The 144,179-nt window shown below is 37.1% G+C and overlaps 1 protein-coding gene and 1 long non-coding RNA gene across 4 annotated transcripts; both read right to left on the bottom strand.

Annotated features, from left to right (window-relative positions):
• Positions 1–56,019: 56,019 nt before the first annotated feature.
• DTHD1 (death domain containing 1) lies at positions 56,020–115,880 on the bottom strand. 2 transcript variants are annotated; one of them, XM_016951439.3, is made up of 9 exons: positions 115,245–115,880; positions 109,117–109,447; positions 106,128–106,307; positions 104,794–105,038; positions 93,500–93,661; positions 91,357–91,646; positions 83,378–83,622; positions 60,710–60,767; positions 56,020–56,281 (listed from the first exon to the last, which is right to left on the bottom strand). In XM_016951439.3, the coding sequence occupies exons 1-9, from the start codon at positions 115,874–115,876 to the stop codon at positions 56,070–56,072; spliced, it is 2,355 nt and encodes a 784-aa protein (XP_016806928.3). In that variant the 5' UTR covers positions 115,877–115,880; the 3' UTR covers positions 56,020–56,069. The 2 variants fall into 2 exon arrangements, with proteins under 2 accessions (XP_016806928.3, XP_003310347.4); XM_003310299.5 differs by having other exon boundaries at positions 56,020–56,375; positions 115,245–115,879.
• Positions 115,881–126,428: 10,548 nt separating this feature from the next.
• Positions 126,429–143,213, bottom strand: LOC737105 (uncharacterized). Of its 2 annotated transcripts, XR_010156527.1 has the most exons (3): positions 143,070–143,213; positions 139,708–139,899; positions 126,429–126,606 (listed from the first exon to the last, which is right to left on the bottom strand). It is a non-coding gene; the product is annotated as an uncharacterized LOC737105 (long non-coding RNA). The 2 variants fall into 2 exon arrangements; XR_010156528.1 differs by lacking the exon at positions 139,708–139,899 and having other exon boundaries at positions 143,070–143,212.
• Between the last annotated feature and the right edge of the window lie 966 nt (positions 143,214–144,179).

The raw sequence follows: 144,179 nt of genomic DNA, 5'->3' as shown, positions 1-144,179 counted from the left end.
AGAGGTCTACATTAGTGCATATTTCTCTGTGTTGTATTTTTCTGTTAGGAATAAAGTTTACTTATTACTAATCTTTATACCCCAAGACTTTAGAAAACTGTAAAGTCACATATATATAGAAGTTATTATTCATATACTGCTAAGACTGCACTAGGGTTTCTTGAATGTATCTCTTTGGGACAGCCCCCACTTATATTTTCCTATGAAATGCTAGACACAAAAGAGAAGCTCAAAGTCCAATTGCCTGAATTAAGAAAAGTACTGCGATGATGACTTTTGTCACCAGAGGGCATCACTGGCTCAGCAGCTGCTTCTCTAATGCTAAGTAAGACATTTTAAAACTTTGTATTTAAGGTTCCTTGACTAAGTCAAAAAAGTATTTATTGAACATATAGCTTGTGCCAAGAAATGTTCTAGGTCTTGGGAAATACAGCAATAAATAAAAGTGACAAGGTTTCTCTCTTTGATCTTGTTTACATTTCACTCAAAACTGATGGTTGGAAACAGCCTAAATTCTGTCAGTCTTAAGAATCTAAACTTGCCTAGATTTTGTTTCCAGTGTGGGAAACCGGGTTAGTTTTGAGTTCTCCTTTGGTCACTCAGTCAATAAATACTTACTGAAAGCCTACTATGTGCTATATTTGGATTGAGTATTCGATAGACATGACAAGGTGGCCTTAGCTTTCATGGAAGTTACAATATAGTAGAGAACACAAAAATTAATTTTAAAATGTCCATTTGTGGCCATTGATAAAAACGTAAATAAATTACAAGGTGACTTGTACAAGAGGGTAAGCCAATTGTTTTTTAGAGTTTAGGGAAAGCTTTTTTGAGGAAAGAGAACGTAACTCCACCACCACCACCAAGACGAAGGATGAGCAGAAATAACTTGGGGAAGAATTTCTATGAGGATGTTCTAGAGAGAAGTAACTAGAAAGATTCTAATAAAATATGGCATGATGCCAGAATGAGGGAAGAACTGTCTAGTCACAAAGAGAGTTTGGCATAGCATAGTAGCTACATAGGAAGCTGTACTAACTTTTCTTTGTGATGATCTGGGATATGCCTGCTAATCTGGCGCTTTACCTAATGTCATCTCAGCCATACAACAGCCTCACGACACATCTAGAACCGTAAGAGTTTGGGACAAGACTGAGGGTGTCACTGAATGAAATATGGTAAATCTCATTGAGTTTAAATAGAAGACTAGCTTCTATAGTAACAAGATATGGAATAAACAGCCAATAAAATAAAAAATGTACAAAAAATTTACAACAAAAAATGCATTATAACACCAGATAATTCAAATTAGTTCCACTTTAAGTAAGAATAGTCATTAATCATCTCAAAGGTACTGGAAATTAAGGATAAGGTCCACAAGAAACCAAAGTACTCTCATGTATTTGAAGAATGAGACATGACATTTTAGGTATATTTAGCTAGCTTCAAGAATGAAAAAAATAAATTTGTTACATTTTTGCTTTTTTTAAAAAAAAAAATACACCCAAGAGATCACCTTCTTCCAAACAGGGAAATCTCTGTTGTAAATAAAATTCATTATTAAACTTGCATTTTTTTTCTCATTGACTTCCTTGGGAAGTGATTTGAGAACTAGATGAAGTGAGAAGAAAAATTAAAAGGAAATATAAGAAGAAAGAATTTAAGAAAGCTAGGTAAGAAAATAAAATAATGTCAAAACAGAGATAAGGAGAATACAACAGTTGTACATATAATTAACTAGTAGAATTATTAACCATCTATCGAAGAGCTAGTAAGTGCCAAATACTGGATTAAAACATGAAAAGAAAATAATTACAACAATTTTTAAAAGTAATAATATTGTCTTCTTGTCTCCAGAATATTCCAGATATCAGAAGGGCAAGAAACATAAAAATAATTGTGATGCAACATGATGAATTCTATAATCCAGGAAAGTATAATATAAAGTAGCTGTAAGGAGAGACTGAAATGAAGAGATACACTACTGTTACTTTTGTCTGTTTAGCATTTCTTTTCCTTTCTTTCTCTGGTGACCAAGCTAATATTTTCTGGGGCGAAACAATTTCATGTGGTTCTATGGAGCCAAAGACGAGACAAACAGGGCTTTTAAGAACTCTTGTGACAGTAATTAGTTCAATGATGATCATGTTATCCAAGCCGCACTAATTTGCTTTTTTGTGAACTTTTCTTCAATTGCTATCTTAAAGACTATTTTTCCACAGAGGTTTTAAGTTCGAAAGATATGAGTATAGGGCCTGATGATGAGAGGGACAGGATGTGAAGGAGCTCCGGTATCTAGCCATGACTGAAATCTGCCATACTCCGTAACTTGCAAGAAATTTAGTGTGAAGTATTCTTACCCTACTTCCAAGTGAAAATAATTCTTACTTATACAGAATATATTACAATCTATTCTTGTTACATGCATTTAAAAAAATCTTGAATTTCAAACTTGAAAATGTTTTTAAAGATAATAAAGTCATATTTCTGCATTGATAGACCATTGAATCCTGCTATTTTGCATTGTTCATTAAGCAAATCTAAAATAGTTCAAAAATATAAAAAAGCAAAGCAAGTTTATGAGATATTAGACTATGAGACTTCTGGGATTACACAAAAAACACATGGCTTATGTCGGATTCTGAGGTCATGAATTTCTCATGCAGATAAAAATACATGTAGGAAATGAGGTGGATTAGTGAGTGAGTGCAGAGAAAGAGTCTAATTTAAAGCTCATTATAAAATTTACCTACTAACAATGTAGGACGCTACACATGCAGTTATAAATATATCTTAACAGGCTACAAAATGAAACAGAATTTTTGAAGTGTTTAGCTCCAAGCATAAAGCTGCTGGAGTTGACAAGTTCATTTTTAATATTTGATTTGAAAATCTTGGGCACAGCAGTAACAACTTAAGATGCAAATTAAATTTTTCAGGAAACAGGAGAGACAGACATTTTAATTGCATTTCCCATGAATAAAATGTTATAAAGTCCCCCACTGGAAGGGAAGCAGCTTTGTTTCACAGTCTAAATTTCATTTTGGAAGGTTTGGGAGGAAGTCTTAATTTTACTCTCTTTTTTCCTTATTTTCTTCTCCAGTTTGTATTAAGAATCCTCCTATACCCTGATGTCTTAGGATGTTGTCAGAAGAACTACCAGGACACAAGCTTTATTTTAAAAGGAGTTAGTTACAAATGAGACCAAGTGAATGGGCTACATGTGACCTAGGATTAGAAGTGAATGCCTTGGAAAGGCAGTTCCCTCCAGATCTACCTGCCCAGCTAACAATGATCTTGGGTTTGCATTTCAACACAATCTGCAATTTTTTTGCTTTCAGAGATATCAGTGAGCCTAAACTAAAAATTAAGTCCCTTGTTCCTTGACCAACCAAGAGTAACCTGCCTTTTCTCCAGATATACATGTAGCTTGTCACGGCTTCATGTTCAACTCTTAAGACAAACTATATGGTCTGAATGTTTGTCTCCCCTCAAAATGCATATGTTGAACTCCTAATCCCTAAGATGATGGTAATAGGAGGTAGAGCCTTTGGGAGGTGATTGAGTCATGAGGGTGGAGTCCACATGAATGAGATTATTGCCTTTATACAAAAGGGCCTTGAGAGGTCCTTTGCCCCTTCCAACATGTGAGGTTACAGTGAGAAAATGACCATCTAGGAACCAGAAAGTGTGCCCTCTCTAGACACTGAATCTGCTGGCACCTAGATCTTGGACATTCCAGGCTCCAGAACTGTGAGAAATAAATTTCTGCTGTTTATAAGATATCTAGTCTATTTTATTATAGCAGCCTGAGCAGATAAAAATGCTATTACTAACTCTATTAGTGCTATAATGACTTACTCTGTTTTCTCCCTGATATATTCAGAGGCTCACTCATGGGAGACTGCCAATTGATGTTCAATACTTTCCCCGTAACACAGTAAACATAGAGATACATAAGGGCTTGCGAAGAAAAGAGCAGTAGAAGAAAAAAATGACCTTAGGAATTACATTTTCAAAGGCAATAAATTGTCATGTTCCTGTTATTGATTGACAGTGATCAGATTGCAGACTTCAGGACCCAAAGCAATATCAAGAGAGGAAGTTACAGGATCAGAGGTGAGAGCATGTGGCTTTAGCTCAGGACCTGAGACTGCTGTGTGACACTTGTGTAAAGCCAGTTCAAGCCCAAGCTGAGCTGGTCATCACAGTGGCAGCTGGGATAAGAGACAGGTGAGGCTGAGAGGCTCTGGCATGGTGCATAAGAGGTGTCTAATACACAGGGATTGACAGAAAATTTAGTTCCAAATTTGGATACAACCACTGACCAGTGCAGAGAGTTTACACATGTATTTTGTGTATTAACTCCATTTCTTTTGGATATTTCCAAAACTTATTCAAATTTTTTTGTCTTGAAGCAAACAAGACTCTGCAATGTTAACCAAATGTATAACCAAAAAGAAAAGGTGCTATTGATCATACTGCACTATATAAAATATATAAAGGGAAGGCAAGATTCAATGTCACATATGATAGAGAAAATTTTACATTTTGACATGTTTGAGATAGTTGGAATCTTACCAATACAAATCTGGTATCAGGGGCTTCTTTTCCCTCTCATGATCAAAGACATTTCGTATATTGAAAATATCTTTCAGCTTTATTTTTATATCTATTTGATATAATTGTAACTCAATGATTACTTCACGATTTTTAAAATGTTAATAATGAAGTTTTTATTGTGTATTTATAACTGTATGTAGAGTATATATGTACATATCTATAATTTACGTATATAGATAACATATATATGCAGATGTATATGCATGTGTATGTTATGTTTATGTATGTTATCTATATACATAAATTATAGACATATACTATGTAATGCATATATGTGTTACTTACATACATAAGTTATAGATATATACAGATATATACATGCACAGAGAAAGAGAGGGAAAAAGAGCAAAAAAGTATCTAAACTTTATAATTTGCTACTCTGAGGAAATCATGAAGCTGATGTTTGTATCATTTATTCTAATTGGTCTAATGCATATCTTAACATATTATATTAAACAGAAAGTCAATTGCACTTCACTCATGACACTGTCCTCATTAACAATGATCCAAAGAAGAAATTATACTTCAATTTAGTTTACAGCTATTCTTGGGAAATGTACACTATTACTCTGGAATTTTTGCATATTTAAATATTTATGATTGGTTTATACATATTTATACTTTAATAATTCTGTATATTAAAAGTAAATGAAAACTGCTCTCAATGTGTAGTGGAATTGAGTAAATAGATGACAGATGGTAGGTGCCAGGTATGACTGGCATCTATATAAAAGGGAAATTTGAACACAGACACAAACACAGTAAGAACACCATGTGAGCCTGAAGGTAGAAATCGAGATGACACATCTACAAACCCAAGAACTTCAAAGGTTGCCAGCAAACTACCGGAAGCTAAGAGGAAGACATGAAACAGATTCTCCTCACTGACCTCAGAAGGAACCAACCCTGCCAATGCTTGATCTTGGACTTCTAGCCTCCAGAACTATGAGACAATACATTGTTGTTTAAGCCACTCAGCTTGGAGTACTTTGTTATGTCAGCCCTAGCAAGCTAATACCGTGACTTGGTTACAAAGAGTGCAGAATGGAAAGAGAGAGAGAAAAAGAATAACTTTAAAGTAGAGAAAATTTACAATTATCTCAGCCGGATGATCAAGGTAACATCAACAGTGATGAGTCATAATGATAGGAACCTTTGGCATGATGTGATGACAAAGGCACTTTACCTCTGTGGTCTTCCTTGCAAAACCCCTAGCCCCAGTCTGGTCATGAGAGAAAGTATCAGGCAAATCCCAACTAAGCAACATTCTACAAAATGCTGACCAATGCTCCCCCAAACTGTCAAGGTCATCTAAATCAAGGAAAGTCTAAGGAACTGTCACAGCCAAGAGGAGCAAAGGAGACATGATGACTAAATAGAATGTGGAATTTTGAAAGGGATTAAGGAATAGAACATTGGCTTAAAAGGAAGAAAATCTAAAAAACATTATGAACTTGAGTTAATAATAATGTGTCAATATTGATAAGTTAATCATAACAGATGTATAATATTAACGTAAGTTACTAATAATAGGGAAAATGGGTATGGAATATATGGAAATTCTCTGTACTATCTAGTACATTTTTATGTAAATCTAAGACTTAGTTCTAAAATGAAAAGCTAATTTAAAAAATAAATGAAAATTTGATCAGCTGTATGTTTTGTGATGTATTTAGAGTACATAAGACAAACAACTGTGAAATACAGATATATTTAACATAAAATGCAGTTTGCAGTAACCCCCATGTGCTCATAAAAGTTAATGTATACATTAAATAAAAAATAGTGTGATCATAAGTTATTTATATAAATAATGTAGTTCAGTGAGGCAGAATATAAATTTCAAACATGATCTACAACACTTTTTTAACCTTTTAAAAGTATAATTAATAAATTATTTTCCCCTATTAGGTTGCCAGGAATCATAATACTTTTTGACATATTATCCTTAGACAGTTACATAAACAACCTGTGGTTCATTTATTTTTAGTGAAACAATAATTTTTGGTTCTACAATAATGACCTAAAGGAAAGTAAAGGAACAGACTGAAATATTTATTGGTAGATTTTATCTTCTGTATTATGTGCAAAACCAAATGTGTCTGGGGATTTGTACAGAATTGTTCTGTCATTCTTCGCCTTGTCAATTTCAGGCCACTGCTTCTTAACATCAACACAAGACAAGATAGACCACTTACAAAAACATCTGAGGCACTAAGATACCAACTCATGTATGGTATATTAACTTTCCCAATAGAATAACACTTCTTAAGAAGACATTAGAATGTTATTACTGAGAATTCTGTATCTCGGAATAATTAATGAATGTCTTGCTTTCTATTTGACTAATGATTAGCATTTATCATTTCTTCGGGAATCAACACAGTTTTATCTGGTGGAGAACTGTCAGTCTGAGAGTCTTCAAATCAGTGATTATTATAGAAAGTAGACCTTACACAACTGTAGGAAACACAGTTCCAGATGAGGGATTGAATCAGAGATTGAGTCACCAAGCAGTCAATTAGAGAAGCCATGTCCTTCCAGCTAGAGATATGAAGGGGAGTTTGTGGAGAAACCTATGAAAAGCTATTGCTTCTGAGTAGCTACTGCCTCAATTGGTCAGTAGGACCAGCAGTAGGAAGAATGACTGAACACAGAAGAGGCATCTCTGTGAACGTCTGTCACTGCATAGAGTTGGGAAAAGACCTTTGGAGAATCATGGCCACTGCCTTATTTCTGCCTTCAAATTTCACAGAAGTACTTTTTACCAACTCTAATTTGAAACCATACAGGGAAATGTAGCTCTTAGTATAATCAATTTAACCACAGTGAGTGTCATATGTTTACTCTGTCCTTCTAAAAATCAGATAAAGCTATGAAATGTGTGTGTGCTTGAAATATTTTAGTCTACACACATGCAGGACTTTGTTAGAACACTGCTTTGACCATTTGATTACCAGGGTATACCCTTTATTAGACAACTTAATGGACTTAGATAATGACATTTTAGTGAGGATCCCATAAGTTGGGGTTTCACAGTGATGCTGCTGGTAAATGCTTTCTTGAGAAATGTAAGAAAGAAAATAAGAGATACTAGTGGTACAGCTGTGATTACATCTATGTCTGGATGCAGCCATCAAATATATTATACCTAGAGACCAAATCTATTATGGAATGAAATTCTGCTGCAAGAGATGGGGAGACAAAGCCAAACTGGTAGCCTGGGGTTAGTGGGAGAGGGTCAAAGAATTCACAGAACAAAAGGTGTGCAATAGGAGATAGCACAAATAGTATTTAAAAGCAAGCATTAGGCCATTAAACTTCTGAGTCAGATGTCAGACAAGCCTGGGTCTGAGGCTCAGCTCCCTCACTTACTAGTCACTGGACCCTGATCAGTGATTCACTCCCTCTAAGCCTCACTCTTCTCATTCTATGCTTGTATAATCCTTGCCAGAAGAGAATCTGCTTCAAAATTTTATCATGAAGAATAACAATAATAACTGCCTATGAAAACTCAGCTGTACATAATGCCTGACACACGTAAGTACTCCATAAATAGTTCCAGGAAGGCAGAGATTTTATCTATTTTGCTATCACTAGATCATCAGCTCCTCGCACTGCTTACCAGCCTCTCAGATTAATTAATTAATTGAGTAACTAATAGCAGCTGTTTGTATTGCTATTCTTGCATTTGTTGGTGTCATATACTGAGGTATACAGTATTAATAAGGAGATATATCATGATTGGTTTGTTTTTCTATCTCAACACCACATAAGCATGTGCTGCTTTCAAAATGTTTAAAGAAGAAAGATTTGCCGTTGGGTTTCCAGTATACCATGAGTCTGTACATTCTGAGTGTAGCCATGATAATCAGTCTTTTCTAACATCACCATTGCTCAACAGCATTTTTCCACATAAAATTCTTCACATGAATGCTTTTTTAAAGGCTGGTGGTGATCCCTTTTGATTTTTACTTCTGGCCTCAGGCACTGTAGGGTATTTTTGCTGAACAAAATGCTGTTATTTCCCAGAACTACTTTCTAACATTTGAAGTCATATGTCATGCTGTCTCTCTTTTTTTCTTCTCAGCTCCTAGGAGTAGCAAATGCCATTGTTGTTTCATGTAATCTTTGCAGTGTCCTGCATATAAAGTGGGGACCAAAATGTGCCATTTTAAAGGCTACAGCCATTTCTAAACTTCAGGGTAAATGCCAACATTCTCCCTTTGTACCTACTGGGGATGTTTGGGTGACCCTATTAGCCATGCGGATATAAGGCAGTGTAGAAATGAAAATGAATGTGCTTCAGACCAAGCTTTTGAGAATTCTGTTTAATCATTTAATCATGTAAAAGGCTGTATTTACTTTGCGTTGACTTAGTCTTTGCAGATATAATTATGTTGTTAGGATATATAAGTTTCCTCTGGCTGAGTCAGGTAGGCAGAGTGAATAAAAAGCTGAGAAAGGATGAATTTGTCCCCAAAAAGAGAATTTGATTATATTCCAGTAATATGTATATAATTTTTATTATACTATTGGAATATAGTTATTTTTAATAATATGGAAATAAGCCAGCAGCTTAGAAGACATGTCCAATGTCCAGAGAACTTGAATCAAAGAGAATATCCCAAAATAGAGAAAGTTATGAGATAGCCAGTTTTAACGTTTTCATTTTTACATTGTAATTCCCTTCCCTTTGAGAGAATACACTATACAGCCAGACTGTGTGGGCTTAAATCCTGAGTTAATCGCATATCAGAACTATGTCCTTGGGAAATTTATATGCCCTCTCAGTGCTTTAGAGTCTTATCTATAAAATGATATTTTCTCCTATAAAATAGAGAAAATAATACCTATATCCTAGGATTGGTAGGATAATTAAATGAATATATAAGTATACATAGTAGAAATGATATTGTTAAAGCAGTGTGGAGTTCATAGCAAGTACTGAATAGGTGATTGTTATTTTACCAACCATATTATTGTCCCCAAAGGTAAGTAAAATCTTAATCTCAAGAACATTGCAATAGCTGTGTTTAGGAACTTATGGCCATGCTTTGGGATGCTCAGGAATAAGATGTGGTCATGAGATGGCTGGAGATAACCTGTAAGGGCAGAAAACAGGTAATGTGGAAAACAGGATGGATTTCTAGGACTTGCCAGGAGGGATCACAGAAATCCTTGGGAAGAGAACTAGACTTCCAGCAATTCTCCAGTACGGAGGATTAGATTATTAGAGCGTGTACATTAAAAGTACAGCTTGAGTATCCCTTATCTGAAATGCTTGGGACCACAAGTGTTTTTGAGTTTTGATTTTTGGGATTTTAAAATATTTATATATACATAATGAGAGATCTTGGAAATGAAACCCAAGTCCGAACATAAAAATTCATTTATGTTTTATATAGTCATCTATATATCTTTATATATATATATATATATATATTTACACATAGACTGAAGGTAATTTTATACAACATTTTAAATAATTTTGAGCATGAAACAAAGTTTGTGTATATTGAGCCATTAGAAATTGTCACTGCTTATTATAATACCCCCTGGAAATTCTTTCCTCATTGGCTTCCAGGATGCTACATTCTCCTAGTGTGGCTCCTGTTTTTCTGGATGATTCTCAGTCCCTCAATGGCTCTTCATCTCAATCGCTGCTGGTTGGCATATACTTGGCTTCATCTCTATTCTACCTATACTTCCTAGATGATTTTCTCTAGTCTCGTGGCTTTAAATACCATCTATATTAAAAAGTCTCTCAAATGTATATCTTCATCTTGTACATCTACACTAAATTTCAGATCCACATATACAGCTATCTGGTGACACCACAGATGTCTAAGAGCTATCTGCGGTTACTATGTTGAAAACATAGCTCCTCGTGTTCATTTCTCACCACCTTGCCCCGCCAAAGAAACAGCCTCACTCTTTTAGCAGCAGCTAAAACTTATCACATTTCTCTTGAAACTGTTTAATGACTTCTCTTTGCAGTTGAAATGAAAGACAAATCTTTCTCTGTAATTTATCAGGCCCTGCTACCTTTTTGACATTATTTTCAAATACTTGCTTCTCATTCACTTTGCATCAACCACATCGCCCCCCTAGCTGTTTCTCAAATAGTGCTCTGTACTCGTTCTTCCCATTTCCTGGACAATTCTTCATCTGGACATTCACAAGGCTAGTTCACTAATGCCCAACAGGCTATCAGCCAGGACACAGAAACTATATTAGGTATTTCAGTGGAGAAGATTGGAAGTGGAATTGGTTAAGCAGGTACTGAAGGACAGGAACAGCCGACGGCAACATTAAGGCTAACATGACATAGTAAATGCAGGTAGCAGCTACCACTGCTCCAACTGAGACAAACAAAGGGGACAGTTTTAGGTTATCAGAGCCTTGTCACTCAGAGGAGTGTCCACGGAGTTGTGACTCAGATATCTGATAGTGGGCTGGCCATCTGGCATTGGGAGCTTGGGAAATCAAAGGAGGAGTTCCATGAGATTTGGACTCATACCTCAGAGGAAAAAAAACTGAATGGTGTCTCTCCTCCCACCCCAAATCTATATATTGCAGCCTTAATCCTCAATGTGACTGTGTGTGGAGGTAGGATCTTTAAAGAGGCAGTTAAGGCTAAATATGATTATAAGAGTTGGGGTCCCTAATGCAATATGGCTGATGTCCTTATAAGAAGAGGAAGAGGCACCAGGGATGCGTGCACACAGAGGAAAGCCCTGTAAAGACACACAGCCAGAAGGCAGCTGTCTGCAAGCCAAATAGAGAGTCCTCCGGAGAAACTTTGATCTTGGAATTTCTGCCTCAAGAACTGTGAGAAAAAAATACCACAGACCCAGCCTGTAGTATTTTATTATGGCAGCCAGAGCAGACTGATACAGACCACTACCTGTGTGTACTGATGCTCAGGGGATCGAATGGGGAGTGAGGATTCTGAGTCAGGGACTCTAAGGAGTCAGAATGTGACTGGTTCAGAAAGTGCCTGAAAACTAGGATCATCTTTTTCTTCCAGGGCGGAAGGATCATTTCTAGAGTGATGCTGTCAGGAACAGAATAGGAAGGAAGAAATCCTTTCTTCCTTCTGCACTCCAGTCTTCCTCTAGTGAATTCTATAGGAAAAACTTACGAAATCATCTGACAACGGAGAAACAATTTGCAGAGTCCCAACCACCAGCAAGCAGAAAACAGCATCAGAATCACGCGATCTCTGGCTCTACTCATAGGGAGAAAATATGGTCCCATAAGTCTCAAGTGAGCACTGAAAATCTGTGTTTTTAAGGTGTCCAGTCGATTTTGAAGTTCATCTTCATTTGAAAACTCCTGACCTAAAACAAACCTCTCATTTTTGTGGTGAGGAAACTGAACAAAGGGCAGTGAAGTGTCTTACGGTCTGTAACTCTGAGGTTCTGGCTACATGTAAGGAAAAAATTAACACTGAACATCCTAAGCATTTACCATTAACAACCACTGCCTGCTTAGCTTGGTTGATTTGTTTTTGCATAATTGGTTTATTCATCCACTGGGTGTAAATGGTGTGTTTTGCATTAGCTTGAATTAAAAGAGAATCCCATATATTAGATTATAATAATGTATTTTTTCTAAATAGGAGATCGCCAATAGGGTACCATAAAACACAGCACTTAGCCCAGTGATGTCTAACAAATTGTTAGACACTTAGAAAAGAAATATAATAGCAAATCAGTAAAACGTATGGGATGGTGGATAAGAGTGTAAACGATATAGCTGACAATAAAGATGAAAACGGAGTTAGTAGATATGCAGGGGTTTTTGTTTATACAGAAAGAACAAAGTGGGAATTCATATGACAGAATTCTCATATCAATGTAGCTTGAAATGAAAAACTATTCTAGTAAGGTATGAGCAGTGTTAGACTAGAGTATAGCTATCCTTTTTGTGTAAGTGGAGAAACAACTCTTTTTGTCTTTAATAAGCAGATTTGGTGGTGAATAACAGCATTTCCTCAGTCTAGGGCACTGAATCATAAATCTTTATAATTTAGTTTTTTTTTTAAATCCAGATCATTTATCAAAGGAACAAAATCAATGTCAGTGGAAGGCACTGTAAAATGTATCCTGTCCTCCACACATTTTAAAACAGCACTATTATTAAACAGTACAGTGCAAGAATCCAATGAAGAATAATTATAGGATTTTATGTTTAAGATTAAAATACTAACCTGGCAATATCTGATTACTTGGCTTGTCTTTTCCTAATTGTATGAAAATATAAAATGATTTTTATTAAACTTGCTGCTTCTCAAAGACAAAGGAGATAGTTCTTGGTGTTAGAATCCTGTGAGAATTTTTTTCCCTGAATTTCATACACTGTTCTTCCACTGAGAACTATAAGCAGAGAAACACATGCATAGGACTTTGCATGACATCTACTGGTTAAGTGTGTACATGATACAAAAGCTCATTTTTCTTTGTTCCAAATATATCAGTGGATAACCTCCCCAAGGCTCCCCTTGGAAGGACAATGTCCACAGGGCTGAAAGACTTCCTTTCCCCCAAAAGGGTTCCATAGATCCATTCTGTAACCCATGGATTTCATTTTACACAAATAAACACGAATAAATTAGAGAATAAAAGATAATCTAGTTGCAATATCTGGGCTTCCTCATCTATATCTGATTATTTCCTTAAACTCTAGAGTTTTCCCCCTGAAATACATTAACTTGATAAATCAGCAAATGGAACTGGCTTAGAAGTTTCTGAATGACTGAAAGCAGCAGCATGTTCTAGTAACACAGGAAGCGTGTGGTAGGGTTGGTAACTTGTCACACACTGGTAGTGGTCTGAGGGTCAGGTGGAAGTCTTCAGCATCCAAAAATACTTTTTAACATTACCTTAAATTTCACTATTAGAAGGTTATATATTTAAACCACAAACAGGTACATCCCTTTATTAACATGCAAATAATGCAGTGTGTCCATTTGCAGCTTAATCTATTTTTGTGCTGACAACTCTCCACTGTATTTGCCTCCTATCCAGATCCTTCCTCTGACCTTCTCTATGCCCCAGGTGTTGACCACAGCAGACTGAACCGCCCAGGTTCCCTTCTTGGCTGGCTTCTAGTTGAGATGGCTAGTGAAAAGCACTAGCAGGAGATCAAAAGGCAGAAGGAGTGAGATCCTGTGTTTTGGTGTTTTTTTCCTCACTTCCACATTGCTTTGGTGCTGTGTCTCTTGCAAGAGCTGTGACTCTCCATGAACGTAGTTCCTGTATATAGCCCTTCCTTCAGAGTACAGGAACTTAATATTGTCAATTTCTAAGTGCCTCACCGCCCCCCTATATCCTGTGTTTGTTTTGTAGCTCTGCCTATGACTCTTTAAAAGTAGTGACTTCAATAGAGACTCTATTTGAACCTTCTACTTATTTGCCAGAAACTTTAACAATACCTTTCTAGATGAGACTCAGTTTACATAAAAGGGTACATAAAAGGGTACATAAAAGGGAAGAAATGGAAGAAGGGGAGAGGTAGCATGTGAAGAAAGAAGAGCAATGAAAGGCCAGGAGGCTAAAAAAAGGGACCTCAAACTCTCTTATTTGGCTAAGAACTTTTCCAAAATGACACGTATTTATATGAAAGTGTCCACCTCCCCATCCCCAAATTAACACTCTGTGCCTAGGGGTAATTTTGTGTTTTGCTCCATTAGAACTTAAGCTCTATGAGAGAATGGTAGTTTTGGGGTTTTGTTGTTGCTTTCTGCCTGCATCTACAGATAACCAAATATCTAGATTGATTAAACTTCCTTGTTATTGCAAAGATTAAAATCATGTTTATATATTAATTACAACAAGTACTTTTATAAAGACAATTGAATCCCTATTCTGTCCTTTGGAGAAGTTATTAACCTTTTCATGCTTGCACTTTCTCATCTATTTAATAGGATACGGCGTAATATAATGGTTAAGAACAGTGATGTACTGGTAAGTGTTTACCAACTGTCTCTCCAGGAAAAAAATACATATATAACATTTGCTGATCTCTTTGGAGTAAATACTCCCACTAAACTCCTTACTTTTCTATTGCTGCCATAACAATTTCCTTCTCATGCTGCATCTCTCTGACCCTACTTCTGTTTTCATATTGTTTTCTCTGACCACAGGTGGGACAGGATCTTTACTTCCAAGGATTCATGTGATTATATTGAGTCTACCTGGGTAATCCAGGTTTCCCATCTTAAGGTCCTTAACCTTAGTCACATCTACAAAGGTCCTTCCGCCATGCAAAGTAATGTCTTCACAAGTTCCAGGGATTCAAACATGCATAACTTTGTTCATGGGGACCATCATTCTGGCTACCACACCCACCATGGACAATTTCAAGCAACCAATGTAACATCAGTTGGCTCACAATGTAACATCCAATGTAACATCAACTGGCTCACAAAATCCCTGATAATTCATCAGTTCTGTGAGCCAGATGAAATCACTCCTGCTACCATAATTCAGAGTATAAGTTTCAGAATTAAAAAGTCTGAGTTTGAATTTTGACTTGCAATGTGACTTTGATGAAGTTGCTTCTTTCCTATATCTCAATCCTTATCTGCTTAATGGTGATAAAAATAGTACAAATTCACTAGGTTTTTAATGAGAATTGACAACAGAGATAATACATGTAATTAGAAAATGTGAGTATTCAATATACATTAAGAATTACTTTTATGTTTCCATCATCTTTTCAAACATTTTATGTTTGATAGTAGGAGTCCAAATGTTTCTTATCCCAGTAAGCGAAAATATTAAATACCAATGTATACAGTGATTACATAATTAGAAAGCTCAGAGCACTTCTTTTCTTCCTAAGGTACATGTAATTTATGTTCATAATGATTATTCTAAAATGGATCGAGAGGCTCAAGGGCCTTCTGAAACTTCAAAGAAAGACACAGTAAATTTGGCAGTATTAGTGTTACTTCAATTTTGAACTAGCCAAATTCTTAGTTGCTGTTATTAAAATTTTCAAGTAACTGTAATATTAAGGCTTAAGAACAAAGCACCCTAAGCTAGGTAGGAGTAAGGCTGGAGTAAAATGTCCTTGCAGCATAGTCTTGGGGTGAGGAAAAAAAAAAAAAAGCATTGTTGTGAATGTACTCCTTTCGGTAAAGATGTGAATGAACCAGGAGCAAGGGGCTTGAAGGAGGCGGGGAGACTGACAAGACGTTATCTTGAGTGAAGTCTGGGTTACAGCATCTCATATATTTGATACATAGGGTTGAAGATGTCACCTTACATCCCTCTTAAGACTTCTGACCAAATAAATGTTCTTCCACGATTTTTCTCATCTCGAGTATCTAAAATATTCTATAACTTTGGAGCCACAACAAGACTGCCAGATGGGACACAATTTACTTGTTCATGTATTTAATAGTTACATATTTATTGTGAAGATTCAGAAATTATTCATAAAAGAAAAAAAGTGGACAAAAGATATGTGAGGTTCAGATGTGATCTGCAGGTTTGCTTATGGCTCCAGCCACTTGTTCCAAACATGGAGAGTAGTTTCTGAGTTATCTAAGGTCATGAAGTATTTCAGGTATTGATTCTCTGTCTAGTTCATTTAAATAATATAGAAATATTTGAGGGGAATATCCCTGATCTCAAAAACTTTATGATTGAAGTAAGGAAAAAATGAGATTATGTGTACCTGCAAGAGCTAAGTAATAACAAATGAATAGTCAAAACAAACAAACAAAAAAACCACAAGAAGCATATGGCTAAACAGGAAAGGGTAATAGGGGTGAGGTGTACAATGAATTCAGAGATCACTGTGAGTTGGAAAAGCCATGAAGAAGAGAAGACTTGAGAACCACATCAATTGATTACAGGCTTGAAGAGAAGAGTATATTCCGGGTAGAAATAATTAGCATGTGCAACAGACCAGTTCTGTATGGGACATGTCTGTGGGACAGTGAGGAGAGTGATTGCACTGACCTCTCCACTTATTTAGAATTTTCTCCTTCATATCCCAACTAATGAATTTTTATTTCAGCCATGTCACACCAAACTTTCTAGCTTTTCTTATGAAAAACAAACTGGAAAAGCTATAAAAGCAGCCTCAGTTCTGTGTAATTTTTTTTCTTCATTTTTCTCATGCATCTTTTTTGGCATGGCCTCTACTTAAAGCTATTCATATGTTTATTTTTTAAAGATCTCTAGACTCTACTAGCAAGTGTAAGATCAAAGAAACCTGAATGCTAACCACATGGTCAGATTTTTAGGGATGTCAAATGTCAGAGGACAAGATAGCCTGATGGAGAGAAGGCTGCATATCAAAAACCACAGCCATGACACTCTCCTATTCTCTCACAGGCTCTTCTTCTGTTTTGTGTCATTTCCATGTGAAAATCAAAGTATCCTGAAAACCATATACTGATAAAAAGAATACTAAATAAAATCAAGGAAGAATAATTATTACTGTTTCTCTAAGTTTTTTCATCAGTTTTATATCTATAATCATACTTCCCAAAATTTATTTTGCATTGACCCTAATCCATGTTTCAGCACAATACACTGATATGGCAAATATATATTAGATTAAACTGTTTATTTCACAAACTTTATTTCCAAGGCAAAGATTAACTGTGACTCCTCCCCCATGAGGTAAATAAAAGAATCTCCCTTCTCTTTCTTTCCCTGATTTTTTTTTTAATACTTTAAGTTCTAGGGTACATGTGCACAATGTGCAGGTTTGCTACATAGGTATACGTGTGCCATGTTGGTGTGCTGCACCCATTAACTTGTCATTTACATTAGGTATATCTCCTAATGCTTTCCCTCCCCCCTTCCCCCACCCCACAACAGACCCCAGTGTGTGATGTTCCCCTTCCTGTGTCCAAGTGTTCTCATTGTTCAATTCCCACCTATGAGTGAGAACATGCGGTGTTTGGTTTTTTGTTCTTGCGATAGTTTTCTGAGAATGATGGTTTCCAGCTTCATGCATGTCCCTACAAAGGACATGAATTCATCCTTTTTATGGCTGCATAGTATTCCATGGTGTATATGTGCCACATTTTCTTAATCCAGTCTATCACTGATGGACATTTGGGCTGGTTCCAAGTCTTTGCTATTGTGAATAGTGATGCAGTGAACTTACATGTGCATGTGCCTTTATAGCAGCATGATTTATAATCCTTTGGGTATATACCCAGTAATGGCATTGCTGGGTCAAATGGTATTTCTAGTTCTAGATCCTTGAGGAATCACCACACTGTCTTCCACAATGGTTTAACTAGTTTACAGTCCCATCAACAGTGTAAAAGTGTTCCTATTTCTCCACATCCTCTCCAGCACTTGTTGTTTCCTGGCTTTTTAATGATCACCATTCTAACTGGTGTGAGATGGTATCTCATTGTGGTTTTGATTTGCATTTCTCTGATGGCCAGTGATGATGAGCATTTTTTCATGTGTCTCTTGTCTGCATAAGTGTCTTCTTTTGAGAAGTGTCTGTTCATATCCTTCGCCCACTTGTTGATGGGGTTGCTTTTTTCTTGTAAATTTGTTTGAGTTCTTTGTAGATTCTGGATATTAGCCCTTTGTCAGATGAGTAGATTGCAAAAATTTTCTCCCATTCTGTAGGTTGCTTGTTCACTCTGATGATAGTTTCTTTTGCTGTGCAGAAGCTGTTTAGTTTACTTAGATCCCAATTGTCAATTTTGGCTTTTGTTGCCATTGCTTTTGGTGTTTTAGACATGAAGTCCTTGCCCATGCCTATGTCCTGAATGGTAATGCCTAGGTTTTCCTCTAGGGTTTTTATGGTTTTAGGTCTAACATTTAAGTCTTTAATCCAACTTGAATTAATTTTTGTATAAGGTGTAAGGAAGGGATCCAGTTTCAGCTTTCTACATATGGCTAGCCAGTTTTCCCAGCACCATTTATTAAATAGGGAATCCTTTCCCCATTTCTTGTTTTTGTCAGGTTTGTCAAAGATCAGATGGTTGCATATGTGTGGTATTATTTCTGAGGGCTCTGTTCTGTTCCATTGGTCTATATCTCTGTTTTGGTATGAGTACCATGCTGTTTTGGTTACTGTACCCTTGTATTATAGTTTGAAGTCAGGTACCGTGATGCCTCCAGCTTTGTTCTTTTGGCTTAGGATTGACTTGGCAATGTGGGCTCTTTTTTGGTTCCATATGAACTTTAAAGTAGTTTTTTTCCAATTCTGGGAAGAAAGTCATTGGTAGCTTGATGGGGATGACATTGAATCTATAAATTACCTTAGGCAGTATGGCCATTTTCACTATATTTATTCTTCCTATCCATGAGCATGGAATGTTCATCCATTTGTTTGTATCCTCTTTTATTTTGTTGAGCAGTAGTTTGTAGTTCTCCTTGAAGAGGTCCTTCACATCCCTTGTAAGTTGGACTCCGTGGTATTTTATTCTCTTTGAAGCAATTGTGAATGGGAGTTCACTCATGATTTGGCTCTCTGTTATTGGTGTATAAGAATGCTTGTGATTTTTGCACATTGATTTTGTATCCTGAGACTTTGCTGAAGTTGCTTATCAGCCTAAGGAGATTTTGGGCTGAGACGATGGGGTTTTCTAAATATACAATCATGTCATCCGCAAACAGGGACAATTTGACTTCCTCTTTTCCTAAATGAATACCCTTTATTTCTTTCTCCTGCTGGATTGCCCTGGCCAGAACTTCCAACACTATGTTGAATAGGAGTGGTGAGAGAGGGCACCCCTGTCTTGTGCCAGTTTTCAAAGGGAATGCTTCCAGTTTTTGCCCATCTAGTATGATATTGGCTGTGGATTTGTGACAAATAGCTCCTATTATTTTGAGATACGTCACATCAATACCTAATTTATTGAGAGTTTTTAGCATGAAGGGCTGTTGAATTTTGTCAAAGGCCTTTTCCGTATCTATTGAGATAGTCATGTAGTTTTTGCCTTTGGTTCTGTTTATATGCTGGATTATGTTTATTGATTTGCATATGTTGAACTAGTCTTGCATCCCAGGGATGAAGCCCACTTGATCATGGTGGATAAGCTTTTTGATGTGCTGCTGGATTCAGTTTGCCAGTATTTTATTGAGGATTTTTGCATCGATGTTCATCAGGGATATTGGTCTAAAATTCCCTTTTTTTGTTTTGTCTCTGCCAGGCTTTGGTATCAGTATGATGCTGGCCTCATAAAATGGGTTAGGGAGGATTCCCTCTTTTACTATTGATTTGAATAGTTTCAGAAGGAATGGTACCAGCTCCTCCTTGTACCTCTGGTAGAATTTGGCTGTGAATCCCTCTGGTACTGGACTTTTTTTGGTTGGTGGGCTATTAATTATTGCCTCAATTTCAGAGCCTGTTATTGGTCTATTCAGGGATTCAAGTTCTTCCTGGTCTATTCTTGGGAGGGTGTATGTGTCAAGGAATTTATCCATTTCTTCTAGATTTTCTAGTTTATTTGTGTAGAGGTGTTTATAGTATTCTCTGATGGTAGTTTGTATTTCTGTGGAATCAGTGGTGATATCCCCTTTATCATCTTTTATTGCATCTATTTGATTCTTCTCTCTTTTCTTCTTTGTTAGTCTTGCTAGCGGTCTATCAATTTTCTTGATCTTTTCAAAAAACCAGCTCCTGGATTCATTGATTTTTTCGAAGGGTTTTTTGTGTCTCTATCTCCTTCAGTTCTGCTCTGACCTTAGTGATTTCTTACCTTCTGCTAGCTTTTGAATATGTTTGCTCTTGCTTCTCTAGTTCTTTTAATTGTGATATTAGGGTGTCAATTTTAGATCTTTCCTGCTTTCTCTTGTGGGCATTTAGTGCTATAAATTTCCCTCTACACACTGCTTTAAGTGTGTCCCAGAGATTCTGGTATGTTGTGTCTTTGTTCTCATTGGTTTCAAAGAACATCTTTATTTCTGCCTTCATTTCATTATGTACCCAGTAGTCATTCAGGAGCAGGTTGTTCAGTTTCCATGTAGTTGAGTGGTTTTGAGTGGGTTTCTTAATCTGGAGTTCTACTTTGATTGCACTGTGGTCTGAGAGACAGTTTGTTGTAATTTCTCTTCTTTTACATTTGCTGAGGAGAGCTTTACTTCCAACAATGTAGTCAATTTTGGAATAAGTGCGATGTGGTGCTAAGAAGAATGTATATTCTGTTGATTTGGGTTGGAGAGTTCTGTTGATGTCTATTAGGTCCACTTGGTGCAGAGCTGAGTCCAACTCCTGAATATCCTTGCTAACTTTCTGTCTCATGGATCTGTCTAATGTTGACAGTGGGGTGTTAAAGTCTCCCATTATTATTGTGTGGGAGTGTACGTCTCTTTGTAGGTCTCTACGGACTTGCTTTATGAACCTGGGTGCTCTTGTATTGGGTGCATATATATTTAGGATAGTTAGTTCTTCTTGTTGAATTGATCCCTTTACCATTATGTAATGGCCTTCTTTGTCTCTTTTGATCTTTGTTGGTTTAAATTCTGTTTTATCAGAGACTAGGATTGCAACCCCTGCCTTTTTTTGTTTTCCATTTGCTTGGTAGATCTTCCTCCATCCCTTTATTTTGAGCCTATGTGTGTCTCTGCATGTGAGATGGGTCTCCTGAATACAGCACACTGATGGGTCTTGACTCTTTATCCAATTTGCCAGTGTGTGTCTTTTAATTGGAGCATTTAGTCCATTTACATTTAAGGTTAATATTGTTATGTGTGGATTTGATCCTGTCATTATGATTTTAGCTGGTTATTTTGTTCATTAGTTGATGCAGTTTCTTCCTAGCCTCAATGGTCTTTACAATTTGGCATGTTTTTGCAGTGGCTGGTGCCAGTTGTTCCTTTCCATGTTTAGTGCTTCCTTGTAGGGCTCTTGTAGGGCAGGCCTGGTCACCACACAAAATCTCTCAGCATTTGCTTGTCTGTAACGGATTTTATTTCTCCTTCACTTATGAAGCTTAATTTGGCTGGATATGAAATTCTGGGTTGAAAATTACTTTCTTTGAGAATGTTGAATATTGGCCCCCACTCTCTTCTGGCTTGTAGAGTTTCTGCCGAGAGATCCACTGTTAGTCCGACGGGTTTCCCTTTGTGGGTAACCTGACCTTTCTCTCTGGCTGCCCTTAACATTTTTTTCCTTCATTTCAACTTTGGTGAATCTGACAATTATGTATGTGTCTTGGAGTTGCTCTTCTCGAGGAGTATCTTTGTGGCATTCTCTGTATTTCCTGAATTTGAATGTTGGCCTGCCTTGCTGGGTTGGGGAAGTTCTCCTGGATAATATCCTGCAGAGTGTTTTCCAACTTGGTTCCATTCTCCCCATCACTTTCAGGTACACCAAGCAGACGTAGATTTGGTCTTTTCACATAGTTCCATATTTCTTGGAGGCTTTGTTCGTTTCTTTTTACTCTTTTTTCTCTAAACTTCTGTTCTCGCTTCATTTCATTCATTTGATCTTCCATCACTGATACCCTTTCTCCCAGTTGATCAAATCGGCTACAGAAGCTTGTGCTTTCATCACATAGTTCTCGTGCCATGGTTTTCAGCTCAATCAGGTCATTTAAGGACTTCTCTATACTGGTTATTCTAGTTAGCCATTCATCTAATCTTCTTTCAAGGTTTTTGACTTCTTTGCATTGTGTTCTTACTTCCTCCTTTAACTCGGAGAAGTTTGATCATCTGAAGCCTTCTTCTCTCAACTCGTCAGTCGTTCTCTGTCCACCTTTGTTCCATTGCTGGCGTGGAGATGCATTCCTTTGGAGGGGGAGAGGTGCTCTGATTTTTAGAATTTTCAGCTTTTCTGCTCTGTTTTTTACCCATCTTTGTGGTTTTGTCTACCTTTGGTCTTTGATGATGGTGACCGACAGATGCGGTTTTGGTGTGGATGTCCTTTCTGTTTGTTAGTTTTCCTTCTAATAGTCAGGACCCTCAGCTGCAGGTCTGGTGGAGCTTGCTGGAGGTCCACTCCAGACCCTGTTTGCCTGGGTATCAGCAGCAGAGGCTGCAGAACAGCAAATATTTCTGAAAAGCAAATGTTGCTGCCTGATCATTCCTCTGGAAGCTTCGTCTCAGGGGGGTACCCGGCCATGTGAGGTGTCAGTCTGCCCCTACTGGGGGGTGCCTCCCAGTTAGGCTACTCGGAGGTCAGGCACCCACTTGAGGAGGCAGTCTGTCCATTCTCAAATCTCAAACTCCATGCTGGGAGAGCCACTACTCTCTTCAAAACTGTCAGACAGGGACATTTAAGTCTGCAGAGGTTTCTGATGCCTTTTTTTCCTCTTTCCCTGATTCTATAGCTAGAAGAGGGTGCTCTACTGGAACTACTTAGTCTGCTCCCCCAACCTCAGGACACAGAGCACCTAATAAATTTTATTAGAATTTTGTGAAGAATTAAAATGAAAACTCAAAAAGAATGAGAGCAGAGACTTAGCCATGCCTGGTTTTGTTTACTGTTATGTCCTCAGAAACTAGCAGAGTATACGGCACATAGACATTCAGATAGCATATGCTGAATGAATGAATTGGTGAATGAAAGCTTCTAAAGGAAAGAAACTTTTACAAGTCCTTGAAGTCACAATTCTAGTATTGTATCTGACCCTAAGTTTGATGGTATTCAATAATTTTTTAATGAAAAAACTTATAAATAATTAAATAAAAGAATAAAATCATCTCCACTAAAAAAAAAAATGTACATCTCTTTAAAAGGGAAGGCCTCTACCTCACATTTTCTTCTGACGTTTTCTTTAATCATGAAGATACACAAAATTTTAACTTATCTGCTGACTTTACCATCTTGTCATCTTAAATAACAGAGAGAGGCTCTTTAATGGAAAAGGTATTTATTTGGAAATAGAGCATTGAAATGGGAATAAGCATGTATAAACTCTATGTGTATTCCCATCGCAAAGCCCAGTTCCCAAATAAGCAACTTTTCCATTAGAGAGCTTCTCTCTGTTATTTAGATTTACACATATGGTGATATAACTGGGATCTGAAAAGTGTCGCTTGGAAAGAATCAGTGATGCTTGGAACTTGTGTGCAGTAGCCATTCGAGTCCTTTGAGCTCTCCACTTTAATAGCCAGACTTTTCCGCCCTGGTGAATCTTCTCTCAGGTTGAGCCTCCCTCCTTTTGTCAGTGGCTTTAAATGGATCTGGTTTGGGAAAAGCCACCTTAATAAAGGACCATACATTCCTCCTGGGATAATAAAAGCTTTTTTGTCTTTTCTCTTAAGTCCTTTCTGATATAAACACAAGTATCTTTTTGGATTGAGTACTTATTGTGTCCAGAATTGGTGGGTTCTTGGTCTCACTGACTTCAAGAATGAAGCTGCGGACCCTCACGGTGAGTGTTACAGTTCTTAAAGATGGTGTGTCCAGAGTTTGTTCCTTCTGATGTTCGGACGTGTTCAGAGTTTCTTCCTTCTGGTGGATTTGTGGTCTCGCTGGCTTCAGGAGTGAAGCTGCAGACCTTCATAGTGAGTGTTACAGCTCTTAAGGTGGCATGTCTGGAGTTGTTTGTTCCTCCCATCCGGAGTTGTTCATTCCTCCCTATGGGTTCATGGTCTCACTGGCCTCAGGATTGAAGCTGCAGAACTTTGCGGTGAGTGTTACAGCTCATAAAGGCAGTGCAGACCCAAAGAGTGAGCAGCAGCAAGATTTATTGCAAAGAGCAAAAGAACAAACCTGCCACAAGGGAGAAGGTGACCCCAGCGGGTTGCCACTGCTGGTTCGGGCAGCCTACTTTTATTCCCTTATCTGGCCCCACCCACATCCTGCTGATTGGTCATTTTACAGAGACTGATTGGTCTGTTTTACAGAGAGCTGATTGGTCTGTTTTGACAGGGTGCTGATTGGTGCGTTTACAATCCCTGAGCTAGACACAAAAGTTCTCCAAGTCCCCACTAGACTCAGGAGCCCAGCTGGCTTCACCTAGTGGATCCCACACTGGGGCCGCAGGCGGAGCTTCCCGCCAGTCCCACACCCTGCGCCCTGCACCGGCACTCCTCAGCCCTGCGCCCGCACTCCTCAGCCCCAGTTGATGGGACCGCGTGCTACAGAGCCAGGGGCAGCGTTCGTCAGGGAGGCTTGGCTGCGCAGGAGCCCATGGCCCCAGGGGGGAGGCTTGGACATGGCTGGCTGCAGGCCCCGAGTCCTGCCCCGTGGGGAGGCAGCTGAGGCCCCGCGAGAATTCGAGCGCAGGGCCGGCAGACCGGCACTGCTGGGGGACCGAGTGCACTCTCCGCAGCTGCTGGCCTGGGTGCTAAGCCCCTCACTGCCTGGGGCAGCCAGCCGGTGCCAGCCGGTCGCTCCAAGTGCAGGGCCCGCGGAGCTCGTGTGTGGAGCTGATGCCCACCTGGAACTCGCGCTGGCCCAGCAAGCGCCACGTGCAGCCCCAGTTCCCACCCGCGCGTCTCCCTCCACACATCCCGACAAGCAGAGGGAGCCAGCTCCGGCCTCAGCAAGCCCAGAGAGGGGCTTCCACAGTGCAGTGGTGGGCTAAAGGGCTCCTCAAGCACTGCCAGAGTGGACGCCAAGGCTGAGGAGGCGCCGAGAGTGAGGGCTGCTAGAACGTTGTCACCTCTCATTATGATTTCTACGGAATGTACATTCTGTCTGTGAAGCATATCTTATCTGATTTGATCACCAAGTTTAATATTTTATCTGAACTATATGCCTATGTTAATATCTTGTGAACATTTTTATCTTGGTTTCTTTTGATTTGGTTTGATCTCCTTGCTTGTTTATGAAAACCTGAGCATGGTGGCTCACGCCTGTAATCCCAGCACTTTGGGAGGCTGAGGTGGGCAGATCATGAGGTCAGGAGATCGAGATCATCCTGGCCAACATAGTGAAACCCAGTCTCTACTAAAAATACAAAAAAATTATCTGGGCGTGGTGGCAGGTGCCTGTAGTCCCAGCTACTTGGGAGGCTGAGGGAGGAGAATGGCATGAACCCAGGAGGCAGAGCTTGCAGTGAGCAGAGATCGCGCCACTGCATCCCAGGCTGGGCGACAGAGGGAGACTCCATTTCAAAAACAAACAAACAAACAAACATTCAAGGTAATGCTTGTAAGATGGCTAACTAAAAGCCACTATGGTGGTTGCAGCCATCTAAAACACAAGTTTAAACTCCTGACATTTCCTGATTGCATTTATAGGATTTTCTTTGCTCCTGGCAGATTATTAAGAAATGGAATGGGATTCTCAAATACTGACATGCCAGGTTTTCTGGGAGTCTAGCCAGCTACATATTAAGGTCTGTTCTTGTGTACATGTTAAACTGATAGACAAATTACATCAAGGAAAATTCAGAACTCAAATCATCATTACTGGAGAAACCTACAACTATAGAGTTAATATGCAGAGTCTTCTAATTTCTCTCTCTGTATATTTTTTTCTGCTTTTTTTCAATCTGTTGACTTTTCTACTGGTGTTCAGATAAAAATTGCTTGTAGCATTCCAGCTAAGATTTGAATATATATAGATATTCCAGATAGATAGATGATAGAGATGTCTTAAAGGGCTTTCAAATTAATGACTTTGCAGACTAAAATAGCTCCCTGGTTTCCAAAAACCTAGACACCTTTTAGAAATATAAATTTAGGTGTGCTTGATTAGCAATTGTCTATGGTGGTAGAAAATTCATTGGAAAATTAATAATCCAAAAAAGAACTAGATAAATGTTTATAAGTTAGGATCTCAGATCAAACAGGTCAAAAATCTCAAGCTCAAAGTAAAATATGGTATATGCCCAGCATAAAAATTGTGCTTTTCCTTTCACACAGAGGGCAAAAAGAAAAAGCCAAAAACTAAAAATTTAACACCTGCTAAAATTCTTTCCCATCTGCATTTTGCTAATCAAACACATCTTACTAATAAACAAAAGATAGATTTTTTATGAGTTCAAGGCTACTTGAAGACTTTGTTTTTCTTCTGCAATTCATCCAGTCCTAGTGAAAATGTAAACACTGAAAATTTAACCCTAAAATTATTTGAAAAGGAAAATAAAATGGTAAAAGGGTCTTTAAAAATCATATTGCCATACAAACTGCTTTATCCAAATTTTGATCCACAGCATTTATTAGATTATCTATCAGGGAAAATGAAGTTTAGCCATATGAACAGATTCCAATTTTGTCAGAAATATTGTCTTATACAAACTGATGAGTTGGTATTACTATCTCAGTACTAAAATTCTAAAATAAAAGATCTTCTGTGTGTGTGTGTGTGTATGTACATGTGTTTAGATTTGTTTACCTGTACGTACATCTATTATATGTTTTATCTACGTGCTATAATCTAGCATAGTTGACCAGAAACCCCTTAAAGTTAAATGAGTCCTCACATAAAATATAACATTATTAATTAAGCCAAATGTATCTTAGTTCACATGAGTTAAGTAAATCTTTAATAAATATGGTGGTTTTAAAATTATGAGTAAAATAGAAATTGAAATGTCTTAAAATAGTCAGCATATATTCTTGCCCAGGTTTACTGGTCAGATAGTTTTTATATTTGCCTTTACCAAATATTTTAAAGTGTCAGGTTTTGACAGGAAGGTTATAAAACTATAAACCCAGCCTAAAACAGGGAGATCTTTGTGTAATTTTTGATAAGTAAGATTAATTTAATATTGTTAGTTTAATGAAACAGCTGTATCTTTTGAGTTCTCAGAAAAATATCCATACATTCAAATTTTAGGTTCTTTCTTAGGTGATCATATAATATTCACAGCCTATAAATATGCTTAACAAAGAAATAACTTGAAATGATGACTAGCTTTGTCTGATATCTCAGTTCTCATAAATAATGTAGGTAAACTGTTTAAAAAATTAACTAAGTCTTTTCATGTAATTTGAAGGCTTAAAGTCATGTTAAGTTAAACAATAGATACTTATTCAACATCAGAGTCATTTCCAAGTAGGATTAAAAAATTATGTTATAGGAAAACATGTTTCTAAAAATTATAAAATAATTATTAATAAAACACTGATATGTTACAGTTAATTCAAAATTTTGCCTTCTAATTTAGTTTTCACTAAAATTTAAGGCTACTAAGGGTTAAAAACTTTAATTAATATTTAATTCTGCCTACAAAGTGTGTCCTAAAATATATAAGATGTGCTTTTAATTTAAAAAAGTATAAAAATTATTAAAATATTCTTTATTAGGAAAAATAATAATTTTGTTTAATTTGGAGGTTATTTCAAGGTTGCTTCAAAATATGCATTAAAAATAGAAACAACATAGAAAGAAACCAGTAAGTAGAAGAGAGATGTGAAAAAAGTTATGAATATGAAGAGATATTTTAGGTAAGGAAAGTTAAAAAGAAAAGAAAGTAATTTTGTATGAGAAAGAATCTCATATGGTGAATTTTTGTCCTAAAGTAAAATGACTGATTATTTAAGAAATATAGGACAAAGTAGAAAGTACAAGCTTGTCATCAATTATCTAAGTAAAGCTGTGATAAGATTCATGAAAAGAGAATTTATGAAAGGAATTTTGTGTGTGATTGACTGTAATTAAAAGGGAATTATTTGTGATAGTCTTTCTAAAGATTGAAATTTGATATTAAAAATACTCTAATATGACACTAAAAACTTGTGGTCTTCTATTTTAGAAGAAGATTTTTCTTACAATACGGATTTACTCAGTATACTTGCAAGAGGTTTTGATTTTTGATTGTGAAAACTGCTTGTCTTTGAAACACTCAGATTTAGATCTCAGGAGCTCAAGTTTTGCTTACCTCACTGCATGTGATTTGCAGGTCATCCATTATTGCCTTCTGTTTTTTCTCCCCTTGAAAAAGCATATCTTTTTGCTTGGGTGGGGTGATAACTCTTTCCTTCAACCTTTTTGTCAAATTCTATATGTTTATTTTTTTAAATTCTGTATGTTGTAACAGTCTGGCACTGAAATGTTTATATGAATATCTAGAAAAATAATATTTCCTTCACTATAACTTGATTCTATACTCTTGGCTTTTGGTGATATGTCTGAGTTGTTCCACGTAACCAGGTAACTTCTCATACTGTTACTAAGAGCCATGTATTCCCCTGCTGAAGGTACTAGTTTTCTTGTTTATGTTTCTCTATAATGTAGTGTACACTTATAATCCCAGATACACTCTTCCTATATCTGATTAAATTCAAGCACCTTTTATCAGGTTTGATTTCTAGTTTGTCAAAATGAGCTTCCCATAAAGAGGAGCAATCACACTATAGGAGGTGTTTCTGTATCTTTTAGGTAACTAGACATAGAAAATGACTTTGTTTTCTCAAAATAATTTCTGGGTTGTCTTTATTAGATTTTTTATTACTTTGGAAAACTGAGCTTTCAAAGGGTTAAAGTTTTTACATCCATATATATTTCTGTATCACTTTTGAAGTATTTTCATTATTACTCTGGTTAAATAAATAATTATTATGTAGCAATGACCTGTAATTCTGTTTTGATCAAGTGTTTTGAACCTTTTGACATTTTTGGCAGGTTTCTCCAAGAACAAAATACCAAATTAAGTCTTTCTGACCTAAAATTAACTTTGTGGTTTTGCAGTTGGACTCCTGGAAAGAGTATATATATTAAATAATTAGATAATCATTTAATATCTACATAAATATTAAATATTATTTAGTATTCATTTAATTTTCTTTATTATATTATTTAATAATATTTATATATTATTAAATATTGTTTAATATCTACATATTAAATATTATTTATATCTAGATATTAAATATTATTTTAATATCCATATCTATATATTTAATATCTACATATTAATATCTATATGTTAAATATTTAATATTAAATATTATTTACTATATAGCTATTAAATAATTAGACTTATTTAGCAAATTGTATAAAAGGCATTTGGAAATAAATGATACTAGATCTTTTTTCAGTTACATCTATGGGTATGTTATTGATATAAATTTCTAAAATGAATATAAATTTATAAAAATCTAATGTTATCAATCATAATTTTGATTATATTAAATCTTTTCTATGGTTATATTTTTATGTTGCTACTGTGAGTACTCTAAAGATTATATGAAATTTATAAAGTTTGATGATATTAATGCGACACTGTCAGTAATGATTCTGGTTGTTACAAGCTGCAGGTAATAGAAATAATTAAATTTCCTTGTCAATTGGGAAAGTTCATCAGATTTTAACCATGGCTGTCTTAACTTTTTGTCATCCACAATTATTAAGTTCTTCTTTAAAAGAATTTGCAATCAGCTGTAGTCCAAAATTACTTTTCATGGGAAAACTCTAACAAACACTTTTGAACACAAATTTCTTATAAGATTAAGATGAATAGGCTAAATATAAAGATCCAAAACTCTAATAAAGAAACCATTGGGTTTATAAAACTGTTAATTAAGATAAAGCAAGCAAATATTAATCACATAATATTAAATAATTAATAAAGATTATTTTTATGACTTTTATTTAAAACAGTGTTAGTCCTTTACTTAAATGTTTTGTTTTCTAGATTTAAGAAAATTTTCTCTCATAAGCTATCTATAGTTTTACAACAATTTGGTCAAGTATACTTTCATGAGTGAGGTATGGGTTGGTTGCCCTCTCTGCTTAGGCTGGGAACTCTCCAGGGCAAAGCCCAGAGACTCCAAGGGTCATTAGTTCTCACCCTACCCTGAAAGTGATCCTCAGTGGGTCAGAAGCCAAAGTCAGTCCCCTTTTTCTGTGTGCTTTGGGAATACTGGACCTAGGGAAGAACAGAAATTAATCATCCCTGAATTTTTGCTTAATCCTCCTGTCAGTCCTTCAAGGTGCTTACTATTTTCTCCTTTGGTCAACTGAAAAAGCCACATGAAGGGCCAGGAATCAAATGTGCAACAGTCTTTTTAAAAAACCTATGTCCATTATTTCTACATTGAGATACCTCCTTCCAAGGCTTATAGAGAAAGCTTCAGGAAAGGAAACACTCTACCAAGGCTCCCCACTCCTATGACTGTTCTCACTATTACCAACATTCTACTCCTCTCAAAGTAGTTGGTTCTCAAACCCAGTCCTACAAATGCCTCTCACATTCACCCCCTTGATTTCATGTATTCGCTCAGCAAACATTGAACAGGCTTTCTGCTTAGTGCTGAAAATACAGCAATGAACAAGACAGACAGGGCCCTGTTGTCTTGCAGTTTACAATCTGGTAGGAAAAAGAACAAAGTAAATAGGCCTTTGTCATTTTCCCTTTACCCTATCACTTAATGATAGACTTTTAATTCATCACTCAATTCTCAGCTCTGCCCCTTCAACTGCCAACTGATCTTTTAAAAATACCATACTAACTGTGGGCTATTCTTGCTTAAATCCTTTACTGATCATTCAGACCTAAAAGACTCTATGGTAAGTTCCTTAAGTGTAACAGTCAAGGTTCTCCAGAAGCTGCCCTTATCCTTCAGCCATTACCTGCTATTTCTCCCCCAATCATAAACACCCCAGTTCAATTGGATGACTCCTTATCCTCCCAATATGCCACCTCCAATATTTCCAAACAGTTTGACTTACTTGCCAACATTTTTTTTAAATGAGAGATCTCTATGTGAACAGAAATTTGTATCTCTGCCTCATCTGTCAACACTGTCCACATTTCACTGTGGCAACAATTGGCTGAAGCCAAAGAGTGACTGCCTATTCTAGATTGGGTGTGGATTTTCTGAAGTGCCAGGTTCCCTCCTGATCTGGGTCCTTTCATCATTTATGTTGTCTGCCACATAGGCGTTTGTGCCAGTGATCCCTATACTGCACTACCTTTTAAGTAGAACAAGGATGAGACAGCATGTGTTGTATAATGTTAACAACATAGATATGTGTCAAAACCAACAGATTTCGAATCATGGAGAGGTTTCCTCGGGCAAAAACTTTCCCATGAGGATTATCTTTGGCAGACCAAAGACCAATAACCCAGAGACTACTGAGTTTGAAGTAAGCTTTAATATGACACGACTGTGCTTTATACCCCCATCCAGAAAATAGCATAATAGGTCAAAGGGCTCCTTAAAAAGAGACAAGTTTTTAAAGCATAATTTTATGAACAAAAGTAGAGACATTTTCTTTTTATCCCTACCTGATTCCTTCAAAATTCAGAAATTATTTATGAGTATTCTTATTTTTATTTATATAAGCTCAGTAAAAATCTGCCTTATAAGCAGGATACAATTGGAAATACTGTTTATATGATCAAAGCTTTGACTAAAAGTCAAATTCCTGGCTTCAAAAGATCCTAGACATACAATGAATGAATAAAAATTGTCACTTCCTAGCAGGTCCCAGAACTTAAGACAATTGAACTAGATCTTGAATTCTCTTGATTTCCTCTAATATTTGGCTACAACTCTCCAACTCAAAACAAAATCTGCCCTGTTTCTAAAGCCCCATGAGCTGAAACTAATAGATTGTAAAAAATAAACCTCATGCATGATATATGGACCACATAAAAAGTTTATAAAGCTGCCTGATGTCATGACCTCAGACATTAAAATTACAAACCAACAGTTAATGTTTTCATGCTGTAGACAGCTTTCCCAAGATGATGGAACAAGACTTTATATTATAATGAGACTTTTACCTCCCTTAATGCTACCTTTTTACTTGCAGAATAATGGTGTAATTTAAATTTCACAGTTAATAGCTTCTTCTGGTAATTTAAACTTAAAAAAAAATCCTTTAGTATCCATTACTTATATAAGAAAATGGTCATGCTATTGCTAATACCACTTTGCTATACTTGAATAATTTCCTAGGGAATGTTGAGACCCAGAAACACAAAATAAGTAAACAGGCCACATGGTTACAATAGATCTCACCTAATTCCTTTTGGTCATTGGAATAATTCAATTGCTTGTCTTTAAGCCTAGGTTCATGGCTCAAAGCCATTATGTAAACTGGAATTGTCATATTACTGTTAATTTTACTTTATATTTTTCCTTTTAAAACTTTGTGTCTATCACTTGTTAAGGTTTGGCATATGCACAAGTCCTAAAAAAATAATGCTGGACCAGCATTTTAAGATGATAGCTAAAGACACTGCAACAGACAAAATTGAACTTAATATGGACTCCAGTCACTTCCTTCAAACTTCCTTTGTCACTCAAATGTGACTGAAAGGGTTTTGACACTGATTCCTAATCATCAATCACTCCCTGTGATATGGGACAAGACCAGCAACTGAGATAGATCCATCCCAACATGAGGGCACATCAAAGCCTATCTATAGGATTATTCATCAGTGATGCTTTTGGAGAAAGATCTTGATCAAAAGGGGGAACTGTGAAAGTTGGCAAAATCAAGATGGTGTCAATAATATTAAGAAAACCCTGGGCCAGGCACGGTGGCTCACGCCTATAATCCCAGCACTTTGGGAGGCCGAGGCAGGAGGATCACGAGGTCAGGAGATCGAGACCCTCCTGGCTAACACAGTGAAACCCCATCTCTACTAAAAATACAAAAAAATTAGCCAGGTGTGGTGTCTGGCACCTGTAGTCCCAGCTACTCAGGAGGGAGGCTAAGGCAGGAGAATGGCGTGAACCCAGGAGGCAGAGCTTGCAGTGAGCCGATATCGCACCACTGCACTCCAGCCTAGGCAACAGAGCGAGACTCAGTCTCAAAAACAAAAACAAAAACAAAAACAAAAACCCTAAAAAATAGAATTAAGGGAGGCCATGAAGAGAGGGTTCTCACATTTGTATGCCTGATAATGAAAAAGACTCCACAAAACCACAACCTTGCACAAAGGCCATCCGAACCTTACACAAAGAAAATGCTTCTGCAAGTTTATCTGTTCAGTAACTGCACGTCTAACCTTGAACTGGCATTACTTACCCTTGTTATTGATTTTTGCAGCCAAAGATAATTATTTAAAAACAATTATCTAATTCTCCTCATTAATTTCTTTTAAAAACTTTTGTCTTCCTTTACCTCCTTGGATAGGCACATAGTGTACTACAGCATGCATATCCCTATTCTAATACTCTATTCCCAAATGAACATCTTTTCTCTTAGGAAACCTCTCTCTGTTATTTAGGTTGACAGCCCTAATATAGCCAAATGACTACATTCCCAGTTTGGCTGGCAAACAGAGTACTATGGAAGCCCCCGGCTTCAAACTAATGAATAGAGACTTTCTCACTGATGCTTCCAAATGGTGCATGGAAGGTTTAAATTTTCATCTGTTACTGTCACTCATGATGCAAATGTCACTGCAGGTAGGCTTCTGACTTTTCACTTGCCAAGGAAAGTATCTTTGCAGAGTCCAGGAAGAGATGGATGTGTTTTCAAGCAAGTCTCCTGTGTTCACTTGTCAGATTAATGAACAAAGCAGATATTTCAACTAACAAAAGAGTGGGCATCCTTCTCTGAAGCAAGGACCACAATCCATCAGTCTAATGCTTCTGCCAGGGCTCAGGGAGAGGCATCCTCCTGTTCTTATTTACTTGGCCTCAGCATCGATCCAGGTGCTTTCTATTGGATAGAAATCATTCAATCATAATGCCCTTTAGAGTCAGCCTTAAGTTCCCTGTACTTTAACTCCCAATTTGTATGAAAAGCTTATCCGGATATGACATTTCTTATAAAAGCATTGACATTTAGTTTTTCTGCTCTTCAAATTTTTTTTTCTTGAAACCTTGGCAGACACTAATTGCACTTCTGATCTATTTTCAGAAAACTGAAATAGAGAGCTATGCTCTTATTTGATGCCCATGCTTTGTAGAGGCCCTTCTCTACCTTTTCTTCCTGGTAGATTTATGGTGCTTGACTCACATTCATTCCATGTACATGATCTACTTGATGCAAAAAGCAACCCTACCTTCATTTTTACCCACAGCACACCTTGTACCTATCTCTGTCCTAGCACTTGACACTTGGAGCATATAATTCTCCCACACAAGTATGATCTTCTTGAGAACAAAAACTGACTTATTTATCTCTGTATGCTTGATAACAGTAGATGCTCAATAAAATGTTTGCTGATTAGTGTGATGAATGGATAAAGAGATAGATGGGCAGAAGGAAGGAAAACTGCATGTATCAGAGTTAAATCGCTCTCAGCATGAAGACAGAGGAGGAGAAATCTGATTTTCCCCAGGCCCCAGAGAAGCAAAATTAATGAAACATTTATCTAATTCTCAATATAGCTGATTAGTGATGCAATGCAGGGGTTACCTACTAATTAGTCTTCTAGAAACACTCCTTATAAGTAGAAATTCTGAAAACCTTTTGACTAGTTGTAACTAGTTGATAATCACAGTACCATCTTTCTCAGCCAGGAATAATCAGGGTGGCACATAAGGTGAGATGGGGAGGTAATTGATTGACTTTCTTCCCACTCAGTCTGAGTTGGAATAAACTCAGTTGGGGAGACATATATTGGCATATATGATAAGTGAAAACTGATTCAGAGATTTCCCAGAAATCAGGATAACTAGGAAGCCTTTTTTTAAAATTTGAGGGATTGCCTTTTGGCCTCTCTGCTTCCAATAAATTCTAAGCTATAAAATGAAACTTTTTACTTCCATATGTTCATCTGAATTTATTTTCTTTTTCCCTTATAAATGATAATAATGATTTTTTACTCATAATTTTTACCTAAAAACTGAGTTTCAGCTAGTCTCAAAAAGGCTTTTGCTGAAAATATATGAAAAACCACCCAAAAGAGCAACCTCACAAATAGGAAAATTGACGAACCTTCTTATGGTTGGAACTGAGAGAGGCCAGGAAGGTCCCATGCCAGCCTCACCACCTACCACATGTCAAAATGTTTACATTTGCACATGGAAGTGTATACGTTTCCATATTACATTTTTCAAGCTTTTGGAGGCCCTTCATGGGAGTGATAACACTTGCTAGTGTCAAATAGTCTTCGAATTGAGTTTGCCAGGTATGTGACACATGGGCTGTCATGCCATCTTCATTCTCCCTCCTTCTCCTACAGGCTGGTCTTGGCATTCAAAGCCTCAGATTCCTCAGGACAGATTTCCAGGCAGCTGTCACCAAGGGATTGAAATTGGCCTGCAAAATGATACCTGTTTTCTCTCCCAGCTCTAAGGAGACTTACTGACAGCTGGCAAATATCAAGAAATTCACCTATCTTGATCTCAATATAAGGTGATGTAAGTGATCATGGAAAAAATCCCTGTGGTAATTCTGTGATTATCAGTAATCAAAATGTTAGAATGACTCTAAAGGAAAAGATAGTAATCTGGATGGCTCAACACTTGAGGGAAATGAGTGACATAAGGTTTTTTTTTTAAATGTATAAGGAAGACTCCATCTTCATCCTAATTGACTTTGTGTATAATTACCCCATATCCATTTTGAATATTGTCAAGCAGGACCCCAAGAGAAAGAAAGAAAGATAGGCGTTTGGTTTTCCCTCAGAAAGTGTTCAGTCTGAGGGAGAGTTATGTTGTTGAGCTAAGGAAGCATACAGAATCATCAAGCAATTGAGTGAGAGTACAAACCCAGGACAGAGAAATCACAATTTTGTCTGTCAGATAAGCTGGGAAATAACACGGTATAGTATAGTCACTTAACTGTTTTAGTTCGGTGTTTCCCAAATCTCACTTATTCTTAAACCATCTTTACAGTTTTTTAGCCATTTCCACATGCTACTGGTATAATTATTTAAATGATATTTAAAAGTCAACTTGTTGACTTTTAAATAATCTTTTTATTTTAGAGTATTTTTTTGTCTTAAAGAAAAATTGTGAAGATAGTACAGAGAGTTCCTACATACCTCACACTCAGTTTTTCTTATTATTAACATCTGGTGTCAGGAGAGTGCCTTTACCATGATTAATGACTCAAGACTGATACATTATTATTAACTAAAGGCCATAGTTTACTTATAATTCCTTAGTTTTTTATTTAACTAATAAAAACATTACTTTTGCCATTACTTTTAATGGCAAAAACCACAATTACTTTTGCACCAACTAGTATTTTATACCCTTTTTATCTTCTAGGATCCCATCCAGAATACACATTACATTTAGTCATCATGTCTGCCTAGGATCCTCTTAGCTGTGACTAAGTCTTTCTTTGTTTTTGATGACCTTGACAGTTTGGGAGAGTATGGGTCAGGTATTTTGTAGAGTGTTTCTTAACTGGAATTTGTCTAATGTTTTTCTCATGATTAGACGGGGTTATAAGTTTTGTGAGGAAGACTACCGTGGTAAAGTTCCCTTCTCGTCACAGCCTATCAGGATTACACACTGTCTAGATGAGTTATCTCTGTTGATGTTAGCTTATTTATTTTTCACTTCAACCTCACTTCAGAAGTCAGGATCAGATCATAGTTTAGATGTGCTGTTTGTATTTTCTAATACATTTTTCACAGTCTTTTATCTTTGTGTTTCAGTTTAGGCAATTTCTGTCAACCAATCTTGAAGTTCACTGATTCTTTTCTCAGCTGTGTCAAGTCCACTGATGAGATCACAGAAGCTATCATCCCTGTTCTCTACTTTTATTTCCAGTATTTTCATTTGACATCTTCCTGCAGTTTCCATCTCTCCACTGAATTATCCACCTGTTCATCCATATTGTCCAACTTTTCCACTAGAGCTTTTAACATATCAGTCATGGTCATGTGAAATTGTGGTCAGATAGCTCCAATATCTGGGTCATATCTGAGTATGTCTTTATTTATTGCTTTGCCCATTGACAGTGTAACATATGTTGCTTACTTCTGTGTGTGTTTTGTAATTGTACTGAAAGTTTAACATTGTGGGTAGGACAGCAGAGACTGAAGTAAATAGCATTCCTGCCTGGAAATGGGTATAGCTCTTCAGCTAGGCTTTTAGTGTATGGGAATGCAGGGAAAGAGTGGAGTCAATATAGGTAAGAGTTGAGCTGGATTTGAATTTAGCTGTTGTGATGATACCTTCAGTGCCTCACTGGCTTCCATTTCCTCTACTGTCACCCTGTGCTTAGGGGTTGGTTTTCTGGAAGGCTTCTCACCACGTTCCTGCTCTACTCTCAGCTCTAGGTTTTCCCTGTGCTCTTGCCCTTCAGAGAGGCTTTCTCTGCAAGATTTTGGCCCTCCCCAGTCAAAGACAGCTATTGCTTGTTAGGTGGTGCTTGCTAGCCTGCTGATGGTGGGCAGCAGGATTTTCTGTTGCCCTGATTCAGCCTCGTATCACTGCATCTCAGGGCTCTCACAATGATCCTTCTCCCTCAGTGGTAGAAAATCTCTTGTGGTCTGGCCCAGTAGGTTTTGTGCCCCTACCAAGATGTACAGAACATTTTCCTTTCACGAGCTACAGTGGGTCCTGACCTGCGACCTGGGTGTGGTAGGGTTTGCTGTTCTTCCCAGTGACATAGGCATTTTTTCCCAGAGGGAGAAGCATCCAAATGGAATGTCTTTCTCCCAGGTTGTGATCTCTCCCTTTCTCCAGGCCTGAACCACAAGGGAAACTTTCTCTCTTTTCCCACCTGCCCCCAGTCTTTCTTGTGAACACCCAGTGGAGAGTTGCAAATAGCCTGCACGCAGATACAAATTCCCCTTCTGTTATCAGTTCCCAGGGCTTCTATATTCTCATACTTTTCCACACTCCACTTTTAGCAACTCTTCTTTAAATTTTAGCTGAACTCTTCCTAAAACTTGCTTGGAAGCCCCATCTTTCATCTGTGATCTTTCAGGTGAGTCAGAATACGTGGCTTATATTTCCCTCCATAGAAGTACCTATTTTCCTTCAACTTTGGGGTAGTTGATAGACCTGTGACCTCAGCTCTCTAATGCATTCAGGAAACTGTTTCATTTTGCAGAATACCTTGCTATTTCTGGCTGTTAGAGTGTAAGCAATGCTTTTCTCAGTTTTATATCCTATGCAAAAGCCAGAAGTACCTGTTACATTTTCAAATAAACATAAAATAACTTTTCAATGTTCATCCTCATCTACCTGGAATTATCTAGTTTACTACCATATTATGCATATCAGACTTTGGGAGATTTTCCTGTACTAAAAGAAAAATGGACTGGATATCAAGAACCGTGGAGTGTACCCCTGCTGTACCACTAACTAGGTGTGTAGCCTGTGGAAAGTTATTTATACATTTTGGATTTCAGTTTTCTCATCTGCAAAATGAAGGTGTCACATCTCATTGATCCTGAAGATTCCTTTCTAGCTCTAACTTTGATTATATTTCATATTTTTAGAAGAAAAACATATTTTCACATGCTTTTAATTGTGTGTACATTCTTTACTGAACAGAGAGCTGAAATTAGAACTTAGACAAATGTTCCCTGTAATTTAAGTACTTCCTGGCAGCAAGTTACATGCTTGATAAATTCACTGAATGGTAAATGTTACTTTAGGAAGTGAGAATAGTAAACAGCTGACAAAGAAGGCCTGTGTTTACTGGCTGAATAGTTCATTAATTTCAATAATTGATTTAATTATTGGCAAAATATAAATCTAGATCAGCTGTGACTCCACACATAGGAAAAAAATGAGATTTTCTGTAAATAATAGCCATAGAATTGCACCTCAGATTTCCAAAAGAAGTTCAGTTTATAACTCACATGAAAACCAAATTTTACAGGATCTACATATTTTATAAAATATATCTATGTGTTCACTTTATTATTTACTTTTTACATTAAAGGGAGTATCCAACTAAATACTACATGTATTTAAGTGTTAATGTTAAGGTTTATCTGTTTTTAAGATTTCAATTTGTCTTGATTTAAAGCATAAATAAAAATTACTTGTTGAATTGTTTTACAGTAGAAAAGCACAGGATTTAATATAAATTTTAATAGTGAAAAATACATGCAAGCATATTTATTTTTGGCTTGTCATCTCTCTGCTTGTCCCCAGAAGAGATATTCATTTTTTAACCTATTTGTTTATTCTTGTTCTCTAACTTTATTTGATAAATTTGACATGGAATTTGTGAAAATGTCAAATATTACATTAGAAATATTGCATTTATGTTGGTAAAATATTTAAACTGACCATAGCATTGCCCTATCATACTGGCCATTTCCCGATTATTGTGAAAGAGCGGTGCTTCTGATTGATCAGCAGTGTTGTTCTAGGTGAAATATGGGATTCAGAGCCTTTGGTTCCCAAAAGCAGTGTCAGACTCCAGGTGACCTTTCAGGTACGTTGTGCCCAAACCTCTACTCCTCTCCTCTGCAGTGTTGGGTCAAACTCAAGAAATTTCTCCTGTAATTCATCTTTTTGTCCTTTGAATTAACTTATTATGATTAAATTTGTTGACTGAACATCATGCACAAATGTCACATGTGATGATGTAGTAAGGCATACACAAATATAAGTAAGGCAATTTTTGCTTTTAATATGCTTATAATTTTAGGAAAAACGTAAGTAAATATCCAACGCTGTGAGGATGAGCATCAAACCTGATAATCAAACAAGCTCTATAGTTTCAAACATGGTACCATACATTTTTGCAGTGCTTTATAGCAATGATTGTGAAATCTGATTGTCAGGATTATTTGAGGAACCTACTAAATTAGAATCTCCAGGTTTGGGCCTAGGATTTGAATATTTAGAAAACACAACAGTGATTCTGATAACCATCCAGGTTTGGCAGCCACATCTTTTGAGTTTAGCAAAGTGAAGAAGAGTTTCTTTAACCTATTTTTTTTCTGGTAAGATAACCATAATTTTATGGAGGGATGTACTTTAACTAATGCATGGATACAGAAGGAAGGTGAACCATGGTAGTATCAGAGCTTTAAGGAAGAAGAAACTGCTCAGCATTAGCATGGATAAATGTGTTGATTGCATTATTCCTTGTCACTATGAGTGTACCAAGTAACCCTGGCACTCTCCTGATCATCAAGATGTATTTAGGATGGTCCAAATACTGCGAGGTGAAGGTTCTTGGTCACGGGTTTTGCTGTGATCTCTTTTCCTCATAGTGATGCGAAAGAAGCTATTGTGCTATAATCATGGGCAAAGGCAGCCTATGGACAATCAAATGATTGATAATGTTGAGTTTCAGCAAATCACCAAGAATTAGTAATAGCGTTGAAGGGCTTCCTGTGTATGAGAGAATGCTCTAAATCTCTTCCTACCTGTGCTCTTATCAGTTATGTGAACTAAAAATTCACTCTGTTATCTAACCTAGTTTGAATTAAATTTCATCCTACTTTCAACCTACACTAACTAATGAATACGCTCATCAAACATTTATTGAGTACCAATTATGTGTTATGCACTTTCTCAGCACTTGGGGCATATAAACAAACATAACTGAGAACCTGCTTGCATTTTGTTGACTAGATGCTCACAGCTATATCACAAGTTACTAATAACTGGATATAGTTGCTTCTTTGGGGATGGGGCTTCTACAGTGTTTGTACCTGACCAGCAAGTCTAGTCATCTGATTAATGTGATCATTTATTCAGTAATGATTTATGAGAGCTTTGGGAGCTAATCATCTGAGTTAATCCACATTAATGTATCTTTTAGGTAATATGCTTCTTTTCCCAAATAATAAACTATTGCAACATCGTTCAAATGTCTCTGCTTCCAGGAGGAATTTAGAGCCAGGGTGGAGTTTTCCATATTTCAGTTTCCATCAGAAGACTGCCTGCTATATGCGTAAAAGGACAGATCTTATTTTTCACCCTTAATCACGATTTCGACTTACCAAGCTTGCCAAAAACTTTAGTTTGAAGTGGATGAACGTTGTGCGGAACTCTGTTTTTTTCTCATAGTCTACTATTTCCTTTGGGCCCCCATTTGCTCAACTTCCACTCCATTCTATTAGAACATCCTCTAAGGAAAGGATTGTACATATGTGTTGCCCGATGGAAAGACTTCAGCCAGGATCTCTTTTGCTTGGTCAGCATTTGAATGAAGTCCAATCCAGCTCACAATCCTGCACGCCCCAGCTGTGAGGGCTTTGCACTTTTACATTTCCTGCTTGTCTCCTCAGGTGTTTGGCTTTCTCCTGCCCCAAACTGATGTTCTAATAGTAGTTACTCATACTTTCGGGAGAATTTTGCTCCATGTGTTTCCTGTCCGAAATATTCGTACTATCTTATTTCTTCTTGGAATACTAATGGCAAGCAGGTAAAAGAGACTTGGAAGGGAAAAAAAGCATCTGGCTCAACCTGTGTGTTTCAACACGGCTTCCATTTAACCCTGTCATCCCCTAAAGCTATTGGATTTTTAAAAATTAACTTATTTAAATCACTTTGTTTCCTGTTTTATCTATTTTCTGTTTTTGATATTAGTTTCTGTCAATGTAGATTACTTAGTAAACTCTCAAGAGACAGTTGGCGTTATGTAGTTGGTTCAAGACTTGGCAAGAGTACACAGTCACTAATGAACTTTTTGATATTAAATATTTTAACAATTATGTTCCTTGGACTATTAATACTAAAGAAAAATATTTTTAATTCAAAACCCCTTGTGAAGAGCATAACTCTTGAAAACTAAAGACTTTGAAGTGCTCCTGTTCCTGTTGGTTGTATCTAACTATACTTTCCGTGTTATTAATTAAAACAGAAATTCTATTTTTTTGAGACAGAGTCTCACTGTGTCACCTAGGCTGGAGTGCCATGGTGCGATCTCAATTCATTGCAACCTCTGCCTCCCAGATTCAAGTGATTCTCCTGCCTCAGCCTCCCAAGTAGCTGGGATTACAGGTGTCCACTACCATACCTGGCTAATTTTTGTATTTTTAGTAGAGATGGGGTTTCATCATGTTGGTCAGGCTGGTCATGAACTCCTGACCTCAAGTGATCTGCCTTCCTCAGTCTCCCGATGTGCTGGGATTACAGGTGTGAGCCACCACATGTGGCCAAAACAGAAACTCTTGGTATTTTTATTGATTAATTCATTTATAAATAACAACTATATTAAACCCATTATATGTTAACATAAATAACATTTTCACTAAAATAACTATATTTTCCAAAACAAATAAAAATGAAAAAAGTGACATTGTTTAAATTTTTACAAATTTCTTTAACATCTGGTTTAATACAACTCAGCTGAAGTCTCATATCTTCTTTTTCATTCAATCATCACACATCACGTAGCCTCTGCAAAACTCCACTGTCTACTAATAAAAATGTAAAAGAAAAGGGCAAATAACATCTTAGTAGCACCATAAAATGCCTTTACCTTGTCTTTTGAGATTCCATGAAAAGGTTGCAGAGACCTCACCACTGCCACCATGTTTTGAGAGCTGCTACTCTGAGTGATAATCAAACTTAAAGAAACATCAGAGGCATCTTACTATAAGCATCATCTGGAATAGCAAAAATGGCATGTAGAGTTTCATCATGAAAAATGTAAAAAAAAAAAAACATATAGTTTTATTTGTCCCACCATGTAGCTTGATATTTATCTGCTCAGATGGGAAGGCGACAGGAGAGAGACATCACCCAGCACCTCCAGTTCTGTGGCTGCCAGGTTTTCTGATGGTGTGAGCATAATCACGAAGGTCCTGGTGTATGGCACATGACTTGGCCTTAACATCTTTATTATTCTCATCATTTAGAAAGAGAGTTTATGTCTCCCGCCATGAACCCTTCTAACAAATTGATGAAGCCTATAAATTCTATTCAGAATACCATTTTCAGTGTTAAAAATAAAATGCATAAAATTAAAAAGAAAAATTTATATTAAAATAAGTTACTAACATGTTTTATTGAGACATAATAAGAAATGGCCTTTTTAATAACTCATAATCAAATCTAATGACAGATAAATAGCCAATATTATGTCAGAGTGGTGATGTGCATAAACCATATTTCAAGATATCTGAAACCATTGTAGGATGATATAAAATATGTCTTATTTATATTGGGACAAAGTCAGGTACAACTAATATTTCTGTGGTTTGTTGCCTACATTCATAGTAGGTTAGTAAAATATAAATGCAATTGTTTAAACCATCTTTTTCTTTTTTATACTCTCCCTGAATTCTATCCATAGATGATTGGAGATCTACTAACTCTAGGTTCAGTAATGTTTTAGACAGAAATGTTTCTGAAAATGTTATCCTTGGAGCAGCAGCATCACAATCACCTAGAAACTTGTTGGAATTGCAAATTCAAGGGTCTCACTCCAGACCTCCTGGATCAACAACTGAAGTGGGGTCCAGAAATCTGTGTTTCTCCAGATGCTGATGCACACGAATGTGTGGGCACTGATGTTCTAATAGTTCATTTACTGTACTCATGAGCAAAGTGTGTCCTGCATTAAGGAAAAGGCAGTCAACCAAGGCACATAGTCAAGAACTGAAGCAAAAGGGATCCCTTTTAGAGGTTATGCAAAATTTCTTGCACAGAAGGATCCATGCAAGATCACAGAATACTAGGAAAATAGAAGAGGGCTTGGCGACCATCTGCTCTGGGAGTAATATTCACGTTAAATGACAATTCAATTATGTTCATACGTGTGTTGAAAACTACAAAGTTTAAGAATGAGGGTTTTGGTCAAGTTTTAATAAATGAATGAATGAATAGGGTCAGGTTTAACTATCTATATAGATGAATGTGGAGATGGTGGAAAGTAACAACCCTCAAGCAGTATATTTGCTATCTTAAATATTTCCAACTCTTTTATCTGTAACTAGAAAAAGATTTTTGAAGCAAATATGTAGGAACTTTCCAAAAGTCATCAGAAAATTAGTTCCTGAGCCTGAACTAGGAACTCGGGACCTCTAACCCATAATCTAATAATGATGCTCTCTTATATGTCATAGGGCAGTAACTTCACAGCCTGTACAATTTTATATGCTCAAACCTCAGAGTCTCCTCCAGAAGACAGATTGTTTCTTTCCAAGATTTTATAAACTAGATAAATAACTCCTTTAGATATATCACATTCTAGCCAGGCGTGGTGGCTCACGCCTGTAGTCCCAGCGCTTTAGGGAGGCCGAGGTGGGTAGATCGAGACCAGCCTGGCCAACACAGCAAAACCCCATCTCTACTAAAAGCACACATGCACACACACACATACACACACACACACACACACACAAAACAGCTGGGTGTGGTGACGGGTGCCTGTAATCCCAGCTACTCAGAAGAATCGCTTGAATCTGGAAGGCAGAGGTTGTAGTGAGCCAAGATCACGCTATTGCACTCCAGCCTGGTTGACAGAACGAGACCCTGTCTCAAAAAAAAAAAAAAAGAGAGAGAGAGAGAGATCACATTCCATTAAATAATTAGGATTGGAGTGGCAGTTTAAATTGTTTACATGCTATTCAAAACATTGGAAACCCCAAGCCAAACCAAGCCAAGCCAAGTCATTGCTTCTATAAACGCAATTTAAGACATCAATTGAAACAATGTTACTAAACAAAGAGAAAGTAGGATTGTTTTCTTGAATGAAGACATATAATTCAATGTAACAAGTTAAAATGAAAAAAAAAAAAAGAAAGAAAATCAGACCTGGAAATAGGGCATTCTAATTGTAAATACCAATGAATAATGGAGCACACTTCAAGGGAAACACTAGGAGATTCATTGCTGAGGAATGGATCTGAGAATAATTTCTCATTTCAAGATTTCATTTCATAGAGCTGTAGGTTAGATGAACAATTTGCTGCTGCTGTGCCCTATTTTTCTATTTGTAAACTTAGTAAACTTTCAAGACCATGTTGTTTACGCTCTCTTATAGAATGTTGTCCTAACCCCTCTAATAATACCAAGTAATATTTACCATAGACCTTGAAATTGCAAAGAAATTCCCTAAAAACTAAAGTCATTTATTTTCCATGTAGTTTAGCTAAGTGACATTTTATTATAGATACATTTTATGTATAGGAAAAATTAAAACTATTCATGAAGTTTTTGCTACAGAAGAATACTAAGGTTAAATAAAAAATAATCTTACACAAAAATCTTGGAACTTGCCCCCCAAAATTCAATGCTCAATGAATATTTAACCTATGCTACATAAATAACAACAGAGAAAAAAATACTGGGGAGAGTTCAAGGTTATTGTAGGAAATATGTGCATATAAATAAAAGACTATAGAAATGAAAGTCCCCTTATACTTGTTCATACTGTCACCATGGGGAAATCTTTTGAATGGGCTTCTGGGTCCACATAAATAAAAGAATTAAGAATGCTAGTCTAACTGCTACAGAGAATTGTGCAGTCATGCCAAAGTTTCAAATAGGGAAATATTTAAATTAAATGACTCATGGCTCCGGAAAGTATTTCTTGTTCAAAGTCGTATAATATGGGTGGACCACAACAATTCAGAAACCTTCACCCAGATTCAACAAAAATCTCAATTAGTGCATATGGTGAAATAATAAAATTCATACGATTACTTTAAAAAGGGACTTGAGAGGTCATCAAATCGGAAAATAAAATCACAAGCTCTACAATTTAGAAGGCAACTTAGCAATCTTACAGTAAAATTATTTCTCATCACTTTTTTTGCCTTACTCTTTACTGATCAAGCATATTTCTGAACTCTACTTTCCTACCTTCTATGCAGATAATTCTAAATATAATTAATATTTGTATTAATGACTTAAAGTTATCAGTCTAAGAGGGCATTAGTTTTCTATTGTTTTGTAGCCAGTTATCACATATGTAGTGACTTGAAATAGCACCTATTTATATGCTTACTGTTTCTATAGTTGGAGTCTAGCACATTCTAGCTAGTCCTTTGATCAGGGTCCCTCTCAGAAGGGTGAACTCAAGGTGCAGATGGCTGTGTCCCCATCTGGAGCTGTGGCTAGGGAAAGATACACATCCAAGCTCCATCAGGTTGTTGTCAAAATTCATTTCCTTGTGATTGTAGGACTGATGTCCCTATGGTATTGCTAGCTGTCAGTGAGGATTTCTCTCTTCTTCTTGAGGCTACCTTTGGGAGGGATGGAGTGGCTGACACCTGTAAACCCAGCACTTTGGGAGGTCGAGGTGGGAGTGTTACTTGAGGCCAGGAGTTCAAGACCAGACTGAGCAAGAGCAACATAGAAAGAGTCCATCACTACAAAAAATTTTTTTGAATTAAGAAAAAAATAGAGGCTACACTTGGAGCTTCACCAGGTGGCCCCTTCTACTTCAGGAATGGAGAACCTTCTTCAACTGGAATTTCATTCATGCTGCTTTTGACTTCCTCTGCTGAGACCAGCCAAAAAAGGGCTCAGGTGACTAGGTCAGGCCCAGTTGAATACTTTCCTAATTCCATATAACATTACCAAATCCTATGAGTTAAATCCATTTCAATTCATAATGTGGGGAATTATTGAGTGTATATGACAAGAGGATGGTAAATCTGGGAGAGTCATCCTACAATTCTGTATGCTATAGAATTCCATGCAATGGAGAAGACATGGACTTTGAAATCAGAAAGGGAGGGGTTAAAAACCTAACTTTGCCACCTGATTTATTTATAATAGGTGCTTAAGAAATATTTGTTGATTGAATTATGAGTGAAAAAGTGAACAAATGAACAAGGAATATGTAAATGAATGAACTTAACATTTCAAAGCCTGTTTCATCATTGAGAAAGAAAAATAATAGCGCTGAACTGAAGGATGCTTATGAGAATAAAGTGAGATTATACACAAAAAGATCTTGGCACATAGTTAATATTCAATAAATTGGCACCTAGTATTAATCTTTCTACAGTGGCATAAAAGTGGCTTACCACTTTTATAAGGACTTCTAATGTCTCTGGTTTGCTGCAGCAGTCTGCTGCTAACACCAGCAATAATTTCAATCTTTGCATTTTCCTTCTCTTTCCCTTGCTTGTAGAGCTACTGGTTCTGCTACTTCTTTGATCAACATTGAAGTCAGATATCTTTAATAGCCATACAGTGTTTTCTTCCTTATGCTTAGTAAATTAGTTGTATCGGTCAGGATAATAGGGGTTTACAACAATAAAAAAATGCATTTTTACATATTTGCATACTGCTTATCACAAGTAGGCTATGGATCTCTCCCATGCTTCAGGACCTAGGCCAATGAAACACCCCTCCCTAAACCACTGATCATCTCAAGGCAGAGAGGAAAGGAACATGGTGGAACCACCCCATGGCTCTTAAAGCTTCTGCTTAAATATGGCACTCATATTTCATTGGGTACTCTAAATCATATCACCAAGCATAACATCCATGGGGCAGAATGCATAATTCCCCCACAGAAGAGCAGCAAATATTTTAATACAATCAGTCTCATTTTAGTGCTCATCCTTATATAGTTAATGGTTTTCAATTATGCTGCTCATTTTTGCTTTATGTTCAGGGGCTGTTTTACTGACACCATATTGTTGGTTTATGTGCTTAGAGATGTAATGTAGAAGGAGTCATAATATTCAGCTTTGTTTAGAATTTATCTCACAAAATACATTACTTTAAAATTATAACTAAAAATATTCTGGAAAATATCACCCAATTATTTGTTTAAAAATCATCCTAATTTAGATATTCATTTTTAATGTATGCTAGCCACTTTTTGTAAACCAACGAACCACAGAAACACCCTTGTGCAGAACATTTCAAAATCAAGAAGGTAATTCTTTAGAATGTCAGTCAGTAGCATTTACTGGAGAGTGAATTTAATCAAAAGTACATTTATTTCATAGTACTATCCATAGTTTATACTTTCAGTTTCCATTTCCCGGTAATTCAGAGAAATTACAGTCAGTTCTAATGATCAATAATATATGTCATCATTACAGTTGCTTTGATTAAGGAAACAGAAGATACACTGTAATGTAAAGACCTCTGTAATGCACCAATTCTTGTAGATAGTACTTTGTTTCTTCATAGTGAATGGAAATTAGACATTTCAGAACATTATTAGAACACTACATTAGCCACAAAATAATGTACTATTGCATTGACAGTATATTGACCATAGGTGAAATTATTTCCTCTAACTCTACAATAACTTCATAATTAAAAAAAAAAAAAAAGTATCCTGCAGAGCAGGTCTTTCACTACATAAAGGAATTTGTGAGGTCTTGAACATTTCCTTAATTTTATCTGTGACGCAGAGGCCCCCTCGTGGTGGCATCTAGGCATTTGCAGTGACTATTTCTAAAGAAGAGTTTCAGGCTGACTGGCATAAACAGAGTCTTTCAGGTGGAGTGAGGCTTGGATCAGTTCAAATTTCGGAGGCTCTTGGCATATGTAAAAATTACCAAAAATAAGTCTAATAAAGATAGAATCTATTGCGGTGTATTTTAAATTTTTTAGCATACACAAATGCAGTGGAATATAATTTTATCCTTTAAACAGAGAGAAAAGGTCAAAAATATTAATTCAAAGTTTATAGATGGAGGTGACATGTATTCATAGAACCAGGTTTAAAGGTGCACACCGAGCAGCTTCCAGGGAAGTCAGTTAATCTTTGTGATAGTGGTGGGCTCTTCTCATTAACTACAATTTTAAATTTGAGTTCTTCTGTTGATGGGGGATTAAGCCAAGTGTTCCTCCTTCCCAACCAGTCCAATTCTGTGCCTCAGCTCCTCGGCTTCCCACTCCACCCTGCTTATTCTTGTGAACAGATAAATCATCTCAAATGAGGACTCTAAGAGGAAAAAATGGATATTCAGCATAGGACAGAGCTTGCACTGTTTCCTTTTTTTCCCTCCTATGTTACCCTTGGTTCAGTAATAATCATGAAAAGTAAAAATAAAAATTGAGAAAGTGTTTTGGACAGGAAGTGGAATATGATAGGCAATGTCTTTAAACTTCCATGGTGAGAGTGTGACTTGAGGTCTTCATTAACCTTACAGAATACTCAGGTACATAGCCAAAGATTCTGAGTTAGAAGGCTGTTTTGGTCCTGTGAAACTGAATTTGAATATCCACTCCAGGGTATCCTGTATCCTGGGTCAGTTTGGCATATATCACCTTGGCTACAAATTAGAATCAACTGGGGAACTTTGTAATTCTGATTCCCAGAACACGCCTCTGACTAATTCAATCAGAATTTCTCAGAAAGGCTCCAGGAATCTCCTACAAATTCTAATACGCTGCTGATTTGAGAAACACTGGGCTGGAAAACAGAAAGGTCACAGGAGTGTCCCCATCAGGCTAAGACAACCAGGGACACACCTGAAATTCCACAAAGTTAGATTTCTTAATTCATTGCCATGAAGGGCTTGCACACAGAGGAACTATGAGTGCCTCAGTAAACAAAAGCAAAGATGGAGTTATTTGAGTACACAGGAGGAGGGTGGACGCTAGTGTTTTGATAGGCTGAAAGCAAAGCAGACCTGTGTATAAAGGGGTCAACATCAGGTCTGCAGTGCAAAGTGGACCCAGAGTTTTCCTTCCTTGGCAACAGGAATGTTGAGATAGATATGCAGTGTTGTATCCAGAAACCCTTTATCTGAAGCTCTGCAACTGGGTAGAAATCAAGAATGCTTTTCTGTGTCAAAATGTCTTAGATCTTCCAGGCAAGAAAAGAATACGTCTTTCTCACAGATATGATTTCAGGCAGTGTTTCTGATAATCCATGATTTGGGAGAACAAAAATGTCTCAGGGTATAAGAAAGCAGCAGTCACTCAAAGAATAGGACACATTATAGTTGCAATATGTGCTTGGAGGAAACACTGATTCCTGTTAACTTTGCAGGTGGCTTCATTGGTGTCTGTTATTCCAGCTTGATGAATGGTGGGCCAGATTTTTACAGTCTGGGCTAATTGTTTTACCTTCTCAGACATGGCAGCTATCCCCACAAAGTTGCTTCCAATAAGAAATATAGGGCACAAAAAGAGGATCCCGATAACATGTCAGTGTGTAGATGTTATTCATGAATTAATTCAGTGAAGATGTATTGAGTGCCTACTATGTGCTGGGCTCTGTGCAGGGAACTGGAAATTCACTGATGAACACTACTCAATCCTCAGCTCTCAAGAAACTTACAAACTGGTTGGAGAAAAGCACAAATAAATAGGCAATTACAACAGTGTATAGAAATGTTATAGCTGGATTTAAAATAGAGTTCCACAGACAATTAATCCAGTCCGGGGTATTCAGAAACTGAAAAAATATCAGACGTTATGGAAGAGAGAGAAATGGTGGGGAGTTGGGTGTAGGGAAAGGGGTAGAAAGGTGGAAGTAAAAGAAAAAGGACTTTGAAAATATAATCATCTGGCTTCTAATCCAGGCTCTACTGCTGTAACTCAGAGTTTTCTCGCTTGTAAAGTAAGGAAAACAAAACAGAAACATTAATTGAGTACCAGACAGAGTTCTAAGTAATAGGAAGATATCAATTAAAAAAAGAGACAAGCACCCTGGAAATTAAAGCAGGTGTTTATTTGCAGAAAGTAAATAAAAACCATAACTAATAACTTAATTATTTACTATGTTAGGTAATCAATGTCGAGAGGTGGTGGGGAGAAAATGCTAGCGGAGGAGTCCTGGGAGAGGCGGAGGGAATTGAGGACTCGTTGTGACGACTGTCAAAATGTGTAGGCAGCACGGGGCATTCTGGTGAGGTTAGATCACAGAAGTCATGCTTAGCTAAGCTAAGAGGGAATCCCCTGGCCTGTGTCAGCCACAATTTTGACCTCACTCAATATTTCCCTGTTTTCTGACTTCAGAAAGCCTGACTTTGTACCTTAGATAAACTTCTTATTCTATAGCACAGTTTTGGACTTCTCATTGAGAACATATCTGAAAAAGCCATCAGACAGCAGTTGACATTTCTTGCAAATACTGGTAGCAGTTGAAGAGTTTAAGGCAAAGCCCTGGTTTTCTTATAATGTTCTAAATTTCCGTTAGATGTTCTTCCCCTTTCTTTCATGCCCTACTTCAACCAAAAGCTGATTAAAACATGGTCCTCAACACCCACTCTTTCACCCCTACCCCTCATAACCAGAACAATGTGTAAGATATTTGGCTTGTCACATTCACTAGGATGCAGAGGCATTTTGTTCATTTGGTGGACAAGGTCAGGGATGCTGAATGGTCTGCAATTTATGAGCCAGTGCATGTTAATTTTTTGAAAACGGATTTCTTTCACAATGCCGATAACATCTCATTAAGAAACACTGGATTAGAAAAACAAAACTTTATCCAAACGATTTAGCTATTTTGAAAATTAGATTATAATGTGCTCAAAGCCTACCTACCTCATTTGTTAAGGTATTTCTATTTTAGTCTAAAATACTTCAGAAGGGTGAGGCGTGGTAATGCCTGTAATCCCAGAACTCTGAGAGGCCAAGGAAGGTGGATTGCTTGAGCCCACGAGTTCGAGACTAGCCTGGGCAACATGGTGAAACTCCATCTCTATAAAAAATACAAAAATTAGCCAGGTGTAAAGGCCTGCACCTGTATTCCCAGCTATTTAGAAGGCTGAAGTAGGAGGATCACTTGAGCCTGGGAGGCCAAAGCTACAGTGAGCCGTGACATCATGCCACTGAGCTCCAGTCTGGGCAACAGAGTGAAACCCTGTGTGAAAAAAATTAATTAATTAATTAATTAATAATAATAAAATACTTCAGAATATACAAGGAAATATGTATGTGTTCATTTAAGCTACATTTTAGTGATAGTCAATTGCTGTAGTCAAGAATTTACACTCCAGATGCTGTAAGTATCTAATCAAGATGACTATGGACATAGGTTTTGGTAATTCAAATAATAAATGTTACAAGATTTTATTTACAAAATTTGATGCTTAATAATTAGCAAAATGGTGACTGTAATGGTTTTTTCAATAGTGAAATTGGTGTTATTAAAAATGTATAGATTCTAAATGGTAGAGCATTCTTGCGCCTCCATGATATGAAATAAACACATGAATAATGATGTTCAAAGTTTAATTGCTAAATGGTCCTGAATATAGAACACGGTTAAATGAACTATGGTAAACTATCACTTTGCTCTTAGGTATATATTGGGACTACAGTCTAATTGATATGAAAATTTTAATATATGCATATAATAGAATATTATACATTAATGAGAATGAACCATTGCCACGCACAGCAACATGGATGAATTTCAGCAACATAAAGTTGAATAAAAAGTCAAACATAAAAGAATATATACTGCAAAATTTCATTTTACCAATTTCAGAAATTGATTATACTAAAATTAATTGTGCTATGGTTATGAAATAGGATATTATACAGTCATTAAAACATTCAAAAACATTAAAAACTCATAATTTAATAAGACAGTAATTTTAAAAACTGTATATATAATATATGACTCCCATTCTGGGAAATAAAATACATGTATAAGTTGCTAGGAGCATAAGAAAGGTGTGCAGAGAGGTATCAATCAGGGTCTCAATGAGAAATATAGTGATATACTCAAATTAGAATAATAAAAGGAGGCTTTATTTTAAAAAGGGGAGAGCAGGATATAGGGGAACTGCAAGGAATAACACAGTTACTCCAAACAACAAGAGAGCTATTACCACCCCTAGACTTGAAGAGACAAGAAGAAGACCAGTTACCAAAGCACAGGAGAGAGTTGGCTAGAGGTGGCCTTCTTGAGAGGAGCAGTGGTTGCAGGCCAGGGACACAGCCAGGCCAAGATGAGCACAGGGAGGAAAAGGGGAATGGTATAATTCACTCTCCTTCCTCCTGTCTGTCTTCTGCTGGGGCTTTCCATTAGCAAAAGCGAACAAGGCATCTCTGATGTGGTCCATACAGGTTGGCTCACCAGACAGAGAAATGGGTATGCAAAGGTATGGGTGTGTCTATCAATACTGAGGGTGTTCAGGGGCAGGTCTCAATCCAAGTGGCACAGATTACACATGGGATTGATTTCCTGGATTATCTTAAGAGAGGAGATGCTGCAGGGATGATCAATTGTTTTCTCTATGTACCTTTTTATTGCTTTACTGTAACAACAAAGTATTTGTTTTAATTCTGGGGGAAAATGTATCTGTGTTGTGAAGAGGTGTGTATATGTGGCTGTGAGTGAATGTATGTGAGTGTATGTGTGAGAGAAAGAAAGACGGGAGGGGTGTGACAGGGAGTGTTTTAATGAGATTGTATGTGTGCAGGTGAAGTGGTAACGGTAAAGTGAGATGTTGTGTGTGTGTGTGCATGTGTCTGTGGGGGAGGCATATTAATGAGTGTATGCGTATATGAAATGTGGAGGTGGTGTATATGTGAACGAGGACATTTGTGAGAGTGTACAAGTGGATCTGAAACTATATGTGTGTGAGGGGTGTGTGTGTGTGCACATGTATTTATGTATGTGAATAGGTGAGTTTCTGTGAGAGAGTTGGGAGCTGGGTGTGCAGGAGGGGTGTGTTTGTGACAGCATATGTGAGGTGCACAGGTGGACCCGAAACAGTGCTGATAAAGGGTAGGCCTGTGTGTTTGAGGGTGCATTTGTGAGAGGTGTGTGGCAGGGATGTGTGTGATGGGACATACATATTAGCATGTGTGCATGCAGGTGAACACATATGTGAGTGTCCTTAGATACATCTATACCGATAGAAATAGAAATATTTTCTTCCAGAAAAAAAGAAAAACTAGAAGAAATTATGCCAAAAATGTTAATACTAGTAATCTCTAATGACAGGATAAGAAGCAACTTTCATTTTCTTTGCTTTTTTTTCGATTGTAATCAGGAAAACAATGAACATTTTAGTCTGTTTTCTTTGCCCCAAGAATACATGAAAATACATATTGTACCTTTTTGGCAGCATGTAAAAAATCTTGACTAATAAAATATTCCTTTATGGGACTATGTTTGAAAATGGGAATCGCCTTTTTTTGATATATACCTGAATAGATATCTAAATCCCTGGTTAATTTGTAGAAGGAAGTCTTGCGTTTAAATTTGAAAGAGATTAAAACATTTAATTTTGTAATATAACTCAATTAATTCCTAGGTATTCAATAACTGAAACTAATTGCTACCGATGTTTTCAAGCCAATGACCTAATGGTTTTTGCATTAATGAGTCAGTGAAACTAGTTCAATGTCCCATTTATATCAAACTGCTTCAGAGAGCTAAAGGGCTTTAGGCTTTCCAAAAACTCAAAGCTTATACTAGACATTAATAGCGATTATCAATAGAAAGAGGGGTTTAGATAAGTTTTAATTTTTTCTTTCACTTTAATGTTCTATTTACAGATGTTTTGTTTATTTTTAATGATGTATATCTAGGGCTTATGTAATAAGGCTTCTGTTAACTAATTTTAAAGCAGGTTTTCTTCCTAAGTAGAAGAAATAGGCCTTGAATTCTTTCACTGATAACTTATTTTCTCTGCACTGCCTCATTTCGCTAATAACAAAATATGGAATTTTCCCTCTTCCAAGTTATATTTTTATAAAGGAAAAGTCTGTGCCAGTAAATGGCTGAAGTGTTATTCTATTTTTAATTTATTTCGAGCTTAGAAAGGTTTTTTTAAAGTGAGTTACTACCACCGATATCAAGTCTTTCAGTCCAATTTATTTTGTATTGTTTACTGTAGGCTCTATGGTATCTATGTAACTTGAATTGGTTGCCTGAGTCGACCAAAAATAAAATTCTAAGTCTCCCAACTATCTGAACAAGCCCCTTCTCTCAGCCAAGGGCATTTCAAAGTTATCCTGAAAAACTAGTTTAGGCCATGCTGGGAAGGGGAGGTTGGACATGACTCCATAATACCCTCCTCTCTTTTGGAATTCAGGAAAAGCTGACCAGCATAAACTTCAACAGACCTTAGGACTGATAAGAAATATTTACAGTCTATTCCCTCTAAAGTCTGCTACCTGGAGGCTTCATCTGCATTATAAAACTTTGGTCTCCATAACTTCTTATCATAGCCCAGGCATTTCCTTCCTATTGATTCCAGGTCTTTAGATAATAACTGTTCAATCAATGCCAATCAAGAATCTTTAAATCTACCTGTGATCTGGAAGCCCCTGCTTTGAGTTGTCCTACCTTTCCAGATTGAGCCAATGTACACCTTACATGTATTGATTGATATATTATAACTCCCTAAAATGCATAAATGCAAGCTCTACCCCGAACACCTTGGGCATATGTCATCAGGATCTTCTGAGGTGTTATGGGCCTGTCCTTAACCTTGGCAAAATAATCTTTCTAAATCGATTGAGAACTGTCTCAGATATTTTTGGGCTCACACTTGAAGTCACAGAAAACTAGTTTAATTTTATGTAGATACCAATTAATAAGTAATTACATATATCAGATCTTTTCTTCACACTTAGCTTTTAAAATGTGAACAAGTCAAACTCAATTGCAAATGCTATTAAGTGAGGCCAAACTCAAGACAGTCATGGTTGCAAAACATAATCAGTCAACCAGAGAGGAGTGCTCACACCCAGGAATGCTTTCTATTATCTGATCCGTGCTTCTCCCTTTGTCTCACATCATTAAATAGCACATCATTAAATAGCACATCATTAAATAGACTGACTTCAAATAATATCATTCGGAAACTGCCAGGAAAATGTTGACAGAAACAAAAACCCACCGTGTGCCTTTTCCTAGGGGTAAAGGAAGAGAGATCAGGCTTTTACTCAGGGGCTACATCAAAACCTGCTGTGGTTCAGTGAACACTTTATTTTCCCACTTGAATTTGAGCTCTTCTGCAAGATCACTCCTGCCAATCTTGCGGAGATGTCGAGCCAGGAGGCGAAGTTTGTCGGTGAAAGTTGGAAGCGATTTTTTCCAGAAGCAAAGAAACTCGTGGATCTGTTCTGTGAGATCATCAGGGTTCTTGAGTTTGATGAGCTGAATGGTGCTATGGCGCAGAGGGAGAGTTGAGGAAAGAGACTTAGCATTTTCTTCTGAGAGCTCCTCAGCCAGCCAATGGAGCAAGTTATCCCAAAGGGCTTCTGTCAGGCACAGGAGGAACACTCACGGTTAGGACCCTCTCCTGGGGGATGCATGGGTCTAACCCTCCACACCTGTTTATAGGAAGTCTCCCTGCTCTTTTGTTTGGCCTTGGAGCAGTGCAGAGATATGAGACTACCTGGAGCAACAATCAAAAGCCTCTGAATCCCTGGCATTCTGGGATCATCTCCTGAGGGTACTAGCTATTGCAGAGAGTTTTAAATGCTTATGAAATTTTAATGTATCTGAGACCAAGAGGGCATGTTAAAATGGTTTTTACGCTCTGCTCTACATAATCTAATTGAGCAAAACCAGGGTGGGAGCAAACTTGGCATTTTTAACAAGCTCCCAGAAGATGCTGGTGCTGAGGTCCCCAACCATGCTTTGAGTAGCACTGTTTGTTTGTTTGTTTGTTTGTTTGTTGAGACGGAGTCTCGCTCTGTCTCCAGGCTGGAGTGCAGTGGTGCGAGCTGGGCTCACTGCAACCTTCGCCTCCTGGGTTCAAGCGATTCTAGTCTAGCCTCAGACTTCTGAGTAGCTGGGATTACAGGCACAAGCCACCACACGACGGGTTTTTTTTTTTTTTTTTGTATTTTTAGTAGAGACGGGTTTCATCTGTTGGCCAAGATGGTTTCAATCTTCTGACCTCGTGATCTGCCCACCTCGGCCTCCCAAAGTGCTGGGATTACAGGCGTGAGCCACCACGCCTGGCCGAGTAGCATTGTTTTTGAAGGGTCATTTTAGGTTCAAAACCTATTTCTCCTTATTAGTACTAATCTGATGCATAAATTATACCAGCAGCTAGCCAATCCTCACACACATCCCTAACTATACACACACTCACACACACATGCAAACACACACACGACACGATCTACCACCCAAAAACAATTCTGTGGAAGATCCTTTACACTAACACTTTCCACTAGGCCGTCCTCTGTTGACTCCTGTTCACCTGTTGTTATGGTTGTTACTGATGTGTAACTTAGATCCATAACTCTGAATAAAACCTCTGTCCCCTACTATCTCTCTCCTTTCACATTCCAGCCCTTCCCTGCATTATAGCCACTTTCTCCCACTTTCATGCTCACCCCTGCACCAGTTTCCCTGGTCTGGTGTTAAGCAAGCATTCCATCTGCCTTCCATTAATGAACGATTCCTTCCTCCTACACACTCCTGTAAATTGCACCCTGATTTTACAATACAAAGCCACCTTTCTGCGAAAACAAGGAAAAGGGGCCAGCACTTCCTTGTTCTCCATCATCACTTTCAACCCAGAGTTCTGCTACCTCCATGCAGTGCATTCATTTTGAAGTCCATGTTATCTGGGCAGGCTTTTCTCGTCCCATCCACGTCATCAGCAACACTCTGTAGGCAACTTCATCAGCAGCCCTGCGGATCATCATTCACACCTCTGACCCCAGTTTCTTAATTTTGTCAACTCCAATGACACATCTTGTGACTCCAAACTAGAAACTGACTTTCAAGGCCAATCTTCATGTTTCATGCTCAGCCAGAATTATTCTACCTCCTTGGCTTTAGCCCCTTAATATTACTGCTGACCTCTGCCTCCTAAACATATTCCATGGCCTCTATTCCTTTGCTTCTGCTCAATATGCTCTTTGCTGCCATCACTACTATAGTGATCCCTTGGTGTCCCCCAGTCATTCGGTCACCTCTGCAGGGTCTCATATATCTCTGTACCTGCACTGCTGCAAGTGATCAACTATGCACATCAATGATGGTCTTGTGTCCACCTTAGAATATGTTGTCTTTTTTAGCTTTCATTTTTCTCAGTTTGTCAATCTGAATCTTGTGTTATTCAGATTGCATTCAGTTACCTGGGCTGCCTGAGGTTAGGAAAATATGTTGAATGTGATCAACAAACTGTAAACTATTTTATACCATTTGAGTCCTTAGTCGCTTGAAAATCCATTAAAAATATTTTTTCTAAACTCAATAAAAATTTGTTTGTAACAATGACATAAATCTTTTCTCCTATCTTTAGCCCCAATCTCACTCTCATTCTGTTTCACTCAGCCCATGTCTGCTTCTCCTACTTTACCCAAAGCCATTTGACTTGAGTTCTCCTAACTTTGTTTTCATTTCAAAATTACTTTCTTACAAAATCTCATTCCTCTGTGTTTGCTGGATTGCATCCCTCACACTGCTTTTCATCAAGTATTTTCCCTTCACACCTGCCCCTTAATCTCCTCCTCACCAAGGCTCCTTCCTTGCTTCCTATAAACACTCTCAGGCCTCCTCATCCCTTGCTACTGCTACTGTGTCAAGCTATTGTGGTATTTCTTTCCTTCTCTTTATCACATACTCTTTCAAAATCTAATGTAAACTTGAGGCCTCAAGTTCCTCACTATCAACTCACTACTTAGACCTCTGTGTTAGGCATTCTATGCCCTTCTTCAAACCTCTGTTGAAGCCTTTCTTTCCAATCTTATGAGAGGCCTCCTACTTACTACTCACTGCACTGATTCCTGGCCTGTGTCTTCTCTTACTTCCTTGGAGCATTTTACTCCTCTCCTTGGAGCCCCTGGCCTCCCCTGCTTCTCCTCTTTCCTCTCTTGCCCTTTGCCAGCTGTCTTCCTTCCAATATTCTTTTCCCCCTGCTAACTCTCTTCCTCCTAATACTGCTGTATTACTGCATCCCATCTCAGGCCTCTTCTATTTCTGTCCTCGCCCCTCAATGAATGCATCAACTCTTACTGACGTTACCATCACCACTAACTATGGGAAATATCCTAGATCTACCCAATCTTTATCTTTTGGCATTATTTTCCTAAATCCTGGTGTAGCACTCACAATATTCATCTCCTAATTATCTCTATCAGTGTATTCTACAGCAAATACAAATGTCATATTTCTAAAATCAGAATAATCAATGATGGTCTTTCCTTCTCACTACTTGATCTTCCTTTACTCTATTCACTTTCTTAGTTAATGCAGCCACTCAGCTGAGCAAGCTGAGACATGTGATGTTCTTCACATTTTTCAAAGCCTATTTCTTATCCCCTGCACCCAAGTCCTAATGTTCCTAACTCCGAGCATCTCAAATATTTGCTTTACTTTCCTGCCTTGCTGACTCAATCTTAACCATGTCCTACCTAGCTTCTTCCTTGCCTATTGCAGGAACCAGGGTTCTAACTTGTATCCCTGCTGTCAGTTTTGGTTCACCTGAAAGTCTAATTTGATTTTGCCAGTCCCCTGTTAACAAATTTCTTGTAGGGTCTTCCTATTGTCTAAACGTCTTTATTTGGCATTTAAAACTTTTCATAGTTTTCTCCCACTCAAAATGTCTAACCTCATCTACTGTCACCCTTCCTACAGCAGTTCTGATGGCATTGGTCATGTGGGAGGATTCATGTGAGGACAAATGTCTCCCAACCTGTGTAATAAACTAGAACTTCCTAGTACCCATAAGAAGGATCCTTCTACCTTTGTATTCTCCAGTGACTGTTAATGATGGCAGTGATTATGCTTTTATCTGGACATCAAATTCTTCAAAGGTTAACAGCATTATTAAACTTGCAAAGCTTTTATCTATTGCTGTTGTTGTTTTCTATATCATCTGCTCTCTTTTTAAACAGTTTATTTATCCCTGAAAGGGTTTATAATATGGTGTTTATTCTATCCTATTCCTAATGGAGCTTATAAGACCTGAACATTTTCTGTACCAATCTGTAAGGGCAACCTCATATCATTCATAATGGACCTGATGCACTAGTAAGAATATCCTCGTTGATGTCTTTTGAAGACCAATAAGTTATCACATTAGTAGCTACTGATATCACAAAATAAAATGTTTCAAGAGCTAAAATAGAATAAAAGTTTCCAATTCTACCCTGAAATCTGTAGCATTATTATGTACTTGAATTATGCATAATGATAACCAAATATTAAATGTTTCTTATGGTTTCATATCAATATATACCTCAAATTCAAATAGATTGACTTCAAACGTTGATTTGAATTGAACGTACTTTAAGATTTACAACTTAAGAGTCAACATTTCGGCTCAAAGTATAGTCATCTATTAGTAAACTAAGCAATTGCTAGCCATACAAATAAAATAAAACTCAGTAACATTTATATTTCTTGTTGATTTCAACTCAGCTTTAATTATATGCAGATTTAAGAATGCTAGTTTGGTTTATTGGTATATGACCTCCCAGGAAATAAGTATTTATTAGGCCAATAAAGTTAATGATTGTTTGATTGGAAAGTCACTTTCTCCATTCCTTTTTATGAAATGATTCACATATATATAACATATAAGGGGGTGGGGAAGCACTATAATGATGACAAAGCAAATATTCCTCACCTACAGGATCCTTAGAAACTCTTTTGGTACTCTGTGGATGGTTGATTAATTTCTTATGCTATTGGGGGAAAGGAACACAAAATAAACAGAAGTAATTTAATTTGTGAATAAGCTACAATGAAAATTCATCTGAACATCATCTCTATTTCGAAGAAGTACTGAATTGCATACCTTGCAAAATTAAATACTGTATTTGTGCATGCATGCTCAGCAATTGTTTTCCTAAGATAAAGCCAAGTATACTAACCCAAATATTTCAGCACATTTAAATTTAAGAATACACATTTAAATATTATTATAGCACTCAGATTAACTCTAAATGAACATTTTTCCAACTAAAATTTAAAACTGTTAAACCAACTAGCGTAGAGCAAGCTACCAGCATGCTGTAAAGATGGTATTTTGTATTTTGTAAAATCCCTTGTGGGGCAGGCACTTTGCCTCAACACAGCACAGAACCTGGCACCTAACAGGTTAAAAACAATCAAATCAGAGTGCAGATATTATTCGAAAATCAACCTTTTATCAAGAAGTAAATATATTTATTTCACTAGCTTTCTACACAGTCTGCAGAACAGTTTTTTCTCAGGTAATATGAGATAATGGAGACAGCATAAGAGATAAAATAAAATTATCTGGGTTCAGATCCCTAGCCAGTGGTTGAGTAGCATTGCACTTTGGAGAATTTATTTAAATGCTCAGCCTCAGCCCTGAAATGTCTTTATGGATGCCTACATCACAAAGCCTTGCACACAAATGTTCATAGCATCTTTATTTGAATTAGCCAAAAACTGGAAACAACTAAAATGTTCTTTAGTGGAAGAATAGTTGAACAAACTGTAGAATATCCACACTACAGGAACTAAAGTAATAAAACAAAACAAAACATTGATACATGGGACAATTTGCAAGGGCCTCAGGGCATGATGCTAACAGAAATATTCTAGTCCCAAAAGGTTATGTATTCTGATTATATCACATTCTTGAAATTACAAGATTATAAAGATGTAGAACAGATTAGTGATTGCCAAGGGTTACTGATGAAGGGGAAAGGGGTGAGGGAGCACAAAAGGGATCTTTGTGGTAATAGAATAGCTCTATATCTTGAATGTGGTAGTTGCATAAATCTACACCCGATAGAATGCCAGAGAACTATACATACACATTGTATCAATGTCAACTTCCTGGTTTTGATATCTTGCCATAGTTATCTAAAAAGCAACCACTAAGGAAATCTGGTTAAAGAATACATTGAACTTCTCTGTACTATATTTTGCAACTTCTTGTGAATCTATAATTACTGTATGTCAAAACGTTTTTTAAAGCTTATTTCACAGCAGTGATACAAGGATGATGTAAGTGTTACATGTTAATGAGTAGCATACTGCTTCCCACTGAGCACTCTAATACAAGTTAGTTGAATCTGAATATCATATTTTATAGGCATCCTTGTCACAAATATTACATAAACATGGAAGCATATAAAACTTCCATTAAGAAGTTTTAATGGGAAAAAATTAAGAAACATAGCATGAGTTGAAGTATGCTATTATACTGTAGCACTGCAAAATAAATGCATATAATTTCCAAGGCATCAACTATGTGTTTGAACCCCTGAAAATATTGAGAAAGAAATACTAATTTAAATAATGCAGCAGATTGTATCATTCCCATCAAAGGGCACATGGCCTTGGACAAGAGATACATATTGAGACTTTTCTTTATATCAGTAGTATTTCCCCTCCATAACTCTTTGTTCACAGATGTCTCATCGCATTTTGATGCACACAGAAATGGTTCCAGTGTTTAAATTTTTTTTCATGCACATGAAATTGCAATTCAAGTACTTCACCTGATGCACAACCATAGAAGCAGTGAATTGGGGTAGCTCAGGCTCTTTTTAGACTTCCAGGCACTGTGTTGGTCTCCCATGTGGCCCCTTCATAAAGGATTTTCTACGTTGCCTTCTTTTCCCTTCACTTTCATTTTCCTCCTCTCCATGCCCCCAAGCCTTTTTTGCATGATTTTGGTCTGTGCCCTCTTTTCGCTTTGCACACTACCTTTTGAACCTCCCTGGTGCTCAGGGTCAGCTACAAGCAGAACAGTCAGCCAACATTTGGCCTCGTGCAGTCTCCCCTCCCACAGGTTCCTAGCATCCCTGTGTGGCTCACTGGATGCCTTCCTTAGCAGAAACAGCTCTCATTTCCCCCCACTTTCCTCTCTTGCCTCCTTGCAATCAAAAGATGCTTTCAAAGGCCCTTCTCTGGTTCTTATTTAGTTTTTATTTGGAGGTTCTATTCCACAGTTTTCCAAGTCTAACTCTGTAACTCAGTATCCCACCCTCAAAATGCATTGTAAAACTTTTATTTTTCTTTTCTTGCTTTTAGCCTTGAAATATACTTTGAAACTGTTTGTTTCTCCCTTTGCCACCAGGCACTTCTGTGAACCATGCTTGCTTATCTAATTACATACTTGCTTAGAAATTCCAGGGGCCAATCTTGAAACAAACCAGGCAGAGAGACCAAGCTGTGAAATCCTCCCTATTAGGGGGAGTTACAAACAGCCCACCACTACCAGGCTGAAGTCAGGATTACACATACTGGACCTCCAGATGGGTGATTACTCAAGACAGCCATTACAACAAGACACTCAGACCTGCACTCTCCTGCATGACTCCTGTGTGCTTTCCACACCTTTTCCTTCTTAAACTCCTTCACTCTGCCCAAAATGTTGAAATGGTCATTTGAAGGCATTAGCTTGGCCATTCCCCCAAGTGCTAGCATTTGGTTAGCAAAACTGCTTTCCCTTCAAAACAACAACAACAACAAAAGGTGCCATTCGATTACATTTTCTTAGGTTCTATTTGTGAAAGTAATATTTCTTATTCCTCTCAAGTACTCTGTTTTATGTTAATGTTGCATATTTTAATTTGCCACCTATGATATCTTAAATGCCACTTGCAACATGTCACTGCTCTGGAGAAATGCTGGACAAATTTAAACGTGACTCTCCAGCCCTCTATAAACTGTTTCTTTGCTGCACAATCCACATTTAAATGGGCATAGTGGGGCTTATGTGGCAGTTTTCCCTGAATTATAAGCCTCTTGAGGGCATCAGTATAAAAATATAAGCAATTCAGATATGTACAGATGTGTCATATTTATGCTGTTAAGCACAATGCAAGCCTTATCTATTTAGAAGTCATTTAAAAAATTGAAACCAAACACAGGCACCTACACCAGAAAGAGGTACGAGTGTCTTGAGTTTTATAGCCACTGTCATTAGGATTCCTTTGATTACTGACTACTCTTTCCATGCTCCCTAATTATAGCCCTGTATTGAATTCTTAAAGCGAACTAAACCATTTTTTACTTGAACTCATATGTGTGAAAGTTTGATTTTTGTGTGCAACTCAACAAACTGGACTTGGTTACATCTACTCAATTACCCAGTGTTATTTCCCAAGAAACCTCCAAAAGTTTTTAACCCTCTTTGGGGCTTTTCAGTGCTCCAAGATCCAGCCATTATCAGTCTTCCCTTTACTCAATAGACTTAACGTTTTTGAGGGCCAGGAAAGTATATCTCATTCCTGTACATGTTAGACATCATAGTAGGTAAGGTGTTGTACACAAAAAGTGGTAAAAAATATTTTATTGGTTGGGTGCAATAGCTCATGCTTATAATCCCAGCACCTTAGGAGGCTGAGGCAGGAGGATAGCTTTAGCTTAGGAGTTTGAGATCAGCCTGGGCAACACAGCAAGACCTCATCTCTACAAAAAAAAATACAAAAAAATAGCCAGGTGTAGTGGCTTACTCCTGTGGTCTCAGCTACTTGGGAGGCCGAGGGAGGAGGATCACCTGAGCCTGGGAGGCAGAGGTTGCATTTAGCTGAAATCATGCCACTGCACTCCAGCCTTCATGACAGAATGAGAGCACCCCCCCTCAAAAAACTTAACAAAAATTTGTATTCACATGATGATATCGTCTCTCGATTTAAATGATACGCCCCTTCAAATCCTGCCATATTTTCAAGGAACTGGTCAAATTCTACCTCTTTTATAAATTAGTTTCTTATTTGGGAATTTATGCACTATACTATCACACAATTTATCTAACAACTTAATATTATATTGTTGTTAATGCCATTCATATATGTTGTTTTCCCTCCCCAATTAGACATTCAGTGATTTATTGTGCCCTCTTCTGCATCTTCTTTTATATCAGTACTTACATTTGCCACATGTTAAGCACATCATACCTTTAATAAATACTTAGTAGCCAGAATGGCCCTCCATGGACAATCACAAGGATTGTTATCATCATACATTTAAGGTCAGCAGTTTTAGCTGTTCACACAATCTGCACAGCAAGGTTTTTATGTATCCATGAAGATTACTTCCACCATTTCCTGCAGAACACATTTCAGATCTCCGCTGCTTTTTGAAAAACACATGCCTTACGCCCTGTCTACCACTCTCTCACGAGGCATTTAGTTTTCTATTGGCTGAGAAAATTAAGCAGTGGGCTGAGCATGGTGGCTCATGCCTATAATCCCAGCACTTTGGGAGGCCGAGGCGGGTGGATCACCTGAGGTCAGGAGTTTGACATCAGCCTGGCCAAGATGGTGAAACCCTGTCTCTACTAAAAATGCAAAGATTAGCCAGTGTGGTGGTGCACACCTGTAGTCCCAGCTACTCAGGAGTCTGAAGGCAAGAGAATCGCTTGATCCCGGGAGGCCAAGGTTACAGTGAGCTGAGATCGTGCCACTGCACTCCAGCCTGGGTGACAGAGTGAGACTCTGAAAGAAAAAAAAAAAAACCGAAAAAATAAAAGTAGGCAGTGGTTCTCAAACCTGAGTGTTCCTGACAATGAACCTTGAGAAAGGGGCAAAAAAGGGAAGCTCACACTTGGATTCAACTGGTCTCAGATAAGGCCACATTTGGAATAAGCAACTGGGTGATTCTGATGCTGAGGCTGAGTACACATAGAAAAAGCCAATCAAGTATCAAACCCTACATGAATTATCAACTAGCACCCCTATAAATATATCCCAATGAGTACATGGAAGAATGAAAGAAATATCTTTATCCAAAAAAGTGATGAAGATTTTTAATGTCACATCAGGACAAAAGTAAACTTCAGATTGCTTCACCTTACCTAAAGCTATAGGGATGTAGTAATAAAAATATTGATTTCTATTAAGTAATTTCATAAATTACCTCACAGGAATCACGCAGATGACCTAGCTCTGGGGCCCCTCATCTCATGCAGAAATTTCAGTTTCTGGCAAAGTTTTCTCAAGTATTTCTGGCAGTTCCATGGGCTTTACTCTCTTGGTATCCACACTGTTCCACTAGGTGTCCCCCAGTGCTCAGCTGGACCATGCAGCCCTCCACACTCCTTCTGTGGACACGGCAGCTTCTCCCCATGCATCTATCACCACGTAGCATGCCATGATGGTTTCTACCTGTCCTTCAGTTTTCCTCTCATGGTGCCGTATAGGTCCAGCTGACATCTGTGGTTTCCACAGGTTCGCACAGCTGCTGCCCTACTGCTGCTCTGCTGGGTCCCACCAGCAGTGATCCCGCTGCACCTGCTTTATATGGAGCTCTTGGTCTCTCCTGCTTCCCTTCCAAGCGAAACAATTGTCTGTTAGTGGTCACCCTAAGCTCTCCCGGTGTGTGAGCTGTGTGGTAAAACATGATAGGATAAAGGAAGTGGCTTCCTACCCCTCATGTCACGTGACATTAAAGTAATATTGACTGTGCCCTGATATGCCACAGAACTAAATAAAATAGGCCTTCTTTTTTTTTAATTAAAACTTTTTTCCTTCAGACAGAATCATGCATCTAAGGAGTGGAACTGGAAGATAGATTTTACCAATAGCTTCAGTGCTCAACTCTAAACACTTGCTGGCCCCAATGACTAGAGCTCTCAGTGTATGATATGATATATATTTGTATATTTCACATATATGTAACATATACTATATATAATTATGGTATATAATAATGTATAATATGTATATTACATATGATATACTTAACATGCAATATTTAATACATTCATATGTATTTAATGAATTTTTATGCTAAATTTATAAAGTATGTGCATGCATTTTTAGGTAAAACCGACCTAACTCCCCTGCATACAGAATTCTGTCAAGTCATATTGTATATACGCAGTTATTTCTGAAACTGAGGTTCATTTCTTACCCCAGGAACACCTCAGCTTTTATGCAAATAACTTTCTAGACTGGTTCCTTCTCTGCACACTTATGAGGCATATCTGGAACTCTCAGAATTGAGCCTGAGCTCAAATCTGAGTTATATAAAATTTGCTTTCTCCTTGGTTACCTCATCTGCCTTTCATTAAAAAAAAAGAAAATTAAAAAAATTGTGTGGAAGATGGGGAGCTCTTATTGTTGTCCTCTGTGATAGATGCAATATCAAGGATCAAGTGTGATCAGGTCTCCTGGTTGAGAGCTAACCACACTAGTATCTGACAGTGCTTGGGACTGGAAAGAAGCTCAGTGCTTCAGCCTGGTCGGGACTCACCCTCATTGTAATGTGCTTTCAGGGAGCTTTGGGGTGGTACTGGCACTGACTAAGCTGATGTCACTGTAGAAACATGTGCATGAAAACAAGTATGAAAGACAATGCAGTGGAAAGACAATTGCCATTGTGAACCAGCTTTAGGGCTGATTTGTTTGGTGATATCCCATCATCATAGTGCCTTCCCAGCCACAAAGAATGAACACAGGTCATCATAGGGAGCACAGCAAACATAATGGGGCTCCTCACAATACCCAGTAAAACCTAAGGTGAAAGTTAGAAAGGGGAAAGTCTGGAAAATTGTAAATCCTTCTCTCCATTTTACACATATTTGGAAGGGCAAAACAGTAAAACAAAATGCTACCTTTGAATACTAGAGCAATATTATTATTTTATTTTATTTTATTTTATTTTTTGAGACAGTGTCTTACGTTTGTAGCCAAGGCTGGAGTGCAATGACGTGATCTCGGCTCACTGCAACCTCTGCCTCCCGGGTTCAAGTGATTCTCCTGCCTCAGCCTTGAACTCCTGACCTCAGGTGATCAGCCCATCTTGGCCTCCCAAAGTGCTTAGGTTACAGGCACGAGCTACTGCGCCCGGCCAGAATGCTGTATTTTTAATTGTTCCTTGTGCGGTCAATAATTTCAAGGGCAACCGAAACAATACTATAGCCATTTGTCATAAGAAGTTGTAGAGTTTGTCCTCTGTAATTTCTACTGTTTCCCAGTTCTTGGGGACTCTAGTGCAGAGCAAATTTTTGTGTAAAGTAACACGGTAAGAACTTTCTGATACTTTTAGCACCATTTAGCATGGATGCCACATAGCCTTGTAGCTAAGCATCAATTTTATACAGTCAATGAAAGAAAATGACACGCTGTTTTTATTAATTTGATTATTTACCCTAGAGCACTTATGCATGAAGACATTCTAATAGGTTATTATTGTGATATCTGTGGCAATTAGCTCTTTCATCCAGCTGCCCTAACCTCACACTCCTCCCATTCCCACGTATTACTGTAGGATTTTCTGGAAATAAGTCTTTTCTTACTAAAAGACATACAAGTAAAAGTGATAGGATTAACAATAGACTAAGAAAGTATATATAATTAGTATTTTTCTGTGTATCTTTAGCATGGATTTTTACCAGAGTCATTTAGGGTATTATAAGTCCTGACTTTTCCTGCTTACTGTACTTGGTATTTATTTCGCATATAGACCACTTCAACTAAGTAAGTGTCGCCATAAGCAAATGGCAATGCTTACTTAGTTTGTAATGTAAAATCATAACTTGTTTATAATGTAAAATCATTAAGAATTGTATGAGTCATACATTATGAAATTCAGCATACCCTTTACTATTATGCAATAATAGTTAAGCAAAACTTGAGCTCATTTATTGCATAATAGTAAAGGGTTATTTACTTTATTATAATCTTATCACTTTTACCTGTGTGTATTTTAGTAACAAAATAAAAGATTTATTTATCAGAAAAATCCTACACAGACATCACAACAATCACCTATTAGAATGTCTTCATGTATAAGTGCTCTAGGGTAAATAATAATAATAGTAAAGGTTATGCTGAATTTTATGATGTATGACCTCAAGTTTTGCTTAACGTGAGCTCATTTATTGCATAACAGTAAAGGGTATGCTGAATTTTACAATGTATGACTCATACAATTCTTAATGATTTTACATTATAAACAAGCTAGACATTATATTGATCAAGAAAGTAATCTGGTACAAAAATTAATGCTACTATAAAAGCTTTGTGCTGTAGTTTTGTGTTCAACATAATCACAAATCAAATAAAAGCTTATGTAAGTATTGAGTGAGGATGTACTTGTAACGATATCATTGCAAACCCATAACAATGGTTTGGGGTGTTATTATCCCCATTTCACAGACATAACTTCTCCAAGGTAATATGGCTAGGATATGGCAAAACTAGTCATGAAACTGAGGTCTGTCTGAAGCTCTAACAATAAATAATACTTCCTCCAGATAATAATACCAGCTACTATAATTGCCATGTACCAGGAATTACTCTAAAAACTTGAAGTATGTTATAGAACCTTGAAGTATAATATGGTATATAGTCCAGCATAAACATACACACCCATCCTTGTGAGGTTATTATGCCTATTATACAAACAAGGAAACAAATTTAGAAAGATAAAATTATTTGACTAAAACATACATGCTAAATGACAAATACGACATTTAAACTGACATCAGTAAGAATCCAGATCCTGTTTAAGTTAACATTTGTATGTAACATGAAGGTTGTAATGTGGAACTTTCCACTCAGTCACTTCAGTACCTCTGGCACTACGCTTACTATTTACATATATCAATTTTACTGACTTGACGGTAGTATTAGATGGAGGTAAAGAGCTCAACTCCTAACATATTCATTAAACTCGTACCCTTAAGCAAAGTAATCTCTTGTGCCTCAGTATCCTCCTTTTAAAAGTAAGCATATACAATGTCATTAGAAAGATGCATTGAGTTATATCATGTATCTGAAATTAGGGTATCATATGTAATAAGTGCTCAAAATAGTACCAGTTATTACTTAATATAGTTTTAAAACATATTTGTTGCCTACATAAATACGTTTTAAAAGAAACACTTCTATTTAAACCGTAAGTGGGAAAACAATTTCATCTATATAAATACTAGAAAACCTTAAAAATACAATTAAAACATAACAATATTATTAAATTTGGTTGCCAGCCAAGATCTCTGAACCCAAGAGCTATTCTCTGTCAAAAAGAAAGCTTTGCAATTGTTAAGGAGATGTGAAAACATGTTAACAACAACCTGAGTTCTACTCAGATTAGAGAAAAGTTTAAAAAGAGAACATTGTTTCACTGTTTCGATTCCTTTTTATTTAAAACTGGTGTGTATATTGTACTAAAACAGCACCTGCAATTCCAAAATTTGGGAAACAGCAGTATAAGCAAGCAACCCTTTTATTTGCTGTGAGTCATATCATTCGGTATAAACTTATATGAGAAGTATTTTTGTCTTTCAAAACTGCACAGATAACATTTTAGGGGGTATGAATGATAAGTCATAAACAAAATGCAAGGAGCATGAACCCATAACTTAAGCTGGAAAAAACTGGAGCTGTCCTGCTCAAGGAACGGCTGTCATCTCTGCTCTGACAATGAACTAAGAGCTGATGTCACCATATGGATAGAACAGAAAAACACTAAACTGTTCAGAAGTGGCAAAGCATTCAAAATCAAGATGGCTGAGGAAGCCAGCTTCTGACTCAGGAGCTGAAAATTTTAGGTGAAGAGAAAAACCACTATCCAAGGCTACAGAAGTTCTATTCCGAAGTTTAGTTTCGGCAAAGGGTACGACCCTCCCTCCTAACTGGCTCTTTGAAAGATCTAGATTTGCCAAACACTCTAAAGGTACAAAGGAAATGACAGGCGGTATGACATAGTGGTAAAAGTGGTGGACGTAAGGAAAACAAGGATCTGGCTTGCCCAAGGAATAGAAGGAAGCTGGTAAAGCATAAAAGAAAAACAACCTTGTAGTCTGGGTCCTCATGTGGGCTCTACTCCTGTGAAGTCCTACAAGCTGAGCCAATAAACTAAACTTTCTTACTGAAGTCTCTAACTGACTGAGATAATGTCTACAAATGACAGGGCCTACATCAGTAATTCAACAAATGAACCCACATGTGATGTGTAGGCCCTGATTGGACATTGTTTTTGAACAAATCAACTGCAAAAAGAAAAAAAAATATTGAGTCAGTAGGAAAATAGGGAATAGGGGCTGGGCAGTAGCTGATATAGTGTAGTAATTACTAATTTTATTGGGTGTAGCAATAGTAATGTGGTCATGTGTCTTTTTTTAAAGTTTTTACCTCTTAGAGAAGCATTGTGAAGTCTTTACACATAAAATGATATTGCACCTGTGATTTGCTTTAAAATACTCCAACAAAACAAACCCACAAACCAGGGTACTAGACAAAATAAGTATGGCAGAAAGTGATGGGAGGTGTGTCCATGTAGGTTCATTGTATATTTTCTCTGTTTTTGTGTGTATTTAAGTATTTGCGTGTGCTTACGTGCATGCCCACAGGCATGCACACGTGGACACACACACACGGTTTTTTTTCTAAATAAGTACATTAAAAGATCGCAGTACCAGCATCCACCAATAATCTGCTGTTGTCTTCGTGAACTTTCTTATAATTACACAGTGTAGAACTTCCTGAAAACCTAGGCAGAAATGTTTGGCCCTCAAAATAAAAGGAAGTACCTCCACATAGAGAGGTCTGGAAATCAGCACAAATCCACAGAGAAGTAAGATTGCTGTGGAACAAAATAAGAACAGAGTTTAGAGCAAGAAGTGCTGACCAATAGTGGTCTCACTTGGAGGTAAATACAGAAATTCGATTTGGAAACAAAAACAGGCTACTACCAATCATGGAAGCAGTGTAGTTCTGTAGCTTTGTTTAGCTCAGATCTTTGCTTCAAACCCATGCACATTTTTTTATGCAGCCAGCTTTATATTTTGCTTCTTCATTATTTTTTCAGTTGCTTGCTTCTTAGAAAATCACTCTTTCATAACATCAATCTCTTTATGGTTATTTCAAGGGGAGGGGGGATTGATAAATTTCTCAGTCCTTGATTGGACAAAAGAAGGCAGCTTTAGGCCCCTGGTAACCAGACGGATGAATTCAAATAACTCCAAAGAATCTAAGGAGTGGAGACAGATAGAAGGAAGGGGCATCCAGGAATGTGTACAGATATAAAGTGGGCAAAGATCTAGATATTTCAGAAAATATAAATGGAATATATATGGAAGCAGTGAAGAAAAATTATCAAAAGCAGTCTGGAATAGATAAATCTGATTTCTAAATGCATGTCTCTATCTTCATTTTTTACCTACTAAATGGGCAAAGTAGGTGCACCACATGAGGTTGCCATGAGGATTAAATGATGTAATGCACATAAAGCACTTCAAACATGCAAGCGCTCCATAAATCTAAATAATTGTTAAAATGCATAAGAATTTGCTCAGTATTCCAAGTAATTTTGTCAAGAGCAGATGTCCTTGACCCATAAATGCAGCTACGTGGAAGACGCTATTACTTCTTAAAGCAGCTCAACAAATCAAAGAAAAATATACAGCATTGCCAGAACTTGCATTAATATTAACCTCCTCTCTTTATTGTTCCACTTTTAGATTATAATACCCACAGGTTTTGTCACTCCACTTTAATCCTGTCCCTATTTATTCCTGTGCCTATTTAACTCTTAGCATAATTCTTTCTAGGTTATTATAGCAGATTTAAAAAATCCTGGGCCAGGTGCGGTGGCTCACACCTGTAATCCCCGCATTTTGGGAGGCCAAGGCAGGTGGATCACCTGAGGTCAGGAGTTCGAGACCAGTCTGACCAATATGGTGAAACCCTGTCTCTACTAAAAATACAAAAATTAGCCAGGCGAGGTGGCAGGCACCTGTAATCCTAGCTACTTGGGAGGCTGAGACAGGAGAATCGCTTGAACCCAGTAGGCAGAGGTTGCAGTGAGATGAGATCATGCCACTGCACTCTGGTCTGAGTGACAGAGCGAGACTCTGTCTGAAGAAAGAAAAAAAAAAAAAGAAAAACAAATCCTGATATTTTGTTTTGGTTTGGCTTTTTGGATCATAGCTAGAAATAGTTTTTCCAATAGAAAGAGTAATCTGAATGTTTCTGGGAAAGGCCTGGACAGCCACACACAAAATGTCACCCTCCCAGGTCTTGCCACAGTGTGTGAAATCCTATTAGTCATTCCTTTAAAGTCATGAAAGGCTTCTGCTAAATGCAACTGCTAGATGGGAAGAAAACAGGTAAGGCTTCTGTCAGCCATTAAAACTCCACCTTCAATTGCTTTTTCAATTTCCCCAGCATGCTTTCATTTATTCATTAAAGAGTTCAGCAAAACATTACTGAATGCATCCTGGGGGAAGGGATTACAAAATTGAATGAGCAGTGCTCTCAACCCTGAGGAACTCAGTCTCAAAAGCAGACAGTAGAGTATAATGTTAGGAGTGTTGCCATTGAAATCAGACAAACTTGGTTTCAAACAGTAGTTTTGCCATTTCCCCTTGGGGAAAACCTCTATATGCTTCAGTTTCTTAAATGAAGAAACTTTTATTTAAGGTTTTTTTTTTTCAATAAATAAGTTAATGTGTAAATGCTTTGTCAAGTTACTAGCAGGGAATAATTTAGTAGGTATTCATCATTATTATCATTACCATGATTTTTATATAAATAAAAATTATAATGGACCATATGTTTATATATATAATATATATGTTATATATATATTCAAAGTGCTTTAGTTACAGATACAGTGCAGTGTCTAATACTTCCTGGAAAACTTAAAGACTTCTCCTAAAGAGGGGATAATAGGGTTAATTGTGGAGTCATTGCTGTCACAATGGCAGCCCGTGGGAAGAGTCTTGAAGAGAAGTGAGGCTTTAAGTAGAACTGGAGCAAAATATGTTAGTTGGGGAAATGTAATATAAAAAGGTTATGACGATGAGCTGTGGGAGTTTTTAATGGGCCCTATATGCCATGGTAACTGGCTTGGACTTTTAATCAATAGACATCCAATGAGAAGTTTTGGAAGAGTGATAAATTCATATTTGTTTTTGAGAAAAATCAAGCTGTCAATTGTGAGGAAGGCAGCCTAAAGCAGAACTAGTGATAGGCCTCCAAGGAAAATGTTGCTATCATCTGTGTGTTAAGGCAATATTAGAGGGACTGAAGATGAAATGCAAGTTTAAACAACACTTCCAAAGTAAAATCAACAAACACTGTATTATATCACAGGACAGTAGCTCAAACCAGTGTACTGAGAGCAACCTTGGAAATCCCCTTCACGACTTCCTCTATCTGCCAATATTCTCCTGCCACCCAGTCCCACACACATTCACTCTATCACCAAGACCTGTTGATCTCAAATCCTGAATCTCTCTCTAACTCTGTTCTTTTCTTGCTATCTTTACTGTCATGATCTTACATAGGCTATCACACTGTCTTCTGTGGACTATTTCATTAGCTCTTTATTTTACTATTGCTAAGCTCATCCATTTCTAGTTTATCCTTATAGGCTGTCGTAGTAATGTTGCTAACAAAACTTGATCATATCACTCTCCTAGTTAAAATTTTCCAATGGCTTTAGCTGTTACTCAAAAGATAAAAGATCAACTTAATTATAAACAAACCAGATACCTATTTCTCCATCCTCAATTATGGCCATACCAGTTTCAAGAGTATCAGTAGATGAGAGATTTTGTTGTTTACTCAAAAACTAAGGGTCTCTGGTTTGCATGTGCTCTCTATGTCATGAAATCAATCACAGTTTTTTTGGTGAATTTTGACAGAAAGCTTGCTACCACAACTACAGAGTCATTTAGTTAATCTAAGTAAGGAATTAAAGGCCCTCCATAATCTTTCCCCAGCTTGTTTCCAACATGACATTTCCAAATCTTCCCCTGAAGAAACAGGTGCATTCATCATCCTTTCTCAGAACACGTCTTGTGCTTGACCACTTCAAAGTTTCTACTCATGCCATCTCTCTTGTGTGAAACTCATTGCCCCTTTCTCTCTTCCTCTCCAGACCCTAAACATTCTCTGCAATCATTTTGCTCCCTGAAGCACCCGCAAGTCACCTCAGTCCACAGCGTTCACCCCTTTCTCTGAAGTGCCCTAGCATTTAACATCTTACTATTCATTTGCAATTAACAATCAGTTCCTGCCTTTTGCTATTGCTGTATTGTTGTATTCAATTATTATTTATCTCTTGCTTTGTTTTATAACTTTTAAAGTTTTATACTTTATTTCCTAAACTGGACTGTAATCTCCTTGAAAGCTAGAATTTTGGCTTCTACTATTATTATTATCACTTTTAGGCCTTACAGAATATCTTATATATATTAGGGATTTTGTGGTTGCTAAATTAACGTGTTGACTGATATAATACATCTACAGAAGAAAAAATACAAACAAAAACAGTTGAAGTTCATAAACTACAAACTGTTTGAGTTAATGAGCATAACTTTTTACTTATTAAATGTTACAATTTTAAGAGAATAAATGCAAACACATCAATGAAATTTTAATTATCAAATTTATTTAGATAGGCAGGAATATCTGTGCTTCCTTTGTAAAAGAAAAATCAAAAGCCCTATAACGATATAGTGCCCAATTCCTGTTTAGTTATACTGCCCTCTAAACAGAGAAAACCTTATCTTTTAAAGCCAAGGGTTGAAGGAGGAAGGAGGAGGGAGGCATTGAGAGGGGCCAGAGAAGGAGAAAGGGGAGAAGGGACGGGAAAAAGAAGGTGCAGAGGAAGAGATAAGGGGAGGAGAGTGGAGGGGAAAGGAAAAAGAAAAGGGAAAGGGAACAAGAGAAAGGAATGGGGGGAGGAGAAGGGAAATAATCTCTTCTCATTAAAGTGGTTGTCAAAGTACTTTCTAAAAAAGAACACAGGATCCTGTTTCTGACTAAACCAGCTTTGTTCATTTTCCCCTCATGTTCCTCTTAGTGACATGGTCAAAATTGTGGCTTTGAAGGTCATTCTGGTTGCCTGTAGGAAAGTGGAACTGCAGACATGAGGATAACATGTAAGGGAGATGCATGGAGTGCCAGAGTTCTCCCTTCTCCATCCCTCCTTCTCATTGGAAAGAGTGAGAAGATTTTGGAAACTTTTAGAGGTTAAAAAATTAACATAATATTTCTACTTACCAATAACCTAGTGGCTTTCTTCTGTAATTGATAGGGGAAGGGACATGATGCACCAAACATGTTACTGGAATTAACTCTAGTATAGAAAGCATGACACTAAGTTATGGAAAACTTAACAATCACAATGTGGCCACTATTCCCTCAGAAACCACAGCAAGAACAAAGCAAAACAAAACAAAATCCTGATTTTTCTTATAGGAATTTCTTCTAATGTGCTCTTTCAATCTGCTTTTTAAAATACCTAGCAATAACATAATAAGTTCCATTTGATCCTTCAACCCTAATATAATTTTGTAAAATTACTGCAACTGAGAAGTCTGAGTAGAATTAAAATGCTTTTGGATGTAAACATTTTTTAATGGTTCAGAATCATCTCATTTATCTAGTCAAAATTGCTTTGGTATTTCATATTGGTGGAAAAAATAATATAGGAACAACATTATCCCTAGCAGAGCAGTGAGATGGTAATGAAATCCAAAGTGGTGAAAGTGGCGATTCTGACGAACTGATTCCTGCACTGCCATCTGCCTGCTTGCTCCCTTTGACACAGCAAGTTATTTAATGTGGTGAGAAAGAAAGTGTTGAAGCAGTATCATTATTTACTAGAAATCACATGTCAGGAGTTCAGTTTAAAAAAAATAATAATCCAGGAAGTTCAGGCTAAGCAAAACTTGGGTCAACAGATGGCTTACGTAAATGTGTGGGTTAGGTTTTACTGGGAAACTCCAGCCTCGAATAGGTGACAGCAGTCAGATCTGGAGCCCTTCTTTCCTTCAAAGCAAAACCTCTAAGTAGGAGGAAGGAGTCAAAAGCAGTCACAACCCAAGCTAGCACAAATAAGCAAATGGCATACAGTCACCTATCTGGCGTGACTTCAGACGCACGCACACATGCACAAAATATTCTCTCCACTCCCTTCCATCTAAAAAACCTTTGAGAGTTTTTTTGAAACTTGCCTTGTTTCTGCCAAAATACAATTATGTGCAGTGTGAACTGAATTTACTTGAACATTTTGTGAAAGGAGAAAGGCTGAGGCACAACTTCAGAAAGATTTAGTGGTGAATCATTATTCTTTTCAGCCACATATTTTCAAATATATTGTTTGTGGGATCATTTTCAGAAGATTATATGGAATATGAAGTATCACCAGGACGCTTACTATCTTACAAACCTCATCATCTTTCTGTGGCCCTCACATGCGCACTGACCATCACAGCCTTCCTTCAAGTCCTTGACTTGAAATGCGTGCCCGTCTCGGAGTCTTGGAACTTGCTGCGTCTCCCACTTGGATGCTCTCCTGGCCATAGAGGAAGGTTCTGGTCTCCGGTTGCTCCTCAGCTCGGTAGTCCCCTCCACAGTGAGGTCTTCCCTAGCTATCCCACCTACCAACTCACACCACCAATTCTGTCCATCTTCTAATGCTAATTTATTTTCTTCCTTGGCACTTCTCACTGTCCTCCTCACATTTTTGGTCCATAAAATGCAAGTTCTATTTATATATACCCATTCACTCATGTTTATTGAGCATCTAACTTATGCCTGACACCATTCTAGGTACTTGTGATTTGGCAGTGAACAAAAAATGTTCCCCGTCTTCACAGAGCTTACTTTCTAGTTATGGAAGAGAGGGTTTTTCTGCAAGAAATGTACAAATGAAGAAATACATGTAAAAACGGAGAAATGACTTAGAGGGAAAAAAATAGGGCAGATTAAAGAGGATTAGGAATGTCAGGTTGCAGGGGTAAGAGTAGATTGCAATGTTAGAGTCAGGGTAAACCACAGAGAGAAGGTGAAGTTTCAGCAAAGAACTGAAGGAGGTAAGGGTAACAGACATGCAGATATCTGATGGAAGAACATTCCAGCAAGGGGAATCACTAACACAAAGACCTAAAGCAGAAGCAGGTGTGGCATATTCCAAAAACTCAAGAGGGTCACTGTGGTTGAATAAGTGAGGAGGCGAGTAGAGCAGAGAATGCCTTGGAGTCAGTGAGGGCCAAGTTCACACAGAGCCTTTATTCTGATGGAAGCTGGGAGCCACTGAAGGGTTTGGGGCAGAGGCATGAGATGATTTGACTGATGCTTTAAGGCAGTAGTCCCCAACTATTTTGCCACCAGGAACCAGTTTCGTAGAAGCCCATTTTTCCATGTTGGAGGGATGGTTTCAGGATGATTCAGGCAAGTTAAATTTATTGTGCTCTTTATTTCTATTATTATTATATTGTAATATATAATGAAATAATTATATACCATAATGTAGAACCAGCGGGAGCCTTGAGCTTGTTTTCCTGCAACTAGAAGTTCCCATCTGGGGGTGATGGGAGACAGTGACAGATTATCAGGCATTAGATTCTTGTAAGAAGCACACAACCTAGATCCCTGGCAGGTGAATTTCACAATAGGGTTTGCACTCCTACAAGGATCAAATGCCGCCACTGATCTGATAGGAAGCAGAGCTCAGGCAGTAATGCAAGCAATGCAGAGTGGCTGTAAATACAGATGAAGCATTGCTCACTTGCCCAACGTTCACCTCCTGGTTCCTAACAGACCACGAACTGCTACCATTTCATGGCCCAGAGACTGGGGACTCCTGCTTTAAGGGATAACTCTGCCTATGAGTTGAAAACATGCTATAAAGAAGAAAGGGAAAAATGAGACCCTACATACCAGGACACCACTATACGTTGAGCCTTTGGGATACACTGTTTGTTGAATTAATTAATATATGAATGAATGAACTACAGAGGCTGAAGAATAAGAGACGCAGAGATCCTCACAAGTATGAAGTAAAAAGTGATATGTCTTCTCATCTTTATGAATCAGACACAGTATAGTAACATCAAACTTTATAATTATGTGTGTGGTTCTATGCCTATATACATATATGTAAATATTTACTACTTGATCTCTGTGAAGCACTTTTAATTTTGACAAATACCTTCACCTATTTTATGCTACATGTATAAATATCCACATAGTGTCATGTTCATTAATGCCAAGCTACTGCTATATTAGGCTACTTCCATTTCCTGAAAAATAGCACATTCTAATACTGCTTAGTTGAGGTGAATTTTTTAAATTCTGATGAAATAAGTCTCATCTTGCAAAACTAAATGTCATAGTTTCAATTCCCATTTAGTTATACTAGTTTGAAAAGAAAAAAGTTCCCACAGCCACAGATTCTTTTTCAACCTGACAAACTTATTTCTGAAGACTTTGGGCACAAGAAAGGGCTCAGAGAGTGAATCTGGAAAGCCCTATACGAACCCATCTGGAATAAAAAGAAAGCACAGATGGCCTATTGGCAGTAGATTCATCTATGAAAGACAGCAGAAGTTTAAATGTACTATTTTTAAACATGCCAATATAGTTTCAGGATTATCAATTTCAAGGTTGAGTAACTGTAAGGTTTGCAGAGATTATCTTGTTCATCTAGTTAGTCACAAATATTTATCAAGCATGTACTATGTGTCCGCACTGGCAATACAGAGTTGAGCTGGACAGTGTCTGTGCCTGCGCAGTTCGTTGCATGCATTCTCAATGTTGGTAATGTCACCCTTGGGGAGAGAAAATTCGTTCTTGGCTGAGACACAAAAAGCCTTACTCTTTCAGATGTATAAAACACAGATAAATATATGGTACATAAACAGACATACAGTATATCCGTGGTAATAAAATTTCACAAGGAGAGGTGATTAGAAAAAAAATATTTCAGAAAAAAAGACTCCCTGAAAAGCCATTACAGCAACAAGGGAAGGAAACAAGCAAGTGGTTGTCATGAAATATGGTAACTACAGTGATAAGGAAAGTACAAAATGCTGTAGCTCCATATACCAGGAACACTTAACCTGGTACAAAGGAGGATTGAGGGAAGGCTTCCTTGGCAAGGCTGCACTTCAGCACCGATGTGAAAGAGGTTCAGTAAGAATTACTCAGGCACATAGGTAAGGAATGGTGTGTTACAAGCAAAACAGAGAAGAAGCTGACGCAAAAGTACTGGACAATCGTAAACACAGACTTTTACTGAGGAAAATCTATACAAACCCCTAAATTATCTATGTTGGCTAATTTGGCTTGACTAATTTGGCTACTTTTATAAAGTCAGGCAACAGAGAAAACACTAATAAGTGAAAGCTGAATTCCTATCACATTTTTGGACTTCATGTCTGTCCTCTCTGACATAACGGCCTTTCTTTGCATGGTCTGCCATCATCTCAGTAAGGCCCTTACCACCTCTTGCCAGAGAATTCCAACCACCACTGGCTTGTCTCCCTTTCATCCTCTCATGGCAGCAAAGCAACGTGAGGCTCTCTGGAAGCAATGTGCCAGCTGAGCTGCCTGGAGAGCAGCGCTTAGGTACCCCTCTCCACTCCACATCTTCATGCTGATCCACATCGATGCCTTAGCCTGCCAGTTAAGAGTTTGTAGAATCAGGCTCTAAACTACGGAACAGAGAGAATTTGAGTATTCCTTCAAGTCAATAGTTCTTAAACTTTTAGAATCTGGAGACAGCTATAGACCTCCCCTTATTCACCAAGTCATAGATATTTAGGGTGCTTACTATGTGCCAGGCACTGTTCTAATCACAGAAGAAGGAACCTGGATAGAATAGACAGGGTCCTTCATTCATGGAGTTTGCTTTTTAAAGAAGCAAAGGAAAATAGAAAATACATGAACAAATAAATCTAAAAATATCAATGATGAGTGTTAGGAAGTAAATCGAGAAAGGGTAACAAGTTAAAAAAGTGACCTCAGATTAGAAGATAAGGGAATAAGAATAACAAGTGACATCTGAGCTGAGCCCTGAATGATAAAGAAGCAGCTATGGGACTATCTCAGGGAAAATTGCCGCATGCATAAGTAACGGCCGTATGGTGCAAAGTCTTATGGTGGAAATGAAAATGCACAGAAGAGGCCAGGCATAGTGGCTCACGCCTGTAATCCCACCACTTTGGGAGGCCGAGGCAGGCGGATCACGAGGTCAGGAGATTGAGACCATCCTGGCTAACACGGTGAAACCCCGTCTCTACTAAAAATACAAAAAATTAGCTGGGCGTGGTGGCGGGCGCCTGTAGTCCCAGCTACTCGGGAGGCTGAGGCAGGAGAATGGCGTCAACCCGGGAGGCGGAGCTTGCAGTGAGCCGAGATCGCGCCACTGCACTCCAGCCTGGGCGACAGAGCGAGACTCCGTCTCAAAAAAAAAAAAAAAAAAGAAAGAAAGAAAAGAAAAAGAAAATGCACAGAAGCAAAACTGATAGATGTACACCAGATTGGCTGGCTATACTGTCATCAAAGCCTCATTTTCAGTATCAATGGCTTAATAAATTCCTCTACTTATGCATGCTTACCATGGACCGCGGGATCTCCCCCAAAACAGCAAGTAAAGTTAATGTCGCCAGGAGACTGTTCCTCTGTACTGAGGTCTGCTTTCAAGTTCACTGGTTGGTGTCCAGGTCATATCATTTGTTAAATATTTCTAATATTATCTCTGTACTAAAGCATAGTACAGACATCATACAACATCAAAGGTGTACCTGGATGCCCTAAAATCCATCTTGTATCTTTGACTAATAATCCTAGCTTTATGTGCTAACAAAGTGACAGCATAATAGCCATTCAACACACAGGAAGCAGATTTCTTGGGTCTGAATTTTAGCTCTGTCATTTACTTAGCCATGAGAACCTGGGCAAATTGCCTAAAATTTCTGTGCCTCAGTTTCCCATAAAATAAGAACAATTATGTATCATAGGATTTTTGTGAGGGTTTAGTGATACAATGCATGTTAAGTATTTGAAAGGCCTTTGGCATATTAGACATTATTACAATGGTTATTACACAACTTGTGAATTCCTGCTAAGCTATGCTTACCACCCCGGTCAAATGCATTATATTCTCTCCCCCAACTTGCCTTTTTTCTTCATTTCCACTGTCTGAATTTCCACCAACTTACAAAGCTCAGATAAAATTCCACAAACACCACAAAACTTCTACTGGTTACAGATTATAAAAAAGCCATTTCCCTTCTCTGAACAACTATTAGTACCATCTAGTACCAACTATTAGTACCACTGTTTATATCACCTAAATATAACTTCAATCAGTTACTATCTTACAACGTAATTTTGTGTATTGTTTTGTGTACTTATTCACTAGATTATAAATTCATTTACAGAAGCACTATTCCATAGACATATAATTTGAGATACATATGTAATTTAAAATATTCTATTAATAGTAACTATATAAAATGTTTAAAAAATAAAAGAGGAAGTTAATTTTTATATATTTTATATAACCTCATATAACCAAAATATAAATTTACCATGTAGACTATGTAAACAAATTATTAATGAGATAGTTTATGTATTATTTGTACTGAGTCTTTGAAATGCAGTGTGTATCTTAAACTTACTGCCCATCTCAGTTTAGACTAGCCATATTTCAAGTGCTCCGCAGCCACATATGGGCAGTAGTGACCATTCAGAACAACACAGCTTTAGGGCATGTATTATCCTTTACAGCTCTGTATTTATCACAAAGCCTAGCGCAGCACGTCCCCTATTTCAGAAGTTCAATATTAACATTTGCTAAATTACTTTAATGATTTATTTTAAATCAGTACAAAATCTAACCGCATGGAAAACACATTTCTGCTAGTCATAGACAAAAAATATAAACGTGGGAAAATGATTTTAGCTTTCTTTAAAGAACAAGAAGTTTGTTTTTACCTCAAGATCAATGAAGTAAATTTTTCAGTTATATTTCTTATTAAAAAGGTAGTTTAGATTCACCAAGTCCTGTTTCACTGAAAGAAACTGTAATATACAGCAATAAAATGTATTTATTTGTGTGTTTGACATGTTCAAAGAAATAATTTAATCCTACTTTCTGACATGAGTAAGAATTTTAGGCAAACATAACTCATGAAACAACCATGCAGAATCTGGTAAGTTTCAGTGTAAATATTTTGAGGTCATTTTTCTCTTCACCATGACTTTTCCTTAAAATGATGTGCTCTGTAATGTATTTTTTTCATAAATGATTTTCCAATGACTCAGAGGCAGTTACAGAAAATGAATGACATTCTTTTCATAGTTAGCAACAACATGCTGTGGGGACCAGACCAGTCTGAAGCATTCTTGTTAGAAAGGCTGATATGAACAAAAGGAGAAATCCTAACATGTTTTCTAATACTCTAAAATTGGACCTACCTACTCCTTCTTTATTACCTCTATTCTTGCCTTTTCTTTTAACTGTATGTGTCTCTATGACTGAAAAACTGATTGTGTTACAGAATTATAAATAATTAACAAAATGTAGTAATTAGAAAAGTAAAATAACTCACCTTTGGCAATTTCAATGGTAATTTGCAAATTGGCAACTGAGAATGGTTTTCATTAATTACGAGAGATTGATTCAAGTTGGGGACTATCTTTCCTTTAGGTACTTTGTAAACGACAATGGTGCCTTTATAATGAGGGCAGCTATAGTTTCCAAATTCGTCCACTTCTTTGATTTGGAGTTCCAGCCTAGGTTTTCTTTGCAAGTGAAAAATAAGTGTGTAGTCTTTTCCATAATCCTTCCCGTTGCCTAAATAGAAGTAAAATGTATTTATTACCATTAAGTTATCTCACTTTGGGAGGCTGAGGCAGGCGGATCACGAGGTCAGGAGATCGAGACCATCCTGGCTAACATGGTGAAACCCCGTCTCTACTAAAAATACAAAAAATTAACCGGGCATGGTGGCGGGCACCTGTAGTCCCAGCTACTCGGGAGGCTGAGACAGGAGAATGGCGTGAACCCGGGAGGCGGTGCTTACAGTGAGCGGAGATCACGCCACTGCACTCCAGCCTGGGTGCTAGAAGGAGACTCCATCTCAAACAAACAAACGAAAAAGATGTGTCACTTTGTGTTACTTAATTTTTAAAAATCCAAATAATTATTTTATTTTAAAAATACGATTAAAACTTCTGTGTATCATTGTCTTTTGTCAAAACATAACCTGACAAAGGAGCAATAGGCAGAGACCATGTAGATTACTCGAAAGATTTCTCATTGGTTGTTGGGCCAGGTGCTCTCTGGCTGCTTCTAAATCAAATAATCTTTAGCTTTTCTTTCTCTATTCCATTTTGATATAACCAGAAACTACTTGAAATATTCAGCTTTTGCAGCATTTAGAAAATTATTTTCACCCATTGAGAATTATCTTTTTCCTTTCCCCTAACTATTCATATTGTGACCTCACAATAGACATTCTAGAACTGCACTCTCCTATAACATGTGGCAATTTAAGTTTAAATGAAAATTAATGAACAGTAAATAAAACTAAATTTAACTCCTCAGTCAGTCTACCCACATTTAAAAGTCTCAATGACAGCATAGGCATAATAGCTACCGTAATGAACAGCACAGATATAAAACATTTCCACAAGTGTGGAATTGGACAGTGTTGATCTAGAACTTTCAGGTGTAATAGTTATTGAATTTGTGTTACTGAAATTTCTATGAAAACCTGACAGATTCTCCTAAAATGATAATATATAAATGTTTATCAACTCCTTACTGAAAATTTTAGAGCTTTTGTGAACATAACCTTTCACTTATTGGGGTTTTATCATGACAATCAGGATATTTCATCTTGTTATTTCAACAGTAGAATAAACACTACCATGTTTCCTAAGGCAATATATGTCTACATCAGAATTTGTAAAATTTGCAGGAAGCTATAATGTAGCACTTAAGATGATATGTCTTGGATGTATAGATCTAGGTTCAAGTGCAGCCTCTATGATTTGTGTATTCTGTAATATTTATCTGTTAATACTTGTCCATTGTTTTTCATATCTCTGAGCTTCTTAGAGCCTGAGCTTCCCTTAGCTTCCTTACCCTTAGAACAGGAGAACAGGAGAAATAAAGCTTAACTTCTAGGATTGTTTTGGAAATGAAATGAGAAAATTTGGATAAAATAATTGTCATAGGGCCTGGCACACAGTAAGTGCTCAATAACTGACAGCAATGATAGCAAACGATAAGAGGCAGGATTCTTCCACTATTTGGAATTTGCGTGCAAAAAAAAAAAAAAAAACTCAGATTGTTTAAAGAAATGTCAAGACGAAGCTTTTTTTCTTTTCTTTTTTTTTGAGACTGAGCCTCACTCTGTCACCCAGGCTGGAATGACACAGCTCCACAGTGGCACAATCTCAGCTCACTAAAACCTCCACCTCCCAAGCTCAAGCTGTCCTCCCACCTCAGCCTCCCAAGCAGCTGGGACTATAAATGTGGGCCACCATGCCTGGGTAATTTTTTTTTTTTTTTTTGGAGAGACGGGGTTTCACCATGTTGCCCAGGCTGGTCTCGAACTCTCCTGAAGGCAAGCAATCCACCCTCCTTGGCCTCCCAAAGTGCTGGGATTACAGGCATGAGCCACCGCACCTGGCCAAGATTTAGCTTTCATGTCTACATGGAAACTTCCTTCGGTTATTGTAAGCCAGCATGCAGTTGACTGCCCAGAGTTCTCCCTCATGGAAAACTTTCCATTTTGCCCAGTGAACAAAGACTTCAGTGAGAGATGTAGAAGATACCATGACCCTTCTCCCGGTCCTGACTGCTTGAGATCATTTTGGTGATTTTTCTAAAGCTCAGTTAAATCTAGAAATAGAATAACTCCAGATTACAGATGGTGTAGGAGTAGATCCCTTTGCAAAAGTTTATATTTGAGAGGCAACCTGGCTACCTGGAAAAAAAGAAAAAAAAAAAAAAAACAGATTCCTAGGAGACGAATGACTAGCCAGGGTTTGTCTTCTTAAGAGTGTCTCACTTTGGTTAAAAAAAAAAAAGTAGACTATTTGGGGTCATTTAAATGTTATCTAAATAGTAAATTAGGTAAATTGGGGTTTCCAGCTCACTGGAGTAACATCTGGCTAACTTCTGTTTCCATACTACTAGAGTGCTGTCAAGAAAACTTTTACTACTTTGGTCCCTGTGGAATACCAATTAGTAAATTTCCCCTTCTATCCCTTGAAAGACATTATACTCTCTGCCGGGGGCACAATTATTCATAAGAAATGGTTTACACAGAGGATATAAGGGTTGAGGGTGAGGCATAGCCATACTGGTTCAATTGAGACCTAAAATGTATACCAATTTTTAAAACTAAAGACCTCTAGGGCAACTCTCTAAAGATCACATTTATATATGTAGTTGGGATGAAATTATTGAAGACTTACTAGTAGTAAATAGCATAATCTTCATGTTGTAAACAGAAACCATTATGTAATTTTGGAAAGTTGGAGTTTCATTGTTGTTAAGGCATAATAATATATTTTAAAGACTCCTGGCGCCTGAACAAAAAATAAATCCAAAAAAAGAGAAGTGGCATGAAGAAACTGCACTACTCTGTTTTTTTTTCCTCCCTCACTGGCATATTTAAAGGAGAAATAAAAGAAAAACTCATTCATTCCATACCCAAAGTGTAAAATCAACCAGTAATTGACCTTTTGAGAATCTTTTTCTTTTTCTCAATATCTTAAGTATATAGTCCCCTAGAAGTGTCTTGAGGTAGTAGCTATTTAGTAAATACTTGTCATGTAAAAAGTTCCAGAATGTACTTATATTTTGTGGATTACCTGCTGTCCCTTATAGCAATATATTTTCTTCTCAATAATGGGCATTAAATATTTTTCATTGATGACATAGAAAATACAAATGTAAGAATAAATGTTTTTGCTTAGGGAAGTCAGATTTAAAAAAATTGAAAGGGCTAGCAGTCCGGGAAACCAGAAAAACCCTGTGAGAACCACTGGCTCAGTGTATTTCTATATTGTAACCCATTCCCCACCAGCTCTACCTCTAAGCCATGCCATTTTTTGCCTGGTTTACTGCAATTAAACAGTAACTGGTCTCCTTGCTTCTCCTCTTGCTCTAAAGCCTATTCTCAACGCAGTTATAATCTAACTCTGATCACTTCTCTGTTGAAAACCCTTCATGTTTCCCCAAATCACTCAGCAGAAAAGGCAGTCTTTCCAATGGCCTACAAGGCATGATCAGTTCTCACCTCATCTCCCACAACCTGTGCTCACTCCCTCTGATCCAGCCATCTCAGGCTCCCATTGTTCCTCATACACACAAGGCAAGTTGCCACCGAGTTCAGTGTCACTGGCAATCCCTCTGTCTGGGATAAACTCCCTGAGATAGGATTATGGCTTGCTTCCTCACCCGCTTAGAGACTTTTTTTTTTTTAATGTCACCTTTCCAGAAAGGTCTTCCCTGAGATAAAACTGCAAGCCTGCTACACCCTTTAAGGTCCCCCAATCCTTTCCCTGCTTTATTCTTCTATAATTCACTTTTCAGCCCAAATTAAGCTATGCATTTTATTTACTTATTTGCTTATTCTCTGTCTTTCTTCATTAGACTTTAATATACCTAAGATCAACAAATTTTTGTTGAGCAAATTAAAGAATGGTTATTATATAGGTATAGAGATAGATGTAGAGATACATCCTATAGAATATCTAGAAAAATCACTTCCCTGGGCCAAAGGGCATTCAGGGCAACTTTAAAAGGCAAACCTCACAGGGCATTACTAGATGTTATGGATGATGCCATGGTGTCATTATATAAAATCATATTAAAACACTTTCTGGCACTTTCTGGATTTTGTGTGCAGTTGGGGCTTGAATATCATGTAATAATCCAAGTGCTAAACTGACAACTCTAACCTAGAGAATGAAAGCTTGCTGTAGCTTGTTTCCAGAAGAATGCCAAAAACCATCATAAAAACCAAAGGACGCACCTACCCATCTTCCTTCCTATTAGAGATAGAAATACAGTCCATGTCCTGTGACCTTCACTGAAAAGTCATTCATATTCTCTATAAGTGAATAGAGAGATTTTGGCATTTCTCAAAGGCAGTAATCTAAATTTATTAATTAAAGTTTTAAATACTTTAAATTGCACTTAATACTATAATGCTTTTTTTCTAAACTTTGGTCTTCATTTCTTTCAATGAATACTGAGTTTATTCTAACTGTCAGGCTCTGCCCTAGGTGCTGGGGACTGAATGCTGCCCTCCAATAGGATGGAGACTGAATGCTGCCCACCAGCAGGACAGTGCCTCCATGGATGTGACCGTGGTAGGAGAAACTGGCATTGGTCAAACAATTAAATGAAAAAATAGAAAATTGCATGTGACAAAGGCCACAAATGAAAAAAGGAGGATCTGCAAAAGTATAATAGAACTATTAAAAAATAAAATAAGGTCTGACATAATCAGGAAGGATAGAGAAAGCTTCTCAGAACATGATAGTTGAGGTGAGATCTGAAGATACAGCAGGAGAGAACTGGGGGTGAGGGTGGGGGTGGGGAGGGCGAGGAGAACCCTCCAGGCAGAGAATCTCTAGCTTTATCTCTTTGAGATTCACAGAGACTACGCTAGGCCCTGATAAAAGGATGGATCAATGCTTTTACCAGGATGAGGTATCAATTGTTTACTGAGGATCTTGTCCCTCTTAGGCAGAGAAAAACCCAGTGAGGCTCCAGATCTGAGCCTGTCTCCCTAGGAAAAGCAAATCCAGGATCTGGGTATCCTGCCTGCTCATTTTCCCTGAATGAAGATGAACTCTTCCCCATCCCTTATAGGGAGGAATTGCACAGGTGACGGCTGCCTTGGACGCTCTTGGTTTAGCACGTGCTCCTGGTCTCCACAACAGGCAGTGGGATATTCAGTACCACTGCTTGTGAGTAGAACAGCAATGCACTCCTATTTAGGGTGGTTGGTAAACACAGCTGCTGTCCACAGTATTACAGGAAAATCATTTGCATCATTCGTTTGGGTGGGACCCTTCTGCTTAGTACTATGTCTCAGTAGAGAGATTTCTCCAGGGTGGATGCTGTGGTTTCTGCTCCGGAAGCCAAGTAGGAAGGGGCCTCTTCCACCCTTCCTTCCTCTCCCTCCTCTCTCTTCCCTGCCCCCTTCTCTGCCATCTTTGTCACTTGCTCACTAAGTCCCGTCAGCTGGCTCAGATGCTGAGATCCTGTATGTGACAGTAGAATAGACACTTAAAATTGGGACACTTTAGGTCTCACTTATTCCTGAGATATCAAAAAAGCTGGGAGGGCAGCATCAGCTTCAAGCCTTGTCCCTTTTTTGAAGCAAAAAAAGAACCAATGAAGCTTGGAGCTATTTCCTGAATCAGAGAGAAAATAGGCATAATAAAATTAAATCGGATCCATATTAATTTATAAATAAACAGAGCACATCCCCTCAAGTAAAGTATGTAGAAAGCCTCCTGGAACAGAAATCTTCATAAAACCTGTCCGGAATTTTCCCTCTCACCTCATTTTTACACACACACCTGTTTGATTCTATTCCACCACAGGGCAAGCAGTTAGAAAGAGGAAGGTGTTGGCTTAATGAAAAGAAATTGTTGTGATGGCAACTCTTTCAAAGACGTTTCCTCTCTATTCCCACACAGCTGTTTTCTCTTCTTGTTCTTTTTCTTCCGTTTCTCTTTCTCTTCATCTCTTTCCTTTGACCTCTTTAGTCTCATCTATTACTTCACTTCTCTAATCTCTCCTGCCACCTCTCATATTCATCCTGCTTGCTTTTCTCATCACTGTCATGTAATCATTCATTCACTACACACTTATCAAAAGCACTTGCATGTTCATTGCAGCACTATTTACAATAGCAAAGTCATGGAATCAACTTAGGTGCCCATCAATGGTGGACTGGATAAAGAAAATGTGGTACATATACACCATGGAATACCATGCAGCCACAAAAAAGAACAAAATCATGTCCTTTGCAACAAAATGGATGCAACTAGAAGCCATTATCCTAAGCAAATTAATGCAGAAACAGAAAACCTAATACTGCATGTTCTTATAAGTGGGAGCTAAACCTTAGGTGCACAAGGACATGAAGATGGCAACAATAGAAACTGGAGACTACAAGGGCTGAAAAACTCATTGTTGAAATCATTCTCTAGATATAAATCTATCAAACATTGTACAGAAAAAATGAAGATGATAGTTTATCAGTCAATGATATTTCTTCAGTGTATTTGATTAAAGTGTAAAATAACTGGTAATACATTACTGGTGTCAATGTTTAGTTGGGTTGATATAAAAGATAAAGCATTCTGTAAAGAAAAAAAAAGTTTTGGATATACCAGTTCCTATGTTAGGCTCAGAGGATGTATTAACAAGAAAGACATGGTCATTGCCCTCATGAAGTTTTCATTCCAGTGAAGGGTAAAGGACATAGCATAACTATATGAACAAAAAGTAAATAAATTAATTAAATAATTTCAAATTGTGGTAATATTTAGAGTGAAAACAAAAATAGCACTAGAGAAATATGGGAAAAGAAGTAAGCAAGGTATCTCGGCTCACTGCAACCTGTGATCTCGGCTCACTGCAACCTGCAACCTCCGCCTACCGGGTTCAAGTGATTCTCCTGCCTCAGCCTCCCAGCAGCTGGGATTACAGGCACCCGCCACCACACCAGACTAATTTTTTTGTGTGTGTGTTGTGTGTATTTTGAATAGAGACGAGGTTTCACCATGTTGGCCAGGCTGGTCTCGAACAGCTGACCTCAAGTGATTTGCCTGCCTCAGCCTCCCAAAGTGCTGGGATTACAAGCGTGAGCCACACACCCAGCCTAGAGCAATTATTCTTAATTTCTTTTTTCCCATAGACTCCTTTAGAGTTTGGTGAAAACTGTCCATTGATTCTCAGAGTAGTCTTTGAGAAATATAAAATAAAATACATGGAATAAAAAATATAGCAATTATACTGAAATATAGATCTATTCACACATCTTTTGGGAGTCCACTGACCCCCAGGTTAGATTCATTGTAAAACATCTTAAAGAGTTTGGATATTATTTTAGATAGAATAGGAGGTAAAAATAAGGTTGTAATCACTGGTATAATATAGTATGATTTATATTTTTAAATGATCACTCTTATTACCACATGGTAATTGATTTCATAGGCCAATAATGGAAGCACTTAGAAGGCAACTTTACTGCTGTAGGAAAGAGATAATCCTAGCTTGGACTCAGATAGTAACCGTGGAGAAGGCTATTTCTAAAAAGTGTCACTTAGAATCTTCCCATAAAGGAACATGCATTCCCTAAGTAGAGAATAAAGAAATAGGAACAGAAAAAGTATAATAAATAAGTCTTTTTCTCTTCCTACTTCCTAAAGTCTCTCGTCAGTCCTCTGAAGGTTTCCTTAGTAACACAAGTTTAGCAAACTCTTCTGAAGAGCTTGTGGCTTATAGCCAATAAAATATATAAAAAGATTTCTTCATACTTACTTGAAGCAAATATGTTTCCAGTAAATCTTAAAAGAAGTTGTTCTCCTTCTCGAACTTGGAAATGACGAGATGGCTCTGGAGGTCCCCCAAACCCTTCCAAGCGCAGGCCCTTAAGCACCTGGCTTAAATCTTTGGAAGGCACCACTAAAACAGCTATTCTATGTGGATTGTCCTTCTGGTGAGACAGTACTATGCAGGCAGTGGTGCTGAGCATGGCTTCCTCTAAAGATTTCACAAAAGTAACCAAATGACTATTGTCCATGGTGGAAGAGAGGTGAAGTACAATAAACCTGCATGGAAGAAAGAGGTGAGACCCCAGGGAAAAATGCAGCATCAAGAACATCACTGATATCTAATAACACCCAAGAAAAGAGCCATATCAAACAGATGTCTTTTAAAATCAAGTATTCTCAAAGACAACAGGTGAGATTCATTAATGATTGTAAAGAAACTCTTGGCCATCAAGAAACCAGCTCAGGCTGGGCACAGTGGCTCACGCCACTTGGGAGGCGTCCCAGCACTTTGGGAGGCCATGGAGGGTGGATCGCTTGAGCCCAGAAGTTCAACACCAGCCTGGGCAACATGGCAAAACTCAATCTCTATAAAAAAAGAAATAAATAAAAAAAGAAACCAGCTGAAATCAAAATAAATTCTAAAACATGTTCTTAAACGAAGAAGTCATACAGTCTCAGCTCAGCTCTAAACATGGCAGCATATTTTAAGTGATATTTTAATTAGAATTACAAAAGAGCATATTTAAAATATAGAAGAGAAAGATGAGCACAATAATTTATTGACTCTCCATAGGATGCAGAATGTATACCATAATTAAATGGGGATTAAAATATGCATCTCTGTGTAGGTGGGAAGGATCGTTAGGATGGACGTTGGTAGGAATTGCATTGTGTCTCACCCTCCCCGCACACGTACACATTCATATGTTGAAGTACTATCCCCTAGTACCTCAGAATGTGACCTTATTTGGAGATAAGGACTTTACAGAAGTAATCAGGTTAAGGTGAGGTCGTTAAGGTCTTCTCTAATCCAGTATGACTGATGTCATAAAAGAGGGAAATTTTAACACATAGAAATGCATACAGAGAAAACACCCTGAGACCATGAAGATGGCCATCTACAAGCCAAGAAAAGAGGCCTGGGCAGATCCTTCCCTCACAGCCCTTGGAAGGAACAAACCCTGCTAGCACCTTGATTTTGTACTTCTGGCCTCCAGAACTGTGAAACAATAAGTTTCTGTTGTTTAAGCCACCAGTATGTGGTACATTGTTAGAGCAGCCTTGACAAACTAATACAGACCTCTTTCCCTGGACTGGGCTACCCATTCTCAAATTCTTCTTCAGTGATTTGGCCTAAAAGAGGCCCTCACCCAGAGCAGCCCTACATCCATAGACAAGGACTGACCAATGTGGGGATGTAAGGCCAGCTGCCTTGGTACTCGCACTGCAGAGCTCCCCGGAGCGTGTCAGGCTACAGAAATACTTCATCTGAAACCATGTTTTTTTCCATCTTCCTCCTTTGCCCTACAGGATTCACCCAAGAGCTTTCTTTCAATAAATCACTTGCTTTTCATCTCAGACTCTATTCCTAGGAAACTGGATTCAAGACAATCATAAATGTAAAACTTCCCATTATGAAATAAAAGCTATCTTTAGATATATGATCACCTGTCTCTATGAGTGGCTACTCTTCATGAACCTTAAATCTGTCTAAAACTCTTCTCATAATGGGCTGTCTAGAAAACATGGAAATGAGAAAGCAAAATGAGGGCACTGAAGTAACAAATTCTGCTTATCTATACATAGTTATGAGATATGCATAATATGAACAGTTAATTACTATCTCCATGGTATTTCAGAAATGAAGGTGCTATTTTAAAACTATTTTGTAGTTAGCAGAAACCTGTAGTTATGAGTGCTTTCCCAAAGTACTTGTTTAACTATCATAAATGAAATTACAGATAGCATACCCATGTCAATTCTGGTTTGTATTTTAAGTACCCTTTAAAGAATGGTTAATATTTCTATTCGAAGAATAAAAATTTAATCTTACTATTCTATTTCTATAAACACCAGTTATGACCATCAGAAAGAGTATCATCAACTTTGATTGTTTTTGATGGTATTACCTCTCCAAATGTTCATACAATTCAACTGATACCAAGCCGCTCTGTATGGTTTTCACAACATCATCAAGCCCACACCAACCACTGTCTTGGCTTCTGAATCCCAGTAATTTCAAACATTCACTGGCATTTTTCCTAGGTTGTCTTATGGAGGCAATTTTTGTCCTATATAATGGTAACAGAAGAGATATTGGTACAATTTACATGGTATAAATCTTATTTAATGCATTCATTCTTTCATTGTGAATGATCTAATAACAATTCATTAAGTACATACTATGTGCCAGGAATTATGCTTTGCACCAGGAACACAGAGATCAAACTATATAACCCTTGCCCTACAGAAGCACGTAGTAACACAGTATTATCTGATTACAGCACAAGGTGACCTGTGTGATAATTAAAGAAACGTACATGGTGGTTTAGGAGCAGAAGCAAGAGGTTCAGGAAGCTTGCAAAGTGAAAATGCTAATATTTGAGATGAGCTTTGGAGAATGACAAGCTTTTTGCAACTGGCAAAATAGATTTAAGAGAGAACCCAAAAACATTAATAAACTCGCTGATGTAAACCCAGATGCTCTAGAATAGCAAAGAGTGGTTGTATAGCAAAAAAGGGAAGAGCATACACCCAGGAGCAAAACTGCCCAGTTTCAAAGCCTGGGTGACTCTGCCTCTTGTGAACTGTATGACCACGGGCAAATTATTTGATTTCTTTCTATCTGTTTTCTTACCTATCATATGAAAATAATAATGGTACTGATATGGTTTGGCTGTGCTCCCATCCAAATCTCATTTTGAACTGTAGCTTCCATAATTCCCACGTGTTGCCATGTTGTGAGAGGGACCTGGTAGGAGATAATTGAATCATTGGGGCAGTTTCCCCTCATACTGTTCTCATGGTAGTGAGTAAGTCTCATGAGATACGATGGTTTTATAAGGGGTCTCTCCTTTTGCTTGGCTCTCATTCTCTCTTGCCTTCTGCCATGTAAGATGTGCCTTTCACCTTCCACCATGATTGCAAGGCCTCCCCAGCCACATGGAACTGTGAGTCCATTAAACTTCTTTTTCTTTATAAATTATCCAGTCTTGTGTATGTCTGTATCAGAGGCATGAAAATGGACTAATACAAGTACCGACATCATAGGATTAAAGGAATTAATATTTCTAAAGCACTTATAATTGTAGTAAGCATAAATAGTATTAATATTCTAACTCTGCTTTCTGCTGTAGACACAGCCAATCTGCTTTCCTGTACAATTTTCCTTCTCGTGTAGCCTGCCCCACCCAAAGGCCCTGAAGAAATTGGATGTATGTACCATGTGATACTTTTCCCCAACCACAGCTCATGTGACTAACAGTATACCAATTTCCAACAGCCAGCCAATTTGATTCCTTTTCTTTGGAATTTGACTAAGTGGCCCAGGGACTGTAACTTGTCACAGTCCTGTTTCTGTGGTACCTTGGTCAATGAAAATTAATAAGCAGAAAGATTATTCAGAAAGGAAAAATAGATGCTAAGAGAGAAAAAGGAGGAAAATCAAGAGGAGAGGATCCACATAGTCCTAGAGATGGAGAAAGCAGAGGTTCACTGTTGTAGCCTCACAATAAACTCTTTTCTTGAATTCGTTTAAGTGAACATCTGTTCCCTACAACTAAAGGAAGAAAAGTCCCTATTACTGAACATCTTTGGGGAAAAATACCTAGTCTAATGATGCTACCTACACTCCACAAAGAGACAGAGCCATGGTATATGAATGGAGACCAGAATGTGAATTTCATGTCTTCATTTGTGAAGTGAACTAGAGTTACAGGCTTAAAAACCAACTTACTTTCACAGGTTGACCTGTCCTATGACCCATAGATTCAGATTAGAAACTGAACTTGATTTAAAATGTCTACTCTGAAAACTTCTTACTCTGTATTGGTTACTTCAGGAGATCAGCTAGATTAAAATTAGGAGCTTAGGGGAAAAATAACGTTTACTTTTATGCTGTTGGGTTATAACCACAGATATGGTAAATTCTGTAACCCTTGGAAGTTAATAATTTATTCACACAGGAAGTTACACTCTTACTGAATCCAGAATATTGGTCATTTACTAGAAATTGACTTCAATGTAATTTTTTTTTGATAGCATTCATTCACTTTCTTTTCTGTCAAAACCTAAAGTATTTGTGGAGACCAACAGGCTCCCAAGGGTAGTGGGGCTGGTCCCTACTCCCACGACCATTGGGTATATAACCTGAGCCAAATAATGCATTGGTCATTCATTAATGCTGCTCACCAGAATATCCAGTTTCGCCCTGATCTGAATACATGACAGGGTTACACTTCCTGGCCTCTGTGGTTGAGTGGGGCCAAGTGACTTGTTCCAGTAAATGATGTGAATGAAAAAAATATGTGTCACTTTGAGGCCAAGGACTTAATTGCTAATATAGGTCTATCCAAAGGTCTTTCTTCTGCCACTGTGATGGCAACCAAACAGTGGCTGTTCTATCTAGAGTGAGGATGACCAAGAAGCAGCCTACCTTTGATGGCCATGACAGATGCAAAGATTGTCATTTAAGCCCTTGGGATTTGAGAGTTTTGCTATCATGCCATAACCTAGGCTAATCTGTGCTATATCTGTCTTCCGGTTCCAGTGATCCATTCAGTGATGGATTTGTGACAGATCTGGAGTGAGAATCAGGCCCTGTGCTTTTATGCATATTCATAGGGAAAAAGCTTCCTCTTTTCCACTGAACTTGGACTTATAAAGATGTAACTATGTTGCCAGAATGAGGAACAAGCATGTCAGAGAATGGAATTGGCACAGAGGAAAGCAGATAGAGATGAAGAAGAGAGACTAGGTTCTTCCTGGTTGAGGAAAAAATATATAGATAGATACATCCTCAGATTTTTAATTTACATATATCAAAAATTCTTTTTGCTTAAACACTTTGGATTGGCTTTCCTATCACTTAAATCAAAAGAGTCCTTAACGATATAAAGATTAAACTTAAACTTTAATAGGCACAGTCCACTTTCAAATTAAATAATCTGATAGTATACTTGTGTCTCGCAACTGTTAACAGCTCTGTAACTAAACTATTTCCTTAATATATGCTAATTGCAAAGTTTGACAACTAGTATTGTCTGACAGTGAATAGCACTTGATCAAACTCCATAAAAGGCAACATGCTGACATAGTGATAGTTCCAAAAATAGTAAAGATTTATTTTTTAAATGTGTTTATTTTAAAATGACCAATTTTGCTTGGGACTCACCCAGACAGTACTAATCTTTCTGAGGCTACAGATTAAAATGTCATGCTACTTTATCTGTGGAAAAAAATAATATATGATACAGAATTTGACAAGCATTCAAACCATCAAAATTCTCATTCTATATTGTATTTTACTTTCAGGATATTTTCTTTGTGATATTCCTGATGCGTAGATATTTAAACATGAATGTCACCAATGTTTTGAGGTTAACTTTTTCTCAGAAAAGTATAATTTAGTCATTAAAGTATTAATTTTAAATAGTGTGCTGTATTCAAAAAACTTCAAATATTTTCCCACTTTAAGTTTTTCATGTTGATCGTAAAATTCATTTAAAATGGAAAAGTAAAGGGAAGAAGAAAGTCCACATAGCCACATTGCCTGAAGTCAAATATTATAATATATTGATAAATTTCTGGTAGTTTTTATTTCTACATGGATTGTTATTTGTCTTTAAAGTGGTGAAATATTTGACATATTTTAAAATATGTCATACTTACATTAATATTATGTCATATATATTGCCATATTTATGTCAATATTTGACATATTTTATGACAAACTGTGTACCTTAATTTTACCATTTGTAATCGGTGTAATCACTGTTGGATATCAGTTCAAATGACCTGAGTGCTTACCACACAGCTGAGAGAAACGTTCTCTCCTGAGGTAACTGCATTCTGACTGTAGGTCCATCTACCCTTGGAGCTTTACCCAGTTCAAGGTGTCACAGTTACAAGTATTGTACAGAGAAAAAAAACCCTACATAATCTAAGTAGTCCTCAGTCTTCATGTATGGTCCCATTCTCTTTTGCTTTGCTGCTGTTGCTGCCTCACTGCTATTGAAAACGGAAGATCCTCCATGATCTGATGCAATGCCCTCGTTTGGTGTATTTACCTACATGTGCCACTATTCTGGCAATAGTTTTTAAGGTGAGGAAAAACAAGAAAACTCTCCACTGTTACGCTATGTGTGATTCAGTTATTCCACCCTGAGCTTGAGCTCCCAATGACACTGTACCTTAGTGGACCCATGCACCCTGGCCCCCAACATGCCCACACAGTAATTTTTTTCAAAGAAATTTTCACAGTGCTAGAACTGTCTTATATTTTATTCAGTTTCTGGACAAAAATGAGCCTAGGTCATCCTAGGATGAAATTTAGTCATCCTTTCAAATTTCTTTCTCTATTATGCTATGTTTTCTTGCCAGCTGACAGCAGAATATCCACTTAAACCTAACAGAAACGTTTCAATAATGTTGCACCTCAGGAAAAAAAAAAGGGAGTGATGACTTCAATCTCTTTCATCTCAGAAGGTTCTGTTCACTCTGTAGATTTGCCTGTGTATTCCTAGGGACGATAAGATTCATATACCAAGGAGTATACAGATAAGTAGATGTATTGGCTAAGACTCTTTGGGGTACAGGTAACAGAAACCCAAATCCATTTTACTTAGTTATAAGTGAATTAATTATAGTAATCCTTGATTGTTAATGGGGCAAACAGACAAATGTGGAGGGCATCAGATAAAAACTCTGTCTCAAATTGGAACATCATCTTTATCTAATTACTTCTCTTCTCTGCATCTTTCCTTTTTCATCTAGTACTATTAATGATCATTTTTTTTCCAGCAGCAGAAATCACGGCTGTTGACAACTCTGGAGTTTTATATCCTAAGATACGAGCTACTCCCAAAATTACCCTTTTTATTAGGCATCAGGGAATTATGATCAGCCTCTTATAGGTCAAGTGTTTAATTATATGTAGGGATATTAATGAACATAGAAGCTCCCACTGCATCTGCATGGATAGAAAGGGCAATTTGCAGAAATTGTAGTACAGTTCCCAAAATACAAGGTGTCTAGCAGGGAAAGCAATAGATATGCCTTCCAGCCTGCATTTTCTCAAGCCTAACAGTGCACAATTACATCTTTCCCAGTTAAATGGCCTAAGTACCTCATAAACAATATTCAGAAGATTTTTCACAAGATTAAAAAATCTGCTCCAATGCACCTTAATATTTTGTTTCTCTAACTGGGAAATAGACACTATTGGGAATTTTTCAAGGATAGTTTCTTTTTTATTTAAAAACTAAATTATTTCTCACTTGGCATTCCAATTCACAGGGAATCTTATTTTCTTAAGGAAAACAGTATTTATGAATTAAAAATACTTCTAAGTACACTACCTCCAAGTTTAACACATGAAACAAATCTTATTTTCTCAGTAAGCATTTACTTTAATGTTTCACTGAAACAATTTTACTCTATTAAATGAGATTTGCCTGCGTTGACAATACAGCACTCATTGAGAAGCACAAAGGAAAATGTAGTATGTGTGATTTCATTATCTATAAAATTATCATTTCCTTCTTAGGTAGACTCTAAAATATCATAAATTTAATACACAAAATCCAGAATTATAAATAACAAATTTAGAATAACAAATTTAGAATAATCTTTAGTGTAAAACAGCGAGATCTTGATAAATGTGCTTTTGGATACGTATTTTTTTGGCTTGCATACTTTTAAAAGAATTTTTTGATACAAATTCTTTTGAAATTTTCCAAACTCCTCTCCAAATAAAATGTGTGAAGTCAGGGTTGCAGCTAAGGGAGCAACCAGGCAGGAATGAGGGGATTACTAAGATGGCAAACACCTTTCCTGTAATGTAGATGCAGGAGTATCAAACTGTAAGCAATAATCAAGTGAGCAGAACATGACACTGTCAGTCCTTGGGATCACAGCCATGTGGGAAAGGTGAACTTGAGACCTTCACCAAGACTCTCAAGAAGGCTAATGTAGCCCCAGGTAAGTAGCAGATGGTTCTCAGCAGAGGTAGGAACAAATGCCACCTTGAGGAAAGCAACTCCATTATGCCTGAAGAAACCCCACGTCTGCATGCTTGCAAGCAAAAGTTCTCAAACAAATTAGAAGCTAAATACCATGGATGACAGATATAAACACACCCAAAGACTTCGGATGTTAGACTTAGCAGATTTAAGATGAAAACAACTATATATGAAAAGTTTAATAAAGGACAGTATCCCAAAAATAAGAAGGCAGGAAGAAACTCTAAAGATAATTAGGGAAATTTAAATAAGGGCCAAGTAGAACTTTTTTTTTTAGACAGGGTCTCACTCTGTCACCCAGGCTGGAGTGTAGTGGCATGATCTCAGCTCACTGCAGCCTCAATCTCCTGGGCTCCCACCTCAGCCTCCCCAGTAGCTGGGAAAATATAACTTTAAGAAATAAAAAATAAAATTGTCTAAAACAAAACTCAAATAATAGATTAAAAGTACATTTTTAAGGTATGCGTTATTTTTGCCATTTCAAACTGGAATGTGAATAAATTGCACAGAATATGGCACATAGAGACAGGGAGCTGGAAAACAGAAGGAAAGTAAACAATACGGAATTTAAAAAGAGGTGGTCATACATACATCTATGTGGAAACTCGGAAGGACAGAGTGCATACAATGGAGAAGTGCCAGCATTTGATTAGAAAGCACATAAGAACTTTTCAGAAATGTGAAAAGGCATACATCCACTTATTCAGGAAGCACAATATATTGTATTCATAAAAAGTTTAAAATTTGTATCTAGACAGATCATAGATAGACACAAAACACCAAGTGCAAAGAAAAGATCTTGAAAGCAGCAGGCAAAATAAAGCAGATCACCCATAAAGTTATGAAAATTGCATCCACTGCAGTCTTCAGAACAGCAATAAAGAGTGGCATAATATCTCCAAAGAAGTGGAAAAAATTCATTTTCATCCTAGCATGTTACATCAAATGTGGTAGGTGGTCTCCAAAGACGATGCCTAGTGAACTATGCTCTCTCCCAAACAAACCAGAGTTACTCAACTTTAACCTATAGAGTGCTGCCAGAGAAGAAGAAGAAAATGTATCAGGACAAATATAAGTATATGTGATCAAACAGAGAAATACATAAAAGCAAAAGAATAATTGAAAATTTCAGAATAGTGGTTAAATTTGGTGGGGATGAGTGACTGTGGTGAGGACAAAGGGGATGGAATGAGGTGGGGCAAGTAAGGAGATGCATACTTTTATCAATAATGATCAGTTTATTGTTTGATATTAGCTTTACTAGTTGTCCATTTCATTATATGGTGTGACTTACATATATTTTATAAATATTCTCAGGCATGAATCACATATTACATTTGAACAACTTAATCTTAAAAACAATTGCATTGTGTAGGAATTGTCATTTTTCATGGGAAAAAACCATTTTCCTGTCTAACTCTCTAAAATATTGACTGCATAGTAAGTAATAAGCTCCTATTTAATAAAGTATTGTTCCTCTTTACTGCTATGAGAAATCTTTTCTGGCTCATAATTAAATGACTCTCATCCTTTCACTAGAAATCATTCAGACATAAAGGAATATAACACAATACAGACCTTTCATTCTTAATATTCAGACTATGCTTTGGCCTCAAATAGTTTTTATCTTTTTCATTACATGGGGTATGGATTGCTTTTTGTGTTTCTGTTTCCATAGAAAATGTCCAACTGGCTTTCATTCTTTGATTAAAGAATGTTAAATAAACAGTTGAGATGGAGTCTCATTTGCTTGTTTTATGCTCCACTAGATGGAAAAAAATGCACCTACTATGTCTGAGACTAATAACAACATAGCACATTGTAATGTATCAATTTAACATTGTCAAAAAGTGCAGATGAATTTGCAATACAATTTACATTTCCACGAGTTTGCTCATTAATTTATTTAATTTACCTAATGTTTTTAGCACTTACTATGTTGCAATTGTGCTAAGTCATGACATGTAAAAGAGAATATATATTATTGCTACAGTAGAATGTGGGATGTGTACAAAGGATGGGGTTGGCACAAAAAAAAAGAGCACTTGATTCCTCCTAGAGAGCTTAGGATATCTGGACAGAAAAAGAGTTGAACTGGAACTTATAGAATGGGCAAGAGTATATCAGTTAAATGTGGCAGAAGAAAGATTTTCTAGAAGACAGATTATGTACAAAGGCAAAAAAAAGTGGTTTATTCTAGCAACTTGGCCAATTTAACTGATGACAAATAGCCACTTTCACACTCCACAGGAATTCTGGACAAAATGTCACATACACACACACACACACGTGCACACACACACACACACAATTATATGAACTCAAAAGCTGAAAAAGAAATCCCCCCTAGATCTGGACTCAAGGATCTAAAAAGCAATAATTCTCTTTCTTCACTAGGGAACTCGAGGAATTGATTCTGTGGGTGCTCCTTCCCCTATCAGCCTCTTCTTTTCAACCCCAACCATGCACACGTGCCAGGGGCTTGAGGTACAGTTTAATATCTATTCCCAGACATACGATACAACCTCCAGCTGCACAGGGAGGGAACTTGAACTAAGTCATGAAGCTGGAATCTCAGAAGGGCATCACTGGCCATGAGAGAGGCATAACACTCTCTGGTTATTTGGTTATTGGTAGCAATAACCAAAACCCTTTTGCTTGTTGGCTCAAGAAAATAGTCAAGAAGCACACACACACAAAATTAATTGCTTCGGCTTGGGGGAAAAGGGAGAAGAAGAACTGATATTTATATCTGATCAAAAATTAAAATCAATACTTGGAAATGAATGTCTAAGGGCAAGAGCCATAGAACAGAATCAGTATGAAATTCTGCAAGATTACGCTGTACTCCTAGATAGATGATATGGTGTTATACATCATGTTAATAGATAGATGATAGAATAATCAATCTAAAAAAGACCATAAAATAAGTATGCTTAAATAGTTAAAGGAATAAAGGAAGAAATACAGTTGGCCCTTGAACAACATAGGTTTGAATTCTGTGGGTGTGCTTGTGCACAGATTTTCTTGCTCCTCTGCCACTCCTGAGACAGCAAGACCAACCCCTCCTCTTCCTCCTCCTCAGCCTACTCAACATGAAGATGACAGGGATAAAAACCTTTATGATTATCCACTTCCACTTAATGGATAGTAAATATATTTTCTCTTCCTTATGATTTTCTTAATAACGTTTTCTTTTCTCTAGCTTATTTTATTATAAGAAGCAGTATATAGTACATATACCTTACAAAATATGTGTTAATAGACTGTTTATATCATTGGTAAGGCTTTTCTCCTGGTCAACTGTAGGCTATAAGCAGTTCAGTTTTCGAGGAGTCAAAAGTTATACACATATTTTCAACTTCTTGGTGGTTGGCACCCCTAATCCCCCTGCATTGCTCAAGGATCAACTATATAAAGCACAGTAAAACAATGAAGCAGATTGGAAAAAGCACTAAGCTTTTAGAAATGTTAATTATAGTGAATAAAATGAACAATTTAAACATTATAATAAATTAATAATGTGTATAATAAACCTAAGGAAATTACCCAAGCACATCATATAAAGTATTTAAAAATATCAAAGGAAGATTATGAAATATGGACAATAATATAAATTATGTTTAACTCATTTATATTTATTGTCATAACAGATTATTTTACTTATATTATCTTGCTTACACTTGCTCTTAAAAGTAGACACATATCACCATGCTGATGTTTTGTTTGTCTGTTTTCTTTCCGTTATCTCTCTTTCATATAAATTTTTACTTTTGATTTTTTTTGCTTTTATATTATTTATGCTCAATATCAAATTTTAAAAATAAGAATAATACTTGCTTGTTCTCGATATCTTGAATCTTATTAAGTCAGCCTATTAATTTTATATACTTATTTTGTAGATAAGAGCATGTGAGTAGTCCATTCTGAGAGCCCTTGTATTTAAAAACAAAACAAAACAAAAACAAAATGACTTGTTTGTAGGATGAAAACCCTGATTTCCCAATCTTGCCCTTAGAGAACTTGAGAGCTTTGAAGATTTTGGTCCATTTCTATTTCCTGATATTAGTGCTGCAAAGAATAAAACTGACACCAAACTGATTTCATTCCTTTTTTACATAATCTGTTTCTGGTTAATGGATGCTTATGGAATTATGTTTTATTTAAACCTACATTTCAGTTTGCCATGTTATGTCTAAGTATGGGTCTTTTTTCATAAATATTTTCTAGTAACCAATCAGCACTTTTAACTCAAGGCTTTAATCAACATCAAAAAATCAAATTCACCTAGGCCTTTGATTGTTTCTTTTTTTATGATTGCTTGCCCTCTTCTTCAATGGTACCTATAATTATTAGTTTGCAGCACTTTGAAATGACTCCTTATCATATTTTGGTCCGTTTTCATCTCAGCTTGTTATCTTTATGCCACATCCTTTTGTCCTTTCATCTTTTCTTCATCTATTCTGATGATTTTCTGCTAGTGTTTCTTGGCAATTATGTTTACTGGCTACAACTAAACTTATAAAATAGGTTTCTTTAATATTCTCCAGGTAACTGTAATTCTCATTATTCAAATGACTGTGAAATATCAGGATGATGCTCTCTCTCTCTTCCTTTGTATTTCTACAAGTTTTTTTAATATATATTCTTTAGAAATCTTGGTATTGATTTGTTTTTCTTAAAACACCATGTAGGATTTTGGTTTTTTTCTTACCCTTGAATGAATGCTCATCCACCTTTTATAGTTTGGTAGCTATTTGAATCTCTTTCTTGAATCTAGAGACGAGATCCCTTTGCATAATATCTGATTCAATTGTCAGCATCTAGCTATTTTTACTGAGTGTAATTCCTCTGGACTAAGGTATGTCTTTCTCCTACCTGTGCTGACTAAATTTCCAGCGCTTTGAATAGATTGAAGGTTTCAAAATGCACCACCCCAGCATGCATTTCTGCTAGAGTTCTTATTGTCTCCATCTTTATCTTTATACTTGCAGGAATTTTGGGATCCATAACAGCTAAAATTATTACCTTTTGTGGATCCACAATATCTTCTTTCTAGATTAAAGATATTTCATAATATTTTAATACAGAATTTAAATACAAGGCATTTGACTGCAAGTTTTAATCATCTAAGCTTCTTTGTTTGACATTAAGCCAGTTTACAATATTAGAAACTTACTCACCGGTTGAAATACGAAGGTGTAATCCTATTTATTGTGGCACTTGCTCTTCTTTTATGATCTATCTCAGAACCAAGGTTGTTTTTATCAAGGTATGGAGAACAAGGTAAAAACAAAGTGACTGGCTTCTGAAAAGGATAAGTTGATGGGTGCCGAATGTGAATCAGAGGGCTTGTGGATTGGACTGAGTAGAAAGTATCTTGCTGTGCTTTTAAATGTGCCACCAGAGCTGGGTCAACTGGTTGGATCTAAACAAAAAATATATTTTTTCTTATGTTTTAATAGAAAAGATGCAAACTATTGGTACATTTCTAATCCAGTTTTTTGAAAATTCTATGCAGCATAGTTTTATACATTTCTCTATATATTGTTAGTTGTAATCAACAATGCATTTTATAAAATATTTATAATATATAAAAGAACACAGTATTAGGGCCCTTTTTACAAAGTCCTTCTGAAATCTGGGTTCCCTGTCTTATGTTATAAATAACTAAGAAACAGACTTAATTGCAGGCAACAAAATGACCTAGAAAACAAAATAGATGTTTTATAATGATTTCTAATTAGAAATTGTTAGATCAAGTGATCTTTAGAAACTAGAAAAACATGACTTGTTTCTTTTCACATAAGAATGGTTAAAAATAAAAAATAGCTAAGATGATTCCAACATTTCAAAGTGCGTGGAAAATATCTATAAATAAGATATTTATTATATGTTTTCTTCCTAATCGTTCTTCTTCACTTACCACTTACATTAACAACTGGGAGAAATAGAGAGGAGAGCATGGGAGGGGAATGAGGGTAGACGAACAGGGAATATTATTTGAGGAAATAAATCTTGTAAAATATACATTTACATGCCCTTTGCAAATAGTGTTTGCATATATTAAATCTTTACTCCCAGAAAATGGCTGTTTCATAATTAAATATAACAAAATATTTATTATAATAAATATTTTAATTGATTGTCCTCTTTTTTGTCATCCTCGCTGATCAAAATCTTTGAATTATATGTATGTTCCAAAGTCTGTTGTCAATTCTTTCATAGCCATGCAACATAAATTTTCCCAATAAATATCATAAAGAAAACAACACAACACAAAAGACTAACTGGGAAAATCTTTCGAATAAAGAGAAGATTTATTTTTAATGAGATTTAATATGCTCAAAATCATTACATTATTGCTGATATCACTATATATTAGGCCGTTACAACTACAAGAAAATAATCCATTTTTTGTTATATTAAATATTGATACCTTCTTTGTTGTTTAGAACCATGCTTGATGACCCACAAAATCTATGAGCAGGAACTCACCTATTTTTAATATGTTTACCTTTAACTGCACCAGCACTGGAGAGGTAAAAACTCCTGGAGGGTAATTTAAGGATATTCGGGAATCCATACTTGACTTAAGAGCGAGGCCTTTCTTTGTTACTGTGAACGACTCTTTCTTTAAACAAGACACAACAGAAAAGATGCCCAATTTGTAAACTTTTACTGAAGCACAGGTCCCCTGTATAGAATAAAGAACATTAAAATAAGCTATAGCACTGATTTGAAAAATATTTGCTGTATAGACTCTATGGATTGTCAAAAAAATCTATACACTCTGTATTTAATCACCTACAACTTAAAATGATTCCAATAACCTAAAATGGATGGTCATTTTATGAGATTAAGTAGAAATAGATAAGAGTTTCTCAAATTTAGACTACACAATAAAAAACAGAAATAAACATACTTCTTATATTTAAATTAAATCTTCCCCCCAAATTGTGTGAATAATGGGCAATTACTTTCAGTGTTTTCACAAATATGATTGTTCCTAGAATTCTAGCCTCCATTAGCGAGAATCGATTTTAAATATTGACCTTTATCCAAAACATTCAACACTGTTCTAGGGAATCCTAAGGACTGGAATTCCATTATTTGTGTAGTTTGCTCAAACACTGTAACACCTGTGCTGTCAGCAAATTCTTTCTTCTAATAGCTCACAGTATCTTAGGTTCCCCAAATAAAGTCATTTTCTCTTTGCCTCTCCTCTTTGCAGTGGGAGCAAATGACTAAGATATTTGTGTTTCTTTTTATACAATGACATTCAAATTTGTAATGCATATATACAGACACATACTCAAGGTTTTTTATTGCACAAAAGGGAACTGCGTACATAAATGAAAACAAAATGATCTTCTCCTATAATCACCAAAGCTTAAAATGAGGAGGCAGACTTAGAAGTAATTTGGTCTATTCATACTTCCCCAATCGGCAGCCGGGCTCTGCCCCAGCATGCGTGGATAATCATGCTCACATACACGAAAAAACATTTCAGGGACAATCACAATGGAAAATAGTCTACCATTTGAAAGCTGACTAAGGAAGAGATTTCACAATATCGCTGAATGAATCTGTCTCTGGGAAAATTCAGGGCATGGTGAATATTGTTAACCGGCCAGAGGGAAAATTGTGAGAGGTGAAAAAGAAAGATCTTCTAGAAACCAACAGTGGTTGCCGTGCACTTCGATCATATTTGATAGATACTGAAAGGCCAAAAGAGTTTTTAAATAATTAGAATTTTAGAATGTCATACGATCCACATAAAAATTTGGAAGTAATCCAAAGTTTAAAATGTTTTTCTTACTATAAAGAGAAAAATTCATGCCTGTATTTGTTATGATAGACAATGATTCCCTCGCTCTCTCTCTCTTTCTCGTCCTCTGTCTCTCTCTTTTTTGCTTTAATTATCCATTTACTGAACATCTTCCAAACCCATTTTGTGACAAGTGGGCTACAAGCAGTTTTTGCTTGTATTGTGATAGTTACACAGACTGGCCAAAACTTAAGAGCCCCAGTCAAGGGCAATGCTGACTAGACTATCATACCTATAAACTTCTGATACTAAATATAAAATGTATTAGTTGCAGGAACTGAAATAAGTAAATGTAATAGGCTTAGCTTTGATACTCAACTATAAAACCTTATTTGTAACCCAGAAAAAATCAAAATCACAAAATAAATATATAATAAATAATTCCATGTATATATGAATTTTTTTACATTTATTCCCTGCCTGTCTCATCAAACGACAACTTACATAAAGCTGAAAAAGATAAATATTTTAATTGCTTAAAAAGAAGTTCAGTGGCCCAAAGAAAAACTTTAAGTATTAGTCTCCATAAACTCCATACTAAATTTATTATTTTTATTTTTTTGAGACAGAGTTTCACTCTTATTGCCCAGGCTGGAGTGCAGGGGTGCGATCTCGGCTCACCGCACCCTCCGCTTCCCGGGTTCAAGCGATTCTCCTGCCTCAGCCTCCCCAGTAGCTGGGATTATAGACATGCACTACCAGGCCCAGCTAATTTTGTATTTTTAGTAGAGATGGGGTTTCTCCATGTTAGTCAGGCTGGTCTCGAACTCCCAACCTCAGGTGATTCGCCCACCTTGGCCTCCCAAAGTGCTGGGATTACAGGCCTAAGCCACCACGCCTGGCCTCCATACTAAATTTAATAGTTGTTATATTCTCTCTTCACAGCATATGAATTTGTGATCATACAGAGCCTCAGAGTTATTACAATTAAAATTTGACATGAAAATGATAATTTATTAACAACTAACATGTGTTTATAGGCTTCCGTCTCTCTTCATAAGTTTATTATCTATTTAATTCTTACAACCATACCAGGTAGACACTATTATCATGTTTATCTCTCAGATGAAGTAACTGAGTCACAGCAAGTTTACGTAATTTTCCCAAGTTCACACAGCAAGAAAGTGTAAAAACCATATTTCAAACCTAACCAGTCTTCTTCCACAGCCCACATCTTAACTACCACATATACTTTCTCCCATGTGTAGACCAAATTTCATTTCTAGACTTACTAACAATCTCAAGGCATACACAAATTTTTAAATTTCTTATCTATTTTCCCAACCCATGAATAATAAAAATTAAAGCTACTATCATCTGGAGATTCTAACATTCTTAAATTTAGACAAGGGTCCATCATTTTAGAAATGTTGGTCTGAAGTTAGTCTAAAGCACAAAAGTAATTAAGTCATGATTTTGGTTTTGTTTCCTAGGTGAAAAAAATAACATTTGGTAGGTGTTCGACCCAAGCTCTCCATTCCTAACTTTGGCTAATCGTTTCCATCCTTTGATCTTTATGGATGGCAATAAACTGTGAACGCACTGGCACAAATTCAAAAGTCCTTCCATTTATTACTAGTGGAGCAATTATATCTACACTACAATCTATTAGTCTGAGTGATATTTATAAGAGGAGCCAAACAGCAAATGTAGATATAGCCAAGAATTTACTAACCTTATAACCTCCCTTCATTCCTTCTAGTGAATTTGGGTTTAGGTAACTTGATTGAAGGTTTATGTCACACACTTTCACCATGATATCTCTGTAATTTCCTCTGTAACGTGCAGTAAATGGAATTGCAATGCCTATTGGAAATGGAACTCTCTTTTCCTTATCTGAGCATTCAATAGTTATGACGTTGCTAACTAACTCTTCATTATCACCCACTATTAAAGAACTCATGTGATTTATTATCCGGCATTCTAATTGTTGTAGAACATATGATGGTGCTGTAATATAACAAGACACTTGGGGGCCAGTATCATCACTCAGCACATCAAGATACCTGGAGGGGGAAAAAGAATGTCATTTTTCCAATTATTTGATTTATGTACTTTACAGCTAAATGCAGAAAAGCACAGACTCTAGATCTACATTGTCTTGGTGTGAATTCCAGTTCTGATCAACTCTGTGACCTTGGGCAAGATCCTCAGCCTCTCTGTGCCTCAGTTTGCTCAATGGTAAAATGGTGATAACATAATACCTATCTCACGGGAGTATGAATTGAATTAAATGAACCATTACATGTTAAGTAATTAGAGCTATGTCTGGTACACCATAGTTGTTATATATATTAGCTATAATTACTTTTGTTTCTACTGTTATTTAAGCAATTGATTATTCCACAATAAGAAGCTGAAGATTGCTGAAGTTTCTTGGTAAAATCAGTACTAATACTTGAATAATTTCCTCAATTGTGAGGAGAGGGAGTAAACATATATGAAGTATTAGAATTGTCTAAACACACTAGATCAAATGATGATGATGATTATATATTTTTAGAAAAGCTGAGAAAGATACAAAAGAACTGTAAATTTATCATTAATCATAGTAATTAGGCAAAGATTACTTATAATCCCCAAAAAAATCAATCCAAAATTTTATTTTGATCATTCATTTTACTCTTTTTTAACCATCAAATTTGCCAAGGATTATAGAGTCATAGATTTGAATTCAGATTTGAGATCAGTCGCTATTTACTTGACCTTACACATTAATAATTAATATTAAAATAGTTAATATTTTGCTGCTTTCTATTAAGTAGTTTTTAGGTTACACACTATTCTCACAACTATTGTATTAGGTAGGTGCTACTAACATAATTATTTTACAGATAAAAACACTGAGGCTCAGAAAATTTAACTTTCTTTTAAAGATCCCACAGATGGTAAGTTTTAGACCAGATAATTGGCTCCATCTATCTTTAATGTGAAAGTCCAAACTCTTGAATATAATATCATAATTCCTCAAATCATTCAAAAGTGCTGGTTACTTTATTCATTACAAATTGAAACTAATATCTAATTCATAACAGTGTGAAGACTGAATGCGATAAAACATTTAAACTTACAATAATGTGTTGGCCTAAGATGTATGCTCAATAAATTCTGATTTTCTACATTAAAATTACCAACTTGAGTTCCTCTTTTTTTTACTACTTCTCATTTATACCAGTGAAATGATTGAAATACTGGAAATGTTGAAGAGAAATAAGAGGATCTATATATAACATAGCATTAATGTCCAGCTCTAAAATAATCAGATTTTAGACATTTTTCAATTACTTGTAAATAGAATTTTAAAGTACAATTTAACATAGAAATCCAAAAAATATGTAGAAATTGCAGAGGGGGTCATTGATTTATGTTTACAATTCTAAACTCATAGTTAGAAGGAATAGAAAGTGACTCAGCACATTGTTCTGCTTGAGTATTCTTTGGTGATGGTGATAAAAATAATTCAGAAAATGAGAAACATTGTTTAATAGAGGATACAGTGACCCAGCATTGTATAACTTTAAGAATGACTCTCCTCTGTGCCTTGGAAACCATCTGAATACACTTTTCTTCCAGGAGTTATGTTTCTCAACTGACAGATGAAGTAGAACAAGGTGACTTTTAAATGGTTCCATTCTCTTTAGCCCTAGTCAAATAGATTTAGGCTAGACACTAAAATACAGTTATGTGGCATGGCACTGGTATACAAATAGACACGTAGACCAGTGGAACAGAATAGAGGACCCTGAAATAAAGCCAAATACTTACAGCCAACTGATCTTCAGCAAAGCTTACAAAAATATAAACTGAGGAAAGGACACCCTATTCAACAAATGGTGCTGGGATAATTGGCAAGCCACATGTGGAAGAATGAAACTGCATCCTCGTTTCTCACCTTATACAAAAATCAACTCAAGATGTATCAAGGCCTGAAACCATAAAATCAGACCTGAAACCATAAAAAGTTCTAGAAGATAACATCAGAGACCCAGCACAGTGGCTCACGCCTGTAATCTCAGCACTTTGGGAGACTGAAGCGGAAGGATCACCTGAGGTCAGGAATTCAAGACCAGCCTGAACATTATGGTGAAATCCCATCTCTACTAAAGATGTAAAAATTAGCTGGCATGCTGGTGGGCGCCTGTAGTCCCAGTTACTTAGGAGACTGAAACAGGAGAATTGCTTGCACCTGGGAGGTGGAGGTTGCAGTGAGCTGAGATCGTGCCACTGCACTCCAGCCTGGGCGAAAGAGCAAGACTCCATCTCAAAATAAAATAAAATAAAATAAAAAAGATAACATCAGAAAAACCTTTCTAGACATAGGCTTAAGCAAAGACTTCATGACCAAGAACCCAAAAGCAAATGCAACAAAAACAAAAATATATAGGACTTAACTAGACTAAAAAGCTTCTACACAGCAACATAAACAATCAGCAGAGTAAACAGACAAACAACAGAGTGGGAGAAAATCTTCTCAATCTATATATCCGACAAAGGACTAATATCCAGAATCTACAAGAAACTCAAACAAATCCAGAAGAAAAAACAAACAATCCCATCAAAAAGTGAACTAAGGACATGTATAAACAATTATCAAAAGAAGATATGCAAATGGTCAACAAACATATGAAAAAATACTCAACATCACTAATGATCAGGGAAATGCAAATCAAAATCACTGTGCAATACCAACTTACTCCTGCAAGAATGGCCATAATCAAAAAACAAACAAACAAAAAAGATGTGGGCGTGGATGTGGTGAAAAGAGAACACTTTTACACTGTGTGTGGGAATGTAAACTAGTAAAACCATTATGGAAAACAGTGTGGAGAATCCTTAAAGAACTAAAAGTAGAAGTACCATTCAATCCAGCGATCCCACTACTGGGTATCTACTCAGAGGAAAAGAAGTCATTATGTGAAAAAGATACATGGATACTCATGTTTATAGCAGCACAATTCACAATTGCAAAAATATGGAACCAGCCCAAATGCCCATAAATCAAGTGGATAAAGAAATTGTTACATATACATATTTATATCATGCCCTGGAATACTATTCAGCCTTAAAGAGGAATGAAATAATGTCATTCACAGCAACCTGGATGGAATTGGAGAACATTACTCTAACTGAAGTTACTCAGGAATGGAAAAACAAACATTTTATTTTCTCACTTATAAGTGGGAGCTGAGCTCTGAGGATGCAAAGGCATAAAAATGATACAACAGACTTTGGGGACTCTGGGGAAAGGGTGGGAGGGAGGTGAGGGATAAAAGACTACACATTGGGTACAGTGTACACTGCTCAGGTGATGGGTGAACCAAAATCTCAGAAATCACCACTAAAGAACTTATTCATGTAACCAAACACCACCTGTTCCCCTAAAACCTATTGAAATAAAAAAAAAAGAAAAAATTTTAAATTAAAACTTTAAAAAATAAAATACAGGTATATAGAACATAAAGACATACCAGTCAAAAATGGACTGCACATATAATGGTGGTCCTAAAAATTATAATACTGTATTATTGCTGTACCATTTCTATGTTTAGATATGTTTAAATACACAAATACTTACCATTGTGTTATAGCTGCCTAAAGTATTCCGTATAGTAACATACTTTACAGGTCTGTGGCCTGGGAGCAATATGCTATACCATATAGACTGAGCGTGCAGTAGGCTATACCATCTAGATTTGTGTATGCACGTTCTGCAGTGTTTGCACAATTGACAAAATCACCCAACCATCCATTTCTGTGAACATGTCCCCATCATTAAGTAACCGATGACTGTAATCACATTGGTTTATTCTAGCCTTATTTTCCCTTTTTGTATACACCAGGACAGCTAGGAAGAGATAGGTTGCTTTCAGAAAGCTATACGGGGGAATTGACAACACATTCTGAGTGAGGTTTTGTTTATCACACACATCTTTTATGTGGCATGATGGCTTCCTAGGCTAAGGGATTGCAATGAGTACTCAACTTCTGAAATATACAAGCCAAGCACAATTGGTTTGGGTGCTGCAAAGAGGAAGTCACTAACCAGGAAACACCTAAAGGAGGTGTTAGAGGGAGCAGTTCAGGCAATGACTCATTAACCGATGCTTTGAGTCATTTCTGAATGTGAGAATATGGAGCTTCAATGTTTTTCTCAAGTGAAACAGGTAACCACATATAGACTACTTTAGCAGTTGTTTTGTTGGAGCGGTAATTCTTACAAATCATGTAGATCTATCATGCACTGAATATCCTCAACCATAGAATTCATCAGACTCTGACCTGTAGAAACATTACGGCCAAATTAGAACCACCTCTTCATTTTATGGGCCGGATAACTAAGGTCAAGGTGAGCAAAATGGCTTGCCTAAGATCATAGTCCTCAAAATGGTATCATACACCTGAAAGAGCATCAGCACATCACAGCAGAGATGGGGGTAATGGAACAATGGTAGTGAGTGACAGGTGAAGAAAGTGAGAGTTTTTGGAGCTAAAATAAATGAATAGACTAACATTTACCTGGTGTGAATATCTGAAAAAGTGGCCTGGTGTTAGGTCGTTTAAGTGATTTTCTCATTTGACCTTACCAAATAATCCCAGGATGTATATATTATTTCTACAAACAAGTAAATTAGGCTGAGAAATGAAGCAAGTTGCCCAGGGTCACAGAATTAGTATGTAATAAAACAGAAAGTGAAATTTAAGTTTGTCTGATTCCCAAAACAAATATTTTTTTTTCACTTCTAAGCGTGTTATGTTTGTCTGGGAAAATATGGTCTGTGAATATCTTATTTTATACGGACAAATAAGGCCTTATTACCTCTTTGCACAGGAGAGAAAATTTATAAAATAGATTGGTCTTTCTCACTTTTTTGAAGTCATGGTCTCCTAGAGAATCTGATGACAGTTCTAGACCATATCCAAGGAAATGAAATAGGTCTGAACATACACATTCAATTTTAAGTTCCTCCCAAAGCTCATCCATAAAATCCCTACAGTTCTACAGACACAGGTTTAAAACTCATAATGATTTTCTTGAGAATATAAATAAAGTGAATCTGAGGCTAAAACATTCTCTCCAAATCTTCTAACACCCTACAGTCTTCTAGTTTTTATTATAATTGAAATCGTAGTAATTTGCAAAGTGTTCATGATCTGGACAATTGCTCATTTTAACTACTTTCGTATCTACTCAATTCCTTCCTCTTTAAAAAAACGTAATGTGTTTGTTTCTTAAAGCTATAAGAAATAAACAATATTAATAATAGTGGCCATATAAATTTTTATAGGAGTGATTTAAGCTGAATTACTGATTTGCAATATCTTTGGGAGGTATGAAATGGAAATTTTATTCATGTATAAATACTATGCATGTTGCTATAGTCTAACTGTTTGTGTCTCCTCAAAATTCATGCATTGAAATCCTGACCCCCAAGGTGATGGTATTAGAAGGTGGGTCCTTTTGGGATATGATTAGGTCATGAGGGTGGAGCCCTCATGAATGAGATTAATGTCTTTATAAAGCAGGCCCAAGGGAGCTTGTTCACTTTTTCCACCATGTGAGGACACAGCAAGAAGGCACCTTCTATGAACCAGAAAGCCCTCACCAGACACCAAATCTGCTAGCACCTTGATTTTGGATTTCCAAGCCTCCAGAACTGTGAGAGATAAATATCTGTTGTTTAAAAGCTACTCACTTTATGATGTTTTGTTGTAGCAGCCTGAATGAACTAAGACATGTACTAACTATAGAAACACACATATAAGTAGGCATACTTAAGCACTTCCCACATTGCATTTACTTACTCCTTTTCCATTATGTTATTCTTGTGCTTTATATTCTCTGAATCATTGTGAAGAGTACTATTTATATATTTCTTGGAGATATCACATATTATTGAGGATGTGGTCATCTCTTCTCTTGGGCTTTCTGAAGTCTCTTGAATTTCTGTCTCTGTTGTCTGAATTATGCCATGAGTCTCTTCCCTGTTGCCATTTATGTTCTCAACAGTCATGTGTTCTATTTGTTTATCATCTTCATTTTCTGCATTATCTGGGAACATTTTGTTCTGTGACTCTTCTTGCCCCAGTACACATCCATTCAGTGATGTATTGTTTTCTTTTTCCACTAATGCTGAACTCATATGTGTTTTATTTTTTTCTAACTGGACCTGGTTTGTGTAATGACTTTCCTCTCCATTTGTGGGAGAAACAGTAGCTGTTTCTATGACATTTAGTTCCCCTCTTGCAGCAATGTCTGCTGCTTTGGTATCTTGAATGGAGGACATTGTCTGCTGTGGAGTACATTCATCATGCATGCCACATAAATTACAAATCTCCTTTTCTTCTTTCTTTAGAAGTGCAGCAGTGCTCCCCAAATGTTCAGTTATTTTTATGAGGCAGTCTATGAAAGTAATGATTTCTACACACACATACATAGACACACAAAGAATAAATACAAAACTAAACCAAATTATGTTTCTGCACTGACATCTAATGAAACATGGCAAGATAATTTTAGAAACCTACAAAGACCTTTACTGTGCAATTAAGCCAAACTCCTGAAGGAGAAGTAATTGTATAACTGTCACTCTTTTAACAATTGTGGGATTGACAACAAACCATTTTTAACATGGTAGCAAAGAGTAAATCTAATCCCTCTTGCTTATAAAGATACTTCGAATATTTAAAGACAAATGTCATAACCTCTTGCTCCCCCAATAAGAACTGAAGTCAACATCTCCCTCAATTGTTTTTCATTTGGTATGATTTTGAGAACTCTTCTTTTACCACTGGATGTACAATAGTTTATCAATGATCCATTTAAAATGCTGGGCTGAAAATTAGGCGAACACTCCAGATGAGGCTTGGGTGGCAGAAACACCATACCTCCATTATTTCTGCCAATGTAGATGCTTTGTTTTGGAGCCTAGTTTACTGCTATAAGAATTGGATTAGGTTTATACTATTCCTCCTGATGAATTTGTGAGCATTGGAAATTTTCAAATTAGTCCTTCAGAGAATAGCTCTGACCATACCAATTCTCTGAATGGAACCTGAAGTGGCTACTCAAAGCCTACTAACTCAGGTCAACCTTCTTCACTCTGAAGTAAACTCTCAGCATGATCAAATCTTATATAATCTCTCACTCCGTCATCATTCTTCCCACTCTCCTATTTGTTCATCCTGCTTTCTCCTCACTACTGAGGTCACCTGATGACTTCTTGCAGGCTTAGTACCTCTCTAGTCTTTAGAATTCAGTTCTGAACTAAAGAATATGTAATTTAAGGCCCCATAGCTTAGTGTTTTTAAAGCCATCACCAAATCATCCCTTCACCAGTCAGGGCTTTTCTTTGGGATCCAGTTCTGACAACTTGTTGTGTTTTGTTTTGTTTTGTTTTTGTCTTATACCTGAGAACTTGTCTTTATTTTTAACTCCTATTCTGGTAACCAAGTCCTTGTTTTTTTCTGAATATAAATTTGCTTGTTATATTGCCAAAGACCATGTTCCACTCCCTCCAGAGGCTAAAGGTCTCATTGTGGGCTGCAGCTGATGGCTTCTCAGTCATGCTGCCTTTAGACAGATTTCCCTGATGCCCACTATTTGCCCTTTAGATTGAATTTCTTAACATCATCTACCCTGGATTCCCTCATAGATGGAACCTGCCCACTTATCTTGATACTGTATTATTTAGAGTTGAATTTCATGATGCCACCTATATGCTTATCTGGAGTAACTGTTGTTATCTAGGATTATATTCATCAGATTCCACATTCTTCCTGCCTTACTGTAATTTTCCACATCCATAACTGGACCTATTCCCAAGAATCCCTCTCCAGCCCCAGTGCATGGGGATCCAATTCCCTATCCCAACCCACTCCAGTCTTCCCAGTAATTTTGCAATCAATAAGGCTAAGCTCAAATGACCCTAGAGATAGAATACTATATTCTGATATAAAAAACAAACTACTAGCTCTGCCTCAGTGGCCTGTATTTTCCTGTCTCTAAGTCTTGTATCCTACTAAAATTACCGACTCTCTATTTCCTGCTGCATAAATCCAATTCACTCTGTAAGCTTCAGCTTAAATACTACATTTTTCTAGCAAACTTCTCAATTCCCCACCCTACAGATGGGATTTAAACTGCTTCTGAAGTCCAAAAGCACTTCATTCATGTGTTTCTAATGGGACTGGCCCCAATGTCCCTGGCATTATTGTGCATTTGTCTCAACTTATTTCCCCTTTGAAATTGTTAGTCTCTTGTGGACAGAAACTCTATCTTAGCCTATCTGGTATACTCATAGCCCCTCTCAGATCTTGCCCTAATCAATATTTCTTAGAGAAAGAATAAACTAAAAAAAAGAATACTTGCCTTTTCTCGAGACATATTGATTCTCTTTGTCAAGCAGAACATGCAGCTGCTGGCAGGTGGAACGCAGGGTGCCTGAGGTGTGCTCCAGCAGCTGGTGAAGGGCACTGCTGAGTTCCTGACCCAGAAAGACCACAGTGGCCATCCAAGTGGCCCCACCAGCCCCCTCACAAAGGTCATCACCCAAGAGTGCCTGCTTTAGCATCTGGTTTTGTCTCCAAATCTGCTTCAATATTTGGCCCAGTTTACCTGAGCCCATGTATTCCGTATCCATTTTATGATCCAAAAGTGGTATTTTCTCTCCTGCCAGCAAAGCCTAAAGGTTTTGCAAATTCAAACTTGGTGATGGTTATTTCTCCTAAACTCTAGGAGATGATCCAAGTCAGCTAGCCCAGCACTTTCTCACAACATAGTGGTTATTCAGTTTGGTGTTGACTAGTGAAAAGTTACTAGGTGACCGAAGAAGGGGCGTTCCTGTACCATGGGTGCTACTGTGTACAGAATACATTAATCACTGGGGTAGAGCTGACTCACATGATCCAACTCTCTGTGTAAGTTTTACAAATTCAATATACTGTGGAAGTACCAAATACTTTTCAAGTTTTGAGGCAACAAAATACGGATTCCAGGTAGGGTAAGAAGTTTATTAATCAAAGGTAAACTGTATGAACAATATTGCTGGCAGGATTCCTGTAAACTTAAAAATATTTATGAATGAAATAATGTGATGTCTGATTTTGCTTCTAAATAATCAGGGAGCATAGGGGTGGGTAGAGGTATAAAATTTGCTGTAAGAATTAATAAATGTTGAAGCTGGATATGTTTACACATGGGGTCTTGACAATTCACTCTAATTAATGTGTATATGTATAGTATTTTTATAACCAAGAGTTTAAAAAGATTCCTTTACTGGAGCAGAGCCTATTGCATTGGTTAGGAAGTTATAATTAGCATCTTCTTATGTGGTAAATCTGCAGAGACTGAGATAAGAACTTGGCCTCTGATAATTTCCCTCTAATTGGATAAAATGCCCCTTCACTGAAAGAAAGTAAACCTGAAGAGTAGCTTTCTCTAAACTAGCAAGGATTCTTTACCATATGTAATTAAAATTCAGATACAACAAGCTCTCCCCACTGCTGCCCATCTGCCTGCCAGCGCATCATATATGGGGCTATGCAATGCAGCACTTGGGGGTATTTGGAGGAAACCAGAACAGTCTGCCTCCCTCTCTCCAATCCCACTGCTCAGAGAGAACACACACCTAAGCCAAAGGAAGAGGGCAGCGAGTACATTCCAGAGAGGCTCATGTTCCCTTGGGTACTGGAACAAAATGAAAGCTTTTCAAATGGAAGCCAGAGTGCTTCCCTCCCACAGGCAACACATTATCTCATCTTAAGCCCTGGAGTTCTAAGAGCTACACTCAGGGCACCTGGAAGACAAGATGGGAAAAACAAGCCCAGAGAATAAATAATGAAGAATGACTGCCACTGCCCTAAAGACTGTCAAAGACCCTGAAGGAAAGGAGCAGTATTGAGTACTGGTGGCTGCAGAGTGGAGAGGGGCTCCTTCACCACTAAGTGTCTTGTTTTTCAGTTAACTTCTGTTCACTGAAAAGGGGACCTTTTTGGCAGTATGAGTTCATATCACTTCATGGATTGGATCATTTAAATCTTCTCAAACTAAAGACTCACTCATTCAATTGTATTTTCTTTTCTTACTCCTTAAATGGATGTGTCATTCTCAATAATAATGTACACATGGCTTTAATTCAATGCTAATTTTGAAAACTTCCTGTAGCATTTACTGTGGGACAGGAACTAAGTGCTGGAGGTCAGGCCTTTTTAGGATTTCAAGAGACAGATGCATGAACAGATTATTGAAATAAAGCTTAGACTGTGTTGAGAGCTAGAGCAGAAGTATAAAGAAAAAGTATCATAAAAGCTTTGAGGAGTTAAAAAAATAATTCTGCTTAGAGGCCTGGAAAATGTTTGAATTAGAAACTAAAGGATAAGCAGGCTATGGAGTAAAAGAAAAAAAATATTCCAGCATAGGAAATAATATGATCAAAGTCACGGAGGCATGAAATTACACAGTAGGATCAAAAATGTAAAAGTATGGCTTTGGAGGAAGGTTCAGTTAATGAGTCAGAAGTGACAAATGAAGAGTTCAGTAATTGTAGAGAGTGAGGAGAAGAAATTAGAATTTTGGTTTACAGATAAGACAGAAATTGAATATATTTGAATCAGACTGCAATGTGATGAAATCTGTGCTGTAGAGATGCAGATGTATTAGATGACAGAGATATAAGAGTTAGGAGGCTCGAAGGTCTGTATAAAACAGCAACAGAGCAGATGAGAGAAGGGGATGGCGTGAGAGGGGATTTGAAGTACAGTGGATAGAACTTACTAAACTTACCAAACCATCAGATTATAGGGGGAGGAATAGAAAGTATTGAAAATGCATTCATTTATTTGAGAAATATTTATTGACCACTAGTATAAGAACTATGCTTAGTATTAGAATATGACTGAAATATTTAATTTAGGTGATTACATAGACTATAAGACTATTAAGGAATTTAAGTGGGATTTTGGGCTCGATGGGTAGATAATTTAATTTTAGATTTGTTGAGTTTGAGGTAACTCAGAAAAATTCCTTAGAATGTGTTTTAAGTTTAAAAATTGGAATAATATTGGCATATTTGAATGTTATCAGTAAATAAGTGGTAAATGAATCCCTGGAAGTAGAAGAGATCAATGGAGAATTTACCATGCACATTTTAAGTATTGAATAAAACTGATAATGAAATACTGCTTGATCATTTGAGCAGTCTACATTTATTTCTAGATATGTGGGAAAATCCTTTCTCAGGGAGAAAAAAACAAACCCAGACATTCTCTTTGTTTCATTCACATTTGCTATCCTCAAGTTTAAACTTGTTCTCTGTTTGGCTTCTTAAGAACATATAATATTTGCAAAGTGAGACCTACCACAGGCCACGCTGCATTTACTTGTTAAAACACGCATCAGCATGTTCCTGCACCTTATTTTCCATTAATTGATGTCACTAACCACAGAAAGAACAGACATTTGCAGTCAAGACACCTACAGAAGTTCACTGCAGAAATTCATCTGGATGGTTTTAACATTTGATTGTCATCTTCATTGTTGCTACTAGTTATTATGACTCCTTTTACTTTCTTACTGAAAATTCAGTGCTTCCATTGACGTTAGTATGCAGTCTTGAATTCATACCATTATGTGGTCAAAAAGACAACAGTTTTTCTTAACATTAAAAGTATCAGAGTGGATTAGAGATAAAATTCAAATAGTAGGATAGTTCCTTGTTTACTACCTAAAGAAATAAAAATATGCAGTTGATTGGACAGGCTATTAATGACAGGCTATTAATTGCAAAGGTTGTGAAGACAATAAAGTTTTAAAGCATAATGAAGACTGCTATTTTTCATGGCATTTATGGTGGGTAGTGGTGGGTAGGTTAGATGTAAGCAAAAGAGTTATGTATGCCTGAAGTATTATGAGCCAATGTTATTAGTTCTATAATGTGATTTTATTTTCATTGAATTTCTGTAGTTGCCTACATCAGAGACTTTGGTACTTACAGTCCAGAATAATTTTTCCCCTTTCGAACATTCATATTCAATGTCTGGTCATCTTTTCCCTGTTTAAGATAAACTCATGCATTTGGATGATGAGTGGACGGAGAAGGAAAAAAAAATTTTCTTTTTGTTTTGTTTTTGTTTTCTTTAGTAACTTTTGGACTACTAAAATAAAAATTATATATTCAAATTTTTAATGTACTTACCAATTTGAAAATGTTTTCAAAGACCACATGGTAAAAATCAAAGCTAGCACTTCTGATTAAACAAAGTAGACTAGATATATATTCCATCTCTGATTTCTAGTGAGATGCCCTGAAAAGGATAAAACAATATATAAATCCCAAAAGATAAAGAGAATGGGCAATAAAATGATAGACAAAAGACGTCAACAAACTCCTGGAAGACTAAAAGCAGATGGGCAAGTAGCAAATAATCAAACAGGGCTGAAACCTAGGCACCCAGGCAGTGGAAAACAGGGGAGTTCTTGTCACAGAATCTCAGAAGTTCCCGGAATAAGAGAAAGTTAGGACCTCTGAAAGTAAAGATGAACTTAGGGCTGTAAACAGGTGTTTTTGCTGAAACTCTGTTTGGAGAGCAGGTAGATTCCCAGATACCTCACTTCTGCCCCAAAGAACCAGGCAACAATCTCTCTCCCACACATCAGAAGCTAGAGACTTTCTCTATGAATAAATCGTGGCAGCAACGCTCAGCAGAGCAGAGAACTGGAGGGGGTGCTATGCTGACCATGAGGGTTAAGTGAAATTCTATTATGAGGTGCTGCTCTATTCTTCTGCTCAACTCCAAGAACACGGGCTGGGAAGCATAACCTTCCAGGCAGAAAATGGAAAGTTTCCTCCATGGAGTAACTGAACACTCCACGAGAAAAACCTACTGGTAGTGAAACTTTCAGTGTCCCTCTCCCTATTTCCAACCCCACAAGCCTGGTCTGCCCCCGCCAGATCATCCACAGTGAAGCTCTGCATCATATAAAGCTTCCAAACTAGGCTCTTCATGCCTCACTTTAAGTGGAATAACAACCAACGAGGTCAGGCATTTGAAAAAGCCTCTAATATAAAGCTAGAGACTAAAGTAAACAAACAAAAATAAAGAACTTGGAAAAAAAAACAAGAGAACAAACACAGGGAAGAGGAAAATATCAAATCAATCTATAATTAGCATGTTCAGAGTCTAGGATAAGAAGAAATAATGCACTCACAAGATAAGAAAATATTTTCTTTTTTTTTTTTTTTTTTGAGACAGAGTCTCACTCTGTTGCCCAGGCTGGAGAGCAGTGGTGCAATCTCAGCTCACTGCAACCTCCGTCTCCCAGGTTCACGCCATTCTCCTGCCTCAGCCTCCTGAGTAGCTGGGACTACAGGAGCCTGCCACCACGCCCGGCTAATTTTTTGTATTTTTAGTAGAGACGGGGTTTCACTGTGTTAGCCAGGATGGTCTTGAACTCCTGACCTCATGATCTGCCTGCCTCGGCCTCCCAAAGTGCTGGGATTACAGGCATGAGCCACCAAGCCAGGCCGAAAATATTTTCTTTAAAAGGGGAGCATTCTGGCAATGAGAAAGGACTCACAGAAATTAAATTATGATAATAGAATTTTCTTAATATGGGAAAGAAAAAGCGGTTGAGTAAATTCCCAAAAACATCAAACAAAAAGACAAAGAGATGGACAATAGGGGTAAAATGGAGGTTAAGAAAATTGAAGGTTAAATCCAAGTGGTCCCACTAATATGAGTTCTGGAAAGAGAAAGTAGAATGAATGAAATTATCAAACAAATAATATCGAAATATTTCTCAGAATTAAAGTATATGATATTCTAGACAGAAAGAGCCCAGAATAGTATATGCAAAAAATAATCATAACCAGTCATATCAAATTCACACCAAGGATCAACATTCCAGTAGCCTCCAAAGAGGGAAAAAACTGTCACATTTAAATCAAAAGGCATTGAACTTCTCAACAGCAACACTAAGACCTAGCAAATAATGAGTTGTGATTTCAATATTCTGAGGGAAGCCTCTTTCCAATCCAGGATTCTGTTGCCAAATGCCAAATGCCAAAGCATCATTCAGGTGTGCCGAGAAAGAAGGGGCATTTCGAGTATGCAAATGTCAAACTACTTATCTCCTGTGTACCCATTTTTGGGAAGCTACTCACAGATGAACTCTATCACAAGAAACAGAATGACACAAGAAAAACGCAGACATACGAGTCAGGAAATGGAAAATCCAGCAAAAGAGAGAGAGCTAAATCAAATGCTTTAGATGAAGTCCCAGGGTGACAGCAATGCTGTGGCCCTAGAAAGCCCCCATTCCAGACTGCAGCAGTCACCTGAGTGTTTCAGAAGTCTGTCTGCAAGCAGAAAAAATGGAACTCATGAATTAGCTGATGTTTTAAACATTTTAAGAGAAGTTTTACAATTCTATTAGAGAATTGAGGAAAAGAATTGTCGATAATTTAGCAACAGAAACAAAAGACAATTATTAAAACTGGGAAAAACTAAATTGTAAAGAAAAGGATATATAATTATAGTGTATTGCATAGTTCTGTTATGAATAATATTTATACAGCCACGGTAATAAAGACGTTTATAATTACTTTAAAATAAAAATTGTGGGCTGGGCGCGGTGGCTCACGCCTGTAATCCCAGCACTTTGGGAGGCCGAGGCGGGCGGATCACAAGTTCAGGAGATCGAGACCGTCCTGGCTAACACGGTGAAACCCTGTCTCTACTAAAAACACAAAAAATTAGCCGGGTGTGGTGGTGGGCGTCTGTAGTCCCAGCTACTTGGGAGGCTGAGGCAGGAGAATGGCGTCAACTCGGGAGGCAGAGGTTGTGGTGAGCCGAGATCGCGCCACTGCACTCCATCCAGCCTGGGCGACAGAGCGAGACTCCGTCTCAAAAAAAAAATAATAAATAAAAATAAAATAAAAATTCTGATATATGTGTATTATTAGGACGAGTATAGGAGGTATGTACATAGCAAATGTGTATAGCAGGGTGGATACAAGAGAGCAAAAAGTCTTATTTCTATAGCAGGAAGTCAAATATTTAAAAATAAATCAAACATTTTAAAACAAAGAAAAACTATTAGGAATCTGGAGGTAAGTGCCAGAAGAAACTTCTAAAAGGTTTAATGTGATTGCCTCTGGGAAAAGACAGGGGAAAGAACAAAGCAACTTCTGACTTCCAGGAGCTAGCCTGGCCACTACCAGCAAAGCCTTGGGGTTGCTACCAGCTGTCCTGGTACTCACAGCTAGGTGTTAGTATTCTGTTGAACATTAAAAAAAAATTAACATGACATCAGCACTATGATGGATCAAAACAAATTGAAAATCACTCTACAATCATGTCTAAACACATGAGCATTTTCAAGCCACAAAATACGAAACATTCCCCTCTCTCAGCTAATACGAATGAGGACTGCTTCTTAACAATTGCATCTTTAGCATTACTCTAGTCTGCCCTCTCTAAGGATAAGACTTATTGAGATACCCAATCACAGATTATAACCACTTTTAGAGAGCATCCAATTCAGAGCGGGAAACTTCCGTCGAGTCACCCAATCAAAGCCCAAATCCTGTTATAAGTCCCTTTTAACATCCTTCACCTGAGACACCCCAGGATTCTCTGTGGTGTGAGTTTTCCCTCACTGAAATGGGTAGTGAGTCCTGCTTATTCAATTATAGGTGTGCTCCTGACGGCCTTATGCTGGAGGACAATGACAGATGCTCAGGTACTTGGGGAGGGAGAAGAGCAACCTGCAAGGATCTGTTGCTTTTCTTTCAAGTTGTTGTCATACTATATGATTTTTTTAAACTATGTGTGTTATATTACTTTGATATAAACTAAATTCACATGTTAAAAATGAAATAAGCCAAATGTTGCATTCCCTAGGGATCATTTGATGGTGATATTAAGGTTGACACAACGCATCACTTCAAGTGGGTTACTTCAGATCAGCTAACATACACTCCACTGAGTTTGTAAGAAGTAATTCACCATTTGAAAATGCTTGGAATTTGGTGGCACATGCTCAAGAATGAACTCAAATTTAAGGCAACAAATGGGCTGGGCATGAACTTCAAACAGAGGTAGAGTAACTACCACCTGGTAATGGCTTAATATCTAATACTTCATCTGGATCACAGAGCTCTAGATAGAGCAGAAGGTCAACAAATGTTTGATGATTAAGAAAATGTTGAAATGTAATAAATAATCCACACATTATTTTAAGAATATCATATCATTCCCCCACCTAGAAAATAATTAATAAAATTCCTTAATATCACAAAATGTGGTCAGGTTCAAATTTCCAATTGTCTCTTAAAAGTCACAATTATTTTTACACAATTTTTAAGAAGTAGGCTCCAAATAAGGTCCTAAAGGCAACTAACTCCCTTTTAATAATTCTCATGTGAATTATGAAAACTGAAAAATATATTTGAAAAAACATATACCAACAATGGAGAAATTTAATTATAGGCTGGAAAATTATCTTTCATTTTTGTCATTTTTATGTGGATGAGGAACAGACGTAAGGGAATTAATTCGAAAGAAGTCACCAAATTTGAAAAGTCAATAGACATATTTGCAGAGATATTTTCATTCCTTTGTGTTTAAGTAAATTCTTTACCATTCCATTAAAGTAGTTACTGATTTTGACATGTTTTGTTTTACATAGAAGTTTAGTATTGAAAGTTCTTACTGGCAAGTTCTGCATTCACTATGTAAAGAAAATGGCTTGGTGTCAAGAACTGAACTAGAACTGAAAAGTAATTATGAGTATTCAATTATTTGGTTAACAAAAGCGCCTTCTTAACACCATTAATGGCCTCTGAAATCAACAGCAGTGTTTTCGATTACAGCTTTGCAACATGTCGCTGTGAGTCACTGTTGTGTTTGTAAAGATTATGACTCTTTATACAGTCATGGGCCTGTGACATGAAACCAGTGAAATAAATTTTCATGAAACCAATGAAATAAAAACTAGACAGTTTTATCTTCTGTCAAAATCTTCTGAGACAGATGTTCAAATGAGGGTGTGCCAGATGCATTGCTACAGTATACTTTATGGTATCATAGTATTTGGGATGTGTTTCTGTGCCATCTTCATTGCTTGACTTCTACCAGGATGTGAATAGTGATTTGAGAAGTAGTTCTGAAAAAGACAAAGAGGAAACACATGAATGAAAAAGAGTTTTTTAAAAAGAAGACAAAGAAAAGGTCTCATATGTGTTGACACTAACATATTCCTCCCAAATCACTTCCAGGTTCTCTGTTTTACTTCTGGACAATCATAACAAAATTCATCAATTAAACATGACTGTCCTATTCTACATCTTACCTCCATAAAAAGTCCCTTCTACATGCACTCTATGACATCTCTTAGAGACGTCATACACTCATCCCTTTGAATGTTGAAATGTCAGCAGAAATATCCCTCGCACTGTAAAAATAAATTTGCAAGAATCAAATTATTCAGCATAAACTCAACCCTCAACATCAAGAAAACTCTATCTTGAAGTAGGGAAATGATGCAAAAGAATGCCTAATTTGTTGCTTTTTAGAAATATTTGAGCTCTTCCAGCTAAATTTCTATGAGCTGAGAATACCTCAGGACCCCATAGTGTTCATCATTACTAAAAGGATGACATTGTATACAATGAGTCTCCAAGAGTATTTGTTTCTCAGAAAAATAAATATATATATATTATAAATGGACAATATTAAGCTATTTAGAAGTATAACTATTTCCCCTCTTAGACTGTTGCTATCTTGACACATTTGACCTTATGCTATCAACTATCTTACATTATTTATATCCACTATAGGTATTAACCATGTCCAATATCAGAAGAGAAAATGTTATCAATCTTCTTTTTTACTTTACTTCCCCTCATCATTGTTCTTATCATCAGGTTCAGGGACATTCTAGAACCTCAGCAAGTGGCAATAGGTGGGAGGAACAGCCATGGCCGGCCCTAGGCTAGCATGTTTATTATGAAATTATCACTGGCATCTCCTTTCTGGCCATGTTTCCCATCCATCTACCCCTTTCAGCGTACCTTCCAAGTTACCCTTTATCTCTTGCTGCCTTGTGTCATCTGTCAAAAATCACCCGAATAAACCCACTTGCATTAGAGTCTTGGCAGGTGTTGATTCTCCTCAGCAGCATTATTTGATTTTTTTTTTTGACAGAGTCTCGCTGTGTCACCCAGGTTGGAGTGCAGTGGCACAATCTTGGCTCACTGCAACCCTCTTCTTCTGGGGTTCAAGCGATTCTCATGCCTCAGCCACCAGAGTAGCTGGGACTACAGGGACACAACACCACCCATGGCTAATTTTGTAATTTTAGTATAAAGGGGGTTTCGCCATGTTGGCCAGGCCAGTCTCAAACTCCTGGACTCAAATTATCCACCCATCTCGGCATCCCAAAATGCCAAGAGCAACCGTGCCAGGCCCTATTTGAATTTTTAAAGAATGAACCTGTAATAATAAAATCTGAAGCTTCTATGGGATGCCTTTCCAGGTGCATCTCAGCCTATGTGTTAGGTCTGTATGTGAAATGATATCATTAGGAGCATGTTGTTTTCAGCATTGTCAGAAATACTTAACTACTAACTAGTTCATTTCTTAATTCAGAATTAGCTGTAACATTCCAAGGAAGCTGCATTTGATTTTTAAAAATTTATTTTACCTCCTTGTGATAAAAATGAGAGCAAGGGTGAATTAATTTCTATCCTAGTGGAGAAGTCGTTTTTGTTAGACAGAGTCTATCCAAGATTGTGCTACTGTTTAAAGATGTTATTGAAGTTACTGGCAGACCCAGATAACAGCTCCAATGTAATCCCAGATTCCCATATTGAATTAAATCTGATTTGGGTTATTTAGGTCACATATTGAAGAAATGCCCTCTCCGTGTCATTTCTCTGTAAATAGTGGGTGTCCTTTGGTTTTCTCTATAATATACATTTATTTTTGGAGCTCATTAAACAGGTTAGGTAATTTAAATAGGTCTAGTCAATAGACAGGAGTTAAAGCTGAGGATAGAGAAACTCTCTGTGGTATTATCTAACACACAAGATGAGAGTTGTTCTTAATTCTTGGCTCTTACCTACAAAAGCACTGAGAGAGCCATTTGAAAATAAGGTCTTAAAATCAGATCCATATTTGAAATGGAAAAAAAAAAGACATCGCCTTTTATATTTGTGTTTCTTAGGAATATTAATTTTGTTTTAAAAGCAAAAACTTTAATAGACAGTGGATGTTATAAGAGCCATTTTGTCCAGGTGGGGGTGAGAGTAAGGAAATTCGAGCTTAAATAGTATAATACAATTTGTTTTCCCCATCTCTCTTCTCATAACTGCTTTTGTTGCAAATACATAGTTGCAATCGCTTCTTAATCTTAAATCAGTCTGTATTTTTGAAAGTCTAGAATAAACTGGGTGCTTAGGAGTTAATGATCTCATTATACTTCAGTAATGGTGCCATATGAATTCATGTGATTATACAGGATAGTACAATAAAGTCAGAACCTCTGGTGGGAAATGGCTTCCTTGTGTCTTGAGGGACTTAATTCCTCAGTGTCTCAATTATGTCCTAAGAAGGACCGATGGTACTAGGAAATATATGCCAGAATGTTCAGTACTAGAGGACTTCTCTTATTTCAAATGTACAAGAGTAATAATATATTCACTCATGAGAGAAACTGGTGCCTCTGTTTGGGTTCTTTTAAAAATCACAATTTCATTCATTAAATTTTCAAAATGTTAAAGATAGCTTAGAATAGTAAAAAGGAGTAATTTCTAAAAAACTGATGATTACTAATTCAATATCTGGAAGTACAAGGAGCCCTTGGATTGTATTTTATGAAATAAGCTGTAAGATTTTAAGATATGGATTGTTAACATATTCAAAATAGTCTTATTAAAAAACTCTAGATTTTTTTTTTTTAAACAGACTTTCAAATATTTTACTGTACTTCACTTGGTCTCATTTCAGCAATAAGATCTAAACTTAATACCTGGAGAATAATCTCAACATTCTTAAGGACCTAGAAAGTGGAGTACTTCAAAGATAGCATGGGACATGCCATAAATTAAACAAACAACAACAACAAACGCAAGAAAATATCTTCAGTATGCTTTTTGAGAAGAGGTAATTCATACGAGGACTATTTATGAGTAAATCAGGGTGTTATGACGACTTTTTAATGAAAGTTGGAATTCTTGTTCTGGTCCAAAGAGATAGCCATGTGTTTGAATGACCTTGAAGACTGTTATTTTGAACCATTACGTAATCCAGCAGCTGTGGCAATGCCCTTTTCTGAGATACACAAACAAAGAAGCAAAATAGAATAGAGAAGTGAATTCTTGAGAAAGTTTGCACATCGCCATGTAGCTATGTGTGTAGAGTGTCAGCCTCCATACAATGTTAACTGTTTCCAAGTGACAGTGGTGATGCCCAACCTGCAGTTTAGCTGTGAGATTTGGGCCAGTAATTGATGTTACAGCCCATTTAGGGACGACTTTAATTAACATCACCCATGAGCCATGAATAGTGCAAACAGCAAGTCAAGATCATCAACAGTCATCCACTATAGGGAACCAAATGTATTACCAAATCTCTGCTGGCTAAAAATGAGGACTACTGACCTGTATAACTACATATTACAGAGAATAAGAGCCCTAAAGTGAGTCATTTGTCCATCAGCCAATATAGATTGTGTTTATTGTATACTAAGCATTGTTCTAATCTTGTAGGTGGCTTAAATAGTTTTTCTCTCTGTGGATCTTAAACATCTAGCTGGAGTGACTAAACTTGCGTTTGATAAAGATCAAAGAAAACTAAAAATGTACATTCAAAAGAGCAAATTAGCAATGTATTAAACAAGATTTTTAAAGAATGCATGAAATAGACAAGAAAGCAATAGAGAGAAACACAACCAACAGATGTCAAATATCAAAAACTTGAGACATCCTCAAATGCAACTTCAAACTGCTGCATAAACCTCGATTTGTGGAAAGAATGGGGGAATCACAGATGAACCAATAGTGTAGCAGTCAGAAGAACTTCACAGTGAAACCAGCCCCAGGGATGTAGCCACAGCTGTGAAGCTGTTTCCCTCTGTCATCTGGTTATACCAAGCACATCTTGTTTCCATGGGGACAAGAATTCGGAAGCAGCCATATCTTGAACTTAAAAGAAAGAAAGAAGGGTCTTCTGGGTTATATACCAACTTATTATTAATGATGAGACATTCTTCTGCTCAGTCCTTGAATTTCTCATGCTGGTGGATTTAGTTTAATTTGGTTGACCCAGAGAAGACTTTGTGGATGTGAGTTTGAATGAAAATGTAAGGGTTTTTTTTTTTTTTTTTTTCTGGCCTACAATGTGTAAGCCATGAAAGAAACAGTTTTACTCCTGCCTGCTCCTTCTCTAGGTGTTCCTGGGATTTTTACCTCTGCTGTATATTACTTGCTAATGCAACTTTTCCCCTATGTTTACTCTCAAATGACTTTCTTGGATACAAAAAGGAGAAAACAATAGTAGTATATATTATCAGATAATTACTTCTAGCCCCTTTCAGCCAAATCTTGAGATTGGAAGTTTGGATCCCTTACAAGTCTTCAGAAAAGTCTTTTATGCTGTGGCTGATTGCATTCACTACACAAGATACAGTTTCCTTTGAGGTTTTGAAAGATACATTTTTTGGAGAGCCTCAATACTAAGGTAAAATATAGCTTATAGCACTTCATAAGATCAGGCTGAAAGGACTTCTCACAAGTAGACAATTCTATTTCAATATTTTTGAAGAAAACAAGAGCAACCACCATAAACGGCTAAACATAACATCAGAAATATAACTAATATCAGTGGCATCTAAGTATACATATAGAGTTATACACACATTCTATCATAAATTCCATGTGTTATGGAGAAATAAAATTCATCCATTTTGGTTAATGCTAATAACTCCCACTTTAGACACTAAGCTTATCAAGATAACATAAAAGCATGTTTATTTACCAAATGTTTGCTAAGCATCTACTATGTGCTTTCACATTTGTGTGCCTAGTCTTCTAGGCACTGAGAAGAAAAGTTTCATTTCTCAGGCAGCTGAAATTAAGGTATGTATCTTACATCATGTTTGTGTAGGTTAGCCTACATGGCACAGCTAGCTAGCTAACTATGTTAGTTGGACTTAAATAAACACATTTCTATTGCTATGTAATCTGCCCATATCATATAATTTTGTTTGGAGATCAAATTAATGCTACAGGTAAATAAATACTCAACCTGTTGCAGCATTCAAAGACTATCTGATATTTCACAACAAAGTTAATGCCAAGGTCCTTCAGATGGTATTGCTCTATCATGACTGCTAGAATGAAGTAATTGGTAACAACTATGCTTGAAACAAAGCAAATTGCTGTATTTCTAAATAGTTACTGAGTCTATTCTTTGTTGTTGTCAAGCTTAGAATCTTTTTTGCACAATATATACCAAAACAGTATGTTTTTAAGCTGGTTATATAATAGTTTCACAGAGCTACTATAATGACTAAGAAATTGTAGATGCTTTTGTTTCATTTTTTTTCCCAAAATGAATTAGCTCTTTTGACTGGTTGAGGATCCATTTTCATGACATCAGACCACTGAATGGAATTTTGAGTTCTTAGAACTTCAAAAGTTTCGTTATCTGATGTAACATTCAAATATAATTTGAAAGGAAATGCTTCATTACAGTCCATGTCCTCAGCATGTCTTTGTAAAAAGAGTTAGGAAACTTCCTCTTGCACAGTCACCTCTTATTGTCATTCTTGAATGTGTTCTCCTATGATAATTAGATGTTTAAATATTGAAATAGAGTAAGTTTAAATTCAGAAGAAATCATACTATTCCAGAGCTAAAAATGATCCCTTAGGTCTTCCTAGTCCAACCCTCATACTTTATGAATGGAGATACCGAGGGAAGAGCTAGCTGGCTCTCATGATACTACAGAACCAGATCTGTAACCAATCAGCTTCGTGTTCCAGTGCTGCTGCCTGACACAGGTTAAACAAAAAGATCCATTCCTTTAAATTAAAAGCATGAGATGTAAATTCGCATGCTTGCTTGAATTGAAACTATTAAATTTTTCACAACTTCCTTCAGTATTCTTTCTTTTTTTGTTCTTTTTTTTAGAGATGAGGGTCTTGCTTTGTTGCCCTGGCTGGAGTGCAGTGACACAATCATACTTCACTGCTGCCTCAAATTCCTAGGCTCAAGTGATCTACCCGCCTCAGCCTCTTAAAATCCTGAGATTACATTCTTGAGCCACACCACCTGGCCTGTTTATTTCTAAAACTTCTTCAGTGATTTTTAATGATGGTTTGGACATAGTAAACATTGATATATATGTACATGTATAATTTATTTAAAATTTTATAGCCTGCTTATTTCCATCCCCTCTAAAAAATCCAACTATTTAAGCTTACCTAAAATAAACTCACAAACAATATAAGTACTATTAATAAAGTTTTAAAAATAAAAAATTATAAAGGGAAAAGCGAAAAAGAATTACTAGGAAAGAGGAAACATCATTCTTAAGCATTGACCTTCACACTGAGTTTCCTGGCCATCAAGGCAATGGCAGAATAAAGTCTTAGTCCCATTTTTAGATGAAAGGAGGTATAAAACATTTCTGCCAGGGAGAGAAAAGGGGAGGTAGCTGGGAAAGGCTTGGTTTGAACTTGGTTGAAGAATAAAAAGAGGGAAGGAAGAAATGAAGGAAAGGGAAGGAAGGAAGGGAGGGAGGGAGGGAGGGAGGGAAGGAGGGAGGGAGGGAGGAATGAAGGAAGGAAATTTGAATGGGAGCATTTTAGATGGACCCTGCAGTTTTAAGGAGTGATCAACCTAGCCATCCGGGAGGTATCAGGTACTGAATTACAGATGATTTTAGCATCTAGATCTTTATATAAAGGATTATTAATATAATGAACAAGGTCTGCAAAAGAGGCTTTGAAAAAGCATCAATACTTCTTCCTGGTTCTTATATTGAATCCAGTGAAAGCATTTGAAAATTAAACTGTCTTCCTGGGAACTAATTTTCTTTTAGGCAATAGAGTACTAACTTAGCATATTCTTGATCATCTCAATGGAAGCTGAAATAGAAGATAAAGCAATGGAAGAAATGAAGATGAGCTTATCCTTTATAGTCTTATTCAAATATTAGATCAACTATGCTTTGGGCCAGAATAAGTGTCAGTCCAATCAATGTTGCATTATATACAGTGAGGTGAAGCGTATCTTCACCTACTCGGATTTCCTGGAACTTGGAAAACTTGCTATATTTTCTTGGATACTCTTTCAGAGATAACTTCACTCTAGACAAAAGACTAGCGGAAGTGAGTGAGAACATAGGCATGGAACAGGAAAATTTCCATGGATGTTCATCCATGTGGTCTCAGGACAACTGGATTTTCCCATTCTAAGTACAGAACTTTCCAGACATAGCCTGGCTTCTGTTAGGGAAGGAAGGGTATGTGAACTATGAGTGTAAACTCTATATAAAGAAACTCCTATCTTGAAACTCTATGTGGCGAAAAAAAAGGTCTAGAATTAGCACCCAGGCAGTTTTGTTGGTCTAATCAAATTATAGAGGTCAATTTTTCTAAATTAATTATTTGTTTATTAACTTTCCTTTTTTTCCCTCTTTGGTTCTAGACCTTATTTTCCTAGCATGCTAACATTTTTCTTTTGCAGGTGTGTTCACCCATGTCATCCAAGAAGCAAATAGCTGTACCAGATTAAACATGTAAGAAATTTATTAAGGGAACTGCCAGAGAGAGAAAAGGGTGGGAGCTGGGAAAGGCTTGGTCTGACCTTGGTTAAAAAAGAAAAAGAGGAAAGGAAGGAATAAAGGAAGGAAGGAAGGAAGCAAGGAAGGAAGTTAATTTTGGTGGAATCATTTTAAATGGGTCCTGCAGCCCTCCGGTTTAAAGAAAAGATCAACATAGCCATCTGGGAGGTCTCAAGCCAAAAATCTCTACTCACAAAGGACTTCTGGGTTTCCCAGCAACACACCTGCCTTGGTGTCACTGCCACACCCAGACATTGGCTGAGAGCCAAGGAGAAACTGTGGTCCTAAAGCAACTGAGGCAATGAGTTCCAGAGCTTAGCAGCTAGAGGCATTGGTTAGTTACACTCTCAGCAGTCAGGGGTCCAAGATGCACATTCTCATGGAAGCCACAGCAATATGCATATTATTGCTTTAATGCACTTTGAGCAAGTTAATCATATTACTTCCCACTTTTGTCTATTTATTTAATATAGAATAATTAAAATCATTTTTTGAATACTCAGCAGGTGACATGTTAAAAGCTTTTCATGCATTATGTTATTTCATCTTCTCAAATACCCTGTTATGAGTCCCATTTTACAGATTACTTAGTTCATTTTCTTACACGAACAGGCTACGATACACTATTACATTATCTTGGTAAAACTAAGAACTACGTTTCCCAGAATCCCCTCACCTATATAGTCCCTTACCAATATAGAGTTAGCGAACAGAAAAGCTTGCAAAAGATTTGAAAATTGGAAGTGACACAGCAGACAATAGTCTGTGAAAGCTGTTTTGCAGTCTGAGGAGGTAATGGATAGATTAGTGGTGCTCAGTAGATTCCAGTGTGCCTTCTTTCTCTGCTCTGCTACTAGGTCTTCCTCCAGCCTACTGGCCCTAAAGATCAATGCTGGCCTCAAGACATACTTCTAGACATTTGGCTGTGGACCCCTAGAGTTGTAGAGTTGGTCTCTGCAGGGAGCACTTCCTATGGGCTCCCCTTTGTGGCTCAAATTTAGCAACTGAATATACTTGGCTTCTCAGATTAGCTCCTTGCTAATTTCTTTTCTGATCCTTTAACTCATCCTCCCACACCTTCTAGTTCCTTCCACCATTGTATAAAGTCTAATTCCTATAATGAGTCCTTTTTCCTAGAACACATAGGGACTTTCCTCCTCTGCCTGAAACTTGACTGATATAGCACCAGTGTAATAAACATCTGTTGAAGGAATAGGCAATTTAGGCCTAGCCCAGGGATTAAGATCTATGCAGTTTGGATTCAGAGTTCAATATCCTCTATTTTGGATTAAAGCAAGCAGAATTCATTTGTTTCAAATACCAAATGCGAGAATGAAATTTGACCAGAAGTTACCAAAATTAAAATACCTCACGTGCAATATGAAGTACCTCATTTGTAGTTTCTCAATGTAATAATTCATCCTACTGTTTCACAATGTATGATATGTAGAGCCAAAATTTTGTTAAAAAATTAAAAGAGCATGAGCACCTACAAATGTACCTAGCTGAGCCTTGTGATTTTTGCATCCTGGAAAGCAGAGGATAAAAACAGGGATTATCAGTCAGGCTACTAATATTAAATAATTTCTACTGTGTCTAAAATTGCCTGTAAAATGTATCTTCAAGATGCTTAATTAAGTTATTCAATATTATTATGTAATTTAAGAGATCCCACCCCACCCCTGCTCTACTTCAACCAGATCTGTATCAGTTTCATCTGTTTTATTTTATTTTCATTTCCTCTGAAGATTTTATTTGAACAAAGATGTCTTCTTTTTTCCTTTTCTTTTCTTTTCTTTTTTTTTTGAGACAGAGTCTTGCTCTGTCACCCTGGTTGGAGTGCAGTGGCATTATCTCAGCTCACTGCAACTTCCACCTCCTGGGTTCAAGCAATTCTCCCACCTCAGCTTCCCGAATAGCTGGAATTACAGGTGCCTGCCACCACTCCTGGCTAATTTTTGCATTTTTTAAAAAAGAGACAGGGTTTCACCATGTTGGACAGGCTGGTCTCGAACTCCTGACCTCAGATGATCCACCTGCCTCAGCCTCCCAAAGTGCTGGGATTACAGGCATGAGCCACTGGGCCCGGCTGAACAAAGGAGTCTTCTAATACAAAAATATTTTCAAAACCACTGGAATTGATTCTCCAGATGTGCTCAGATTTATCTATGTCCAAAAGTGAAAATATCTAAGTTTCAAGCTGAGACCATCACTACAAATATAAAATATACTCATGTAGCCCATAACGCTTAGGATTCTGTATAAAAATTTCTGTATTAAAATTCTGCCTAAAAATCCAAGTTTTTATAACATTTAGAAAATAATACATCTTCTATTTATTTGTTAAAGAGTATCACTGTGTTTGCATGATCTCCTAAGAAACAGAAACCTACACATTTTGAAATGGTATTGCTGGGTCCAGTGAACTTGTTAATTACATTCGGTGCTTCTTGAAGGCTGCAGAATGCAGGAGAATGCTCGTCAGTTAAAAATATTACAAATCAGGACTTCTGGATTTTACAAAACAGGAGAAAATTCAGAAACATTGACCTTCAGACATTCTAAGACATTGTACTTTGTATTAATAAGCATTAGTAAGTAAATGAAAGTTGCTAATGTAAGAAGTAAATGATAATTACATACGAAGGGATTTAAAAGCTCTCTAGTACTAAACAAGAGAGCTGTAGTTATTTACAGTGCTCCTCCCAAAGTGAATGCATGGAAAAATATTTGACAAGGTAAAAAAATAAAAGAAAGAGAGATGAAAATACAGAAAATGACATTAGAACTCTATATAAGTCGAAGCCATATAAAGGGGCTCTTTTTAATTGACTCATTTTTCTTAAAGTGGTAAATTCCCTGTAAGTTAGTGTTTATTAGTTAAAGTAAGCAAAATGTGGGAAAACATTAGTCTTCAACATTGAGCCATTTGCTTTTAGTATTACAATATTTGCAATTTTTTTTGTTGTTGTTCCGTAGTTGTTTTTGTATATGTATCTTCAAAAGAAAATGACTTTTAATGGAAATGTCTATAAAATGTTTTTGATGTATTCTATCTTCATGGACTTTGGAATGGGTTGCTGCTATGTTGATTTTTCTCTCACGTGTAGTCCAAGTTGATCTTATAAACAATCTCATAGATAGACTGACGGTTTTCACATGTGCGTTTATATTTTTAGTTAGAATAACTGTTCTTTATTGCCTACAATGTGACTGTTTTAATTAGTGAATAGCATATTATTTATATTTTCTTATTTATGATTCATTTAGTCTATTAATCCATTGATTGTCAATAGTGATCATGACTACTCCTTGACCCTTGCAGACATGTATTATTCATGGACTCATCTGCATGGGCTCAGTGTAGATCTTTCAGGCTTTAACACAATCCACAGTTAAAATTTTTTTGCTTGTTTTCTGCATTTTATTTTTTCTCTTTCCAACATAACAATTTTTTTTAAATTTAAGTTAATTTTGAGTTCTGGTTTATGTGTGCAGGATGTGCAGGTTTGTTACATAGGTAAACATGGGCCATGGTGGTTTGCTGTACCTATCAACCCATCACCTAGGTATTAAGTCCCCCATGGATTAGCTATTTATCCTGATGCTCGCCCTCCTCCTGGTCCCCCACAGGCCCTAGTCTACATCTTAATAGCACCACAGCAATATAGGAGGTATTTGTTATCTCTAGATGGAACAGCAACTAGTTTCCGATGACTTTATATTACTTTTGAAGAAGTTGGATGCACTTTCCATCATGATCACAGAAAAATCAACACTCTCCTATTCTTGTTAACAAATAATTTTCTATTGACCCAAGCTTTGTGCCATCCCAGGCAAAAAGCCTTGCTATTCAATTTCTAGCAGTAAGGATTGCCTAGTATTAACTACTTCAAAGCTAAATCAAAATATTTGATAGAACATTCATGTTTAGCCTAGAAGTGGATGATTCTATGATAAAAACTGCCAGTTGGGACTCTGTATATGTATGTGTATATATATATAATCCCCAAATAAATATCCTCCTTTTATTCTCTTAGTAACAGAACCCTGGAATTTAACAGAGCACATGAATGCCCAGAATAAGGATTTCATTTTTCTGCCTCCTTTGAAGTTGGATGTAGCCATTTGATTAAGGTCTAGTCTATAGAATATGGGTAAATGTAATGGACAACTTCTAGTTCTGGTCTATAAAAATGTATACTGTGTCCTTTCTTCTTTCCTTCCAACTGAAAAGGGGATGTAATGGTAAGAACTAGAGTAGACATATTTGGCCATAGGATATATGCTGCATGTTGATAGGCTTGGTGGCTGGCTGGCAAATTGGCTGGTTTAGAGTCTGTCCAGCAGGCAAGAAGCTGGCAGGAAGGCAGGTTGAGAGGCTGCACGGCTGGCTGAGAGACTGGATTGCCAGCAGGCCAAAAGTTTGGCTGGGAGGCAGGCGGAGAAGCAGGATGGCTAGCTGGCTAAGAAGATGTCTGGGAGGTTGGCCAAGGGACTATATGTGAGGCTGGCAAAGAGGCTGGCTTGGTGGTGGCCACCAAGTTGGCTGGCTTAGAGGCTTTCTGGCAGGTAGGCTGAGAGGCTGACTTGGAGGCAGGCTGAGAGGATGGCTCACTGGCTGAAAGTCCGTCTGGATGGCTGGCAGATCCAGAGGCTGGCTAGGAGGCTGGCTGAGAACATGGATGTTAGGCTGGCGGAGAGGCTGGCTGGTTGGCTATGTTGTCAGGCTGCTAAAACAAAGTACTATAGACTGGGTGGCTTAAATGACAGAAATTTTTGTCTCACAGTTCTGGAGGCTGGAAGTCTAGAATCGGGATCCCAGCATGGTTGGGTATTGGTGAGGGCTCTCTTCCTGCCTGCAGACTGCTGATTTCACCTTGTATCCTCACATGGAAGAAAGAGGGCCCAATAGTTCTCTGGGGTCTCTTTTATAAGGGCTCTAATCTCATTCATGAGGGCTCTATTCTCATGACCTAATCACTTTCCTATATCTAATATCATAACATTGGGTATAAGGACTCCAACTTTGAATTGTGAGTAATACAGTCAGTCTCTAAGAGATAGAAAGAGCTGGATCTAGTCCTGGACTACTTACATGAACTAAGAGAGAATAAACTTCTTATTTAGGTAACTGTTGTATTGTCCTTTGTTGCTGCATCCAAACAATTTTGTTAACTTATAAAACTCATATACATAAATATCCTATACTGGACTATTAAATAGAATGGTTAATTTTGGCCTACTTACTCCCCTTTTGATTTTGAGCAAATTACTTAAAGTCTCTTAGCCTCAGGTTCCTATCCCTTCTATAAAATATGGGTTGCATCTGGGCACAGTAGCTCATACCTGTAATCCCAACACTTTGGAAGGCCTAGGTGGGTGGATAGCTTGAGCTCAGGAGTTTGAGACTAACCTGTACACCATGGCGAAACCGTCTTTTCGACCAAAATACAAAAAAATTAGCCAGGTGTGGTGGTTCATGCCTGTAGTCAGTCCCAACTACTCGAGAGGCTGAGGCAAGAGGATTGCTTGAGCTCGGAAGACAGAAGTTGCAATGAACTGATATCACAACACTGTACTTCACTCTGGGAAACACGGTGAGACCCTGTCTCCAAAAAATAAAATAAATAAAAAAAAAATTAAGAAAAAGCTGAGTTTCAGGCATAATAAACAAAATATTTTTTTAAAAATGAAGAAAATGTGGGGTTGCTATGAGGGTTAAGATAGTTAATCCACTTATGTGCACGCCTCTATACTTGACACAAAATAAGCCTTCCCAAATAGGAGGTAGTATTATTAAAGCAGTATTTCAACCCGTTCAGTTATACAGATGTATTTTTGGGAAATAACTATCTCAAAAGTTTCTTTGGAAGTTATGTTTTTCAAGACTGCGTGTCCTAAGGATACTTACAGTGATATCTTTTAGGACTTTTATTGACATTTGTTACCATCCACTAACAAATTTTCTAGGTTAAATTTTTCCATAGGATAGAGCTTTATGATCTTAACTACTAATTGGCTGTGAGAAGATTGCATTCACAATTAATTTTTAAGTAAATGTTTTAGATTTATCCTTAGGGACTTTCTCATTTCGTTTCTATGAAGAGTTGGTCAATCCAACTCTTCATAGAATTGACCTACAGAGGCCCATATCGTAGGGGCTCTATAATTCTCAAATGAGCTTGTTAGCCCTACTTCTAGCTTGAAGTCTAAGGACTTTGAACAGACATCTAGAATATCTGCCTGCTGGTAACATTTTAATGATCATTTAGTCTTAATTCATGCCCACCAGAAAGTTTTCAATAGCTTTGCTGCAAGAAGTAATATTCAGTAATCTTCTGTGACTGCTACCTATTGGCTATGAGATTCCCTAATTATATTGGACCACTTGTTTTTCAAAATGTGGTTCAGTAAACTAAACGCATTGTACAAAAAATGGTTTCCTGATCATATACATTTGGGAAATGCTAAACTAAACAAGATTAAACAGCTTTCTTTCCAGCAGGAATCCCTTGAAGACTTTAACATGGTGAAGGTAAGCCACAGATCTCCAGAAGAGAGTATTGATTGAAGGATTTTCTGGGATTACATGATCAAGTAGCTCTTGTTTTTATAAAGCACTACATATACCTAACATAAAACTGTAGTTTGGAAATGCTTATTGTTTGATTGGCTTAAGGAAGGTCATTGGAAAGCCTCATGGGTTTCTGCTGACATAACTGTCCCAACAGATTAACCATTAGTCAGATGTTTTCTTGGATCTATTTCTTGCTCCTTAAACCCCCTTAGACACTATGCATTAAAATAATCACTATTGCAAGGTTCTGCCCTCAGTCCCAGTTCTGGCTTTTGCCCTCACTGAACCTTGCAACTGAGGTCCCTGTAGGCCTAATAGCCAAGAACCTTAATTTGTTCAAGGCTTTGACATGCTATCTTGCCTAGTAAGCAAATCCATTTGCTTTGAATTCTCCATGATATTATTGTGGCTTGCGGATGACCTGCCTGGTAATGTTATTGACAGAACCCATTTATTTTCTCATGAGCTGTTACAAGTCATAAAATTATTTTCAATGCTCAATGATGCCACAAGGAACCTAATTGAAAATTAGAATTCAGAATGCATAGCTAGATTCTGAGAAATCATAACTAAATTACAAATTTGTCAAAAGAAATTCCAATCAGTAATTATTGGCTATATTATTGATACATGAGAAGATATGTGAGGGAGTGGATGGAATGCTTTGAAGACTTGGCTCTTGTTATTGTTTCATATTGTTTAGTAAGAAAATTATCATCGTGTGAAGGCCTATACCCAGGACACACCACACTCAGTGAAAGATTTCTATCAATAGCGTAGATGAAAGCTGCTGTTGAAGTCTGTTATCTGGGCTAACTTTTGGCTACGGATGCAAGAAGCCATTTTAATAGTCTAGCTCCAGTCACTATTTAAACTAATAAACTCCAGTCCCATAGGGAGTTGGTCTGATATAGTAATTACAGTGAGCTAAGCTATGCATCTGACAGTGATACTAAACTTGAGTTCCAGCTCTACTGTTTACAAAGTAGGTGACCTTAAGCAAGTTAACTCTTAAACCTCCTAAATACCCTCATTTATAAAATGAGGCTAGTAATAGAATCTAATTCATGGAGTTGCTGTGAGGATTGAAAAAGATAGTTTATGTACTGGGCTTGCATATGGGTAGTATTTAATAAATATAACCCTAGTATTAGTTATTAATTAGTATTAGTATTAGTTATTATTCATAATAAAAAGAGATTATGTACTGGGCTTGAATATGGATAGTATTTAAAAAATATAAACTGGCAGGGTGCAGTGGCTCATGCCTGTAATCCCAGCACTTTGAGAGGCTGAGGCGGGTGGATCACAAGGTCAAGAGATCAAGACCAGCCTGGCCAATATGGTGAAACCCCGTGTCTACTAAAATTACAAAAAAAATTAGCTGGACATGGTGGCATGCGCCTGTAGTCCCAGCTACACGGGAGGCTGAGGCAGAAGAATCACTTGAACTTGGGAGGTGGTGGTTGCAGTGAGCCGAGATCACACCACTGCACTCCAGCCTGGCTACAGAGCGAGACTCCATCTCAAAAAAAAAAAAGTATATATATATATATGTGTGTGTGTGTGTGTGTGTGTGTGTGTGTATAATAAAATAAAAAATATAACCCTAGTATTAGTTATAAATTAGTATTAGTTTTTATTATTAATAATAAAGTTATTTATGTACTGGGCTTGCATACAGGTAGTATTTAATAAATATGACTACCCACACATACATGCATGCACACACTCCTTTAATAATAAAAAACTCCAGCCTTGTTGATGTAGTGGCTTGTTTTTTTCTAACTCCAGTGTCCTGAATGATATACTTGGCCAAAGGCTCTTATCTCTTATTCTTAGTTTATGTCAGATATAGTGTGCAAAGCAAGTTTGAGGTTCAGCACTGAAGAAGGTAGGACATCAATTCACACATCAGAGGCAAATGCCAGCAGTGTATCTTGAACTTTACTAGAGGCTGTAGGGACTATGAGAGAAGATTGTGGTAGGCCTCTGGGGACGCTTAATTTATTAAAGAAACTTAATGCACCAAAAAGGGACCCAAGAGGGATGTTAAAAGCTGCTGCTAGAGAGGAAGTATTCCCAGAATCTCAGGAGCAGCTGGAGGACTCCGGACTCTAGCAGTGGTTGGCCGGTGGTGGGTGGGGGATGGAGTAGAAAAGAGAAAGTAAGAGCCAGAAAATTACAATTGCACTCACCAATTCACAGACTGTCCTTCCTCTCGATCTCCTTTTCCCCTTGACTTTACCCTTGAGGGGCCAGATGCAGCAGCTAGCGAACAAGCGAGGAAGTGAGCATGTGGGAAGAAAAAGTTTAGCCTTCTCCATTTCACTCACCACACCGAAACAAGCGAGACAGGCTTTCCAATTTAAAGTAGGCTTGTAAGAGAGGGGTGGTGACTGAGTACAGTAGGCTTTATAATGAATGAACTATACTAGAGATAGTCTTGCATACTAGATTAGACCAGACACTTTTATAATATAAATTTTCTTGTCATTGACACAGATGAGAAGACCTAGGAGACCCACCCTATATTTCATTTGGGGGCAGGAGAAGTGTAAGTTCAGAAGCACAGTTTGGAAGGGACAATAAAAGAAAAACTTCAGTTCTTTATATTTCATTGTTCCCTGTTCAGTTCTGCTGTCTCAATAAAACATTTACCCATCTAATAATTATTAAAATGTTTTGCTTTTTATTTAGAAGTTCACTCTGTAGATTATAAAGATAATCTAATAAATTAAGTTGCTTTCTTTTATTAAAAAAAATTGCTTTGTAAAAACTGTCTTCACCCAGAGCATAAAAGGAGTATTTCCTGTGCTGTTTCGTTTTGTTTTTTTTTTTTTTTTTTTGGAGATGAATGAAAAACAAAAATCTCCTTTTTTTAGTGTCCTAGAAACTGTTTTGAAAAAGCCAAGCATTCATGGCTGAATGAAGGCATGAGCAGTAGTTCCTTTATAAGTGAAAGAAAGAACAGTTCAATCAAGCATGACTACCACAGTTTCCTTAAAATGTTTGCAAAATCTACTGGGCAGACACCATGTTTTCTGATTGCTAAACTAGACTGAAGTAATGTGGGTATGAGAGTTTCCACAGGAAAGAACACAAAACATGACACAGGATGCCACAGAAGCCATGTGGAGTGAAGGAAATGCAAACCTGTGAGTTAGGCCTTTGAAGCTCTGTGCACCTGCTGTTCAGCATAACCGAGACGGTATGTCATATTTCACACATAGAAAACTGATCAAATGGCAGATAGATACCTTTTCTAAAAAAAATGTGTTTTAGAGAAATTGAGAACGCTACCTTTT

The sequence above is a fragment of the Pan troglodytes genome, chromosome 3 (genome assembly GCF_028858775.2).
Source record: "Pan troglodytes isolate AG18354 chromosome 3, NHGRI_mPanTro3-v2.0_pri, whole genome shotgun sequence".
NCBI lineage: Eukaryota > Metazoa > Chordata > Mammalia > Primates > Hominidae > Pan > Pan troglodytes.
The sequence above is the reverse complement of the archived record's forward strand: the minus strand, read 5'-3'. Positions and strand labels throughout refer to the sequence as shown.

Bases quoted from the DNA above. Each gene is read 5' to 3' on its own strand.
- DTHD1 (XM_003310299.5), bottom strand. From the start codon at position 115,876: ATGTATGTGTGTGTAGAAATCATTACTTTCATAGACTGCCTCATAAAA. The intron at 83,623-91,356 runs GTAAGTATGAAG...ACTTCTATTTAG, and splicing joins TGGAAACATATTTGCTTCAA to GCAACGGGAAGGATTATGGA. The intron at 60,768-83,377 runs GTGAGTTATTTT...TTCCCCCAATAG, and splicing joins TACCATTGAAATTGCCAAAG to CATAAGAAATTAATCAACCA.